At 51.8% G+C, this 123,133-nt stretch overlaps 2 protein-coding genes, 1 long non-coding RNA gene and 1 pseudogene across 3 annotated transcripts; 2 read left to right on the top strand and 2 right to left on the bottom strand.

The window, feature by feature from the left end:
• Positions 1–37,908: 37,908 nt before the first annotated feature.
• On the top strand, positions 37,909–42,550 carry LOC139604406 (serine/threonine-protein kinase pim-1-like). Its single transcript, XM_071455571.1, has 4 exons — positions 37,909–37,946; positions 41,391–41,796; positions 41,916–41,966; positions 42,170–42,550. The coding sequence occupies exons 1-4, from the start codon at positions 37,909–37,911 to the stop codon at positions 42,548–42,550; spliced, it is 876 nt and encodes a 291-aa protein (XP_071311672.1).
• A 16,477-nt stretch (positions 42,551–59,027) lies between these two features.
• Positions 59,028–61,402, top strand: LOC139604411 (uncharacterized). Its single transcript, XR_011683972.1, has 3 exons — positions 59,028–59,422; positions 59,637–59,715; positions 59,902–61,402. It is a non-coding gene; the product is annotated as an uncharacterized lncRNA (long non-coding RNA).
• Positions 61,403–64,990: 3,588 nt separating this feature from the next.
• On the bottom strand, positions 64,991–87,177 carry LOC139604405 (synaptonemal complex protein 1-like; annotated as a pseudogene).
• An 8,337-nt stretch (positions 87,178–95,514) lies between these two features.
• Positions 95,515–100,959, bottom strand: LOC139604404 (serine/threonine-protein kinase pim-1-like). Its single transcript, XM_071455570.1, has 6 exons — positions 100,947–100,959; positions 97,410–98,242; positions 97,249–97,299; positions 96,679–97,045; positions 95,870–96,046; positions 95,515–95,621 (listed from the first exon to the last, which is right to left on the bottom strand). Exons 1-6 carry the CDS (start codon positions 100,957–100,959, stop codon positions 95,515–95,517), a joined length of 1,548 nt encoding a protein of 515 aa, XP_071311671.1.
• Positions 100,960–123,133: the final 22,174 nt, after the last annotated feature.

The raw sequence follows: 123,133 nt of genomic DNA, 5'->3' as shown, positions 1-123,133 counted from the left end.
CCATCCCCCAGTACCCATCCCTTAGGGTCACTTCTTGGTTAGTCAAATGTTATCTACTTTGGGTTTCCACCTGCCTTTAAATGTAACCTTGGCACATCTCCCGGGCTCTCGGCAGGAGGCCCCTGAGGTGTAGGGGCTCCTTTGGGACACCTGGAATGAAACCTTGGATTAACCCCTGCTAAGAGTCGGCCCTTTCTCTTCTACCGCTGTCTCTGGTGTCTCTTGTGCTGCAAAGGCGGCCAGCCCAGGTGCCCTCAGTACCCTCGGGGCACAGAGAGTGTCTCCCCGCTGTCGGCCGTGTCGGGGCTGCCCCCGGTGTCTGCCGACTCGGGACTGGCCCAGGGTTCCTGAGAGGCTCCCAGAGAGACAGAGACAGTGGTGCTGGTGGCAGCACCGGGAAGCTGCCGGATTTTGGCTTTCTTTGCCAGAAAATTGCTGCATTTGGGTTGTGCCAGCACTGGGAAATTACCAGATGAGGGTACTGGCAGTGCCAGCGCACACCAGATCTTGGCGGGGAATGTGCTGGCACTGGAAAATTGCCAAATGTGACCTTTCTGTGCCAGCAAACTGCTGGAATTGTGCTGTGCAGGCATCTGAAAAATTCCAGATCTGGGCACTGGCAGTGTCAGCACACACGAGATCGGAGTAGTATAGGCACCAGGTATTTGCCTGGTTTTGGCTTTCTTTGCCAGCAAATTGCTGGACTTGGGCTGGCACAGGGAAATGTTCAGATCTGGGCATGGGTGGTGCCATCAAACACCAGGTCTGGGTGGTGACAGTCTTGGCACCAGGAAATTGCTGTGTTTTGTCTCCTTTTTCCAAAAAACTGCTGCACTTGGGCTGTGTTGGAACCAAGTATGTCCAGATTGGGGTACGGGCGGTGGCAGCAAACACCATGTCTTGGCATTGCCAGTGTCAGCAGTGGGAAATTGCCAGATTTTGGCTTTCTTTACCAGAAAATTGCTGGACTTGGCTCTGCCGGAACAAGGGAATTTCCAGATCTGGGCACTGGAGGTGGCAGCAACCACCAGATCTGGACAGTGCCAGACCCAGTAATGTTGGAAATGAATTTGTAGAGAATTTTTAAGGTTTGATAGAAGGTTTATATAGTATGTATGCAAGTGTCACAATCCGTCCTTATGAACGGGTTTCGTGGTGGTTTGTGGGTTGATCTCAGAGTGCAAAAAACACCGACACGGTACAGGGGGCTGCAGTGATAATCAAAACAAATGTACCTGTATGGAATAACCACAAGAAAATGCATTGGGGAGGAATTGGGGAAAAGGGAAAAAGAGGGAGGAAGAGAAAGGAAGGTATAGAGCTACCAAACGTAGAAAGGGCGAAGTCCTTTGATGTCCAGCCAATGGCGTTCACCAGGTCACGTCTGGGGAGATCTCAGGGTTGCAGTTCATCTGAACTCTTATTATACTCTTTTTGTTGATGGGGGAAGGGGTAAAACTTGAAACCGAATCAAATGTAGTCTATTGTATTTTTGGGGGAAAAAATGGTATTTAGAGAAGGGTATACACAGTCCATGTTCTCTGCAGTCGGTGAGAGCCATCGTCTTCTTGGTCCACTGCTCGCACCTGAAACATCCATCTTGCTTTGGTTAGCTTGCCTCCCCCACACACCTCCCCCAGGTTAGGGGTCTCAGTCCCAGTCCTTGGAAAGAGTGTGGGGGGGCCTTTTCACATAGGGATTTCATGTCTCAGTCATGGATGGAGAGGCCTTGTACATCTCAGTCTGTCTGTCACGGCGGTTGTAAGACAAGTGAGGGGTCTTCTGTGGGGGACCACCCAAAACTCAGGAGAAGTCCAGCCAGGCCGAGAGGTGGGACAACTTCCAAGGCTATTGTTGCAAAAAGGCAAGGGGCCCCTTTCTTCCTTTCATTGGGTTCAGTGTAGCATACAGCAAACAACACCTGTGAACAATAGCTTAGCAATGCCAGGAGCTGTGCTCAGGTCTCAGGGCCCTTGGCATGTAACTTTCTCCAACAGGGCCAGAAACTTCAGACAAGGGGCTTTTCTTCAGTGGTCCCCATTGATGATCGTGGGGCAGATGAGAGAAACTTCAGACAGAGTCTCACACCTACATTACATGGACGACGTACTAATCTGTGCTTCCACCAAGTCTTACTCAGACGCAGCACTTTCCAAGACTGTCGCGGCTGTCGAAAGCGCGGGGTTTCAGATAGCTCAGGAAAAAATCCAGCTATGGAGCCCATGGAAGTACTTTGGGGTTTTAATCACAGGAAGGACCATCGTGCCTCAAACTCTGTCCATCAACGAGAACCCCCAGACATTAAGAGACACGCAACAGCTGTGCAGCGTCATCACGTGGATCCGACCTCTCCTGGGCCTCACCACAGAAGAACTGGCACCGCTCTTCGACCTTCTACGAGGAGATGGCGACCTGGCTTCCTCACGCTCGTTAACGCCAGAAGCCTGGGAGGCTTTGGAGAGAGTCGCCAGCGCCATCAAACACCGCCAGGCACATCGGGCAGACCGGTCCCTTCCCCTCAGCCTCGGTATTTTTGGTAAGTGCCCAAACTTCCATGCGCTGCTCTTTCAGTGGGATGATACTTCAAAAACCCCACTCATCATCATCGAGTGGCTTTTTCTGCCACACCAACCACATCAAACAGTTACCACCCCACCAGAACTTGTAGCCAAACTTATTATTAAAGGCTGCCATTCGCGTCTCTGGGTCCACCCCTGAGTATAACTGAAAACTCTTCCTCTTAATCTTTCCAACCATTCAGTGGGGGTCTCATCTTTTCCTTGGCACTCTGAATGCCTTGCTTATGTTTTGTCCCCGGGGCACAGCCTCTCGTATGCCCTGGATTATGATGGTTCTTAAGTCCTGCATATGACCACGATGGTTGGGGTCCTGATTGTTCCAGCTGGGATTTTGCAAGGGCCATTTCACATCAGCCGCAGGATCTTGAACATGTTGGGTGTCCCAAATCCTCATTCCTGCCCTTCTAATCATCCCTGTCTCCTCTGTTGTAAATAGGGTGCCTAGAATGGATTGCATCTCTACCCAAGTATATCTGTTTGGCCCTAGGAACTGATCCACTCTTTCTGCTACTCCTACGGGGTCTTCTAATAATTTTCCCATCTCTTTCTTAAACTCGCGGACATCTCCCGAGTTCAAGGGAACAGTGACAAACCCCATCCCAGCTTGAGGTCCTCCTAATGCTATTTCCCTGAGAGGGAACAACCCACTGCTCTCTCCTTCCTCAATTACTGTCCTCATCTGACTCCGAGTACACCTTCTGCAATCCGGGGAGTCCGTGACCTGCTGTCTATTAGGGGCCGATACCGGGGGTGCGTTTGGGAGGGGTTCAGGGGGATCTGGTGCTTTATACAGGGGAGGATAAATAGGAACATATTCCTCCGGTCGAGACTTTTTCTTTTTGTCTTCCTCCCCTTGACTTCCCTTAAGGGGGAACAACCTAGCTGTTTGCTCATTACTTCCTACCAACCATAATTAGGCATATGCACTCTCCTCCGGGTTCACTGGCTCTTTAGAATTCACATAAATGTTCAGGGCTTGACAGACCCAATCCTTGAAGGATCCGAAAACGGGCCAGTATATACTTCCTGAATCCAGATTCTTACCTCCCCACACTACCATGCACTAATTTATCATTTTTGCCTTATCCTTCCCCTTTCTGGAAGGAAAGTCATCCCAATACTTGATCATTAATCCTAACGGACTGTCCTTAGGTATTGGGGGTAACTGGGGACCCTCCCCCATGGGATCAGAAGGCTTGCTCTTCTTCTGCCCCATCTTCCAAGGCACCTCCACACACACACACACACACACACATACAAAACCCCTCGGTTGTGGCTCGCTCCCTCGCGGGCTACGAGAACCGCACTACTAGAGGGTCCCTCTCACGTCGTCCGCAGTTGGACGTCTCATTCACCGTGCCCTGGGATCCCAACCCCAACCGAGCGGTTCACCTCGTATACTCACGTGTCCTGCGTCGTCGCTTGGATCTTCGTGCACAAAGTTTACAGGGTTACCGGTGTTTTCCTTGCTTATTCCCGAAGTTAGGTTCGTCAGTCCAGATGAGGGGTCGGGTGAGAAGGCCAGGGCCACCAGGTGGTGGGGCACACCCCCAGGATTCTCGAACCAACCCCATTTTCTGGATCCGAGTCATGGCACCAAATTGTGATAAATGAGTCCACTGGATTTAAGGATCATATAATTATTTTTATTATTATGCAAGCAAGAATAAGCAAGGTTCAGCGCTGGGCGGCCGGGAGTCTCCGCTCCTCTAGGCTCGTTCCGTTCCTATCCCCAAGGTTCGCCTTTTATTGCCTTCTTCTCCCGGGTTCAGGGATGACGTGGTCTGTCTTTTGCGCTTGCTCGTTCACTTGCTAGGGGGTCTTTTTCTGCCTTCTGGTGGTCGTGGGATGAAGGCTCCAAGTCTTCCTCTTTAACCACTGAGTGAACTTTCCCATATAAGGCATATCTATACAGTGGAATTTTCAGAACACTATATGATTCCTGCAAGCCTAAGCAATTCTTGCGATTTTAAGGATTGTTGTTACAGCCTTCCTCTGTGACCACTGGGTGAACTTTCCCTTATAAGGTATATCTTTACCATGGAATTCCCAAAGCACTATACGATTCCTGCAAGCCAAGCAACCATGTGTGGCTGCACATTTAAGAGTCAAGTGGTTTTAGCTATTTAGTTATTGCTTTTATATTGTATAATTATTTAGCTATTGATTTAATTAATGAAAAAACGTATTGCTATTTATTACATTCAATTTGTGTTGAACTGGGGCTGGGTTGGGAATTGTTGTTTTGGGGTGAGTTAATGGGTGTTTGTTGTGGGTCCTGGGGAGGGGAGGTCCAGGCTTTGGTGGGGGTGATAGTCAAAGGGGGGCGGGAGGTGATTGGACAGGGGACTTGACCAATCATTCAATGCCCTGAGAAAATGATTGGTCCAGAATGAATATCGATAAGGACCAATGAGAACACCGGAAAACGACCAATCAGCGTGCGGATCCAAACCCCACCAATCCTGGACCTGAGAGGGGTTATAAAATGAGGGTTTTGATTGGGTTGGGGTTCTTCTCCTTCTGGGGGATGTACTATATGGGGGAGAACCCAGTGTGTTTGGGACACATCATTATCTTTGGGTTGTTGTGTGGGAGTTTGGGCTTATCTCAAACTCCCTGTCGTCTGTAGTTTGTTTTGATTAACAAGAGCTTTTTTCCTTCTCATAATCTGGCCTCGTTCGAATTGATAATAGCATGGTTTTTCACCAGCACTGAGTGGGTTCTTCCTTGTCATGGTTGAGCCTTGCCAGGGTTTCCACAGCCCTCTTCTGACACCAATGGCTTCTTTTCCAACCCTAAGTCTGTACACAAGTCCCAGGTGCTGGCGAGAGGGCAGTGGTCACCCCGTGTGCCACTGGGGCAGCCCCCGCACACCCAGGGATGCTGGGGCCAGGCTCTGGGAGCAGCAGCATCCCCCTGCTGAACTCCATCTGTATTCCATAGGAACACTGTCCTACAGCCCCCCGGAATGGAACGACTTTGGCTGGTATCATGGCGAGGCAGCAACGATCTGGTCCCTGGGCATCCTGCTGCACCAGATGGTCTGTGGGGAGCACCCTTTCAGGAGGGGCCGGAACCTCAGCTGGGGCCAGCTCCCGCTGCCACAAGGGCTCTCTCAAGGTGGATCCTCTTCTCTGGGCACGGGGGGAATCCCAGTGCTGGGAGCCAGCAGCAGGCTCGTGAGCATCCCGCTCTGGCAGCTGCTGAGGAGGTGGCACATGTCCTGCTCTCCTCCAAAACAGGGAATTGATGGGAAAGTTTAGGCCCAGCCCTGAGCACATCCAGCAAGGCCTGGGCATGGCAATAGTGGGGCAAAGCAGACAGGAGCCTTCTCTGGCTGACCGGCAGTTTCTGCTTTCTCTGCCCAGAGTGCCAAGATCTGATCAGGTGGTGTTTATCCGTGAACTCCTTGGACAGACCCACATTAGAAGACCTGTTCTGTGATCCTTGGGTGCAGGATATTCCTCTGCCCTAGAAGAAGGGAGAGAGCCACAGGCACACTTTGATCCAGGGCCCTGGTAAGTTGCAGCTCCACACATGCCTTGGCAATGAGTAGCAAAGGAACCCAGACTTTTTTGTCCTGCCTATGTCACTGCCCAGGGCTCATCAGATGGGAACACGCAGCCCTTGTGCTGCAGCTGAGCTGCTCTGCCCAGCACTGGTGGCTGCCCTCTGAGCTGGCTTTGCTTGTCCTGGTTTCCTGACAGCTGGGGCCCTGGGCAGACACTGAGAACCTGGTGTCCCCCCAGGGAAGGAGAAGGAGCCCCTGGAGAAGCTGTACCAGGTGGGGCTGCTGCTGCTGGAGACAGCCAGGATAACATCAAGGATGACAACCTCTTCCTGGACCTGGCTACTGGCCAGCTGAAGATGCTGGACTTTGATTCTGGCACCTTCTTCAAAGCCAGGCTCCACAGGGAATTTGCAGATGAGTCCACACACAGGGGGATGCTCCCAGATTTGGGCATTGCACAGCCTGGCCAGGAACCAAAGGTTCCCCCTTTGCTGGGGCGGGTGCAGCTGATCCTTCAGTCCCTGCCCAGCTGCTTTTGGCAGGGCTGGGGCATGGGCTGGGCTGGGTACGAAATGGGAGTGGGCTCCTGGCCCTGCCAACAGCCCCCAGCAGCCACCGTGGCCTGGGCTGGGGCTGGGGCTGGGGCAGCCAGCCCGACACAAACAAAGCTCCATGGTGGGAGCAGAGGTGGGACTCCAGAAGCTTTCTCTCCTTGCAGCCGGGCTCTGCGGCTGCTGAGGCTGCTCTGGGCTCTGCCAGGGCTCTGCTGGAGATCAGCACCGGGCCGGAATCAGCCAAAGAAGAAATGGTGTGACAGACTTGCTTGAGCATTTTGGCAGCACAGCCCAAGTTTGCAGAGTGTACACTTCCAAGGGAAAACATGACACCCCCCAAAAAATAAACTTGTTCAGTAACTTCTGAAATGAAATCAATCTGGGATGACCCCAAATGACATTTTTCAGCTTGCTCAAGCTGTAGCTCAGCTCTTCTCTGAACAGTTCTCTCCCCCACCTGCCTTTTACTTCCCAACTGCTCCCTCTTTTCCCCCAGTGAGTTCCCAGCCCATTGCAGTCTCCATCACCCTGTTGCCTTCCTTGGTGCCCCTCACCATGAGGAAGGCAGAGCCCCAGGCTTAGGGACTCATCTTGTGACTGGCCGAGGTGCAGCAATGTCTCAGAGGTCCAGTGGGATTTTAGTGTCATTCAGAGCCACTCTCCAGCCCTCAGCTCTCCTCACTGCTGAGCTCCCTCTCCCTTTTCCTCGTCCTTGCAGCAGGATGAGCTCTGTGAATCCCCTTGAGCCTCCCCACTCTTCCCAGCCCACACACCCACCTCAGTTAGGCTGAAGCTGAAGCTTCTCTGTCTCCTGTGGCACACCAGCCCAGTGCCCTGGGCAGGGAGCCCCAGCCCCAGAGCATAGCACACAACAGTGCAGTCCGAGCTGCAGCAGCTGCCCTGCAGCCCTGGCTTGGCTGTTTGGGGCAAGGGAATGCTCCCTGTGTCCAGCTGTCCCTGCAGGATGGCCCCAGGGCAGAGCCCAGCCGGGCTCGCACTGCAGCCCCTGGAGCTTGGGGCAGACAGTGCTCCCAGAGCTGAGGTTCCTGGGGAGCACCCGGAGCTGTGCCTTGCACTCTGTTGCTGTGTGTCACAGTGCAGGCTGGCTCGTGCTGTGTGAATGTACCAGCCCTGGTTTGACTGCCAGGGGCCTCGCCCAGTATCATCTCTCCCAGGGCTGCAGCATTTCACTGGCCAGATTCGGACAGGGCATAGAGATCAGAGCAATGAAATTATCCAGACAGGGTTTGTCAAAGGCCCTTTAGAAAGAAGGGCTTGAGAATAAACGCTCTCTGTTTGCCACATGAACATCGGGGTGAGTGCTCTCTCTGTCTCCAACCCATTCCCCCTCCAGCCAACGTTACAGCCACCCACTCCCTCACACATCCCCCTCGTGCCTTCCCACTGCCGTGTCCTGTCAGGGCTTCCCAGCCCCTCATCCCTTCATGGCCCCATCCCCTCAGGGGCTGCCCCAGCCCGGCCAAGCTGCCCGGCAGCAGCGCCGCAGCCCCACAGCAGCTCCAGAGGAGCCCCATCCAGAGGCACCCGGGAGCCCTCAGCAAGGCAGCCAGCAGCAGACGGGCAGGAGGACACAGAGGGCGCTTCCTGCCTGGCACAGGGCTGGTGGCCATCTCCAGGCACCGCTCTCACAGGGATCCCCGCAGCTCCGGGCCCTGCCCAGCTGCTCTGTCACCAGCACAAAGGCTTCAGCAGAACCACCAAAGGCCAAGGGGCTTCTGGCCATTTTCCCTACAACACTGCACGCCTGGGCAGCTGGCTGAGCCCAGGCACTCTTCTCCCCCTCTTCCCCTTTGCCCTGCAGAGCCTGGGTAGCAAAAGAAAACTCCTGGGAGTCTGGGTATTATAACACACTCTATATTCATATAGGAAAGAAAAAACCAAAAGAAGAAAAGAATAATCTTAGGGAAATGGAAAATTCCCCCTGGCTCAGGTGGCCCTAGCAGACAGAGCCTCTGGGATCAGCTCTCTTCAGAGCTGCAGCAGCGCAGCCAGCCGAGCCTGGACAGATGAGGCCGAGTCCTCCATGCCCTGCGGAGCTGATCTTGCAGCCTCTGGAAGATGGAATATGGCTCACTCTGCAGTGCCTGGAGGACATCCAATGTTGGAAGTGCCACGTCTGACACGGCACTGCTGGTGTCCTCTGTCAGGTGTTGAAGGGCTGAAAGAGAGGGACAGAGCCGTGGTCGGAGCCGGATCTGCGGGGAGTCAAGGAGAGCCCCCTGGCAGAGCCATCCCAGCCGGCTCTAGCCATGGGCAGGAGGGAGCAGGGAGCAAGGGGACCAGCCCGACGCTGCTGGCCAAGAATCTCCCGGGTGGCCCTGAAATCTCGGTGTGCTCTGGCCATGCCGCCCCTGGTGCGCACAGGGAGCAGAGCCCTCGGCAGCCGGGGCAGGGCTTGCAGCTCCCCCGGCAGCCCCCGCTGGCCTCACTCACCGCTGCAGATGAGCCGGAGCTCTTCCTTCTTCCCCCTCAGGTGCCACGCAGCCGTGCCTGTGAACACAGAGCCTGTCACGGCGCCAGCGGCAGAGCTCCCTGCCAGGGGCGCTGCCGGCGCTGTGGCCACACGGGCTGCTGGCCCGGCAGGGCTCAGCCCGGCCCTTGGCGCACGCTGCCGCCCCAGGGCACGGCTGCCAGAGGGCGGCAGCAGCAATGTCCAGGCCAGGCGGGGCTCCACGGCGCCGGGCCTGGCTGGCGCTGCCAGGGCAGCAGGCGGGGCTGGGGCCGAGCTGCGGCGGGCCGGGGAGGGGAGGGAGCCCGGGATCGTGGCTCACCCATGAAGCTGATGGCCGCCGCTCGCAGGGACTCCTGTGGGCTCTGCAGGTAGGGCAGGGCCCGGCGCAGGTGCTTGGCCGCTCTGCTGCTGTTCTCTGCCAGCTGGAGAGAGCGGCAGGAGGGAAGGCTTGGCGCTGGCTCAGCCCCTGGGCCGGGCGCTGCCTGCACCCAGCCCCGGCCTCCCCTGGCCGCACAGCCCTGAGGCGCGGCCAGCAGCCGCCGGCGCCGGGCTCCCGAGGGGAGAGGGCAGAGCGCCGGCTGCTGCCCGGGGAGCCGCGGGGCCGGCCCTCCCCGCAGCAACACCGGGCCCACGGGAGCCTGGAGAAGAGCCCGCGCGGCCTCTGGCTGCAGCAGCGGGCAGGGGCACAGCTGCCAGCCCCACACTCTGAGCGCCACCCTCAGGGGGCTTCTCCGGACTGAGGCTGGGGCTTGCAGGCCGTCCTTACCAGGCACTTGCTGAACTTCCACAGATTCTGGCTCTTCAGCAGTCTTTCAAGATCCCTCCTCTTCAGGAACTTGGCCACACAAAGCAGCGTTTCCTGAGAAGCCTGGAGAGCAGCAGAACCGCGGAGATGGCCCTGCAGCCCAGGGCACAGGACCCGCGTCCCTGTGCCAAGGCCTGCAGGAGGCTGCAGCCCGGCAGGCGCCAGGGCAGGAGGCAGCCGAGCCCCCTGCCAGGGGGACAGCAGCAGCCCACGAGTTCTCACCTGTGCCACAAGCCGATTGTCATCATGGCAGTGGAAGAAGAGAGGCAGCAGGCTCTGGCGCAGAGTTGTCTTCAGGGCCTTTTTTTCCCTTTCCTGTGGAAGAGTCACCAATGTTCGGAAGAGCAGTATGGAGATCAGCTGAACCTGCCAATTGTTCTGGATGGAAGCAAGAAGACAAGAGCTCAGCATTGCGGCTGCACGGGGCTCAGCTTGGCGCAGGCCTGCAAATGCACAGGGCACAAAGTGTCCGGGCAGCAGCCAGTGGCCGTGGCTGGGGGCAGTGAGCCTTACGTGGTCAAAGAGTGGCAGGAGCGCCTCAAGCAGCTGCAGTGTGATGGGGCCGAGCATCAGCGTGTCATTGTCCAAGATGATAAAGCTGAGTAGCATGACTGTCATGAAAACTATCTCTCCATCTGCATCCCACAGGAACTGCACAAGCCTTTCAGTCAGGCTCCACATTTTTTTGGTCTGTGCGGAAGACAAGTTGGTGAAATGCCATCCTGCTGCCACCGCAGGGCCCAGAGGCCAAAGGCCTGTCGCCAAGCACTGGGGCAGCTGAACTGGGAGGCAGGAGAGCTGGGGGCAGCTGCCCCAGCGCCCAAAGCCCTGCCAAGCCCAAGCGACTGCATTGCCCAGCTCACCCTCAGCCGCTGCCCCCTTCTCACCATGAAGGGCTCCTCAATGAGCTCAAGAAGGGCCCTGAGCGCCAGGCGACGCCTCTCTCTGCACTGGCTCTGCAGCTGCCTTGACAAGATTTGCAGGACTCTTTTAGCACCACGTTGACTCAAGTCCAGGAACTGGAGGACCTGAAAGGCACAGGCCAGTGACAGGGGAGCCGGCCGGCAGGAGCCCGGAGCCACACAGGGCTGGGCCCAGGCAGCAGCACAGGGAGCGGGCACTGTCCCAGGCAGCGGCGGCTGCGAGAGGGCAGAGAGCTGGCAGGCAGCTCAGCCAGGCGGCGCTGGCCATCAGGCTCACCTCCACAAAGAAGGCCAGGGCGGGCAGCTGCCAGTGTGGCTCCTGTGTGCTGAGCAGCCGGAGCAGGTAGCAAGCGATGTGGGAGCACAAGGGGATGGAGACACAGCACATCTCCCTGGCAGGAGAAAAAGGAGCCAAGGCTGTGGGCCAGGGGGACAAACCTCTGCCAGGACTGACTCACAGAGCTCTGCTCTTTCCCCAGCATCCTGCAAGAGGCCCTGAGCTATTTGGGAGGCAGCTCTTCTGGGCACCCTCCTGTGCCAGCCTTTTCCAGTCTGCTTGGCCATCCCTCGGTGACAAGGCCCTCTGGCCCACGACTTGGGGACTCTGTGGAGCTCCCTGGGCACACATGTCAGAGGCTGTGGGGAGAAGGGGCTCTCACCTGGCCAGCAGAGCCACGGCATAGTGGTGGGTGTCAGCACATAGCAGCATGTCCCAGCCACAGTTGCTTTCCATTGCCACCACCACATCCTCGTGCTGCATTCGGCAGAGCAGGGACTTCAGGGTCTGCACTGCAAACCTGCGTGCACAGCAAAGGCCAGGTCATGCTGGGAGCACTGGCTCCTGGCCAGGGACATGGCAGGGACAGGAGGAGTGGGATGGAGCACCTGTTGGGGCTGGTGGCAAGGCCGTATTCCTCCTGCATACCCCCTTCCAGAAGGCATCAACCTCCTCTGGCATATCCAGAGTGCTGAAGAACACTTGGGAGAGCAGATGCACAAAGAGGCGGGGGAAATACACTGTCACCATATGTGGGACACAGGGCACCTGGAGGATCTTCCACATCACCACGGTTGCCTGCAAAGGACAAAGCCCCCCGAGAGAGCGCTCAGTGCCCAGGTGTCCGTGTGGCAGGGCCCGAGCTTGGCAGGGAGAGGCCCGGAGAGACGCAGCGAGAGCACGGGGCCTGCTGGGCCTGGAGCTGCCCCTGGGCCAGGTTTCAGGCCAGCGCCTGTGGCAGGCAGATGCAGTGGGGGAAGGGGGATGGAGAGCTGCTGGAGAGGTGGCCTTGGGGCCAGCAAAGGCCAGTTAGAGAAACTCACAGCCAGGCCAAAGACACCCGTTTTGTCCCCATCGGCGGTGCATGTGCTGTGCTTGGGCCAGCTCCCCAGCACGTGCAGGAGTATCAGCAGCGCCGGCTCTGCAGTCCTGGGCGAGCACATGATGCTCTTGCACATGGTGAAAGCAGCTCTGTGGGGTTAGATCTCTGTCTCAGGGGGGTCTCAGACACAGCAGCGGGGCCTGGGCAGCAGTGGGGAGCTGAGCTGGCTGCCAGCTCTGCCTCTGCCCAATGCCACTGGCCAGCAGCAGCCAGGCAGCCCAGGCCTGTGGGGACAGGCCCGTGAGGGGCAGCGAGGGAGCATGGCAGCAGGCTCAGGGGCTGACGTGCCAGGGCTGGCAAAGGGAGCAGCCAGAGGGCCCTGGAACTCTCTTTTGCTCAGGCCAGGCTACAACCTGTACAACCTGGGCCAGGCTGTACAGGCTGATGGGCTGGGGAGCCCTGAGCCCCTCTGGGCACGTGGGCCCCATACCTGTCACAGGACGGGGCCACACGCAGGAGCGTCACGACTACGTCAGCGGGCTGTGCTTCCGTCAGATCCAGCAGGCTCCTGTTCAGCCTGTGCTCAGCAAACTGATTGGCCAGGAGCCACTGGTGGATGTACCTGACCATGGCGGGCACCTGGAGAAGGCACAGGGAGACTTGGAAAGCTGCCAGAGGGAGGAATGTCCCCAGCTTCTCCAGACAAGTGCTTCCCTTGCCACCACGCTGCCATGGTCTCCAAGAGTTCCAGTGAGCAGCAGGCATGGCTTGGGAGAGCAAGCAATTCCTGGCAGGATCAAAGCCTGGCCACAGGCTGCTTACTTGCTTTGGCTTGGAAAAGCCCTCCTCTACGAGCATATCCAGCAGAGCAGCACTGGTCTTGGTTTTGAAGATGTGCGAATAGGTTCTGAGCCCAGTGCCCATGGTGCTGGTCTCTTCCGCCCGAATTTTCTTGATGAATTTGCAAACCAGCTGTAGGAGAAGGGCAAGAAGCCAGGCATGTTGCAGGCAGTGCTCCAAGCACGGTGCCAGCAGGCCCAGCCCAGGTGGGGATGGCTGCAGCTACCTGCACTGTTCTGCGGAAGAGGCCACGGGCGGGCTCCTGCTCTTGTGTGCGCTCCAGGGCTGCACCTGGCAAAGAGCGAGCGCAGCCAGAGCTGAGGGGCTGCGGGAGAGGCCGGAGAACACGGCCCAGCCCTGCGCTGCCCAGGCAGGGAGAGCCCCGGGATGCCCCAGGGGATGGAGCACAGCCTCTGCGGGGTGTCTGCCCGGACCCTTTTTTGTCCTGTCCATGGGCATGGCCCAGGGGATGGGATGGGATGGGATGGGATGGGATGGGATGGGATGGGATGGGATGGGATGGGATGGGATGGGATGGGATGGGATGGGATGCAAAGGCGCCAAGCTGGCTGCAGGCACCAAGCCTGTGGCCCAGCTCTGCCACTCACCCTCCTGCGGCAGCTCAAATGGCAGCACCTCTTTGGTCTCCTGTGCTGGGGCAGCTGCAGGGCCTTCTTCCTCCTCTTCCCCCCAGGCCACCTTGGGCGCTCTCAGGGGTCTCTGCTCCATGTTAGTGCCTGGATTTGTGGCTACTTGCGGGAGAGATGCCTCGGAAAATCTCCGAGTCAGCAAGTCCTGCAGTTGTGCCTGGAAGGCACCTTCAAGACAGAAGCCTGGGCAAGGCTACAGGACAGCAAGTCCTGCACTCTGGTCTTGACGCCTCCTGCCACAAGGACAGGAGACTCCTGTCAATGATTGTGCTCGGGCCTCGAGGGCACTGGTGGCAGGGATGGGTGATGCCTCTGGGGCACCAAGTCCCACGCCCTGCCCTCGAGAGCACCTGCAGAAAAGAAGTCTCGGCAAGGCCATGCGTCACCAAGGCCTGTGGCCTGGCCTGGAGCTCAGCTGCAGGAATAAGGCCTCGCAAAGGCTGCGGGTCAGACAGGAACGAGTGCGCTGTGCGGGGGCTCCTCACGGCACCGCTCTGTCCTGTTCTGCCCCATTGCGTGCTCCCAGCAGCCGGGCAAGCTTCTATTTCCCACGTGTCACAAAGGGGCCTTGGTCACCGGGTTCCGTTCCATGGCACGCTGAGCGTGCTGCAGCGTGCCAGCCAGGGCCCTTGCACACACTGCCTTCTGCCCTGGGGCTGCCCCCAGCCCAGCCCAAGTGGCCCAGCTTGGAAGGAATCCCTGGCAGCAGGTGTCTAAGACAGCCCAACAGGGTCTTTAGGACCGGCTCAAACCATCAGCAAATGCTGCCCTTGTCTGCGCGCTCAGGGCAGCAGGATGAGCCCCAGGGCTGCTGATGCCGTGCTGGGAAGGGCAGAGGACCTTCCAGAGAAGCTGGCCCGGCCTCCTTGGGACACGTCCCAGCTGGTGGCCATCCTAAACCCACAGGTGTGACATGGACAGGGAACGTGTGGGCCAGGGCATGAATGCTGCTCTGACGCCTGGGGCCCAGGGGGCGCTGACATCAGCAGGTGTGGCAGAGTCCCTGCCCAAGCAGAGCTGCCACCCCCCGAGCCCTGGCAGTGCTGGTGCCTATCTCCTGCCCCAGAGACCTGTGCCCCCGGGGGGCTTCTGTGCCACAGGGAGCCAAAGCCCACGTGCATTGGGGGCTGTGCTCCTTCCTGCAGGGGCTATTGGCAGCAGCACCTGGAGCAACTGCTGGCAACACTTGGTCTCTGTCAGAAGGTCTCACTCCCTGCTGAAATTATTTTCTCATTGAAGTCATTTCCTTCAGCACAAAAACATCTTACTGAAGGCACAGAAGAATTGGGGGTTTAAGATTCCTCAACTCAGAAAAGCTTTACTTTCCATTGCTCAACTCAAGGAATTCCAAAAAGTTGCAAACTTCCCAAATTCATTGGGATGGCCTGAGAAGGTGGAGAGTTGGAATTTTGCTTCCCATTGTTATAAATGATCAAATCGTGAGCCAAAATTATCAAAAATTTAGCAAAGATTTATTAATTTGTCTGCGAGACCGAATTCCGATGTTCGAAACCACCAGAGCCAAAGAGACAGCGTCGAGCCCAAGTTTGGCACTGGGTGAACCTGGACCTGACCCTTCGAGTGTCAGAGTCTCCCCCATTCACGCACGCTGCTTCTTGCAGCGAGGTTTTATACAGTTCATTGTGCCCGAGGCAAAGATGACCAAATTTCCTTTGTAACTCTTCACACGCATCGCTGTTTCTTTCCATGTTCAGAGCTGGACAAAAGCTGGGTCCAGGTGTGCCATTGGTGTCAATCGGCTCCAGGGAAGCCGTGTATGCAGATGTATCAGTTTGGTGCCACTGACTGTCTTGAGAGATGCAATTGGCAAGGCGATAATCGCTCTTGGGTGGCTCCTGAGGACTCGAGAAACCAGTGATCATCGCCCTGGACGCTTCTATCCTTACGTTAAGGCATCGATCGTTATCTTAACGTGTGTCCAGGAACTAGTTGAATCTAAATAGACAGCTGCTCCCGGCTGGGATGGTCAAAGACATGCTTTTGGATTTCATAATATTTTTTACCATACATTAATAGCATGAATTATCCCTACCATATATTACAATCCCTCCCCTTTTATATCACTAATTCAATTCATGCTTCTTTTATAGCCCAAATTGCTAAATTCTTTTTATATCTACTTCTATTTGCCACCATTAAGGGTCTTTCACAAAGAGAGTAACCTTTATTCAACTATTCTGTACTCCCCTTGGGGAATACCCTGATACTCAGTATTGTTTACACTTGTTTTTGCTCGTTTCTTAAATTTTGCCAATACTTGGGCAGCATTGCTGGCATACTTCTTTTCTCCCAGGCTCATGATCTTAGGTGTGTTGCTTCCGGAAGCCAACTCCGGGTCCACAGGCACTATTGCTATCTGCATCCCCTGTATGACAGAGTGGATCAGTCTAATAAAACAAGGAATTACACATGGCAGGAATAGGATTCCGGCTACTGAACACAGCATGAAGAACATAATTGTATTCCACCAGGCCCCATCAAACAATTTGTCCCACCATGAAGATTGCAAAATTGAATTCCATATTTGAACAGGGACATGGGCCACTTTCTTGATTTTGTCTGCCAATCCTCTCATGGTCTCCCCATATCTGTCAATCTCAATACAGCATTCTGATTCATTGAACTTTCCACACACTTCCCCTTCTTCGGCCAGCAAATAGTCTAAAGCTATTCGATTTTGGTACACAAATGCCCATACCTGGGCGTGCTGATGACTAAGTAAATCCAGGGCCTCAGAGGTGTGATTTGATACAATTTCCACCACTGCCTGCAGCCGAATCATCCGGCTCAGTAGGTAAATCGGAGTCCTATACCCGTAGCTTCCATCTTGAGCCCACGTGCTCGGTCCATAATAATCAATTATTCTTGCAGCCGGCCACTCTTCCTCCCCCCAGGTTTGTTTACCACTTATTACAGGTATCATCTTTTTCAAGCTTCTCCTCTCCCTCCTCAGGGTCTCATACAGAGGAGCCCCTAGTCGGTTACTTTTCATTCGAGGGAGAGTAAAGAAGACTGGCCCGATCATGCCCAGAGTGCATGATCCCTTCCACCTCAGGGGTAACTCACTGTCTGCCTTTTTCCCACAAATTCAATCAATTCCATCTGGGGCTTTCCATCTGATATTTGTCCTCCCTGGGTCTCCCCAGTATTCTCTCAGGCCCTCCAAGGATTGGAAAGGGTTGGCTCCAGGATTTTTGACTCAGCACAGTCCTATCCTTTTGTTCCATTCGCAATTGGTCTCATTCTTCTGGCTCCAGTACCCCGTAGGGATTCTGGTGGCCAGACCTTGCCCTTGTTGTTTGAATCTACCATCAGGGTAGTTACACACGGAGTGTATCCCACCATCTCAGTATATTCCTTTCCTTCCCGACTGATGCAAATAGTTCCAATTACCCTCTGGTCCAAAATCTACCCCTCAGGCCTCTGTGCCAACTTTGAGACTTTTGGATTGTCCCATTTCAGAAGCTGTTCCGGAGCCAAACCTTCCCCTTTTCATGGCCATTTCTCTGCTGACTTCAGCCCCTCACAAATCCAGCAATTTGACAATCCCAGTTCACTTGCAATTTCTTGCATCAAATCAATCGATTTCTGTCTGGGGAAGGCAATTCCCCATCAGCATATTTTTTCTCAAGTAATTCATACTGTTCTTCCAGAGTTTTTAATTTCTCTTGTTCAATTTGTTTCTTCCTCAGTTCTGACTCCCTTCTCTTCAATTCCTGAGTGATCTCTCTCATTCTTCCCTCAGGATCCTCACCATCTTTATTTTTCATGAAACAGACAACCCGGTCATATTGCAGGCACACCCTATCATCATTCACCTGTGCCAAATCCAATATGATTGGTTCTCTGCTTAAGGTAAACTTGCTATCAAATTTAACAATTCTTCCCATCCAATACATTTTCCCGCTCATCGTGCATTTCCCCAGCCTCGCATTGTCATAACACAATGGGTTCACATGGTGATACGCGACAAAGATCGATTCAGTTTTTCCCCCAACCCACATGGTTCGATTGCATTGGTTACAAACAGGGATTGACATTATTTCTGCACTCTGTTTCCGTATCTGATGCTTGTGCTCATCTGACTGCCCGTTCCTTGACCCTGCCTCAGAATTGATACACCAAATCTGCTTGTCCAATTTACATAATTTGACCCTTGTGCCGTTCACCCAACAGTACCTGCCAGGCTCCTTGATGCATTCTTCCGGGGCTTGGTATGCTGAGGGTTTCCCATCCCCTTGCACAACTGGGACCACCTGAGTGCAACTTCCGCACTCATCTGCAGAGCTCTCGTTTCCGCCTCTCATCGGGACCTCAATGTGCAGACTGCGTCCTGCACATGGCCAGGCTCAGGCCAATCAGGATTCCCACCAGGCGTACTCCTCTGCCTTTGCCTCCTCCCCCTGGGGTGCCACCAGCGGTGGGGAAGACCATCTTCACAGCAGCAGGAGTATTCTTCAGGGAACACATTTTCTGACCTAGCCACATACCTCCTTTTCAAGGCGCCTCACCGTGAAACCTTGACGGCATCTGAGCTGCACGGTACCTTGATTGATTTCCGGCACTCCACATCCAGAATCTCTGCCTTTGATCTAAGCTTTCCACGCACACCATTCTGAAAAATCTGAAACCACTCCTGTGAATCTAATTCAATGATTCCTAGATTTGTGGCTAGGGTTAGGATTCGGTCAGGCAGCTCAAGCTCCTCCTCCAGATACTGAGTGCACAACCCCTTTGGCCTCTGTCCCCTTCTACAGTGTACAACAAACACCCCCTGACAGTATTCACATTTGAAATGTACAAACGGATAGCATACACAGTCAGACAGTCTACAACCTGTCCGATCACTGTTGGTCATTTACAAGGATGTTGGAGTCTGAGTTTCAAGTCACCTGGGGAAGAAGTGACCTTCCACTCGGGCGCTTCCTCCTGATGTTCGACTTTCTTCACCCTAGATGCGTGCGTCGAGCCTTTCTCCGCCATCCAAATGGCTGTGTCTGTTGTCAGGAGCACAAGAAAGGGGCCTTCCCAGTGAGGGGAGAGGGGTACATCTTTCCACACTTTCACAAGCACTCTGTCACCCGGTTGGATTTTGTGGATAGTGAATCCCAGAGAAGCACTCTGAGATATTATCCCTTGTTTCCTGAGTTCTTGCAAATTTTTGTTGATTGTAACCAAATATGGTTGAATCTGACAGTCCTCAAACCTGGGGTGTCCCCCCGGCATCCCATGTCTATATGGCATCCCATACAGCATTTCAAACTGTGAGAGTCCCGTCTCTGAATGAGGCATCATCCTGATATTAAGCAATGCTAGAGGCAGGCATTTCAACCAAGACATCCGAGTTTCTAAAATTAATTTAGACAACTGCACTTTCCAAGTCGGATTCATCCTTTCCACTTGTCCTGAGCTCTGGGGATGCCACAGAGTGTGGTATTCCCACCGAATGTCTAGCACATCAGCCATCTGCTTAATAATCTTTGATGTAAAATGTGTTCCTTGGTCTGAATCAATGCAATTCACCACCCCATATTGGGGTACAATTTCCTCTAGTAATTTTCTGGACACTGTCTGAGCCGTTGCCCATGGGCTAGGAAAAGCCTCCACCCAATGGGTCAATTTGTCCACAATCACAAGCACAAATTTGAATCTCCCCACTTTTGGCAATTCTGTGAAAACAACTTGAATTCTTTCAAATGGTTGGTACGCTACGGGGCGATTCTCCAGGCTGGCCTGTTTTGCCCTTGTCTTGTTGACTTTCTGGCAGATCAGGCATCCTTGTACCTCTTGTTTGGCCAATTCGTAAATTCCCTTGCACCCAAAAAATTTCAAAAATTGCTCTGCCAGGGCCTGTGCCCCCCAGTGTGTTCGCTGGTGCAGTTTCCACAAAATCCTCCTGGTAAAACCTTTAGAAACTGGTTCTCTCCCATCAGGTAATCTCCACTTACCTTCTTTCAATTTTCCTCCAATCTTTTCATAACATTCAATCTCCTCTTGAGAGGGCTCTGGAGGATCATCTGGGACCTCAGTCCCTCTGATCTCCGGGATATTCACTGTGATCAGTGCCACGGTCTTGGCTTCCTGGTCCGCCAAATTGTTTCCCCTGGTTCGGAACTGAATTCCTGCCTGGTGTCCCTTTACATGGACCACCGCAGTTTCCTCCGGCCCCCTTGGAGCTTCTAAGATTTGCCGGATCAATTCTCCATGCATCAGTCCCTTCCCCCTTGTGTTGATCAGCCCCCTTTCCTCCCAGATTTTCCCAAAAGTGTGAACCACTCCAAAGGCATACCTAGAATCTGTAAAAATTGTTCCCTTTCTCCCTTTCAGTCCCTTCAAGGCTCTCAGAACTGCATACAGTTCGCATGCCTGTGCTGACCAACTCGCACCCAGGGCACCTGCTTTAATCACTTTTCCCGTCTGTCCATCCACGACTGCGTATCCTGATTTCCTTTTCCCATCAACTACCCTGCTTGATCCATCCACAAACCACTTCTCTCCTTCATCCAACTCTTCCTCTTCTAAATCCTCTCTGATCTTTGTTTGTAATTCAACCACCTCCATGCAATCGTGAACAAGCTCCTCTGAAGCTTCCCCAAACAAAAACTCTGCAGGGTTCTGTGCGGTTGTTGTTCTCAATTCCAAATCCTGCCAGTGAATCAAAATGGCCTCATCCTTCAGCAGTCTAGCATCAGTGAGCCATTTGTCTGCCTTCTGCTGTAGTATGTCCCGCACGTTGTGCGGTGCAAATGCTACCAACGGTGCGCCGGAGGTTGCCTTCTTGGCTTCCTCCACCAGCAATGCTACAGCGACAATCGCCTGCACGCAGGTGGGCCAGCCCTGCTGACCGGATCCAAAAGCCTCGACAAGTAACCCACCGGTGTCCTGACCCCTGCCCAGTCCTGTGTCAGCACCCCATGTGCTGTGTGACTGCTCACATCCACAAACAACTGAAAGGGTTTCTTCACATCAGGGAGGCTCAGCACTGGTGCTGCTGTGAGTGCTTCCTTGACTCCCCTGAATTCTTCTTTGTCTTTCTCCATCCATTTGATTCGGTCTGTGGTGAGTTTCTCATATAGAAACTTCACCTTTTCGCTGTACCCTTCAATCCACTGCTGGCAATATCCCAACAACCCCAAAAGCTGTCTGACCTCCTGTCTCAGTCTCTCTGCAAGCCTCTCAAGCCCCTGGGCCAGTACCGAGTCGGCAGACACTGGGGGGAGCAGCCCCAACACGGCTGACAGCGGGGAGACACTCTCTGTGCCCCGAGGGTGCTGAGGGCACTTAGGCTGGTTGCCTTCACTGCAGCAGAGACAGCAGAGACATCGGTAGAAGAGAAGGGGCCGACTCCCAGCAGGGGTTAATCCAAGGTTTTATTTAGGAGTCCCGAAGGAGCTCCTGCACCTCAGGGGGCCTCCTGCCGAGAGCCCCGGGGGGGGGGGGGGAGGGGGGGGGCGGGGGCTGTCCCAAGGTTACATTTAAAGGGAGGTGGAAACCAAAAGTAGATAACATTTTACTAACCAATAGGTATCTCTGGGGGATGGGTGCTGGGGGGATAGACACACGGAACAGCGTATGGGGCAGGGCTTGGGGGGCTGACCGAAACTTCTGGATAGGGGGGATGGGATGCTGAGTGATTGACAGAGAGCCAGGGTGGGGGTTTTGGGGATGATCTCATCCCGGGAGAGGGATAACACAGGTAGAAGGAGGGGGGTACAGTCTGGGATAAACCATTTGGGAAAAATATGGGAATACAAAACAAACTACTTCAAAGTATTACAAAATATAAAAACGCACTACAAAAACCTCCCTTTTTGTTTGCAAGGGTGGTAAGGCAATAATCCCTGCCACCCTCTCTGGATCCAATTTCTTTTTTCCCCTGGTTAACCAATGTCCCAAGTACCTGACCTCGGGCTCTGTGAACTGCAACTTTGACTTCGACACCTTCAACCCCTTTTCCCCTAAAAAGTTCAAAAGCTCAATGGTGCTCACCCTTACAACCTCCTCCCTTGGACCTGCAACCAACAAATCGACTACATATTGTAGCAATTTTGTCCCCTCTGTTGGTACAAAATGACTCAACACCTGCTCAAGTGCATGCCTGAATAAATTCAGGGAATCCACAAAGCCCTGAGGCAACGATGTCCACCTGAACTGCTGCTTTCTGTTCGTCTCCGGGTCTTCCCACTGAAATGCAAAATAATCTCTGCTGCCCTCTGCTAAAGGACACGTCCAAAAAGCATCCTTCAAGTCCAACATGCTGTACTACGTGTCCTCAGGAGAAATATTATTCAACAAAGTGTAAGGATTTGAGACCATGGGGAACAAAGTCTTAGTGCTCTGATTCACAGGCCTTAATTTTTGCACCAGCCTAATGCTCCCATCTGTCTTTCCCACAGCCAAAATTGGGGTGTTGTGCTGAGACATGCATGGCTCCAACGTTCCTTTCTTTATCAATTCGTCAATCACTGGTTTCAATCCCTTTCTCCCCTCCATGGCGGTGGGATATTGTTTGACCCGTATATTGTTTGACCCGCATAGGGTCTTCTGGTCTCCCAATTTTGACACAAATCTGCTCTATGTCCAACCTCCCAGCTTCCCCTTCAACATACCACACCTTCGGGTCTATTTTCTCCTCTTCCTGAACAGTGAGTTTATACATTCTCACCCTGAGCCGGGAATTCTCCACTGCCAAGCCGATTTCTAGGGCTACCATCATGTCCCGCCACAGTAAATTAAAATCCGCATCCCGTATCATTAATATATGTCCTGTACGTCTTTTGTTTTCCGTTTCTATTTCTACATCTTTTATGATCGGAACCTCAAAGGGTTCCCCTTTTGCCCCGATTACCATCAGTGAGTCGTCACTCAGAGAGCACCCTTGTGGCAGCTGCTGCACTGCTGTCCGTTCCGCCCCCGAGTCTACCATAAACCACATTTCCTGCCTGTGGGGTCCTACTTTTAATTTTATCAAGGGCTCCCTCGGTGTCCCGGACCCCAAACTGAAAAGCCCCTGACACCCGTAAACTTCTTGAAACATTGCCTGGTCCTTGGCTTTGTTGGGACAATTCCTTCGGATGTGTCCCTTTTGCTTGCAGTAATAGCACTCGAAATCTCTCCTCTGATCATTCGATCCTTTTCCTTGGGAAGAGTTCTGTTTCTTTGCCAGCGCCTTCTTTGCCGTGTCTCTGACCTGCTCCTGTTTTTCTGCTTCCCTTACCACAGCTACCAATACCTTAGCTTGGATCTTCTGTTTCTCTTCGCCTCATCTCATGTAGACTTTCTGGGCTTCCTGAAGCAGCTCCTGCAACCCCTTTTCCTGCCACCCATGTATCTTTTCTAACTTTTTCCGAATGTCCTCCCAGGATTTTGCTACAAACTGAGTTTTTAGCAAAACTGCCCTGATGGGAGAATTGGGATCCATGACCAAATACATTCTCAAGCCCTTGTGGAGCCTCTCCAACCATTCCGTGGGAGTTTCATCTTTTCCCTGGCACTCTCTGAGTACCTTCCTCATGTTCTGTCCCTTGGGTACCGCTTCCCTGATACCCTTAATTATCATATTTCTGAAAATTATCATTTTCTGCCTCCCCTCCTCCGTCTGGGCATTCCAGGACAATTTTTGGTTTGGCCATCTCTCATCCCCGCTTTCCCTGTTGGGGTTTCTCTTTTCCCAGTCTTTGATCACGGCTAGTCTGATCATGTCCCTCTCCTCATTGTTGAACAGCGATCTCATGATCTCTGGGAGATCCTCCTAGGTGTAGGTGCTGGTCCCTAGAAATTCATCTAGCCTTTCTGCCACCCCCAAAGGATCATCCATTAATTTTCCCATCTCGTTCTTGAACGCTCACACATCACTGGTGTCTATTGGGGCGTGTACAAAGCCAATAACTCCAGGAGCCGTCGGCACCTTCCGTAAAGGGAAGAAATGGGGCTTCTCTTCCTCATCCTCACTGTCTCCCGTGGTTGCCCTCCTCATTTGCTGCCTCGTTCAATAGGCCAAGGGAGATCTGACTTTGGGGATGGTTACCTGTTTTTCTTCAGTTTTGGGAAGGGTCGGCAGCAGCAGTTCATCACATGGGAGCGGAGTCGCCGCCGCTTGTTCATGTGGAGGGGAAGGCGCCACAGCCTGCTCCGGTGGGAGCCTGAGGAGTGGGGGGATTGGCCCAGGCTCTGTGCTTGTTCAGGATCCCCGAGTGCAGCAAATGGGAGAGTTCCCGGCTGGGAGAGGCCCCGCTCAGAGGGAGTCGCTGGCCCAGGAGAGCTCCAAGGGCTCCTTTTGGAGCGCTGTTTGCAGGGCCCCAAGAGAGGGGCTTCAGTCCCAGCAATGGCTCATCCTGGCCGCACTGGGCACCAACAGCTTTCTTTGGCAGGGTGAGAACAGGGATCTTGTGCCACTGAGGGAACAAAACCAGTTCCCAGGGCTGCTGCTAAAGGAACCAGGAGCTGGTTGGGCAGCAGCAGTGCCTGGAGCAGACAGTGTTTGTGATGAGCTGCAGAGGAGCTGAGCCCAGGGGCTGTTGGCCAAGGCCGAGGCCCAAGGAGCATTTCTCAGCTGGCAGGGCGGCCTGAGAAGGGCAGGGGGGAATGCACCAGCACAGGGCCATGGAACCAAGGGACCATTGTGACACTATGGGGCCCTGTGAGACCAAGGGACCATTGTGAAACTGTGGAGCCCTGTGAGACCAAGGGACCATTGTGACACTGTGGGGCCCTTTGAGACCAAGCGACCACTGTGACATTGCTGGGCCTCATGGAACCAAGGGGACTGTACTGACACTGTGTGGCTCCATGGAATGTAGGGATCATTGTGACAGTGAGAGGCCTCATCAAACCAAGGGTCCATTGTGACACCAGGGGGCCTCATGGCCCCATGGAGACCATTATGACACTTTGGGGTATCATGGAACCAAGGGCCCCTTGTGACACTGCAAGACCCCATGGAACCAAAGGTTCATTGTGACATTGCAAGGCCTCATGGAACCATGCAAAGACAATTAAGACACTTTACAGCCTTATGGAACCAAGGAACCATTGTGACACTGAGGGGCACCATGGAATCATGGAGACCATTGTGCCCCTGGGACTCCCCAGAGAACCAAGAGGACCATTGTGATTTTTTGGGGCCTCGTGAAACCAAGAGGCCTTTGTGACACTGCAGGGCTGCATGGAACCAAAGGTCCATTGTGACACTGCAGGGCCTCATGTCATCACTGGTCCATTGTGACACTGAGCAACCAAAGGAGACCTTTGTGACACTGCAGGGCTGCATGGAACCAAAGGTCCATTGTGACACTGCAGGGCCTCATGTCATCACTGGTCCATTGTGACACAGGGCAACCAAAGGAGACCATTGTGACACTGCAGGGCTGCATGGAACCAAAGCTCCAGGGTGACACAGAGTGGCCTCCGGTCATCAATGGTCCATTGTGACACTGTGGAGCCAGAGGGGACCATTGTGACACAGCAAAGCCCCAGGGTCCAAAGGTCCATTGTGACATTGCAGGGCTCATGGAACAGAGGAGTCACGCGACATTGTGGGGCCTGGGGAACCACGGAGACCATTGTGACACTGCAAGGCCTCATGGAATCCTTGGGACCATTGTGACACTGTGGGGCCTTATGACACCTGGGGGCCACTATGACACTGTGGGACCTAATCGAACCAAGGGGCCAGTGTGACACTGCAGGTCTTCTTGTAATCAAGGGGCCACTGTGACACTGCTGGAACCCATGGAATCAAGTCACCATTATGACACTGTGGGGCCCCATGGATCCAAGGCACCATTGTGACACTACGGAGCCCCCTAAAACCAAGGGAACATAGAACAGGTCTGGCTGGTTTGGCCTCCCATGGGCTGCCTGACTGCTCCAAGGGACCTTTGCATGTTGAGGGTCACTTCTCATCTGCTGCTGAAACACTGGGGCTCTATGTCTTTCCTTCCCAATGGAAAGAACTGTCCTTCTGCTTCAGGCAGCCATGGCCAGAATTGGGATTTCACCTCCAAATTTCTTTCTATCCAGGGATTCTTCCCATAAGAATATTGCCAGGACAAGTCTGTCTAGAAGTGGTTTCACCTCTCATCTATCCCCAAAACACTGAGGGAGGTTCCATGCTCTCCTTCCCATGGGAAAGAACTGTCCTGCTTCTCCAGGTGCCCATGGCCGAGATTGGGTTTCCACCTCCAAAATACCCTAAATCCACAATCTGCTATTACTGACAAGTCTGTCTGGCCTTGGCCTACTGAGGCTCTCACCTGCCTTCCAAAACTTTGGAGCTCTGTGCTTTCCTTTCTATGGAAAAGAACTGTCTTTCTCAGCCAGGTGCCCATGGCCACAATTGGGATTGCACCTCCAACATTGCCTGTTGTGACAGACTGGAGGAGATTGTTGGCTCCAAACATTTTGTGTGTGGGGGAGGAAGGGGCAGGTCCGGCCTTGCCCTGCCCTGTAAGCCCAGCCCTGCCCTGCCCTGTGACCCCAATGCCCCCAGGGGCCTCCAGTGGGTTTACGGTTTCTACCTGAACCGCGGCACACTGAACCCCCAGCACCGCCGTCCGAGCCTGGGCACTGGGGCCCTCTTGGCTCTACTCAGTGCTGCTGCTGTACTCGGGGCACCCCAAACCCCGGTAGGGACCCGTGTCCCCCCACTCCAGGGATTGTGCGCGACTCACACTGCCTCGATCCTCCACGCACCTGGAGCTCCGTTCGGGGTTTGCGTGCCAACTCACCAATTCGTCTGCCACCCTCAGCACGCCCTGAGGGCGCCTAACAAGCCTGAAGGGGGAAGGCCGACCCCTTGTGTGCCACTCACATTTCTATTCCTCCCATGCCCGGAGGGGGGCCCACCTTATCCCCCTGGGAGGCGTCTCACTCACTCAGGCTTCTCCTGCTTCCCTCCGTTTCTGGCCGGTCCCCTCGCAGGAGTCCGGAACCGCGGTACTCGGAGGCCCACAGCTGCTTCGGGGCTCCGAGCTGCCGGGCCCCGTCTCACACACACTTCTTTCACTTGCCTCCTACTCCTGACACCGCCTTTACTTACCCATGCTCCTCCACACTCTTTGGTCCTAGGCTGCTGCCGACCGCTCCAGATAGGGCCAGTTATCCCGCAGGCCCTCAGTCCTCTTCGGATGTGGCCTGTCCCAGACCAGTCCCCCAGACTGTTATGAATGGCACATGAGCAGCTCTTTAGTGATTTCAGCTTTACTGGAAACAGTCTAGGCAGGGGACCCATGGGGTGTGCACACACCACCGCTCCTCCCGAGACAGCGTTGAGGAGGAGGAGGTCAGCTCCGTCCTCCAGCAGAGCTGGGTCTTCTTTCCTCACAGAGTCTCTGAGTAGACGCCTGTTGATTTCAGGTTCATAATCTTTATACTGCTCTTGGCCCACTCTCGTTAGGTTGATGAAGGCAAAAATTCTGACCAGGATCTTTGATATAGTCTTATGTTCTCTTTGTTTAGAGGTGGTATTTTGATTCTTTATTTGTATGGTGGTTGGTTGTTCCAGGGGTTTTTGTAATGTAATCCTTTTCTGCTTAGTCTTATGGGAGTTTCATATTTGTTTATTAGGTGCCGTAATCATCCTCTTTATGGTCTCGGGTGGTTTGCCATTTTAGATGAGAGTGGAAGCAGCGGGGGGAATACGCAACAGTAAGGGGATTTACATAATTATAAAACCTTTAAAAAAACAATTAAAACTACCACCGACACTTTAAATAACTATAAAACATTAAACAAACAATCTATACCTATCATTGGAACTTTCTATTAACTCCTTTAACAATGTATTCTCTACAACACTCTGGCAAGTTGTGGAACCAAGGGGATCATTGTGGCACTGTTGGGGCCCATGGAACCAAGGGGCCAGTGTGCAAACAAGAGGCCATTGTGAGCCTGTGGGGTGTAACAGCCCAGAACACTGAAATGCTGCAGGTAACCAAAGGCTCCTTTACTCGAGTTTGGTGCACAGCAGGAACACCAGCCAGATATTCTCAAGAGGTCAAAATGACACAAAATTCTACTGGCAAAGTACAAAAACACAAGAAACTTTGGAAGAGGATTTAAAGCAACATCCAATTACACAGAAAACACTTTTCATAGCAGTAACTTCATTAACTTAGCTCATTTAACCTAGAAATCATTGAACACGTAAGCTGCTGAGGTGCCCAAAAAATGGTGCATATAAAGAGCATTAGAAGGAGAAGAAAGAGAGAAAGAGAGAAAGACAGAAGCTCTATAGAAAGACACTCATATGATTATCAGTTCCTAGGGTTCCAGTGTGGATGAGACACAAACCCCAGGAGAAGGCAGAGTCCATACCAGGGGCTGACCTTGTGCTCCGTGTTTTTAAGCCCCCGGGCCTTTGTGGGTCTCCCCCCAGGTGGGATTTCTGATCGCGCAGGCAATCAGGGCTGGGTTAGCACTGTCCCCACTGTGTGACTGATTGACAGCTCATCCCACGGTGTCTCAGGACACTGATCTCACCCAGCCTCTGACAGTGACCATGGTGACACCGCGGAACCTCATGGAACCATGGGTCAGTTGTGACCAGGTGGGTCCAAGGACACCACGATGACACTGGGGAACCTCATGGGAACAAGTGGCCATGGTGATGCTGTGGATCCCCATGGAACCAAGGGAACATGGAACAGGCTGATGCCTTCAGTTTTAGCTGTCATATCTCCAGATTCTGTACTGCATTAGTCTGTAACTCCGGACTTCATACAGAGTGTTAGCAAGTTCTCTTCACACTGTAGTCTGACAAAACAATCCTTTTCCAGCCCCAGAACCAGATGCTGTTGCAGCTTCAGGCCCCAAAAGTGCAAACAACAGCAAATTGAGAAGAGCAAACTGGGAGGATGGGACTGCATCACCTGAGGCTGTAATTGGACATTTAACCCCAATATTTAAATGGACCAAACCTTATAAAAGTGGGAAAACTCCTGACCAGTCATCCATTTTGAGTCTAGCCTTGGCTGGGCTCTTGTCCTGCTCAAGGTGAATCCTTTGAAGGCCTTGTAATAAATCCCTACTTTATTCCTTTAACTCTGCCCAGCCTCTGTTCCAGGGAGCCTCTCCAGGCATCAAGCTGATCAGTGCCTGGAGAGCAAAGGATTGCTCAGGAAGTCTCCCTCACCCTCGGACAGTCCCATCTGACCAGGGCAAAAATCCAGTGGGGAGGAGAACATTATCTTGGGCCCTGGAAGGTGTGTTCTGCCTTTGCTTTGCACTTCCTTTCCTTGGACATTTGTGACGTCCACTTTGAGGAACTGAGGCTCATGGAGTTGGCACCAAATCTCCCATGGGGCTCCTCAGAGTGAACAAAGCCCAAAGGAGCTGCACCTCGACAAGAATTATTTTCAAGAATTAGTTTTGTCAGGAGTGGAATTAATGAAAAAGATTTCAATGAGCAATTACTTTAAATGATTTTTTTCCCCCATTTTCAAGATTTTCTCTCCTTAGTTTTCTTTTCATAAGAAGCAATATAACATTATTTTCTAATTGATATTGAAGCAGGGTGTTCCCTAAGGAAGTCTTGATTGGTAGGAAAGGTCTTCCTTGAGGTCAGGCACTGCCTCTATGGATAAAACTTTGCTTCTCACATTTCCAATACTGCCATTTCTCTCCTGGGCCCCCAGGCACCTGCATCCCTTTTCACCTTCTAGAAGGCAGTGAGCTGCGTCTCAGCTGCTTTTACTTTTTGGGAAGTTAATGATGTTTTCTGTGGTGGTGAAACAGCAGCCAAAGGCCAACAAACTGAATCCTGACCCGAGCTGACAGAAGCCATGAGAAAGCTGACAACTCTTTGTGAGAACAGAGTTGTGGAGCAGTGAAAAACAACTTGTTTTTCCTGAAAAAGAGCTCTAGGACTGTGATAAACACTAGCCACCCGCATAAACTGTTTTTTCACTCTTAGATAGAAAAATGAAAACTATCTCTCACAAACAACTTTTGCTGCACTTACACACCAGGGGTTTGAGTGACCAATCAATCACCTCTGGGTAAACAATCTCCAAACACATTCTGCACATGAGCCCAACGCAGGAGAAGCAAATGAGATAAGAATTGTTTTCCTTTTCCTCTGAGGCTTCTCAGCTTCCCAGGAGAAAAATCCTGGGCGTAGGGATTTTTTCAGAGAATGTGAATGCCACAGTGTTAGAGATGAGTAATGAGATGGTTGGCTCTCCCAATTAAAGGGTGAACATGATAAGTATGTTAAGAGAAGTTGTACAGATGTAGAGTTATGTTGCTGCAATGTGTCCCCCCCGCCCAGCATTGTTATCCCGGGATGATCTTGGTAGTGCGGGCATTCGGGGAGGGGCAGATTGTTCCTAAGAGGCACGGCTTAGCAACAGCTGAGCTCCAATCCAGTTCCAAGAAAGCAGTCTGCACCAATGGACAGCGACCAAGAGTCAAGAGACAGCCTTTGGGAGGAGCTAGGGCTGCCTGTGTCAACAGCAAGGATATAAAAGGGAGAGCAGCCATTGTGTGGATGAGCCAGCCCCGTGGTTACCAGCCACAAAGTGGGGGAGGCTCCCAGCACTGTCACTTTTTCCTTATTTAGTCCTTTGTTTGTAAGTTTTGTTAACTTTTTTAATAGACCTTTCAAAATTTTGAGAAGTGAGCACTCATTTCTCACAGGGAAAAAAAGTTTTAAAAGAAAGCTTTTTTTGAATTTATTTTTTGTCTTTTAAGCCCAGGCCATTCCTACCACGCTCACAGTGAACCACAGCCTTTCTCACCACCTGCACAGCCACCCCCCACTCAACCCACTCCCCCTGGACTCTGCACAACTCCCAACACACCATTTGTCTGGGGGAAAGCACAGACTGTGTCAAGGCAGCAGAGCCCAGACCTGGCCTGACTTCCCTGGACCACTGGAAAGGAGGAAATCCAGACCCACGGACACACACACAGACACAGAGCAAAGCTTTGCTCAAAGGGTTTATTGATTCTTGATTGATTATTCTTCAGGGGAAATGGCCCAGGGCTCAAAGGGGTCAGGGGGTTCCTGCAGGGATGATCATCTCCTCATGCCACTGGAGAGGAAAAAGGACACTGGTCCTTGCAAGCCTAAAAGACAAAGCCCAGAAGGTGACCTCTGGAGCCCACTGGGCCATGGCTGGGCTTTGTCCCCAGCCCTGTCCCTGCAGGCATGGCTCACCTAGGCATCCAGAGAGGCAGCCAGGCGCTTCTGCCGCAGGAGAGCCCACAGCTCTTCAGCCACAGGGGGCTGGGGACAAAGGCAGCGTTAGAGACACACTGGGGGCACTGGGCTGCACTGGGAGGCAGGGGAGAGCAGGGGGGCTTGGGGAAGGGGCTGTGGGAGCAATGGGGTGCAGGAGCTGCTGTGCTGCTGCCCAGAAGCACTGGGCTCCTGGCCAAGAGGCACAGCTGGGGCAGGGGCTGCATCCTGGCTCATCCAGGGGCTCCTGGGCTGACAGGGATGGGAATGCAGCAGGGCCCTGGGCAAAGGCTTCCCTGGGGAGCAGCCCTGGGGCAGGGCATTGTCTGGGCTGTCAGGAGGGGTGCACTGGGCTCTGCTGGGACAGACTGGGATGGCCTGGGCTGTGCTGGCCAGGCAAGGGGAGGCTCTGACAGTGGCAGAACTCGTGGTACCCACCAGAGGCGTCTCCAGGACCGCGACATTGTCTAAATCCAACTGCAGAGAGACCAGGAGACCTCGCTGGTCACTGGGATGTCCCCGGTGCCAGCAAGGGATGGGGGGACACCACTGCCCCCCAATGTCCTGAGGGGATGCCCTCCCATGCCAGCATCCCACTCACCTCCTGGAGATCATCTTGGGTTCCTTCCAGGAGCGCCTGGAAAGGAGAACAAAGGCTGGGTCTGGACTGGACCTTGTGGGGCTGGGGGGGACACTGGTGCAGGGAGCAGGGCACAGGCAGAGGGATGGGAATTCAGGGCCTCCAAGGAGATCTGTTTGAGGTGGGGGGAGACCCAAAGACACTGATCTGGGGTCACTTGAGGGCCCAGGGGACAGGGCTGGGGGTGTGGAAGGAGAAGGGTGTGAGGTACAGGGGAGGAGAAAGGAATTGAGGTGTAGGGACATGGGTGGGCAAGGGAGGGACTTGGCAGGGACAGAAGAATGAGGACAGGTGGGGACAAAACCAACGGGACTGGGAGATCATTGGAGTATGGGGAGTGAGTCAGGGAATTCTATAGAGAAACCCTCTGCAGTGGCCAGGAAGAAAGGCAAAGGATTGAGAGGGGACAGGAAAGGCCTCAGGAATGGTCAGTGGGGAGGCATTTGGGGACCCTGAATGGGACACAGAGGAGGCACCAAAAGGGTGGGATGGGAGACAACAAAGGGCAGGATGTGGGGACAGCGTTTGGCTGGTGCCTCACCTTGGCCTGTGCCAGGGGGCACAGCAGGATGGAGAAGAGCAGGGCCACGCTGAGCACAGCCACCTTCATCTTCTTCTCGCTCTGGGCAGCGCTTCCTGAGGCTGCAGCAGGTGAGGAGCACCTTTATCCCTGCCGGGATTCCTCCCTGCACCCTCCCTGCCAGCCCCCAGGCCAAAGCCCAGCCTGGCACAGCCCCCAGCCCTGGCCACAAGCCCAGCCCTGGCACAGAGTCCACCCCACCCCACCTGTGGCACGGATCCAGCCCCCTTGCCCGGCATCCCTCCAGTTTCCTGCACGGGGCAGCTGCCCCTGGAAGGGCCCAGGCACCTGGGGGGCCAAGGGGGGCAGGCAGGGAGCCAAAGGCACCTGGGGACCCTGTGGGGACAGCCCCCAGTCCAACACAATCCATCCTCCAACAGCCCCCAGTGCCAGATCCCCCATCTCCTGCTGCCCCTCCCCTCCCAGAGCTTTCCCTGGGGGACACCCCAGAGCTGAGCCCGGCCCCAAACCCAACATGTGGGAGAACAAGGGGAACAAGGGACATGGGATCAGGTGGCTGATGGGCATCTCAGTCACTGCAGACACTGGGGAGCACTGGGCAATGCTGAGCACCTGCAGACAAGGCTGAGGCCTGGGGAATGCCTCACGAGTGACAATTCCCACATCCACACAACCCGATATCCCTTTCCCTGCAGATGCCAAACCCCACCAAGCTCCATGCCCACAGCACTGTCCCGAGGGGAATATGCCCTGCCCTGCCCCTCATCCTGTCACACCTGCAGCCACGCAGCCCTCCCAGAGCACCTGGGTCATGGCCCTGGCTCTGGGCCCAGGCCAGCACTGGCCCTGAGCAGGATGTGCCCATCCCAGGCACATGGGGAAGTGGGCACCTGTCCCCAGGCAGCCACTCGGAGCTAATTGGGGGAACAGAGGTGCCCTGTGAGGAGGAGGGGTGTTGGTGCCCTGCCAGCCTCTCTGACAAGCCCTGTTTACCCAGGCCCTGAGGCACCAGGAGCACATTCAGACATCTTGGGCTTCCAGGAAGGAAAATCCACAGTGAAGTGGTTCCTGAGAGCTGTCCATGGCTGTGATTCCTCTTTGATATTCCAGGGCGTTAGTGAAGGGTTCTGCACATCTCTTTCCCCAGGGACAATGTGCATCCATCAGAGAAGTGTTATGGCCCAGCTGGGAAAACATTTCAGGCCACTGCCTTGATTGTTTGCTCTGGAACTCACCCAAGGAGGCGCAGGGCCCAAGGGGGAAGATTTCCCTTGGGGGTTTTGATGCTTTGGGCCTTGGAGGAGACACCAGAGTGTCCCTGTGGGAAATTCTTGACCAGATGGACAAGAGCTGTGATGTCATTGGTTTTCTGAGGTCACCTTGGAGAGAAATTGAGGAAGTCTCTGCAGGACCCTCAACAGTGAATGAATGGATGAAGGAGATTCTCATTGTCCTGACCCACTATCCAGCAAAACCACAGCCAAGGGAAGAGGCCTGGTGGAATCAGGGGGGAAGGAGACCTTGTTGAGCCTGGTGCACACTGGGCACTGTGGGGTGACCCCCTGCTGGTGTCCCAGCTGTCAGTGCAATACCACTGCTCTGATAAGACTGGGTCCTTAAGAAACAAAAGAAGTGCTCAAGCTCAGGGGAGGAGGGGATCTGGTCGCACTTCTCTTCTCTGGCAGTTTCGCTCCCAGGGGGGACATTACATGAGAATTGGGATGCGGTAAAGGACAGGGCTGAGGGCAGCTGCTCCCTCTCTCTCTGGGCTTCGCAGGAGGACGCTGGGAGCAGCTGCCTGGGAAAAGGAATTGGTTGCTGCGGGTGGCCAGAGCAGCTTCCCCAGGCAGGCGCTGTCAGGCGCCTGCAGCACCGAAAGCGTCTCCACTTGGGGCTGCCTTGACAACTGCCCCAGCCCAGCAGACGCCTGAGCCCGGATGGTGCAATCAAAGCCTCACCAGAGGGACGAGAGAACTCCTCGCAGAGCAGATCCAGCCGGGTTTAGTAAGGGAAAATCCAAGGGCCCAGCTGCAGTGAGGCTGAAGAGGGAAACAGGAGCAAGCAGGAACACAACCTCTGCTGAAGGGAACCAGAGGCAAAGAGCCAGGAGCAGGGCTGGGGCCAGGGTATATAACTGGAGGAAGGCAGGAGGGCTCAGGGTACAAATTATCCAATGGGGAAGGGAGTCAGGGCTGGAGTTAAGGTGGGGTGACACGGGACGCACCAACGGGGGAGCAGATTGGGAGGGGTCTCTCAGGGAAAGCCAATGGAGGAACGGGGAGTACAGAACTTTCTGGAACTGGGGGACGAGCAGCAGTCGATTGACAACAGCACATTCACATTAACAAGCAAAGAACCATGGGGAATTGCACCAGTCTCTCACCTTAACTTAAACAGTGGTGTCCTCCAATGACATCCCAGGTTTGTCTTCTCCATGCCTGTGTCTCACATCTCCCCCTTTTTTATTTATTAAATAAACATTTCTCAGTGTTTTGTCAATTCTTTTCTTAAAACACATCAGTGCTGCTGAAATGATAGCAACTATGAGAAGGACCCACAATAAACTTTTAAGAATGGGGGCACCCACACAGGAGCACTCCACTGCATGAGCATTTTGTCCATCATGTCCACAACTTTATTTTCAGTAAGAAGAGTCTTCATTTGCTCTGGCATTTCTTTGATGGTGGCCTGGATCGATGTGCTTTTCCATGACAGGTTAAAACAACAAAGTCCTTTGAAATCTTCACAACCATGGCCATAGGAGAGCAGCAGGAAGTTGATGGCCGCTCTGTTCTGAAGGGTGGCATGTCTGGTGGTTTCCTTGTCCGCCAGAAGGTCTGATAAGGCAGCGGATGTAGCCTTGGTCTGCTTACTAAGCCAGCACTCCAGGTGAGAAAGCTCACCGAGGGCCTTCACAGCTGCAACCCATGGTAGAAAGATGGAAACAGTGACCCTCTTCATCTTGCCCCAATTATAAATTTGGCCATCGCAATTTTGATTGAATTGGGAGTACGATCTTTTCTGGGGCGCCAATTGAGTTTCTTGTTTCCAATTTTTAATTTGGGTAGTGTTTGGGGTGAGGGTAGTAAGCTGGCCAAGACTGCAGGGGCCCCCTTTGATCTTCGAGGGGATCCCTGCCCACACCCTGTCACCACAGATGAGAAACACTCCCTTGGGAAGCACTCTGGGAAAGGGAGAGGACTTAGATAATGTTTTGGCAGTATAATTGCACCAGTCAACATCATTGTATCTATTACCATTTGGTGATATATCTTTTGTCACTATCATCTGTGGTTCAGATTTCTCATGCCAATTTTGTTGGGGTGGCTCATAGAAAAAGTTGACACAAGAAGTCGCTTTGAGGAGCCCGGTAGGTCTAGTTCTTGGAGCTCCTGTGGTGCATGTGGTAAAATCTTCATCCACTCGTCCCATGTTACTACCAGGGTGGGCTTCTTACCTACACAGGCATATTCATTTGGCGACAGGGGGATTCCCACCAGACATGTAGACAGCGGGTCTTTTGCACCTCCCATGGCCATGCAAAAGTTATCCTGCTTGAGAGATTTCCCCAGTGTGACCCATAGGTTTTCTGTTGGTTGTGGCACGACCCATCCGACCGCTGTTTGGATGCACAGGAGCACAGTGACGGTGGCAGCAGCTGTTAAGGTATTTCGAGGTGTCCTGGGAGTGGCCATCTGGTCCTCCAGTGACTCAGTTATCGACTGTTTGAGCACTGATAGAAACATGAATGGTCAAGTTAGTTGTCACTGTAATTTTCTTCGTTTTGTCCCTATGGTAGGGAGGACGAGGGATTGGACATTGGGGCAGGTGGAGACAATTGCCTTGGCTTGGTCTCTGGAAATCTTAAATTGACCTACTAAAGCTGGAGCATTCTGAGGGAAGAATGCATGGCTTAGATGAGCCTGTTGAAAGACATGTGGTGCAGCGAGGGAAATGTGGGTGGCACTTGCTGCCATTGCTAACAAGTCTGCTCTCCGGCTGCCCTCAGTGATGCATTTTGGCAGCTCTGTGTGCTACCGGACATGCAGGATGTGATAAGGTTGCTCTCTATGGGAGATGAACCAAATTAATTCAGAGAGCAAGCTGTAGAATTTTTTATTTTGGACTTCCTTGAGCAGGGCACGCTCTGCCTGCTCTGCTATCCCAGTGGCATATGCAGAATCTGTGACTGAATTGAAGGGTTGTTGGAATGTTCGAAACGCCCTCACAGCTGCAGCAAGTTCTGCAGTCTGGGGGGAACCTTCAACAACCTGGATATCAGACTCCCATTTCTGAGTGTCGGGGTCCCTCCAGGTGAACACTGACTGGTGAGATTTTCCTGGACCGTCAGTAAACTCCGTGATAGCGTTTTTGAGTGGAGTTTCACTTTTATCTGATTTTGGGGCCAAATGCAGTGAATCTTTAAAAAGTCTGTGTTTAGGATAATGAATTGAAGTTTTTCCAGGATAGCTGTCTAATGGAATTTGCAGATGTTCATCTGTTTGTAATAGAGAATCTAATTGTTCCAAAGTATAAGGGTGGTAAATGCACGCTGGATCGCAAGCTGCGAGGGTCCGGAGGCGATGTTGGCCTTTAATAATAAGTTTGGCTACAAGTTCTGGTGGGGTGGTAACTGTTTGATGTGGTTGGTGCAGCAGAAAAAGCCACTCGATGATGATGATGAGTGGGGTTTTTGAAGTATCATCCCACTGAAAGAGCAGCACATGGAAGTTTGGGCACTTACCAGAAATACTGAGGCTGAGGGGAAGGGACCGGTCTGTCCGATGTGCCTGGCGGTGTTTGATGGCGCTGGCGACTCTCTCCAAAGCCTCCCAGGCTTCTGGCGTTAGCGAGCGTGGGGAAGCCAGGTCGCCGTCTCCTCGTAGAAGGTCGAAGAGTGGTGCCAGTTCTTCTGTGGTGGGGCCCAGGAGAGGTCGGATCCACGTGATGACGCCGCAGAGCTGTTGCGTGTCTCTTAATGTCTGGGGGTTCTCATTGATGGACAGAGTTTGAGGCACGACGGTCCTTCCTGTGATTAAAAACCCGAGGTACTTCCATGGGCTCCATAGCTGGATTTTTTCCTGAGCTATCTGAAACCCCACGCTTTCGACAGCCGCGACAGTCTTGGAAAGTGCTGCGTCTGAGTAAGACTTGGTGGAAGCACAGATTAGTACGTCGTCCATGTAATGTAGGTGTGAGACTCTGTCTGAAGTTTCTCTCATCTGCCTCACCATCGTCATTGGGGACCACTGAAGAAAAGCCCCTTGTCTGAAGTTTCTGGCCCTGTTGGAGAAAGTTACATGCCAAGGGCCCTGAGACCTGAGCACAGCTCCTGGCATTGCTAAGCTATTGTTCACAGGTGTGTTTGCTGTATGCTACACTGAACCCAATGAAAGGAAGAAAGGGGCCCCTTGCCTTTTTGCAACAATAGCCTTGGAAGTTGTCCCACCTCTCGGCCTGGCTGGACTTCTCCTGAGTTTTGGGTGGTCCCCCACAGAAGACCCCTCACTTGTCTTACAATGGCCGTGACAGACAGACTGAGATGTACAAGGCCTCTCCATCCATGACTGAGACATGAAATCCCTATGTGAAAAGGCCCCCCCACACTCTTTCCAAGGACTGGGACTGAGACCCCAAACCTGGGGGAGGTGTGTGGGGGAGGCAAGCTAACCAAAGCAAGATGGATGTTGCAGGTGCGAGCAGTGGACCAAGAAGACGATGGCTCTCACCGACTGCAGAGAACATGGACTGTGTGTACCCTTCTCTAAATACCATTTTTTCTCCCAAAAATACAATAGACCACCTTTGATTCGGTTTCAAGTTTTACCCCTTCCCCCATCAACAAAAAGAGTATAATAAGAGTTCGGATGAACTGCAACCCTGAGATCTCCCCAGACGTGACCTGGTGAACTCCATTGGCTGGACATCAAAGGACATCGCCGTTTCTATGTTTGGTAGCTCTATACCTTCCTTTCTCTTCCTTCCTCTTTTTCCCTTTTCCCCAGTTCGTCCCCAATGCATTTTGTTGTGGTTATTCAATAAAGGTACATTTGTTTTGATTATCACTGCAACCCCCTGTACCGTGTAAGTGTTTTTTGCACTCTGAGATCAACCCACAAACCACCACGAAACCCGTTCGTAAGGATGGATCGTGACACTTGCATACATACTATATAAACCTTCTATCAAACCTTAAAAATTCTCTACAAATTCATTTCCAACATTACTGGGTCTGGCTCTGCCCAGATCTGGTGTTTGCTGCCACCTCCAGTGGCCAGATCTGGAAATTCCCTTGTTCCGGCAGAGCCAAGTCCAGCAATTTTCTGGTAAAGAAAGCCAAAATCTGGCAATTTCCCACTGCTGACACTGGCAATGCCAAGACATGGTGTTTGCTGCCACCGCCCGTACCCCAATCTGGACATACTCGGTTCCAACACAGCCCAAGTGCAGCAGATTTTTGGAAAAAGAAGACAAAACGCAGCAATTTCCTGGTGCCACGGCTGTCACCACCCAGACCTGGTGTTTGATGGCACTGCCCATGCCCAGATCTGAACATTTCCCTGTGCCACCACAGCCCAAGTACAGCAATTTGCTGGCAAAGAAAGCCAAAACCAGGCAAATACCTGGTGCCTACACTACTCCGATCTCGGGTGTGCTGACACCGCCAGTGCCCAGATCTGGAATTTTTCAGATGCCTGCACAGCACAATTCCAGCAGTTTGCTGGCACAGAAAGGTCACATTTGGCAATTTTCCAGTGCCAGCACATTCCCCGCCAAGATCTGGTGTGCGCTGGCACTGCCAGTGCCCACATCTGGCAATTTCCCAGTGCTGGCACAACCCAAATGCAGCAATTTTCTGGCAAAGAAAGCCCAAACCCGGCAGCTCCCAGATCTGGTGTGTTGGGGTTGGTTTATAAGAAGAAGGAGACCTTGGCTTAAGGCCATGGGAAAACCCTCTTTAGTTGGGGTCAGCAGGAGCTCTCGCCCATAATCCTCTTGTTCAGTTATGCAGATTGTTACTAGAAAGTTCTGAGTTCTCTTTGCTACCATTGGTTACATTTTACTGCAAAAATTGTAATATTCATCATCCTTCCTTCCTCTTGGATCCTTCCCTCAGATCCCACCTTAACCCCTCCCCATATATAAATGGATAATTATCCCTGCTGGACCCTGGGCCCAGGCTTTTTTCTGCTTTGCTCTGTGTACTGTGCACGCCGTCCTGTTTGTTGTGTTTGCCTTCATTAAAGTTCTGTTTCCAGACAAGCAGATGAAAGCAGTCTCTCTCTGTAAAGTGGCCAGAGCTGGTTCTCAGGGAAACCACTGGCCAATGGTCCGGACGAGGACCAGAAGGTTTCACTGGTGTTTGCTGGCACCGCCAGTGCCCAGATCTGGAAATTTCCCTATTCTGACACAGCCCAAGGGCAGCAATTTGCTGGCACAGAAATCCAAAACCCGGCAACTTTCTGCTACTGGCTCTGGCACCACCCACATCTTGTGTTGGCTGTGCCAGTACCCAGATTTGGAAATTTCCCGGTGCCAGCAGAGCCCAAATCCGGCAGATTTCTGTTGCTGCCAATGACACCACCCAGATCTGGTGTTTGCTGGCAGCGCCAGCGCCCAGATCTGAAAACTTCCTGGTGCCAGCACAGCCCAAGTCCAGTGATTTGCTGGCACAGAAAGCCAAAAGTTGGAAATTTCCAGGTTCTGGCTCCAGCACCATCCAGATCTGGTGTTTGCTGGGACCACCAGTGCCCAGATTTGGAAATTTCCCGATGCCTTCACAGCCCAGGTCCAGCAATTTGGTTTTATCTAGCTTAGGCAGAGAAGTTCCTGGGACTGGGACTTTCCTTTTTCTTGGAACTGTTTAAACCTGCTCTGGACTGAAAACCCAGAAAAACACCGGCAGCTCACACCTGTGGCCCACCGAGGTCTGGGACGCTGCATTCCAGCACCAGAGGGACTTAGAAGAGACCGAGTGAGCCAACTACAACCCACAAAAAGGACTTTCTGAATTTGCCATCTCTTCAGCACTGTGAGAGGTTTCATTTAATATTATTCATTTTTCATGCTTGGGAATACTTTACTTGTTAAATAAACTGGTTTTCTCCACTTTTCTCCAGGGAAGTTTTTTCTGGAACTAGTAGGGGGAGGAGCCGCTTGAAGTTGCTTTCTAGACGGACCCCTTTTGGAGGTTTCCTCCCAAAATTTGCCCTAAAGCAGCACAAACAATCACAATGGAAACTTTATCAGTGGCACAACACCCCAGCGCTCCAGGAAAAGAAAGGACACGTAAAGTTCTCCAAACATTTGTCCTGCTTTGCTGCAAAAGTCCTGCTGCAGACACTGTGCAGTGTGGAAAGCCAAGAGAAGCTGCAGCTGGCGGCAAATCTTGGGACAGAAGCTTGACCTTGTTCTCCAGGAGAGATCCTTGGCAAGAGCAGACAGGAGAAGATTCCTGGAAAACTGGAACAGCTTTCCAGAAGTGAAATGTAAATGAAAGAAACAATCCAAGATGTTTTCCTCTATTTATTTCTATGCTCCCCTTTTCCATGTGGCACTACTTCTCCATCCCAGTAATTCCAGATGCACTGCACCTCTAAGATCGGTGACTTAGGGATTTTTAGACACTCTAAAATACCATGAGCCACACTGAGTTTTCCTTCCCCTGTTTTTACTGGAAGGCAACACTGGAGATGTAAGTGCAGTGCTGGGCTCAGGTAGGAATCCTAGCCCAAGGGAAGGTGTCCCGCCAGTGTTTGCCCCTCAGCCAGGCCAATGCAGAGCAGCAAGCGAGGGGATTGCTGTGCCAGTGTGCAGGAGTCAGGGCTCTGCACCTGGGCTCAAGGCTGCAAAGTTCCCGTGTTTGGACAGACTCAGGGGCTGTGCCCGGGGCGCGCGGGGCTCGAACGTGGGGCTCGTGGGGCGAGCGGGGAACGGACACGGGGACGAACGGCCCCGGTGCTTCAGTTGCAGCGGCGGCAGCAGCGGCAGCAGCAGCGGCGGCAACAGCGGCAAAAGCAGAAAACCAGATAATCTATAACGATCTTTCTCTTTCTATCTTTCTTTTTCTGTCTCTCTTTCTTGGTCTTTCTCTCTTTCTGTCTCTGAGTCTCCCTTTCCTGCCGTCGGGCACCCTTCTCCCGGGGTCCCTTGCCCGGCGTCCCTCTCCTCTCCCCGCCTCCCTCTCGTGTCCCCGCCTCCCTCTCCCCCTGCCGGGCCGGGCCATGCCCCCGGCCCGCCCCCGGCCCCGGGCGGGGCTGCCCCGTGCCCGGCCCCGCCCGTCCCGCCGCGGTCTCGCCTCCGCCCGGCTCTGGCCCTACTGGCGGTGGCGCTGCTGGGCGGGCATCAGTGCCGGGTGCGGGGGCGGCATCGCCGCCCTTCGCCTCCGCCTGGCCCGAGCCCGGCCCCGGCCCCGGCCCCTCCCGAGGCCCGCGGAGGACACAGGCGGCGCGGCCGCTGCCGCCGCCTCCGCAGCGGCTTCCCCGGCCCGAGCTCCGCCGCTCGGCAGCGCGGCCGCCGGCCCCGAGCCTCCCGTGCCGCGTTGCGAGGAGCGAAGGCCTGGGCATGGCCGGCCCGGGGCGGCTGAGTGGCGCTCGGGGGCCGTTGCTGGCCCCGGGCCGAGCGCTGACAGCCGCGTCCCGCCCGCAGGGACGGCGCCCGAGGCCCTGCAGGAGCGCTACCGCCTGGGTTCGCTGCTGGGGCGCGGAGGATTCGGCAGCGTCTTCGCGGCCACGCGGCTCTCGGACGGCGCCCCGGTGAGCGGCGGGGCCGGCGGCGGGCGCAGGAGGAGGGGGCGGAGGAGGAGGAGGAGGAGGAGGATGGGGCTGGGCAGGGCGGGCGGCGAGCTGAGCCCGCTGCTGTCCTTGGCTTGCAGGTGGCCATCAAAAGGGTGCCACGGAACCGCGTCCGGCACTGGGGCGAGCTGGTGAGTGAGCGGGGCCAGCGGCAGCAGCCGGGGCTGCCGGGCGGGGATGAGCCGAGGCCCGGCACGGTGGAAGCCGCCAGGACGCCTCGAGGGGGAGCGGGCGTGGCGCCAGCGCAGGGCGCAGAGCATCCCGGGCTGGCTCAGGGCTTCCCCAGGCCTGGCACGGCATCGGCCCCACTGAGGGCATCGTGCTCCTCCCGCAGCCCGACGGCAGCAGGGCCCCGCTGGAGATCGTGCTGCTGGACAAGGTGTCCACTGGCTTCCCCGGCGTGGTGCAGCTCCTGGAGTGGTTCGAGCTGCCCAACCACATCGTGATGGTTCTGGAGCGGCCAGAGCGGTGTCAGGACCTGCATCGTGTCATTCGGGCACGGCAGTTCCTGCCCGAGGAGGTGGCGCGGGAGCTGTTCCGCCAGGTGCTGGAGGCCGTGCGGCACTGCACCAGCTGCGGGGTCCTGCACCGCGACATCAAACCTCAGAACATCGTGCTTGACCTGGCCACCGGGCAGGCCAAACTGATTGACTTTGGCTGTGGCACCTACCTGCAGGACACAGCCTACACCCACTTTGCAGGTGAGCCCACGTAAGGGTGTACTCCTGGTCCCGGGATCTCATGGCCCAACATCTCCCAGCCCAAGCTGGCTGTGGCAGCGGGGATTCTCCCTTTTGCTGCCAGTCAGGGGACTGAGTCTTCAGCTGAGTTGCTTTAGAGCGGGGCTGGGTGGGGAGCCATCTTCCAGCCCTGCTGGCAGCCTTTGCCAGCCACTCTGCCCAGGACTGGGGCTGGGCTGGGGCAGCCAGCCCGCCCAAAAACCCCCGTGAGTGGGGGTAGCAGAGAGGGGGGTGGAACCTGTGCCCCAACCAGTTTGGTGTGCAGGCGAGAGGAAGGGCTTGGACTGCTCCACTCGCCCTGTTTGCCTTGGCTTCCTAATATTTTTGGGGCAATGCAGACAGGGAGGATAAGGGCATGTTTTCCCCAGCACAGAGAGGGTTTTTCCTTTGCATGTCATGGTCAGCCTTAGCCAGGGCTTCCTCTGCCCTCTTCTGACACCAGTGGCTTCTTTTCCAAGCCTAAGTTTGTGCACAAGTCCCAGGTGCTGGCGAGAGGGCAGTGGTCACCCTGTGTGCCACTGATGCAGCCCCCGCAGGCCCAGGGATGCTGGGGCCAGGCTCTGGGAGCAGCAGCATCCCCCTGCTGAACTCCATCTGTATTCCATAGGAACACCGTCCTACAGCCCCCCGGAATGGACCCACTTTGGCTGGTACCATGGCGAGGCAGCAACGATCTGGTCCCTGGGCATCCTGCTGCACCAGATGGTCTGCGGGGAGCACCCTTTCAGGAGGGGCCGGAACCTCAGCTGGGGCCAGCTCCCGCTGCCACAAGGGCTCTCTCAAGGTGGATCCTCTTCTCTGGGCACGGGGGGAATCCCAGTGCTGGGAGCCAGCAGCGGGCTCGTGAGCATCCCGCTCTGGCAGCTGCTGAGGAGGTGGCACATGTCCTGCTCTCCTCCAAAACAGGGAATGGATGGGAAAGTTTAGGCCCAACCCTGAGCACATCCAGCAAGGCCTGGGCATGGCAATAGTGGGGCAAAGCCAACAGGAGCCTTCTCTGGCTGACCGGCACTTTCTGCTTTCTCTGCCCAGAGTGCAAAGATCTGATCAGGTGGTGTTTATCCGTGAACTCCTTGGAAAGACCCACATTAGAAGACCTGTTCTCTGATCCTTGGGTGCAGGATATTCCTCGGCCGTAGAAGAAGGGAGAGAGCCACAGGCACACTTTGATCCAGGGCCCTGGTAAGTTGCAGCTCCACACATGCCGTGGCAATCAGAAGCAAAGGAACCCAGACCTTTTTGTGCTGCCTGTGTCACTGCACAGGGTCATGGGATGGGCACACGCAGCCCTTGTGCTGCAGCTGAGCTGCTCTGCCCAGCACTGGTGGCCACCATCCAAGCTGGTTTTGCTTGTGCTGGTTCCCTGACAGCTGGGGCCCTGGGCAGAGCCCTGAGAGCCTGGTCTCCCCCCAGGGAAGGAGCAGGAGCCCCTGGAGAAGCTGTACCGGGTGGGGATGCTGCTGCTGCTGCTGCTGCTGGAGACAGCCAGGATGGCACCAAGGATGAGAAGCTCTTCCTCAGCCTGGCCACTGGAGGCTGAAGGTGATGGACTTTGATTCTGGCACCTTCTTCAAAGCCAAACTCCACAGGGAATTTGCAGGTGAGTCCCCACCTGGGGAAATGCTGCCCGATTTGGGCATGGCCCAGCCTGGCTGGGAAGCAAAGGTTCCCCCTCTGCTGGGGCAGATGCAACTCATTCTTCAGTCACTGCCCAGCTGCTTTTGGCAGGGCTGGGGCATGGACTGGGCTGGGTACGAAATGGGAGTGGGCTCCTGGCCCTGCCAACAGCCCCCAGCAGCCACCGTGGCCTGGGCTGGGGCTGGGGCTGGGGCAGCCAGCCCGACACAAGCAAAGCCCCATGGTGGGAGCAGAGGTGGGACTCCAGAAGCTGTGCAGGGGCTGCTTTGCTCTGCAGGGTGGAAGTGAGAAAGTGTGGGCTTCCCTCAGCCATGGCTGGGTTTTTCCCTACCATGTAGGAGTTGGACCTTCCTCAAGGCCCTGACAGAGATAAGATTTTTTCCCGTTTTTCTTGTTTTCCCTTTTTGTCTCTAATCTCTTTTCAAGAATGTGTTGTTTGTTTTTCCACAGGAAGCGTTCCAGGTGGTCCAGTGCAGATGGGGAAGTGCTTGGGAGCAGCTGTGGCGTGGATGGGCGGTGGCCTTGGAGAAGGCTGAGGACGTGGTTTGGGAGCAGCTTTTCTTGCAGCCGTGGCTGGCGTGAGGTGGGTCCCTGTGTGCTTGGCAGGGTGGGATCAGAGCTTTTGGGAGATGGCAGCGAGCACAGGAGCATCCTGCTCTGGGCAGCTGCTGAGGGCTGGATGTGCCGTGGCTGGCTGCAGGCTGGGCACATGTCCTGCCCTCCTGCTCTGCTGCCAAAGGCAGCAGGGATGGGCAGCTCTGGGCACAGCTCTGGGCACAGCCAGCATGGCCTGGGCACCGCAGGCCTTGGCACAAGGGCACAGGAGCCCTCAGCTGACGGGCACTTTCTGCTTTCTCTCCTTGCAGCCGGGCTCTGCGGCTGCTGAGGCTGCTCTGGGCTCTGCCAGGGCTCTGCTGGGCTCAGCCCTGGGCCCAGCTGGGCTGGCTCTGCCCTCCCATTGCTCTGACAGCTTTGCATCAGACGAGCCCCTTGCGAGCACAGCACCTGAGCTTTCTGCTTTGGCAGCTGAGTGAGACTCTGCTGCAGGCCCAGAGATTGCAGCTGGGGACACACATCCAATTGGCAAGAACCCAAACCCTCCACAGTCCCAGCTGAACGCCTGGATCTGCACAGGGTGTTTGTCTGTCCCATTCTTCCTTCTTGATTGCCTGGAATTGTGCAATTGCACTTTCTTCCTCCTCTAGAAGTGCCTGAGTGGGCCAAAGCTGGCGAGTGGGCCGTGTTCCTGAGGCAGTGCAGTCTGGAGCTGATGGATGGAGAATTGCCCTTCTGCACTGCCAAACCAGAGCAAAAAGCCCTAAGTGGCACTTGGTGTCTCTAAGAAATCCCTGAGAGTTTCAAAGGGAATGTGCAGCTCCTTGCCAGGCTGAGAAGGAAGGGCATCTTCTAAAGGATTTGGGCTTTGACAGAGTTTCCATTCCCAGTCCTGCTTGGAGCGGGAAGGGCACAAAGCAATTTCCTCTTGCTTTGAGCACAATTTCAAATGGCAATGTTGGAAACAAAGCCCAGAATCTTTTCAAAGGCTGCTGAGGTCAGTAAGATGGATCCATGCCATCAGCACATTTACAATGTAAATAACTGAGTTCCCCTTTAAAAAAGATCATTTACCTCTTAATGCAAAGTTTCAGAACTTTTTCACTAACACTTGGGTTTTGTTTTCATCTTTCACATTTTATATAGTTTTTCTTCTTTTTCCTTTTTTTCCTTTAAATAGAAAACATGTCCTACAGAAGGAGTGTCCTTTGCTCCTGGTTCCTGTGTGGAGCAGCTCCCTTGCTGCTGGCTGAGCTGCTCAGGCAGAGCCCGGCAGCTCCTGGCCCTGCAGGGCTGAGGCTTTTCCCCGTTGCTGGGCACAGACTGATGGAGCAGCACTGCTGAACACGGGCACACACAGAGGGCCCAGCAGCAGCTGCCTTTGGCCACCTGAGGCTCCAAGGCCCAACCTCTGAGCAGCCAGGGCTGGAAGAGACTGGCAGCATCTGATCCCTGACTCTGGGCCAGGGCTGCACAAATGACCCCACAGCAGCGGCAGCAGCAGCAGCAGCTGCAGCAGATGGAGCTGACTTTCAGCACAGCCCCTGCCCCTGTTCCCTCCCATGTGCAGCGGTGTCACAGCAGCCTGAGGCACCTGGGAGCCCCCAGTGCCAGCAGGGATTTGAGATGGCAGCCCTGGGCTCCTGGAGGCTGTGCAAGGAACGGAGCTGGGCACTCCCTGTCCATGGGGAGCTTGCAGATGGAAAAGGCTGCTGTGCCCAGGCAGCTCCAAGGGCACAGAAAGGAGGCTCTGGAGCACTGGATCTGTGCCAGTGCCACAGTCCTGGGCAGCAGCCAGCCAGCCCTGGGGGAACAGAGGGCACAGCAAGAGGGGCAGAAACAGGCAAGGGCAGAGACTGGGAAGAGCCCGGCCCACGAGCAGGAACAGCTGCTCCATTGCACTCTTGGAGAAAGCTCTTGGCTGCTTCAAAGCGCTGAAAGGCGTGAAGGGCAGAGAGGAGGCCACAGCAAACAATGCTCCTGTTTGCACAGCCTCCCCTCTCCGTGTCCCAGAAGGAATTGGATGGACTGGATTCGTCTCTCCGAGTGGTCTCATTCAGCATGAGCAGCTCAGCACCAGGAGCTGAAGGAGCTGAAGCCTCAGGCCACAGGAGCTGGGCAAGAGGGAACTTCTGGAGCAAAGTAATGCTGCTAAAATAGCCCCAGCTGAATGCAGCGGATATCATCATGGAATCACAGAATCCTTTCTGTTGGAAAAGCCCTCTGAGCTCACCCAGTGCAGCCGCTCAGCCAGCAGTGCCAAGCCCAGCACTAAAGCACGTCCCTGAAGTGCCAAGGCCTGCACAGCAGCCCTGAGTGAGGCCTGGACAGCAGGCCCTGAGCCAAAGGTGGCCTCTGGAGGAACCTTCCAAGCAAAGGTTATCTTTGTATCTGCTCCCTGATGAGATATGCATGGTCATTAGCACTGTGATCGATGTAGCCACTCCTTAGTGAAACATGGATGGACCTTTGTGTATTTAGAAGCCAGAGAAGGCCATGAAATCTGACATCTGGCCTTGTGTGGGGCTGAAGGATCAAAGTCAGCTGCCTTGGCTCCTCCTTGAGGCCTGGCCAGGCTTTGGGAGGGAGCCAAGAGGAGGATGAAAGCAGATGTTGGCACACTAGCAGTGCTGTCAGTTTGTTCATGCAGCACTGCCAGAGCTGGGCCCTCTCCCAGCGGGCTTGGAGCCTCAGCTGGGGCTGGAGGCACCTGCAGGAATTGCCAGTGCCCAGGAGTGGCTCTGCAGCCCTTGGCTGTGACAGCTTCCCCAGCTGCTGTGTGCATCTGGGGGATGGGAAAGGCTGAGGGGAAATGCTGCTGCATCTTTCTTAATCACTGCAGGCAATCTTTGGTGGGGATGATTGGGTGCATTGCTGAGCTGCTCCTTTTGTGATTCTTTGCTGCTCTGAACTGCAGGAAATGACACTGATTCCTTCAGTTGGAGTCTGTGTCTTTGGTGCTGACTTTGGCCACTGGTCAAACCAAACTGGCCCAGTCTGGCCAGATCCCAACCAAATGTCACTTGTTCAATGTCAATGTGAGGAATCAGTGCCATCAGAAATTCCCAGATGGGAAGCCCTTCCCTGGAGTTCCCTGGCTCTGGAGTGGGCTGAGGTGGGAGCCCCGTGGGAGCAGTGGGGCAGTGGGGTAAAAGAAGCTGCAGCCCTGGATGTCTTCAAATGCATCCAAAAACTGCACATGGAAAAGGAAAAGGACTTGTGGGTTTGGGCAGACAAAGATGAATTTGTTAAGAGTCCAATGGAAACAGCAGCTTCAGAAGGAACAATTATTGTTGGAATGCTCCCACATGGAGCAAGAGAAGAAGGTTTTAATCTTGAGCTCAGCTGCATTTGTGCCAGTGAAATATCAATATACTACATAACTATATGTATTTATTGTATAATAAGACCTTAATATATATATATTATAGATATATTATAGATATATGTCTGTATCTATCTGTCTATATGTATATCAATATGTATATCTACATATAAAATAATAATAATGTGAAATAGTGCTGACAATACTAATTTGGTAGCTTTGGCTGCTCAAGAATGTAACTCTAAATACCCTACAGAACAGGATTGGCCAGGACCCTCATGTCAGTGGTCAACTTTGTGAGATTGTAGACAATTAAAAAAGGAGGAAGGGAGGAAATTGGCTATTTCCCCAGGGTTTGGTGATACTGTGATGCAGAGGGCTTTGTCTGTTGTTGTGAAAAATACAGGGATGAAGCCTGCAGGGTTTTTCATGTACCAGACTATGCACAAGCTGCAGGATTGGTTGAACGGGTGAAGGGGTTGTTAAAAGAGCAGTTGAAAAAATGAGGAGATGGGAACCTTTGCCCATGGAGAACCCATCTCCCAGATGTGCTCCATGCCCTGAACAATGGCCCGCGGGGGAAATGGAAACCCCCTGGCTGTGCACGGCTGCCCCCAGTTTGCAAATCCAACCATGGGCAGTGAGACTTGGACTGCCTGGGAAATTGTTCTGGCTGTGATGGCCCCTGGCAGGGCCAGCCCAGAGGCTGCAGGGCTGGGCCTTCATGCATTGGAATTAATGAGGATGAATTCAAAGCAAATGAGAGCCATCAGTACTGAAACAGGAATTCAGATTCCTCCAGGACACTTTGCTTTGGTAACTGCTCCCTTGGAGCTTGGCCTTGCAAAGTGTTCATGTCATGGCAAGAGGAATTGATGCAGAATATGCAGGAGAAATTACAGTAATTCTGTGAAACAATAGTGACCAGGATTGGATTATTCAACCCCATGACAGGGTAGCACAATTATTGATATTGCAATTTTGAGAACGATTGTGAAAAAAGGAGCTCCAGCTCCAATCACCACCGTTTGTGGAGATAAAGGGTTTGGATGCAGCAGTCCTAATAATGGAGCCAGAGTGTGGGTCCGGAGGCCAAATGGCCCTCCCGAGGCAGCTGAAGGAGCAGCTCCTGGGAAAGACAACTCGGAGTCCTGAAAGCTGGGCAGGAACAATGGGAATGTGTCCCTGCAGCCAAGGATTGTGTGTGAGAAACAAGTAGATCTGACAGGATATTGTTTTACACATGCTGCCAGACCAAATCTCCCTGTTTGCCCCAAGGGCCCCTTTGGCAAATGCTCTGATCCACGGGGCTCCATGGGAAGGCTGCTGTGACACTGAGGGACTTGCACAGGAATTGCATCCAGGAGCCTGGGAGCCCCTCAGGGACTGGGACCCGGCCCCTTCCAGCCCGAGGGGAAAGGGCCCCCCAAGCCTTGTTAGCCCCAGACAACATGGTAAAGCTGAACAGCAAAGGGCCTGGGGGCATTATTCTGGAATTAAAAAGGTGCCAGCTCCATGGACAACAGAATTCTTGTTCCTAACTCCAAGGAGATTGAGAAAAAAGAATGAAGAACGGTGTCACTGAAGTACTACTGATGTGTGTAAGGTGTACCTTGATAGTCAGCCAGAATCTTTGTCTGCCACAAACACCTCTAGTGTTTGACCAAGGGGTTAGTCATCAAAATGTAATGATAAGTTCTGATGGATTGCTGAGCTTATCCTTTTGTAATTCTTTGCTAATGATGATGTGCTTTGCTGAGCTTATCCTTTTGTAATGCTTTGCAGCTGTGCATGATATAAATGCCACAATTCCTTCAGTTGGTGTCTGTGTCTTTGGTAGTGACCCTGCCCACTGGTGAAACAGGGCCCCCTCTTGCCTAAGTGTTAGCTGGGAAGGCAAAAAGCCTCCCTCCAAAATTGCCCCCTTGCTCCTTGTTCCCCCCCTTCATACCCTGAGCATGATGTGCTCTGGTCTGGGCTGTGCCCGGGGTCAGCTGGGGTCACCTGTCCTGGCTGTGTCCCCTGCCAAGCTCCCCCGCAGCCCCAGCCCCTCCCCAGCGTGGCTGGACGAGGGGCAGGACAGGCCTTGGCTGTGCTGCAGCTCAGCAAGAACAAAACCATCTCTGCGTGCTCAGCGCTGTGCTCAGCACCCGGCCCAGCAGTGTCTCAGTGCCAGGGGCTGTGCCCTCAGTGCCTGCCAGGGCTTTCCATGGCAACTGCCAGGCCAGGTGCCCCAGGTGTCCCCCCCAGTGCCGGTTGCCATGGAAACAGTGCCCAGCCCTGCCCCTTTCTGTCTGGCTGACCTGGCCTTTGGCCCTGGCAGTGCCCTTGGCTGCTGGTTCCTGGTGCCTGAGCGGCCAGCGCGGCACAGGGCAGGTGGGCATGGCACAGCCCCCAGCAAGGGATCCCCTCTGGCTCTGGGCACTGACACCAGCCCTGAGCAAGGGGCCCAGGGCAGCTTTCCATGCCCACCAACCATCACAACGGCTCCGGGCATTGCTTGCCATGGCACCAAACCAAGGAACGGGTCCCCGTGGCCGTTGCCATGGCACCTGCTGGCACCAACCAGTGTCACTGCAATTGTGCCTGGAACAGCCCTGGCACCGCTTTGTCCTCAGGGTTGCCATGGCAGCCCAGGGCAGCAGCAGCTCTGCAGGCAAGGGGCCATGGAACCTGGCTGCAGAAATGGCTCCTGGGGCTGCTTTCCAAGGAAACCTGAACTGATGGCGGTTGCCATGGCACCCAAACCCAGCCCTGGGGTCCCTGCAGTGTCCATGGCAGCAGCCCCTTGCAATGGCCCACTGCCTGTTGGGATGATGATCCACCCTCACAGCTGGCCCAGGGCAGGGCTGGAGTGCTCTTGGTGCCACCTTGGGCTTGGCACACACTTGAGGAGGATGTCTGTTTGCAATGGGGAAACTCAGGAGTTTTAGATGGCTTCAAAACTCAAAGAAGGAAAATCCCTCTTTGCCTGAGTGCAGCCACTTCTCCAAGCAAAGCAGCTCCCAGGTGAGTGAGGAGAGACACCATGGGCTTGGGGAATGTGGAGCAAGGTTGTCCACACTGGCTCAGAGCTCAAGGCACAGCTTCTCTGAGCAGGCCAGACCTCCTTAGGACAGTCCCTGCATCAATATCAGTCACCAAATGCTGCAATCACTTTTTGTGTAATAAGAAAAGCAATAAAAGACACCCTTTCAAATAGGAATACATATTTCCTAGAAGCTCTTTGAACTATTTCTCCATAACTATTTCTCCATAACCCTCCTAATGAACTGCACTGGAGCAGAGGGAAATCAAGGCAGAGCCATGGTTTGTCAGGACTTGCTTGATCCTCATGAGCCTCACTGTGCATTTGGAGCTGAGCCCTTGAACCTCAGGGCCTGGGAGGAGATTGCACAAACCTTGCCAGGAGTCAGAGTCAGAGGAAACACCCAAAGTGTCTCCAGGCATTCATGGCCACACTGAGGTCCCTGTCCAACACAGGCTCCTCATGGACTACTTGGAGGAGAGAATTGGTGGCCAGGACAGCACAAAAACCTCTCAGACACTCAGTGTGGAAAGGAAAATCCAAAGTACCTTCAACACCTTGAGTGTCTCAGAGCATGAATGAGCCCCACTGAGTGTCAGTACAAAGCTCTCCAGGGACTCACTAACGCAGATAATTGGGGCCATGATTGCACAAAGCTCTCCCAGAGTCTGGATCCAAAGGGAAACACCAAGTACCTTAAAAGAACTGAAGTACCTTGAAGCATTCATGAGCCCCACTGAGTGGTGTTACTGACAGAGCCTCTGCAGGGACTAATTACAGCAGGTAATTGGAGGCCATGATTGCACAAAGCTCTCAGAGACTGCAAGGCCAAAGGCAAACCCCAAGTCCTTTGAAAAAGCTGCAGCCCCTGCAGGGAGCATTCAGGAGCCGCCAGGGCCATTGCTGAGCAAGGCTCCCCAGGGACTCCTTGCAGCAGATCCTTGAGGCCACTGGGATGTGGGCTAGGGGGGGATGCAGAGGGCAGGACAAGGGGCTGGCAGTGCCCAGCCTGGCTGGGGCTGGGCCAGGAGGCCCCAGGGCCTCAGCACAAGGTGTCTCCTCCCAGCCCTTGCTGGCACAGACCCTGCTGTGCCCCAGGGCACCAAGCCTTGGCTTCTCTTTGTCCCCAGCTGCCATCAGTGCCTCCAGTTCTCTGCTCTGCCTGGGGCCTGGGGACACTTTCTCTGTCGTGTCCCTCAGTGGGAGCCACTACAAGTCCCAGAAACTTTGGAGTTGGATTGTGACTTGGAGTTCTGCAGAGGCTTCTTCAGCTCCCTCTCAGGGCCTGATGTTCAGGGCCTGAGCACAAAGGCCCAGAGGCTCCTAAAGTCCTTGTGCTGTGTCTGTGCTGCTGAGCTGGGCCGGGCTCCTGGCCCAGAGGCAGCTCCTGGCAAGGGCAGCAGAGCTGCAGAGAGACAGCTCTGGGCAGGAGCAGCTCCTGTGCACAGCCCAGCAGGGCTGGGGCACTGCCTGCAGCCAGCCCGGGCACAGCACAGAGGCACAGAGAGCTTCAAGCAGGCAGGGCTGGGAAGGGGCTGGGAAGTGCCTGGGGCACAATCCCTGCCAGCCCTTGGCACAGCAACCTCTGGCTGCAGGACAATGCAGCTGCAGCTCCTGCACTGATCTCCTAAAGCTGCAACATCCCAATGCCTGCAGACTCTGGCAGTGCATCTCTCAGGATTTCTGCTGCAGGGGAGCTGAAATGCTCATGAAGCTCTCACATGCTGATCAGTCACAGAATATTTCCAAGACAAGGATTTTGATTGAAATTAGGCAATTTCCTAAGACTTTGTCTTCAGATTCCTACTACTGGAGAGTGGCAGGGAGGGGGGATAATTATTAAAGGATGATTATGAATTATTAGTTATGAATTTTTGCAAGTGGTGCCTGAGATCACCAAACTGTTCCTTCTAGTGACCAGCAGGTTCACAGGAGATCCCTAATGTGCCTTCAGCCACTGTGCCCATGGACAGCAGCAGCAGCAGCTTTGCTGGAGCCATCAGGCTCAGTCTGAGCTGTCCTTTCTCCAAGCTGCACAGAGAAGCTGCCCCCAGGCAGTGCCCTGCAAACAGGCAGGGTTCTGTCAGGCCAAGGAGAGTGCACAGAGCTTTGGGCTCTGTGAGTGCTGGCACAGAGAGATCAGGCACAGGGAAACCCCTGCAGGAGGAAAATCTCCAGGAAGCAGAGAGAGGATCAGGGAAGGAGAGAAAACAGAACCCAGCAATGCTGTGGCAGGGAGAGTTGAGAGATGTGCACAGGATCCCCTGCAGTGCAGCCCCTCCCTCTGAAGAAGCCCCCTCCCTCCTGTGCCCCAGCCAAGCCTCTGCCCTCAGGCCCGGGGCTCCAAGGTGTGCAGCCCCTCCTGTGCAGGCAGAGCTGCAGCAGAGCCGTGGGGCAGCTCTGCAGCCCCGGGCCCAGTTCCCTCTGCAGACCACAGGGCTGGGAGCAGCTGCCCGGCCCTGGGGGCTCTGGAGGGGGCACAGCTGGCTCAGGGTGACGCTGTCCCCAGGGCCCGGCTCTGGGCAATGCTGTCAGGGCAGCCAGGGAAGGAGCTGCATCTCCCTTCAGCCAATGCCAGCAGAAGGACACTTGCAAGTCCCTCTGACATTTCAGTCCAGCCTGGGAGCTTCACCCCAGCGTGCAAACCTGTCCTGGAGCATCTCTGAGTGATAAGATCCACGGGCAAAGGCAGAGGTGTTGTGACACTGAAAATGCTGCTGGGCTGGTGGAATGAGCAACGTGAGTCCTTGGCTACAGAAGTGGAGCTGGGCTCTGCTGGATCCATCTGCTCTCACGGTACCTGGGCGTTTGTAAGAGAAACATGGGAGTGTGAACATCCTCCAGCTGAGAAAAGTGAAAGCCCAGAGGAACTGCAAACAGAATGAAGTGACAGATCATCTGCCCCCAGCCTCCACTCATTATCTTGCCTCAGGGAAATCACTCTGTTCTACCAGAGGGCAGCAGAAATGCTCAGGGTTTCTGATATCCAAGAGTACCAGGAAGTCCATGAAAGGAGCTTAAAAGGAAAACATCAGAACTCTGAAACACAAGAGCATGTCCCTGTGTATTACAAAGGAGGGTGTGTGGGAAATGGCTTTGATTTTGGTTACAGGTATCTCCTCTAACCCTTCACTGTCCTTTTCTCCATGAACAGGTGCCCACGTGCAGCCACAGCAAATGTCCAACAGCAGCTGCATCAGCCACTTCCTCCTGCTGGCATTGGCAGAGCCGGGGCAGCTGCAGCTCCTGCACTTCTGCCTCTTGCTGGGCATCTCCCTGGCTGCCCTCCTGGGCAACAGCCTCATCATCAGCGCCGTAGCCTGCGGCCACCCCCTGCACACGCCCATGTTCTTCTTCCTGCTCAGCCTGGCCCTCCCTGAGCTGGGCTCCATCTGCACCACTGTGCCCAGAGCCATGCACAATTCCCTCTGGGACACCAGCACCATCTCCTACACTGGATGTGCTGCACAGGCCTTTTTCTTTTTGTTCTTTATCACAGCAGAGCTTTCATTCCTGACCCTCACGTGCTCCGACTGCTACGTGTCCATCTGCAAAGCCCTGCACCACGGGACCCTGCTGGGCAGCAGAGCTTGTGCCCACATGGCAGCAGCTGCCTGGGCCTGGGGCTTTCTCACTGCTCTGCTGTACATGGCCAATACATTTTCCCTGCCCCTGTACCATGGCAATGCCCTGGGCCAGTTCTTCTGTGAAATCCCCCAGATCCTCAAACTTCCAACCCCAGGGACCTTGGGCTTCTTGCTGTTGGTGCCTGTTTATCATTTGGCTGTTCTGTGTTCATTGTTGTTTTCTCCTATGTGCAGACCTTCAGGCCGTGCTGAGCATCCCCTCAGAGCAGGGACAGCACAAAGCCTTTTCCACCTGCCTCCCTCCCCTGGCTCTACCTCTGTTTATCTGTACTGCAGTGTTTGCCTGTTGTTGCAGGCTCCCAGCCAGGTAATAATTAGCATTGTCTCCATGATTGCAGAAGGCTGATCCATGGCTTTATTCTACTGTATTATATCATATCCTACTGTACTTATTAAGGAACTCCTCCCCTTACAGACAGTGCGATACAGCTTTGCCCTAATTGCTCAATCCCTGCAAACACCGTGCAGTGGCCAGGCAGAGCTGTCAGCAAAGGAAGGGCCCAGCCAGGTGGGGCAGCCGGGGGATGCCGACAGCCTGCAGGGACAGAGGCGCAGGGCAGGGACACCGTGGGACAGCCTGGGCTGCACAGGGCACAGGGATGGGCAGCAGCTGCAAGACAGCCCTGCCAGAGCCAGCTTGGGCAGCACTTTGGCCATGGCTGCTGGGCCTGGGGCCAGGAGGGGACAAGTGACCCTTGCAGGCCTGGGGCCTCATTGCCTCCTTGTCCCTGCTCAGCAGCCTGGCAGGGGCCGCCCCACGCTCCTGCCCCTGGCATTGCACATCCCCACATGCCAGTGCCCATCCCGGGAAGAGCCCTGAGCAAGGAGGGAGGGACAGGATCTGCCTGGCCAGGCCTTGGCCCTTTGCATTCCTGAAACACATCCAGATGTGCTCAGCACCAGAGACACCTTTACCTTGTTTGTGCCACCTGGCATCACTGCCTGCAGTGTTCTGCTCTAGCTGGAACCTGGGGACACTTTCTCAGTTGTGTCCCTGACAGGGATCTCTTCAAAGTACAAGAAACTTCAGTGTTTTATTAGAACTGAGTTCTTGAGGGTTGTGACATCACTGAGGGGATGGTGACATCACAGAACTGGCTGTGACATCACAGAGCATATTATGAGGCCATAGAGAAGAGTCTGCCATCACAGAGGGTGGCTCTGTGGCATCAGAGAGTGGGTTGTGACATCACCTAGTGGCTGTGTGACATCATAGAGCAGGCTGTGACGTCACAAAACAGATTGTGACATGACAGGATGACTTTGGGATATCAGTCTTCTGTGATTTCACAGCACTGCTGTATGACGTCACAAGGTGACATAGAGTTGGCTCTGTGACCTCACAGGGGCAGTGTGACATCACAGGGGCAATAATAGTGACAATAGCAAAAAGAAGAATTAATAATGGTAATAAAAACCCTGCCATGCTTATACTTGGTTTGCATGGCCAGGTTTTGGTAAGGGGGAGCTCAAGGAGCACCTTCTGTGAGAGGCTGCTGGAAGCAGCTGCTCCTCTGTGTCCCACAGAGTCAATTCCAGCCAGCTCCAGGATGCACCGGCCGCTGGCCAAGGCTGGGCCAGTTGGAAATGGTGGTAACACCTTTGGGGTAAGAGATTTAGGAAAATGGGTGATGGTGTAGGTGTAACTGTGAGCAGGGAAGAGCAGGGTGAGAACACGTGAGAGGAGCAACTCTGCACACCCCAGGGCAGGGCAGGAGGAGGGGCAGGAGCTGCTCCAGGGGCTGGAGCTGATTGCCCTGAGATTCCCTGGGCAGCCCCTGGGAGGCAGCTGGGCCCCTGCAGCCCATGGAGGGCCCGGAGAGCAGAGATGCACCTGTAGCGCCTGGAGGAGCCCGTGCTGGAGCAGGGGGTGCCTGAGCAGGGGCTGGGACCCCATGAGAAACCTGTGCTGGAGCAGGGACCCGGCAGGGACCTGCAAAGCCGTGGAGAGAGGAGCCCACGCTGGAGCAGGGTCCTGGCAGGACTTGTGAGCCCATGGGAGAGTGAGGCAGCTGCAGCAGTTTGTGAAGAGCTGCTGTCCGTGAGATGAACTCACCCTGCAGAAGTTCATGGAGAAGTGTCTCAGGAGGGACCCCTGGCACAGCAGGGGAACGACTCCTCTCCCCGAGCAGCAGAGAAACAACGGGTGATGAACGGAGCAGAGCCCCCAGTGCCTGTCTGCCTGCACCACTGCGGGAGGAGCAGAGCTGGGAAGGAGGGAGGAACAGGCAGAAGGTGTTTGTGAAGCTTTATTTTACTTCTCACTATCCTGCCCTGATCTGGATAGAAAGAAATTCAATTAATACCTGTAATTTCAAAAATGTTTTGCCTATGATGCCATTTGCTGAATGATCTGTCCCAGTCCTTAACTCAAGCCATGAAGCCTTCATTCTGTTTTTTCTCCTGTCCATCTCTGGAGGGGAGTGAGAGAGCAGCTTTGGTGGGTGCCTGGCATCCAGGCAGGGCCAAATGGCTACAAGTTTCTCTTTTCTTTTTACTTTTTTTCCTTTCCTTTCCTTTCCTTTCCTTTCCTTTCCTTTCCTTTCCTTTCCTTTCCTTTCCTTTCCTTTCCTTTCCTTTCCTTTCCTTTCCTTTCCTTTCCTTTCCCTCTCTCATTCTTTCTTTCCTGTTCTTTTGTTCTTTCCAGAGGTCACAGTGCAGAGGTTGAGTGGGGCTGTGATGGAGGCAGTGGAGGTGGCGGGGAGTAGCGGGGACAGGAGGCACAGGGCTGTGGCACAGGCACCCGAGGGGCCCGGGCAGCTGGCAGGGGGCAAGGCCTGTCCCCCTGGGCCAGCAGCAGCCCCGTGCCCTGCCCAAGGCGCTGCCAGCAGGGGCTGGGCCCCAGAGGCAGGGGCAGAGCCCAGCCCCGGGGGCGGCGTTTGTGCCCCGAGCCCCGTCCAGCCCAGCCTGCCCCAAGTGCGCAGTGAGCGCTGGCACGGCTGCCCTGGACAGCGTGGCCTGCTGGGGACACTGAGAGCTGCCCCGCTGTGACCCTGCCCTGGGCACTGCACAGGCACCAACCCAACCCCAGCCAGCAGCACCCCTGGGCATGGCCCAGGCACTGGAGAGCATCACAGCCAGCCCTGCTGCTGCTGGGGATGTCCCAGGCACCAGAGCCCATCCCAGCCCTGCTGCTGCTGGGGATGTCCCAGGCACCAGAGCTCATCCCAGCCCTGTTCCTGGGATGTCACAGCCCCTACAAGTGTACCGGGTGTGGGAAGAGCTTCTCCCAGAGGTCAGCCTTGACCCAACACCAACACAGCCAGCACTGAGGGAAGCCCTGCCAGTGCCCCCAGTGTGGGAAGAGCTCCGTGCGCTGCTCCAGCTCCATCCCCACGGGAGGATCCGCGCTGGATGATCCCCAGTGACCCCGGTGGGCAGAGCCCCGGTGATCCGTGGTGCCGGTGATCCCTGGTGGGAAGACACCTGGCTGGGGGCTCCACATCCTCCTGGCTCCTCATGGCCTGGGTCTTCTTTTCACATTTCTTCATTCTTTCCAAGCTTTTACCCAAAACCTGGGTAAAAATAAAGATGTTGAACTAAGATGGGGCTAGAGAAGTGGGGGGCTGTTCCAGAGGTGTGGGGGATGCTGGGTCTGAGGGAGCTGAGAGTTCCTGGGAAGGACTTGGGGCTTGCTCAGGGCTTTGGGGACACGAGGCCGAGCGGCTCCGGGTGCTTTGGAAGATGCTGGTGGAGATTCTGGGGCTGCTGATCAAGGACTTCCCGGCCTGGAACTGTCCCTGTGTCCCCTTGTCCCGCTTCCTGGTGTCCCCTGTAGCGGATACCCCCCTCCCTGCTGTCACTCCCCTTTCCTCCGCCCCTTCCCGTGTCACCCCACTCTCAGTCCCGTCCTGCTCCATTCCCAGTACGGGCCCCATTCCCTGTCCCCATTCCCCATTCCTCATTCCCATTCCCTGTCCCCATTTCCCATTCCCATTCCCGGTCCCCATTCCCAATCCCGGTCCCCATTCTCATTCCCATTCCCCATTGCCCATCTCGCATCCCCATTGCCCATCTCCCATTCCCATTCCCTGTCCCCATTCCCCATTCCCTGTCCCCATTCCCGGTCCCCTCTCCCCGGACGCCGCCGCCATCGCTCCGGCCCCCCTCGCCCCTCACGTGACCGTGCAAATTCCGCCCTGCTCCCGCCCACCAATCCCAGCGCACAAATGCTCCCTGATTTGCATAACCACGCCCTCTGCTTCGGCCCCGCCCCCGCCGGCTGCAGCCGCGTCCGGGCGCTGTTTGCTCCCAGTTCCCTCCCAGTGCTCCCAGTAAGAGCGGGACCGGCAGGGAGAGCGCTCCCAGTTCCCGCCCGCTGCTCTCACCATCGTTCCCAGTGCTCCCGGTATCGCTCCCAGTTCCGGGCGTGGCGGGGCCGCTTTGGAACCCCCCCAAGGCAGAGCGCGGCTGCTTTTGGGTGCCGGCACTGCCCGGGCCGGGCCGGGAGCGGAGGAGGAGCGGGAGGGAGAGGAGGGACAGAGGAGGAGGAAAAGGAAAGGGAAAGAGAGAGAGAGGAGCGGGAAGAAGAGGAAGAGGAGGGCCAGAGGAGGAGGAAGAGGAGCAGCGGGAGGAGGAGCCGCAGCACCAACCCCACGCGGTTCCCCCGCTCGGGCCGCGGCTGCCCCGGTTCCGCCCCCTCCGGAAGCCGCAGGTGAGCGGGGAGGGGGAGTCGCCCCAAATCCATGGCGGAGAGGGGCGATCCCGGTGCAGAGGGACCCCCGGCAGCCTGGAGGGGTGGGGGAGGCTGGGGATGAGCGGGGTCCGGGCCCCCGAGGCTGAAAGGGGCGCTGACTTCTCCAGCTGCACTTGGGCACCGGGACCATCAAACCCGACACGCTCAGCCCTTGTTTTGCCCCCCAAACCAGGATTTCCCATTCCCAAACCTTGGCCAGGTGGCGGAGGAGGCTGCGAGGAGGAAGAAGATGCCCCAGGACACCCAGGCAGGTGAGGAGGAAGTCAGTGCCCCTTTCCCCCTCTCTCCTGCTCCATCTCCTAGCCCAGCACGGCCCCCGGCTGCAGGACAGCCCCACTGCTGATGCTGCCCAGCCAGGGATGCACTGGGGGGATCTCCTTCCCCTTCCCTGTGGCACGGAGGCAAATCCCATCCTCTCCTTGTCCTTCCTCCCCCAGGGAAGGAGCTGAGGATGGAGAGCAGGGAGGACAAATCCCCACAGCAGAACCTGGTGGCTGAGGCCGTTTGGAGTGGCTCCAGGGCACAGGAATCCAACGGGGAGGAAAAGTCCCCGAGATCCCACACAAGGAGGGGCTGCAAACGCAGATCACGGGGATCCGAGGAGGAAAGACCCACCTTGGGCCGGGAAGGTGACCACAGGTCAGAGTTGGGGGTCCCTGAGCAGCTTCAGGATGGGGAGAAGTCCCACAAGTGCTCGGAATGTGGGGAGAGTTTCAGGTGGAGCTCCTGCCTGAACTCCCACATGGGAATCCACACCAGGGAGAGGCCCTATGAGTGTGGGCAGTGTGGGAAGAGCTTCAGCCACAACTCCAACCTGATCCGCCACCAGCGCGTACACACCGGGAGAGGCCCTACGGATGTCCTGAGTGTGGGAAGAGCTTCAGAGCCAGATCCAGCCTGATTTTCCACCAGAGGAGCCACACGGGGAACGGCCCTACGAGTGTGATAAATGCAGCAAGAGGTTTCAGATCAGCTCCAATCTCCTCCATCACCAGCGCACTCACACAGAGGAGAGGCCCTTCCGATGCCCCGACTGCGGGAAGGGCTTCAGGGACAAGTGCAGTCTCCTCAGGCACCAGCTCATCCACTCCGGGGAGAGGCCCTACGAGTGTCCCAGGTGTGGGAAGAGCTTCAAGACCAGCTATGAAGTGACTGCCCACCAGAGGAGCCACACGGGGGAACGGCCCTACGAGTGTGGGGAGTGTGGGAAGAGCTTCAGGACGAGCTCCCACCTGAGTGCCCACCAGCGCATCCACAGCGGGGAGAGGCCCTATGAGTGTGCCTGGTGTGGGAAGAGCTTCTCCCAGAGGTCAGCCTTGACCCAACACCAATGCATCCAGCTGTTGTGTTGTCTGTATAAGTTGGACTGTTCTGTTCCCCCTATCATGCAATGGTTCTGCCCTGGTTCTCCCTTTCCTCCTTTATGCTGCCAGTTATCCCAACTCCTCCCCAGTTGCCTTGGAGATTAATGTACCCTTTCTCAAATCCCTCCCCGGTGCCCTGTCCGTCACTCGGCGCTCCCACCCTTCTCTCTAGAACTCTCTAGAAACTTTCAGCTAGAGCGTCGAGTGATTGGCTCAGGGGCCGGGGCCCCACCCTCAAGTTATCCCCATTGGGGTTTTCCCTAAGTCAATCTTTTGTATCCCACTCCCCTCTGAAACCCTATTCGTCCAAGGACTGACTCCTCCCCTGTGTCCCTCCCTCCTTATAAGCTCTTGCAACTTCCCCCTCGCTCTCTTTGGTTGTCGGTTTCCCCTGGGACCCAATAAACCTGGATTCACCACAGCTGGAGAGCGCTCTCTCATTTCTGCTGACTGTAGCCATAAGCCAAGCCACATCCTGCCACAAGGTAACACTGCTGTCACGGCACAGAGCGTTTGCCTTAGGTGCTGTCCCGAACCACGGAGATCGGGATAGTGCCCCCCTACTGCTAGTGGTGCTGGACGGCCGGCCGGGACGTCCGAGAAGGACAATCAATCAATCTTCCTCCAGCTGGACTGCTTCATCCAGCACTGAGGGAAGCTGTGGGAGTGCTCCCAGGGCGGGAAGAGCTTTGTGTGCTGCTCCAGCTCCACAGCTCCATCCCTCATTGGAGGATCAGCACTGGATGATCCCCAGTGACCCCGTTGGGCAGAGCCCTGGTGATCCGTGGTGCTGCTGATTTGTGTTAGGAAGACACCTGGCTGGCTCCTGGCTCCCCGTGAGCACCTGGACACACCCACAGACCAACATCAGAAATCCATTGTGGAGAGCTGTCGCCCTGACTTTTGAAGATTTTTCTAGGCCTTCTGATGTTTACATTCTTGTAGCAAACTTTCTCACATACTTCCTGTAAATAAGGTATTGTTTTGCATTCTTTTATGGAGGAGAAGAAATTTGATGGACTGTTGGTTTGTCCAGTGTCATTGGAGAGGTGGCACTGTCACCCTCCAATCCACTGTCACTTTTGGAAAACTATAAATGTTGGAGTCAGGAAATAAACTTCCCTTTTCTCACCTTGAGAACAGTGGTGTGTGCGCTCGTGTTGTTTCATGTCCTATAGCGTCATGGAGCAGATTTGTCGACTTCTGACCCCATAAAAATCTCACTTCTTGCGTCTTCCTGGTGGCATCAAGTAACGCTGGGTGGCCTTGGAGGTCTTCTCCAATACCAATCCATCATTTTAATTCTCTCTGCCCCACAGGCATCTTCTACAACCAAATCGGGTCAGACTGGGGCAAAACCCATGATTTTGGAGACAGTGGGGTTGGAAACCCCTCCAAAAAAGGTTCTTCTCACCCACCCGAGCACGTGGATGCTCTTCTGGCAGGGACACATAAATCCTTTTGGTTTTGCCTTCAAACACAAAGGTTTCTGTTCATACTTTTGAAAGCCCTGAAATTGGGGTAAAAATCAAGACATTGAACTAAGGCTTGGATAGGAACACGTGGGGACACAGCCCTGGGTGGGGACCTGAGTTGGAAGTGGCCATGGACAGGGACATGGGGGGACACAGCCATGGATGGTGACATGGGAGGACATGAACATGGATGGGGACATGAACTGGGACAGCATCAAGGCCACCACCTGTGCCACCACAGTGCCACCAGCACCTTCATCTCAGCCATAGCGCTGCCTGATGCAGTTCCTGTCACCACGTCCCCCCTGCCACCATTGTGGTGTCCCAGACGAATGTCACCACCCACCAGGGCAGGATGGGAACTTGTTCAGCTGGTGACAAGTGGCCCAGGAGTGAGTGACAGCCACCAGGGTGTCCCAGGGCCACCGCGCTCAGGGGACCCCAACCGCCCCTGGGGACAGGGCAAGGGTCAGTGTCACCCACAGGGGCCATGTGGGCCCATGCTGGGTGTCACTGGAGGCGTCCTGGTGGCAGCATCCCCACAGGTGTGGTGACATTGTCCCCTGGTGTGTGTCCTGGTGGCATCGTGTCCCTTACATGTTGATGACCCAAGTTACATCATCCTTGTTCTCCTCCCCATTTCTAGAATGTTCCCCACTCCTGCTTTCCTATTGGTTCCCATTGCCTGCAGCTCCTCCCCTGAATCCCAGTTGGTTGCTGCCCTTTTGTCCCGCCTTTGCACCACCCTTGTTCCCTCTGCCCATTGGCCCTCAGGCCCAAAGTGCGCTGGTGTTTGCAGGGGTCCCAGGACGAGGGAAGAGACGAGAATCTTGACTCCATGTTTCAGAAGGCTGATTTATTATTGATGATATATATTATCTTAAAAGAAAATGATATATTAAAACTATACTAAAAGAATTGAAGAGAGGATTTCATCAGAAGGCAAGCAGGGAATAGAAAAGAATGATAACAAAAGCTCATGACTCTCAGAGAGTCCGGGCCAGCTGACTGTGATTGGCCATTAATTAGAAACAACTAACATGGACCAATCAAAGATGCACCTGTTGTATTCCACAGCAGCAGATAATTCTTGTTTTTCTTTTGCTGTGAGGCTTCTCAGCTTCTCAGTTTCAGAAAATATCATGGTGACACCAAAGGTCCACCTCCCTTGTCCCATATAAAACCCCGGACCCTGCTTTGTTCTTGGTTCTTGGTGCCTGGACCCCTCAGGTGTGTTGGCCCATAAAGCACCCCTGGAACTCCAAGCAGGGATCCCCTCCCGCCTGTTTTCCCCCCGAGCTGCAATCGCCATCGGCCTGGTGCTCGCTGAGCCATCCCTTTCCTAGAGGAGACGCCCTGGGGAAGGCAGTGCTTGGTGCTGGGGATGGGCACTGGGGACTGCTTTGGGCTGGGGAGACTGAACTTCCTTCCAGGGGCTTCTCTGGGGCAGGGCTTGGATTTGGCCTGGAAACAGAGGGAAGGTTCCAGGAGGGTTTTGTTCCTGCCCAGAGCCGAGGCCTTTCCTGTTCCTCATCCTGCCCTGGCAGCGAGGGCTTGGGGAGCACCAGAAAGGGGCAGAGACGCAGCTGGGACAGTGACCTGACTTGACCCCAGGGCATTCCCAGACCATGGGGAAGAAGAATCAGTCTGGAAAGAGGGGGAAGAAGCAGAAAGGGGGGGATGCTGGCAGTGATGGCATTTATGTCCCCAGGTCACCATTGCCTGGGGTGGAGCCCTGCTCACCTGGGCACGGATGAACACCCACCTGCCTGTGGGAAGCAGGGAATGAATTCCTGGTTTTGCTTCCTTGCACAGCTTTTCCTTCCCCCATGGACCTGTCTGAGTCTGAGCCCAGGAGTTTGGGCTCTTTGTCTCTTTCACTGCCTGGATTCTCCCCCATGGGGTGCTCCAAGGAACTGGGCCTGAGGCCAGAGAAGGAGACAGGAGAGATGGAGCTGTGCACTGTGGCCATGGCAACAAGCAGGGCACCCTCAGTCCATAAATAAAATCGGGCACAGAAACGGGCAGATGGGATTTTACACCCTTCCCTGCTGCTTGCATTTCCTGCAAGCTTTCTGCAGTGTTGCTGGCAATATTTTTGTACTTTTTCAGGTGATTTACACAACACCTCACAGGACACACTCACAGGATCAGGAGAATTATGTGATATCCCATGGATTCATGTCCCTAAGAAATACCAAGGCTCTAGTTGATTAGTTACTGTTTGAGTCCAGAAGTGGGCAGTACAAACTTCCATTTTTCACTTCCAAGTGCTCATGGGGAAAGCACAGCAGATTCTTCCAGATCTTTGCACAATATTTGTTAGCTACATACAATAACAAATCTCATTTACATCGCTGCTCAACAGCTCAACATAAGGAACCCAAACTACTGGCCTATCCCTAAGACTACACAAAAAGAAGAAAACAAATCTATTTTGCTTCCCACTTCACCTGCATTTGGGATTTTTGATTTTGCATTATATTTTAACATGTACTTGTAGTTTTCTTGTTATGTCTAGGCTCTGAAGTAGGGTTTGTTGCTGTTGTGAAACCAAGATTAATCAAGGATTAATTCAGAAATAGATGTTCTAATCTATCCTTGGACTTCTGCTGGTCCCTAGGAAGGCTGGTGGGTGATTTCTGTCTGTGTTCAAATATTTAAAGCAATAACAAATAGTCCCATACTTGATATTTCAGATAAACAATTTAATGGCATCTGAACATTGTTTTCACGATCTTATACCGTGCATCTTTTACTCCTTGTGAAGCTGAAATCTTTTTAAATACAAGCAATTCTACTGAAATTCTAGAAGTTTCAAAACCATTTTAACATACTGAAAACAAAACAGTCTAAAAAGACAGGTCTAACAGCCATTAAAATGCAGGAAAAAGCAAGAGGACTTCAGGTAAAAGAACATACATTGAACAGCAACATTTCTTCCACTATGTATTTATGTGTTAAGAAAAATGGAGTAAATTTAAAAGAACAGAAGTTCTTTAAAACCAGAATTTCTAATGCCAGAAACAGCTTTGAAACAACTTTCTATGCAGTTCTATTTATTTCAAAATTTAAAATTGGCCAATTTTTGTCCCAACATTTTGAAGCACAAGGGAGGAAAGGTGGAAAAGGCTCTGCAGGGGTTGCAGTTATAGATCTATAAAGTTCATATGTGTAAAGGAATGAACACAGTATTGAACACACTGAGTATGACAGAAAAATGCAACAAAGCACTAACTCTGAGAGAAAAACAACCCTGCAAGCAATGCCAGGGCACTGGGTATTTCTGCATTTTAAGCAAAGAACTTTACAACATCTTTAATTTTCCTTTTCCTGTCCATTTTGGAGAGCGCAGCCCAGCCCGCCTCGCGCATTCTCCTCATGGTTTTGAGTTTCAGAGCAGAGCCTGGAGATTTCACACTGGATGGAGCTGGGGTCCAGGAAGGAAAATAAAGCCATCCTTTAGTTTCAGTAAACAATCTGATTAACTGCTTGCTTTAATCTTAGGAAAGGCTAACATACCTTTTTTGGTGCTGTGGAATGTAATTGTGAAGCTTGTGGATAATCTTTGTACAAATTTTTAAACATTTCTTCTTCCGAGACTATGCTCTAATAAATGAAAAAGTTACTTACTCACACTATATTAAAAACTACTTTTTCTTTCCCCCTAAAGATATTAAACTATGAAAAATAAAAAAAAATAAGATGTCATTATGAGGCAAAACAGTTCAATAAAAAGAATGTTAATTATGTACATACAATTCCAGAAAGAACCAATCAATTAAAAATATACACATAAATATTGGCTTGAATGTGGAAGCCCAAACTGTTTGTTTTCATTCTCAGAGCCAGCAGTGAGCACAAAGAAGTGCTCAGCACAGGATTTGCTCTCTGACTCTTACCAGGAGGTCAGTGTGCTCAGAGCTGTCTGACTGAGTGTCCAGCTGCACAAGCACTTTCTGCTTTTTCCTGCTGCTCTGCTCTGAAGGCAGGTTTGTGCTTCTTCCACTGTGCATTTTATCCATTGGAGGAGTCTTGATAGCATATGTCTGGGAAAGAAAACGTTTCTATTTTTAGATTTTATTTTATGGGGCAAGAATGGAATCTAAAGCCCAACTCAGGAGCCAGTTTACAGTCTGAGTGTCCAAGAATTCACCTGAGAGAAATGGTGGAACTCTTCTCTTTCCATCCAAACATGAAGCAATGACCCAAACAAAGTGGGGTGGGGTGGAAATATCATTTTTTATATTATTTTTGTTGCCAAATGAGGAGAATGAAGGGGAAGCTATGGAAGAGCTGAGTTTCATGGCACATTGTATTTCAGTTCTTCATGCTTATCTGCAGAAATTCAGGTTATTCTGAACTGTAGCCACTACATGTGGACCATATCAAACATCAAAGAAAATGGGAACAAACAAAACTGCAGGGAAAGGCTTTCAGAGAAAGATTGATAGCTATATCAAGATTGGTGTTACTTAAAATAGTCTTTTCACTAGAAGTTAAACTGAGAAGCATTGAATGGTCCAGTGCAGTCCTTTTTCAGACAGATAACATCAAAGTGGTGCTGGATTCCATTGCTCCAATATGAAACCCACAAGTGAACTCCTGACAGGGAAGAAGGGTAAGTTCTGCAGTCAGGACTACTTTGATACTTTGACCATTTTTACAGCTAGATCAGCTTTGTTCTCTTCCATAGAGGAAAAGTGCCTTTACAAATGGACACGTTTAAGACTGAGTAAAACAATTCCAGAGACATAAAAAAATCAACAACTGAGCAAGAAAAATTACACAGTGGGAGCCCTTCCAGAAACTGCTGTCTAATATCTCCATGGAATGGTAGGACCCTTTAAAATTCCTTCTTATCCCAGGGGGAAAAAAAATCATCTACAGAGAAGTAAGAAATACAGGCAGAAAAATGCAACAAGAAAAATTCCCTGTTAGGAGTTACAAAACTTCAGTGTTGGACTGCCCAAGGGGCTTCCTGCACTGAAGGAGATATTTTTTATTTTTATCTTTTTAATTTTAGGAATATAATTTGGAGACTTTCTATTTTTACATGAGTAGATTCACTGTATAGATCTAAACAAGGTTTAGGAGTCCCAGGAACATAAATTTTTATTTTCTATAATTTAAAAAGTTTGAAGTCCAAAGCATTCCAATGTCTTTTGTTGAATGCAAATAAATTATCATGGCACTTCAATTGATTCTACACATATAAACACTACCAAATTCTAAAAGCAATTAAAAAGTTGAAGTTACTTTGTGTTTCTTTTCACTTTCAGGAATCATACTGCGAGAGTGCTCTTTTACAAGATTCTCCTACAAAAGAGTTATGTGACAGCAAGGAAATATTTCTTTGAATTCAGTTGTTAAAAATCTTCTTGGTGTAATTACAGAGCACAGTCTATAATCACAGACTGTTACAAAGCTCACACAAAAATATGACCAGGTTTAGCACAGCCCCAGCATTCAAAAGTCACTGAAAAAAACCCTACAGTTTAGGGAACTTTTTTGCTTTAGCTAGTTAAAGTTAACTAAAATAAAGGAGAGTTTTGTTTTGTTGTTAATTTATATATAATCTATAATCACAGACTGTTACAAAGTTCACACAAATATATGACCAGGTTTAGCACAACCCCAGCATTCAAAAGTCCCTGTTTTTCTGTTCAGTTTCATTTCTTATCCAACTCCTCCCACAGCACAAGCCCAGGCCACACCTCTCACCCCCACTGCTCAGTGAATAAAAAACTCCACCTTCTCTTCAATTTCTGCTTTCAGTTGTTCCTTAAGGGAGGCCAGTTCACTTTTCAAACATGACAGCTCATTTTCCTACAAACCATTAAATAAAGGACAGGGTTAACTATGCACAGCCCAGAAAAAAGAAAACAGTCCCAAGTGAGACAGTAATTAACAGGGACACTCATTAGATACACAAGAGAATTCTATTTGCTTTTCAGCCCTATACTTGAAGCTTTGCTTTAGCTTGTTTAAAAAGACTGAAGCACTATAAGAAACAGGAACTTGATCAGAAATGTTCAAGGTAAGACCTTAAAACACTTGGGAGAACAGGGCTGAGAGGGCACAATCGAAATATTTAAAACAAAAGTTTCCTATTCCAAGTGGGAAGTCAGAACATGACACACTATCTGCAAGAGCAGACACAAACACACTGCCACTCCAATTCATTTCTAGAAACATTTGGAGTTTTTAGTGCCCAGAATAAGATCTGCTGCAGCAGCTTGGGTGGGACTGCTACTGGTAAAAATTAAAACCACACTGGAAAAGTTCCCAGAGAACTGTCTCTGGTGGGAAAGACCCCAGAGCACAGCAGGAAAAAGAAACTCTCTAAGCAACCTGAAAAAAGATTTTTAGAAGTCACAAACTGACTGAAGATCACATCTTTTGTCTCTCTGTGCTGTTGGGGGGCAAGAGGGAGGGATTGGGAAAAAAGGTGTTTTAAAGGTTTATTTTAATTCTCATTACCCATTTTTAATCCTATTAATAATAAAAATTTTGATGCTATTTAAGTTTGAATCTGCTTTACCCTCAAAGTGTTTTTCTCCTAATCCTTATCTCAACTTGAATTTTTCTTTCCCCTCCTCTGCTCAACTACAGCAGAGAAAAATGAGTGAATGTTTTTGTTGTGTGTGCCTGGCCCTTAGCCAGTATAAAACCACTCCACAAGGACATCAGCCCCTTCACTGAATTACTGAACATTGGAAAGTACTCCTTACCAGTGCTCTTGCTGATGAGAACTGCTTTTGCTGTTCTTAAAAGTCTTAAAAGTCTTCAGACTTTTAACTCTGCATCTTTTTCTTCAACCATTTTATCATATTCATTCTGGGTTAAAAAAAACCAAACCAACAACAAACTCAAAACATGTGACTAAATGTTACAATTATAGAGTTATCCAGTCTTAAAACATCATTTCTTTCAAACCAGGCTCTTAAGATTCAGAAAGAAAAGATTCATTGATGCTTCTGCAGAAACTGTAAACCAGAAAATGCTCAATTCAAGTATTATTTTGTGGGCTGGCAGAGAGTGCTTGATTTCTGTGCAGCAATATGTGCTCAGCACTAAGAGCCAGCTGTGCCATCTTTATTAATGTATCTGCTAAAGATATTGCAAAATAGAGGAACAGAAAGGAAAACTAAAATGTGTCAGGCTAAACTGCTGACAGTCACTAAGGCATCTCAGAGAAAGAGCCAAACTGATACTGAAAAATATTGCACTCAGATGGTATCAAAGGAAGCCTGAATTGAAAAAAATCTAAAAATCCCAGAAGTTTGGATGAATGGAATTTATCTGCCCATAGGAATCTTTTGAAAATCTTCAAATGAATTTGATTTTAGATGATGCAAAGTCCAGCATGTGTTCAGCTTCCTTTTCCCAGATTCAGGCCTGTTTCTGCTTTGGAAAGGTCATGAACGTGGTATCACAAGTTATAAACATGCTGTTAACATGGTATCACACACTGCAAACCACAGCAAGCAGGAAAATCTCTTCCCTTGTGCTTTTCCATCAGTGCCATCATCTCAGTTATCTTGTGCTGACATCTGGCATCAGTTTCTCTCTGTATCATTGCTGTTTCATCACAAAGCAACCTCATCTTTTCTACCTGTCAGTAATAAATTGCATTTCATTCATCAACATAACCATATATTTCTTTTTAATCTTAATTTCTTCTTTCCCCTGTGGGTGCAAAGTTTGCAGTCCCACTTGGGCTTTATTTGCTTTTAAGATCCCTTTCAAATCCCTCATCTTTTCTGCAGATTGTTAAAATGGGCAAGATCAAAGGTACAGCCATGGCAGGCAAGTTCACTTCAAACCAAAAGGCCATTTCAAGCACTCTGCCCTAACATTTCTTAGCATTGCCATCAAAAAAAAAGTGTGGGCAGAAAAATACTAATATGGGAGAAGTTATAATCTAATTTAACTATGCTGACTTTATACCAAGGGTGGAATTTCTTTGAACTATATCTTGAAAGCAAGAAGTTTTAATGGAGTTCTTATTTGCAAAGACATATTCAAATACGTCAGCCTAAGCACCTCATGTACTGAAGCTTTTCTCACAGGCATACACAAATTCCATTTATGTCTGAAATGGAAGAGCAAGGACTCTGGCCAATAAAGCTTCATAAAAACATTTTAAATTAAAAAAAATTAAATTGCAGTAAAAATTAACACCTCTCACCTCTTCACGAAGTTTATTTTCATTTCCTTTTCTTGTTTCTATGTCTTTTTGATAGATGTCAACTGCTTCCTTATGTTGCTTGTTCCTATTTTCCATCTCTAACTGCAATTTATTCACCTTTTGAGAATGCAGAATTGCTGCTGTTATTTGTTTAGGAATTACTGTGTTAATGATTTTTTCTTACCTCTTGTTTTTGAGCACAAACACACTGTTACTGTTCAGGTATATGAATAAAGTGTTTCCTATTTAAAAGTTCAGCTTTTTTTTTAATAAAGAGTTGAACTTTGGCCTGAAGTGAGTTGGAAAATACTCAAAGAAAGAATGGCAACAGCCCAGTGGGGAAGACTGCCCTAAGCAGTCACCCTAAATGCTGTGAATGCCTCAGAAAAAAACAAATACAGATGGAGATTTGATTCCCTCTCTTGTAAATCTGTATCAGATTTTACCAGCTTTTATGGTACATTTTTCTCCCAGCTGTGCATCTTGATTACAGTTTTTCCTTTTAAGGTTATCATATGAATATCCTCAAAGAAGTCCACTTTTCTTCAAGTGCAGTACCCAAAGCTGGACACAATATTCCCATCAGAGGGATTGCCACTGCAGAACACATTTAAAGAACAGCCTTAAAAAAGTAATATATATATACATATATGTATATGTCTTTTAAATGCTTTTCTGTTACTGAGGTTGCTGAACCCTGTTCAGTCCACTATCAACAAAAGAAAAAAAAAAGGAACAGATTAGAAACATCATTAATTGCAATGTGAATCCATCTCTTAAATGTCCAACAGTCAGTGCCCAATGATTAAAAATGGAAGCATCTTCTAAAAACTGTGAGCTCATTCCTGCAAAGTCTGTATCCCAGATCCCAAAGCAGCTCAGAACGTATTGAACAAGTATTATCATTACTTACAGTGGCACTTAAAAACACTCACCTCATCTTCTACAGGATGTTATTTAAACCTACCTTCCCTTCATAAGTATTGCTTTTCTTGCTTTCTGCAGTAAGTTTCTTTTTCAGCACCTTATTCTGTTGAAATAAAACAAAACAAGCACTGTACCTTAATAAGTAAATAGAATTATGTAATGGTTTAACTGCATCAAGAAATTCCAGCTTTCATCAGGCAAATAACTCTCTGTTGTGCAGCTCAGGTTCCAGAACAATTCTTCAAACAAATGAATGTTCAACTAATTTCTGTGATAATGACTGTTTCTTCAGGACCTTAAGAAAGGCTCCTCCTGAGCAAGAGCAGGGAATAACAAATGAGGTGCAGAATGGGAATTACAACTAAGATGCTGCTGACAGAAGGTGTGAAGATGTCATGACAAAAAATACAAGTTCTTTATTTTTACAGTCAAGTTACTACAGTTTGTGCCAGTGCAGAATTATTTTCTACAAGTGGTAACTGAGATACTTATTACAAGTACAAAAATAACACTATGCACTAAATGAAAAAGAGTAGAAGTTCATTAAAGGTATTATTTTTGTAATTGCTCTTTTCAAATTAAGGCACATTTAACAAATCAAGTGATTCCTGAGATGACTCCCTAATTTGCTCAGGGTTAGGATAAGAAAGGAGAATTTTTAAATTACATAGGTGGATCTAAAGACATCACAGCAGACACAAACCTGCTGAAAAGGCAACCCAAAATATAATGTGTTTATGTATTTGTGAAATGAAAATCTCTACCCACCTCCTGCTGCAACTCTTCAATGCATTTGGTTTTATTTTCCACCTGCTGCTTTAAATTGTCCATCTGAAAGAGAGATTTCAGACATTCATTAGTAAGTTCTACAAATGACTCCCTATGTGAGCAATTCCTGTAAATGTTCTCAAACCTGCACTTGCACCAGTCTGGTTTGTTCCAATGGGACTGCAACACCAGCTGACATGTTAGAATAATCAGAGTTTTAGCCATAAAGTACCACAAGATGTTAATTAATAGCAGTGAACCAGTTCCTTAGTGGTTATGGAATTAAGAAAGAAGAAGAGAAATACCCCAATATCTTCACAATTTAAAAATACACTTGTAGGAAGTTCCCTATATCATTGAAAAAATAAATTTTCCCAATTATTTTCTAGAATCTTCAATGGCTTTTCCTTTCTTGAAATTTCATTTTCAGTACTCTTTACATGAAATGACAATTGTAAATCTTTGACTGTTACAATGAAATTTTGAAATTTGCTAAAAACCCCAGGTGGCTTTGAACCAATAGAAAGAAAGTAGAAATGTTTGGATCTATTTAAGCTAAAACTCACACTACATATAAAAAGCTAATCCAGAGCCCATCCATCACTGTGTGGGTATATGAAAAATCAGAAAAGCAGGTTCTCTGTTTGCCTGAAAAGAACCAAATCTTTAATATGAAACTTGCAGCAAAGAGTGAAGATCCCCGTGACTGTGCTTGTCTTTTGAAATACCAGGGCTCAGCATGGGCACACACAATGGCACAGCTGGCAGCAGCTGAGAGAGAAGAAACCTCTGGCAGAGATCACATCCCCCAGGCAGAGCTTTGCAGAAAAATCCCAACACAGATTTTACATTTAATGCTGTCCTACAGGTTCTGTAAGATATTTGCATGACACATGACATACATTTTCTTCTCTTTCATCCAGTGTACTTCTCATCTCTTCACCTGTCTTTGCCATTTTCTCCTTCAAAGACTCCAGTTCATTTCTAAGTGCCAAATTAACAAGCATTAGTAAATATTTCCTTCTTGCCTTTAACTTACTTTCAGTACTTCTAAGAAACCCTTCTTTTATTTTCTAAAAAGAGCTGCTAATGTTGATGGGAACTTCATAAGCTGCTCAATGAAAATGTTCTTAAAATGCAGCAGCATGCCCAGTAAGTCAATGTGTGAACTGTCCATACTTTTTTGAAGTAGGAAAAGATGTTCCAGCTAAGCCAAGGAAAATACATCCTCACCTGGACTATTGCAATGCAGCTGTGAAACATGGGAGCTGCCTGTCTATTGAACTGGTGATACAGAGAGTAACTCTTACCCAGTTTTGCCTTGTCACATTTAATCCATAACCTTCACCTTCCATTTTCATTGCCTTCTCACCTGAGGTGTCTAATGCACAACAAGACAGCTCCTACTATGTAATACAAAATGATGGCAAACACTGTTCCTGCAGCAATTGGTATTTCTGATCTGAGAAAATTTCTACTTGGCCAACAGCAATTCTGAATAGTTTCTGTTTAGCTATATAATCTAGAAAAAACATTAATCAAAAAATCCCAGAAAGCAGCATTTGAACACAACTAACTATTTGAGTCTACTTCCTTTCACAATATCAGTTCTTAATATTTGTTTTTACTTGCCTTAGCTGGCTATTTGCCTCTTCTAGATTTTCAACTAACTGCTTTGTATTTTCTTCTTTTCTCTTACTATCCTAAATAAAGACCCATGTGTCAGCAAAGAAATAAAATTCAAAGTGACTTCTTAAAAAATTCAAAGACATCCAAAGCACACTGACCTGCCTTGCTCACAAGTGTAAATACACTTCCTTTCCAACTCAAACACAAAAAACAGCTCAGGTACTCTACAGACCCAAGTCATGTTGCAGCTCATCATCTAATTTGTAAAACTGAGTAATTTGTCAAATTGAGTATTGCCCTTTCATGAAACCTGGAAGTTTACAACTTGCCTCTTGCTGTTCTTGCAGTTTCTTGACTTCTGCAGCCACAGCATTTTTCTCTTGTGCTGTTTGTTCTTTCTCTAGTGAAAGCTTACTGAGATACACTGTTAGTTGTTCATTCCTTAACCTAATTTCAAACAAATGGCCAAGAGGAATAAGAAGATGCCTTTTGAAATCTCCTTTTAAATTAAACATACCCATTATCAAGTCTTATTCCATGCTGAAAGAAGTCCAGGCCTTTATCTACAAATATAAGCTTTGCAGCAGAGTCAGAGAGATGTCAAAAGGTGACAGAAGAAGGAAAGAAAATCAGAGTCAACTTTTATATAAATCTAATGGTTAGTGAAGATAATGTAGTTCAAAGCAAGATTAACCATGAATTCAGAAACTTTCTCTTCTTGTTAAATAAGTCAAAGAGATATGGAACAACTACATATGCCATAGAATACATACAAATAGAGAAAGTGGAATTTAGAAATGTAAGTTTAGAATTAATGGCATATATGTGGTTCAAAACTTTCATTAGAAAACAATCCTAGTTCATTTCACTGTGGATTAAAGCAGCTCCACCAAAACGAATTACATATTATATTTTCAAAATGGTCATACGCCTCTTGTTCAAGATCTGTTTTCAGAGTCACAAGCTGCTTTAAATAATCTTGTTCCTTCTCAGCTGTACTTGTCAGCTGTGCTTTCAAATCCTGGAATTCTTTCTGCAGAATGAAAAGGAAGAGTTTTGAGTATCCATGTGCAAACTCCAACTGCTGGAGGTTATCAGACATGAACTAAGAGCACAAGGCTTTCAGAAGAACCCAACAACATCCATGGCATGGATTATCCAGGTTGGATCTTTCCAGTCTCTGCTGGGATCTGGAAGTGCTGTGAGACAGTGAACTGTGACACCAGTGCTGTTCATGTCTGTCCCCTGCTGTGAGTTTAATTACCTGGGCTGCAAAATTAGGGTGGGACACTGCTCTGGGTGCTGTTTCTTATGCATAAACTTGTGTACAAGTCATGATGTGTAACTTCACTATTTCTAAAAACATGTTACTATTGCCCTACTTCAGACCTCTCTCATCTGGAGAGCATTTTCATTGCTCTCTCCACATTTTTCTCTCTCTGCATATTTTCTACAGTAGCCTCAAGACTCTTCTTCAGTAAAAGTCCTCCAATTTGCCCATTTTAGAAAATGAGTGAAACTCAGTTCAGAACACTCAATGCACAGATTAGAACAACAAGCAAACACAGTGAAATGCACACCTGATTTCCCACTATCTTAACTTGAGTTGATATGGATTCTTGTTAGGCTTGTAAATCTAAAATCATAATGAAAAGAAACCTCTGTTCAGAGTGTATTTCATATAGCTGAGACTTCTGTGACAGAAAATGGGCCTGTGTCACAGTACAGCAGGGTTCACAGAGGCCAGAGCTAATTACCTGCCTGTAAGGAAGAACAAATGGGAAAACTTTATATCCACAGGGAGTGGCATTTGAATGGGCATGAACAAAGAAGGAAATAACCAAAAACCTTGAGAAGGAAAACCAAAACCATGGGAGACAAGAAAAACCAAAAGCACAGGAGACAAGAAAAACAGTGGCAATAAAAAAGTTCTCCAAAGAAAACACTGAAATTGTGTGTGAGAAAGTTTAGTAGAAATGTTAAGGTAGACTAGATGGTGTTTATTTATGACATTTAAGATACTTACAAAGCAAGAGGAATTTCATATGAAGAGCAAATGCCATGAGATTAATAAAATGAATATTTACCAGAGTTTCTGAAAGCTCTTCAAGTTGCACTTCTTTATCACATTTTACTTTAGTCATCTCTTCTACAGCACATGGAATGTAAAATTAATGGAACAGAAATGATTTTTCATATTTAGCAGGCAGTATAAAACATTTACCCCTTTGCAATACCCAGTTCTCAAAACTTGTTGGATTAAGTTAAGAAGCTGAAAAGCTAATTTATGACTTAATCTAAATGTAGACTTGAAAAAATGATTCAGACATTAGCAAATCTCTATCTGAAGAGAAACTAAATATTTATCTTAAATAAAGTTTAGAGCCTTTCTATGTTTTCCACAATTATAGCTTCAAATAAACCATGGACTGTTAGACTAGAGTATTCTGCAAGTATTGATGCACCTGCATTGTTCCAGAAAAAAATCTGAACTGCTGAAGGTACCACATGGATATGCTGAGAAAGGAAACCAGTTGTTACTGACTTCCAAATGGTTTCTATGTGCACATTGACAGTGCTGGTATTTTTTGCAAGTTCTCAGCAGCAAGGCAGAGCTCTTACTCTGGGGACTAAGGAGCACATCCCTAGAAAGCACAGGATATCACATTTATGATATTTAAAGACAACCCCTGCCAGCATCATTCCACTTCCAGCACGGGGAGGGTCCCAGAAACCTCAATGGGAGGGTTTTATCTCTGCTGCAGAAGTCACTCCTGGCACCTGCAGTGCTGCTGCTCTTAGACGGAAACCAAAATTACCTCCAGAAGAATTCATGCAGGAATGGTCTCACTATTGGAGCTCTGCACAGCACTGCCCTTTGGCTGCTGCCAGTACCAATGACCCCCAAAGAAAAGGGATCAGCTGAGTCAAAATAAATTCAGGCATTCCTGATAGGTACAGGTACTGTAAAATCATTTCTCCACCTACTAGAGACAGTCCATTTCCAGACAACAGCAGAAAGCATTTTTATTACTGCCTGGCTCATTTTCTGCCTTTCTACAAGCCTTACCCAGTTCAGCAGATTTCTTTTGGAGCTCCAAGGTAAGCAGCTTTGAATCATCTTCATATTTCTTTAATCTAAGAAAATGGTAAATTAAAAACCCCAAATGTAGGGTACAAAGCACTCACTGCATTTGAAACTTCAAGGACAATAAGACAAAGTCTTAGCACAAGCACTTTAAGAACATTTACCTTTCAACAGGCAGATGATCTATCTGCCTGCAACACATATCAAATTACATTTACAACCTCAGAACAGTCGACATAAAAGTAAACAAATATATACCTACAGAAATCTCTATTTCTTAAAGACAGAATTATGAAAGTTGGAAGAGGCAAAATTTTACTTTTTATAGACCAGTATCAACTATCACCAACAAAAAAATTTACATTCAATTCTCTGCATTTAGACCACTGTGTGGAAAAAACCTCCAAATTTCAGCTTCATTTCCAATTGTTCGTGATTTTGTCATAGACTGCAACCTGTAAGATCACTCTTGGAATTGAAACTCATTAATTTACCTATTTTGCTCTTCTTGCAGCAAGCTTTTCAAATTGGCAACAGAAGTCTCCAACTCCTCTGTCAGGGCTGCAAGCAAAGCCTTCATTTTTTTACATTCTTCCTCCTGCTCTTCCTTTTCTCCAGTAACCTGAATTAATGTTTTCACTCTAGTCTGGAGCTCAGTTTCCAAGTTCTTTTGAGTAACCTTCAAGACATGATATCATTTCTAAACATGTTTTGCAACAAACAGCTACAGCTGTTTCATGTCTAAAGTATCCATAATTATTTATGCAAATACTCCTCTAGTCTATTTCTACTGTAAAACTATAAGCAAGGGGTACCTCTGCCTTTTGCAATGACATTTTAGCCTCTTCCAGCTCTGTCCTCAAATGTTCTTTACTGACCTGGGATTCCTTTAACATTTCTTCATGATGTACTAAACAAAAAAAGATGTTAATATTTTTAAAAAGAGGATATTTACTAAAAAGTACTGCTAAAAATGGAAAATTACATACATTTAAAGAATTTAATAAAGACCAATGGTACTAACATCATATAGTATAAAATAATAGATAAAATTTGAATATAGATGGCTTAAACATATTGAAAATCAAGTTCTGAAAAGTAAGTTTCCTCAGTGACATCTGCCTGACTGTAAATTTGCAAAACTGAAGCAACATATTTTCCCCTTGCAATCTTCCAAAGCTCTCAGTGCTTGACTCACCCTAAAAACGACCCTGCCAGTCCTGCTCCCACAGGAGCAGCTCCTGTTCCAAACAAAAATAAGGCCTTCAAGGCCCCAAAATTCTGCTGCCAACCAGCCACAGAATAAAGCTATCATGACCCTGTTTCCTATGCTTCTATAAACAATTACATCTCATAAATAAACAATCATAAACAATTACATTTAAATTCTATAAACAATTACATTTAAACACAGCAGGCAGAACTCTTACAGTTTGCTTCCATTAAGTCAGCAATCTTATTTTGTGACGTCTGCAGCTGAGCCTTGATGTCTTTTATGACATCATCTTTTTCATCTCTCTCTATGGTGAGAGCTGAAATCTAGAAAAATGCAAGAAATATCATCATGAAGTCTGGAAAAGGGACAGATGTTAATTTTAATTTGTACCCCAGGTATGATAAGCAGACATTTTGCTGTCATTCAAGTTAGATTAGATAGATAGATAGATAGACAGACAGACAGATAGAAAATATTTGGCTAGATATAATCTTAGCCAAATATCGATCAAGTCACATTACTCTAAAGAAAAAAGTTCTCCAATTCTAAATCAAACCATAAATTCCAGTAGACTAAAGGTACTGAAAGATCACTAAACTTAGCAGAATTTGACTTAAATGCAGCTTCAGGTGTTATTTTGTCTTTTTTACTAATATCCAGAAACACTCCTTGGCTCTTGCATTGCCCCTTTAGTCACAAATAAAGCTCTACATATGAGATGGTAAAATGAGCAAACCTGCTTTTCCTTTTGACTGACTTCCAGTTTGCATTCTTTTTCAAACTTGTCCACTTTTTCTGCTTCTTCTTTTACTTTTGAGATACAGTAACATCCACAGTTAACATTCTAGCTGAAATATACTCCAAGTTCAATACAACTTCCACTTTAAGATTGCTTGGAATTGTACAGCTGTACCTTTTGTTTCCCAAGAGTAATTGTTGAGGCAATGTTTGATTTTATAATCAAAATACAAACAGAAAAGAGCATGTGAAAATGAAACAGGAACACACCAGGCTATACATACAGAGAGAGAGCATTTAGCTAAAGTTTCTGTAGCTATACACTAGTGCATTATCATTTAAATAAACCAACTATGTGAAATAAGCACTGATCTCTAGACTGTACTTCACAGACAAAACTTCAATGTTGAGTGACGGTTTGAAAAATAAAGTTCCAAATTTGGCCCAGTGGAACAGCAACAGAAGGGGCCAGGCAGTGAACAAAGGCTGCATGAATAAAAGAAGGGTCCCAGTGTCTCAGGGTGACCTGCTCACCATTCCAGCCCTTCACATCTGTCTGCCCTGACCCTGCATGTGGAACACAAGCTATGAAGTACAAAATTGAGCCAGCTGCATAAACACAATAAACAGAATTCTCACATTTGAAACTCATTTCCGATCTGTCGTTCTCTGCTTGCACACGAAGCTCTTCAAATGCCGCTGTCATTCTCTAAAAACAAAATTTAATATCTGAAGTTCAATACTGGAAACCCTGGAACTTCTCCAGGGGCTGCTGCCCACCTCAGCCATTCTGAGGAACCAGCAGGTGGGTGAAACAGAGCCCAGAAAGAAGCCAGAAGTTGTGGCAGTGACCCAGCACTAAGCACCCATCCCACAGATCACAGGGATCCACATCCCACACACTGCTGCACTTTCTCCATTGAATGTGTTTTATGGAACACAAAAATCATTCTTGAAAAGGGATTGAAACCCAACTTCCTGCATCACACATGACATGATACCCACACATGATGGATACAAACAGTATCCCAACATAAACATGGAACTCAGCTCAGCTCACATAACTCACATTCCTTTCATCAAGCCTGGCCACTTACTTCTATGTTGCTATGAAGTTCCTCATACAATTGTATTGTTTCTGCCTTTTCCTGTTCATCTATCAAAGCAAGAACATATGAGAAAGTTTTTCTTTTGAACAAGAATGCCAGCTGTCCAAGTCATTATACTTAATCAGTATAATGAATTAAAAAAGGAATTACCAGCTCCATTCTTATTAAATAAGTCCTTATGAAACATGGTGCCAAAAGTTACAGAATTTAGGGAAAATGTGTAGTTCATTGAAACATTAAGCAAGCTCAGCTTTTAAATTTCCTTCCTAAGATATTTTTTTCTGTGAAAAGTGTAATTCTGGATCAGTTGATGTGACCATATTAATTATTATAGCATTAATGCTGTTGAATAATAATGTATCAAGACTGTTAGTATTTCTAAACTGTAATCTAGGGTTTAGCACTGAATTTCTTCCTATCAGCAGATACCTATAACCACAGAGCTGTCATTAGAAAATTGCAACACTCCATATTTTCCTTCAATGTCCATATTTTCCTTCTTCCACTTTTGTAATTGATACTATTTTTTCCTAAGAAAACAATTAAAAAGAGAACAGTAAAAGAAACAGCTATCAAAAAAGAACAGTCCATCTATATACAAGTGTTTCTAGAATTAAGGCTAAAAAGAAATCGACACTTCTTAAGTATCCAGGATCAAGTTAGTAAAATTCTAATGATTAGAATAACAACTTTAAATTGCATATAAAGTAGAACTTCCAATCAAGAACATATTTTAAAACCTCAAGAATTTAAACTTCATTAAGTTATCCAACTGTTCTGGCTTGTTCAGTTTCATGAGAAGAATTCCAGTTACTCATTGTACCTTGGGGTTAAGACCTTTTCTCCCCATAAATGTGTGATGGCTGAAAACAGGAAATGTCAGCTCTGGAAATTTGTTAGGGAGTGCTGGGAATTTAGAGTAGATTCTACTGCCTAAAAACAGGCATGAAGTGTCACTTCTTATGTCTTAATATATTCCCAGTGTGTGGATGGCCCTGCAAACCTTCAATGGGCTGAGCAGCCTTGAGGAGCCCTGCCCTGCTCTGGAGCGGCTGCCAGGGCCAGTCAGGGCTGTGGGCACGGCCTCAACCCTGGGTCACTGTTTGGGCACCCAAAGAGCTCCCAGGCTGGCACCTTTCAGCAAACAATTTCACTGGCTTCAAAAGCCCTCTGCATTCAGCATTACAAACCAAAAGTCTGTTAGACCTGGGGCTTCACTTCCAATTTTGTGAGCCACTTAAAATTCACTTTTCACTCTGAGAGCCACATCCAGTCGATCCCAACTGGAGAACTTCTCTGAACAGCACGAGAAATTTCTTCTTCTTTCTTCTGTTTGTGAATTTAGAGCAAGCTAGAAGTACATTTACTCTGATCAATAAAAGCTAAAAAAGCATTTACGTTTGCTGGTCTTCTCTGTGAAGCGAGTGCAGGTTTCCTTGAGCAGGTTACACAGATGCCTCGAAGCAGCAGCTCTAAAGGAGGGAAAAAATATCCTGTTTGCACAGGAGTGCACAGTACTTTGTGTACCTAAGGAGTAACAATGGAAATGACCTTCAAAATTTAACAGCTACATAAAACTGCCCACATGGAAACTGATTCTTTCCACCACAAGAATATATACTTGGTTCTATTACTTACTCTTTCAAGAGATCTTTATTTTCACATATCTCATCTTCCAGTTTCAAATGGAGTTTTTCATTTTCAAACTAATTTCATAGGGAACAAATGCAAAAAGACACTGTTATTGAAAAATAGATTAGAAATGCACTTTGACTTCTCAAATCCCTCATGAAAATGTAATTTGGGGCATCAGTAGACAGAAGTCTGTTTTAGCTGGTATTACATGCTGAGTCATCTTTTGCATGAAAGATGCAATAATTAATGGACAATAATTTACCAGCAAATGAGACACTTACAGGTATATTCTTCAGACAAACACTCACACAGGACAGGTGCCTGCAACTTCTCAAAATAATCATTTTCTCAAGGCACAAACCAAACTGCAACAGTCTTTAAGATTTAATTGTATCAATAATAGTGTCATACTGAATCAGGAAGCACTTAACTTTGTTTATTGAATGTATACTATACAATACTGGCCTGCAGTTCTTGAATGGCTTTATTCTGTGCTTCAATAGTCTTTTTATTTTCCTGGAGCTTTCTTTCTTTCTGGTTTAATTCAGTTTCCACAGTCAGTTTCCACTGCTTGATCTTCTCAGCCTCTTTGTAGAGTTTTGAGAACAATTCATTCATTGTTTCTGTATTCTATTGAAACAGGTTCCACAATTTGATCTCAAATACTATCTAATTAATAGTACATAATATCTAATTCCTACTGTTGTAGATAATGTATTTATCTCTTAGAAATATCACAAGAGTAATATTTTTCTACAGATGGTGATATAAGTTGATATATGATCAGGAGCCCAAGTTTATGCACAGGATGCACAAATCTTTGTGCATCCTCTATGTATGTATCAAAAGGCTTTACAGAGCACACAGGAGAAACAAATACAATGAAATATCCCAAACCTCCTTCAGACATCACCACATAGATGGGCTTAAAGACATGGATAACTGCAGTCCACCAAAATCAATAAAAGTTTTGTCAGAATTATCAGTGAAGCCAAAATTCCTTCTAGCAGGTTCTTCACACCATTTCTGTCCTCTCCTTCTGACAGACACTGCTGAGTTAAGTAAAAGCAGCTTCAGAGACTTTGCCCAAGAGTACCTGTGATCTTGCCATGAACACACACAGAATCACAGAGTCACAGAATAATGAGGTTGGAAGAGACCTCTCAGATCATCGAGTCCAACCTCTGCCCCAACACCTGGGCTATAGCACCAAGTGCCATGTCCAGTCTTTTTATAAACACATCCAGAGATGGTGATTCTACCACCTCCCTGGGAAGAGCATTCCAGTGCTTCATTATTCTTTTGGTGAAAAATTTCCTCCAAATATCCAACCTATCCCTCCCCTGCTGTAGCCTGAGACTGTGTCCTCTGGTTCTGTCAGTGCTGCCCGGTGGAAGAGACCGACCCCACCTGGCTACAACCTCCCTTCAGGCAGTTGGAGAGAGCAATAAGGTCACCCCTAAGCCTCCTCTTCTCCAGGCTAAACAAGCCCAGCTCCTTCCAACGTTCCTCACAGGGCTTGTGCTCCAAACCCCTCAGCAGCCTTGTTGCCCTCCTCTGGATGTGCTCAAGCACTTCAACATCCTTCCTAAACTGAGGGCCCAGAACTGGACCCAGCACTCAAGGTGCAGCCTCACCAGTGCCCAGCACAGGGGCAGAATGACCTCCCTGCTCCTGCTGCCCACACCATTCCTGATGCAGGCCAGGAGCCATTGGCCTTCTTGGCCACCAGGGCACATTGCTGGCTCATATTCAACCGGCTGTCAGCAGCACCCCCAGGGCCCTTTCTGCCTCAACACTGTCCAGCCACACTGTCCCCAGCTTGGAACGTTGTGGGGGATTTCTGTGGCCAAAATGTGGAACTCAGCACTTGGACTTATTGAACTTCATGCTGCTGCACTCTGCCCATCCATCCAACTGATCTAAGTCTCTCTGCAGAGCCTTCCTTCCTTCCTTCCTTCCTTCCTTCCTTCCTTCCTTCCTTCCTTCCTTCCTTTCCTTCCTTCCTTCCTTCCTTCCTTCCTTCCTTCCTTCCTTCCTTCCTTCCTTCCTTCCTTCCTTCCTTCCTTCCTTCCTTCCTTCCTTCCTTCCTTCCAACAGATCATCACAAGCTCCCAGCTTAGTGCCCTCTGCAAATTTACTAATGAAGGACTCGATGCCCTCATCCCCGTCGTCTATAAAAACATTGAACAGAACTGGTCCCAGTACAGAGCCCTGAGGGACAGCACTGGTGCCTGGCTGCCAGCTGCATGCAGCACCATTCACCATCACTCTCTGGCCCGGCCATGCAGCCAGTTCTGAGCCCAGCACAGAGTGCTCCTGTCCAAGCCATGGGCTGCAGCTTCTCCAGGAGTGTGCTGGGGGGAGACAGTGCCAAAGGCCCTGCTGGAGTCCAGATACACAACATCCACAGCCTTTCCTGCGTGCACCAGGCGGTCACCTGGTCACAGAAGGAGACCAGGTTGGTCAGACATGCCCTACCCTTCGTAGAGCCACGCTGGCTGGGTCTGATAGCCTGGCCATCCTGTGAGTGCTGTGGGATAGCACTCAGTATGAACTGCTCCATTATCTCACCTGGCACTGAGGCCAGGCTAACTGGCCTGTGATTACCAGGATCCTCCTTCCTACCTTTTTTGTAAATGGGTGTCACACTGGCCAGTGTCCAATCATCTGCAACCTCAGCAGTGAGCCACAACTCTTGATAAATGATGGAGAGAGGCTTGGCAAGCTCATCTGCCAGCTCCCTCCTCACCCTGGCATGGATCCCATCTGGACCCAGGGATTTACAAATATCCAAGTGTCCCAGCAGTTCTCTGCTCACACACAGAGCAGGAAGGAAAACCACCACCCTTGTGCCCTTAGAACACCTTGAAAGTGTCCTACAAGCAGTGCTGGGCCAGTGGTCGAGGCAGGGAGAGCAACACACGAGCCCAAAGGGCCCTTTGGTTCACTTACAACACCCCAAACACCATCCTTGTTTTGGCTGCATCACAGTTTTGTTACAGTCCTGATGGCGCTTTAATAGCTTAGGATTAAAAAGTCTAAAAAGTTGTCAGGGATATGAAAATCAGCAGGGAGAGTGCTAGAAATGTGTTTTATTTTGTGGTAGCAAAGAGTGTTTTGTAGCTGCAAAGTACAGAAGCTATTGCAAAAAAAAATGAGCTGGACTGAGTTGTGCTAAAGCAGAGATCTGCTGGTAAAGACACTGTCAAAAGAATCCAGTGCTTGAGGAAACCACTGAATTCATTGTTTTACAGATAAAACAAAGCCAGACAAGGCTGGAAACCACTGAATTCATTGTTTTACAGATAAAACAAAGGCAGACAAGGCAATGGGGATAATCTACTTCAGATTTCCAAAGAATACTCTGACTTCAACCCTTCTGCCCCTCAACAGAATATTCAGAACCAGTTCCACAAGGATACTTAAGTGTTTAAATCTTACTCTAATTAAAGCTCATGGACTTCACAGGCACTTCAAACAAAGAAAGAACAACAGCAATATTGCAGTCACCTTAATTTTTAAAGATTTGTTTCCAGGCATGTTCACTAAATCACAAATATCTCCTCTAAGTGATTCAGCTTTAAACAGGAGACAGAAAACATTATTCCCGTTTGACTACTTCCTTTAGCCCTGAAATATCTACTGAATAATGCTTTAGGCACTGTTTGGGAATAAATTCAAAAGACCCCAAGGAATTAGATGTGCAGAGTTGATACTTAGCTGACCTCTTCATCTACTTCAGAGCAAAGTTTCACTTGCTGTGAAATTGTATCTGAAACATGAAGAGATTTTGATCAATGTCTTTCTAAAAACTGTAACAGTGAAACTGTATTTAACAGTTACAGATATGAAACTGTGAGACTACTCATGAAAATTAAACCTTGACAAGATATAAAAATCTAAAGAAGGTGCATGGCAAATATTCCAATCGTACCTGAATCAGTGATTTTGCCACGGTTCGACACATCAAATGGCAGCTTAAAGTCATCATCTGAGCATCTGTTCAAACCCTGCACAAATTTAAACATTAGTTCCTTATGGGTACATTTGTAAAGAAGAATTATAAAATCCATAAAAAATCCCTACAGATGATGTGAAAATAGAATTGGTCATTAATAAAACAGCTGCCTACAAATTTCAAAGCCCAAGGTATTGGTAATGGCTTTGGAACTCACTTCTTCCTGCCCAGTGGTTGATCAAACTGTTGGTGTCCTGCAGTTTGATTTATAGACTGTGGCCAAAGGGGAGCTTTCAATGCAGGGAACTCAGCAGCTCCTGCCTGGCTGGGCCCTGGTGCATGGCAAAGGACTCAAGGAGACAAATTACTTTTTTGAAGACCAGTAGTTGATATTTCTTTCTTGCTTTGCTTCCAAGGGCACTTCTAAACTATATCTGATTATGTTTCAGCATGAAAATACCCTTTTACAAGGTTTTTAAGTCACAGAGGTTCATCCTGTAAACAGCTAACTCATCTGCTGTCAGAATGTCCCATTTGAATCTCAACATATTTCATAAGGAGCTTCAACATGAAAAAATAACTTGTTGAATTCCCATAACTCAGTGTGGGGACAGAACATTTTCACTGCACACCTGATCTGGTGAGACCAAGACACCAACACCAGTGCGAGCATCTGAGTGGGGCCTGTGGGAATCCATCAAATCAGAGGGGTTTGGGAAAGCTGCAAAAGGCAGCCTCAGAGACAGCAGAACTGTGATTAGAGCCAAGCAGTAGCCATGAGATAGGTCAGCAGAAAAATTATTTAAAAAGTAGAAAAGTAAGGGCAAATAGAACAATGGTCTGTGTATTAACGCTTGTCTAGAATAACTCCCTAAGTTACAGAAAAGTTTATCTAGGGAGATATTAGGAAGTTCTAAGCTTAATAATGGAGCTCTGTGCATTGTGTTTTAAGGCTTACAAGCAGCAGGTATTGTATTCAAAAAAGGCAAGCATTGTTTGAACCAAAGGTACCTGTGCTTACAGTGGTTGGATAGAACTACTGTCAATATGCTTTTGCTTTGTGTGATTGGTCAAAAAACTTTGAAAGTAAGTTGTAACATTAAGTTCTTTGTCTGCTGCCTGGGATGTGAGCTGCTGACATCTTCCCATTGTCATCACCATGTAATGAGACTGATGCTGGAAAAGAAAACAGCTCAAGGCAGTTCCTCAGCAGTCCCGTCCCGTTTGTGATTTGTACACAGACCCCGGCCGGCGATAGAGCCCTGCTCGCTCTCTGGGCTGAATTACCCACATCAAGCGCGGACTTACAGCACAGAGCGGATGCTCGAGAAGAGGATTCCCTTCAGTTTTGATGGAAAACAACAACAAAAGTCTTTGAAATTCAAACCGAAGATGTCTGTGCATATGCCAGAAACGAGTAGGCAGGAGCCGTCTCGGCCCATGCAGGGGCAGGTGTGTGTGTGCTCCAGGCCGGGGCTGTGCCGGGCACTCCCCGGGCCCAGCACTGTCCCCCCCGCGGCCGAGCGCTCACCTGGGATCTGCCCGCAGACACCTGCCCAGCGCTCAGGCTCGGCGGCATGAACAATTTAAAGCGGTTTTCCTTCTCCATGGCTCCGATAAAAGGGCGGGCGGAGCGGCCCCAGCTGCCGGCGGCCGCTGAGGGCGGGCGCGAAGGGCGGGAAGCGGCAGCGGCCCCTCAGCGCGGGGGCGGGGGCGCCGCCTAGCGGAGCTCGCGGGGCACGGCCCGGGCACGGCCCGGCCGGAGACAGCGGCGGCCGCGGGGCCATCGGCGGGGCCATCGGCGGGGCCATCGGCGGGGCCATCGGCGGGGCCATCGGCGGGGCCATCGGCACCATCGGGGCCATCGGCGGGGCCATCGGCACCATCGGGGCCATCGGCGGGGCTTGCTCGTCGCCCGTGGACGCCAGAGAGGTCTCGGGGCAGCCCGGGGGCCCGGGCGGGTTGGCGATGTCGCCGTGGTCGCCGGCCGGGGGCAGCACAGCGGGACTTTGGCCGTCGCGGGGAAGGCGGGAGAGGTCTGAGGGGAAGGGGAGGTCCCGTCTGTACGGGGAATAACTGGGGGAGCTCAGTCCTCCTATGTGAAAAATGCGTATTTTATGATTGGCTTTTCGCAAATATTCAAATGAATATTATATGTGTTATGTCAGAAAGTTATGCTGTATTAATTTTCTTAAGTACTGTGTTAAATCTAGTTTTGGGGTATTACGTAATGTCAAAATAGAAACTATGCTATGTGAGATACTTTTTTTTAAAAAGAAAGGACTTGCAGCGAGATAGCAGCCACAGGACACCTAAATCTTTCAGAGAAAGAGAATTTATTGCTTTCCTATCAGAGGAAACGAACTTCTTCCTGCCTGCTCAGCCCTGAAGACGCCGTCAGGATTCAGAGGAAGAAGTTGACACTGAACAGACTCCTTGGTTTGAATGGAATTTATGCATCATGTATGAGGTGTATGAATATGCAACAGGTTATTGTTTTTAAGGGTGAATCCTCTCTTAAAGTGTGTCTTTTTTCAGGCTTATTTTGCCCAGAAAAAGGTACCCAGATGTCCGTAACTCTTTGTTTGTATTGTCTCATATTGTCCTAATCCAAAATATCGAAGTTATTATTACTCGAATTATATTGCTCATTTTCTAACCATTTTATTACTATGAAACTTTTAAAGATTTAAAAAACAAGTGATTGGCGTTTTTCACATCCTGTGACCCCCCGGTGTTGTAAATGGCTCCCCCAGAAACATCAGTACATGGGATATTGTGTGTTGGGCACTGTGTGAAAAACACCAATCACTTGTTTTTAAAAGTTTAAAATTTCAATAGTAAGTAAATTGTTATAAAAACAGTAATATAATTAAAGTAATAAAAATTTGGACAATTAGGATTTAGGAGAATCCGAGACAATAAGAACAAAGAGTTACACATGTCCAAGTACCTTTTTCTGGGCAAAAGCATTGTGATGGTTGGTGGGCATGGAAAGCTGCCCTGGGCCCCTTGCTCAGGGCTGGTGTCAGTGCCCAGAGCCAGAGGGGATCCCTTGCTGGGGCTGTGCCATGGCCACCTGCCCTGTGCCGCGCTGGCCGCTCGGGCACCAGGAACCAGCAGCCAAGGGCACTGCCAGGGCCAAAGGCCAGGTCAGCCAGACAGAAAGGGGCAGGGCTGGGCACTGTTTCCATGGCAAGCGGCACTGGGGGGGACACCTGGGGCACCTGGCCTGGCAGTTGCCATGGAAAGCCCTGGCAGGCACTGAGGGCACAGCCCCTGGCACTGAGACACTGCTGGGCCGGGTACTGAGCACAGCGCTGAGCACGCAGAGATGGTTTTGTTCTTGCTGAGCTGCAGCACAGCCAAGGCCTGTCCTGCCCCTCGTCCAGCCACGCTGGGGAGGGGCTGGGGCTGCGGGGGAGCTTGGCAGGGGACACAGCCAGGACAGGTGACCCCAACTGACCCCGGGCACAGCCCAGAGCAGAGCACATCATGCTCAGGCTATGAAGGGGGGAACAAGGAGCAAGGGGGCAATTTTGGAGGGAGGCTTTTTGCCTTCCCAGCTAACACTTAGGCAAGAGGGGGCCCTGTTTCACCAGTGGGCAGGGTCACTACCAAAGACACAGACACCAACTGAAGGAATTGTGGCATTTATATCATGCACAGCTGCAAAGCATTACAAAAGGATAAGCTCAGCAAAGCACATCATCATTAGCAAAGAATTACAAAAGGATAAGCTCAGCAATCCATCAGAACTCATCATTACATTTTGATGACTAACCCCTTGGTCAAACACTAGAGGTGTTTGTGGCAGACAAAGATTCTGGCTGACTATCAAGGTACACCTTACAGACATCAGTAGTGCTTCAGTGACACCTTTCTTCATTCTTTTTTCTCAATCTCCTTGGAGTTAGGAACAAGAATTCCGTTGTCCATGGAGCTGGCACCTTTTGAATTCCAGAATAATGCCCCCAGGCCCTTTGCTGTTCAGCTTTACCATGTTGTCTGGGGCTAACAAGGCTTGGGGGGCCCTTTCCCCTCTGGCTGGAAGGGGCCGGGTCCCAGTCCCTGAGGGGCACCCAGGCTCCTGGATGCAATTCCTGTGCAAGTCCCTCAGTGTCACAGCAGCCTTCCCATGGAGCCCCGTGGATCAGAGCATTTGCCAAAGGGGCCCTTGGGGCAAACAGGGAGATTTGGTCTGGCAGCATGTGTAAAACAATATCCTGTCACATCTACTTGTTCTCACACACAATCCTTGGCTGCAGGGACACATTCCCATTGCTCCTGCCCAGCTTTCAGGACTCAGAGTTGTCTTTCTCAGGAGCTGCTCCTTCAGCTGCCTCGGGAGGGCCATTTGGCCTCCGGACCCACGCTCTGGCTCCATTATTAGGACGGCTGCATCCAAACCCTTTATCTCCACAAACGGTGGTGATTGGAGCTGGAGCTCCTTTTTTCACAATCGTTCCTAAAATTGCAATATCAATAATTGTGCTACCCTGTCACAGGGTTGAATAATCCAATCTTGTTCACTATTGTTTAACAGAATTACTGTAATTTCTGCTTGATATTCTGCATCAATTCCTCCTGCCATGACATGAACACTTTGCAAGGCCAAGCTCCAAGGGAGCAGTTACCAAAGCAAAGTGTCCTGGAGGAATCTGAATTCCTGTTTCAGTATTGAGAGCTCTCATTTGCTTTGAATTTCTCCTCATGAATTCCAATGCATGAAGGCCCAGCCCTGCAGCCTCTGGGCTGGCCCTGCCAGGGGCCATCACAGCCAGAACAATTTCCCAGGCAGTCCAAGTCTCACTGCCCATGGTTGGATTTGCAAATTGGGGGCAGCCGTGCACAGCCAGGGGGTTTCCATTTCCCCCGTGGGCCATTGTTCAGGGCATGGAGCACATCTGGGAGATGGGTTCTCCATGGGCAAAGGTTCCCATCTCCTCATTTTTTCAACTGCTCTTTTAACAACCCCTTCACCCGTTCAACCAATCCTGCAGCTTGTGCATAGTCTGGGACATGAAAAACCCTGCAGGCTTCATCCCTGTATTTTTCACAGCAACAGACAAAGCCCTCTTCATCACAGTATCACCAAACCCTGGGAAATAGCCAATTTCATCCCTTCCTCCTTTTTACATTGTATACAATCTCACATAGTTGACCACTGACAGTAGGGCCCTGGCCAATCCTGTTCTGTAGGGTATTCAGAGTTACATCCCTGAGCAGCCAAAGCTACCAAATTAGTATTGTCAGCACTATTTCACATTATTATTATTTCATATGTAGATATACATATAGACAGATAGATACAGACATATATATAAAATATATATATATATAAGTATACAAATATATATATATTAAGGTCTTATTATACAATAAATGCATATAGTTAGTTATCATAGTGATATTTCACTGGTACAAATGCAGCTGAGCTCAAGATTAAAACCTTCTGCTCTTGCTCCATGTGGGAGCATTCCAACAATAATTGTTCCTTCTGAAGGTGCTGTTTCCAATGGACTCTTAACAAATTCATCTTTGTCTGCCCAAACCCACAAGTCCTTTTCCTTTTCCATGTGCAATTTTTGGATGCATTTGAAGACATCCAGGGCTGCAGCTTCTTTTACCCGACTGCCCCACTGCTCCCACGGGGCTCCCACCTCAGCCCACTCCAGAGCCAGGGAACTCCAGGGAAGGGCTTCCCATCTGGGAATTTCTGATGGCACTGATGCCTCACATTGACACTGAACAAGTGACATTTGGTTGGGATCTGGCCAGACTGGGCCAGTTTGGTTTGACCAGTGGCCAAAGTCAGCACCAAAGACACAGACTCCAACTGAAGGAATCAGTGTCATTTCCTGCAGTTCAGAGCAGCAAAGAATCACAAAAGGAGCAGCTCAGCAATGCAGCCAATCATCCCCACCAAAGATTGCCTGCAGTGATTAAGAAAGATGCAGCAGCATTTCCCCTCAGCCTTTGCCATCCCCCAGATGCACACAGCAGCTGGGGAAGCTGTCACAGCCAAGGGCTGCAGAGCCACTCCTGGGCACTGGCAATTCCTGCAGGTGCCTCCAGCCCCAGCTGAGGCTCCAAGCCCACTGGGAGAGGGCCCAGCTCTGACAGTGCTGCATGAACAAACTGACAGCACTGCTAGTGTGGCAACATCTGCTTTCATCCTCCTCTTGGCTCCCTCCCAAAGCCTGGCCAGGCCTCAAGGAGGAGCCAAGGCAGCTGACTTTGATCCTTCAGCCCCACACAAGGCCAGATGTCAGATTTCATGGCCTTCTCTGGCTTCTAAATACACAAAGGGCCATCCATGTTTCACTAAGGAGTGGCTACATCTATCACAGTGCTAATGACCATGCAGATCTCATCAGGGAGCAGATACAAAGATAACCTTTGCTTGGAAGGTTCCTCCAGAGGCCACCTTGGGCTCAGGGCCTGCTGTCCAGGCCTCACTCAGGGCTGCTGTCCAGGCCTTGGCACTTCAGGGACGTGCTTTAGTGCTGGGCTTGGCACTGCTGGCTGAGCGGCTGCACTGGGTGAGCTCAGAGGGCTTTTCCAACAGAAAGGATTCTGTGATTCCATGATGATATCCACTGCATTCAGCTGGGGCTATTTCAGCAGCATTACTTTGCTCCAGAAGTTCCCTCTTGCCCAGCTCCTGTGGCCTGAGGCTTCAGCTCCTTCAGCTCCTGGTGCTGAGCTGCTCATGCTGAACGAGAGCACTCGGAGAGACGAATCCAGTCCATGCAATTCCTTCTGGGACACGCAGAGGGGAGGCTGTGCAAACAGGAGCATTGTTTGCTGTGGCCTCCTCTCTGCCCTTCACGCCTTTCAGCGCTTTGAAGCAGCCAAGAGCTTTCTCCAAGAGTGCAATGGAGCAGCTGTTCCTGCTCGCGGGCCGGGCTCGTCCCAGTCTCTGCCCTTGCCTGCTTCTGTCCCTCTTGCTGTGCCCTCTGTTCCCCCAGGGCTGGCTGGCTGCTGCCCAGGACTGTGGCACTGGCACAGATCCAGTGCTCCAGAGCCTCCTTTCTGTGCCCTTGGAGCTGCCTGGGCACAGCAGCCTTTTCCATCTGGAAGCTCCCCATGGACAGGGAGTGCCCAGCTCCGTTCCTTGCACAGCCTCCAGGAGCCCAGGGCTGCCATCTCAAGTCCCTGCTGGCACTGGGGGCTCCCAGGTGCCTCAGGCTGCTCTGACACCGCTGCACACGGGAGGGAACAGGGGCAGGGGCTGTGCTGAATGTCAGCTCCATCTGCTGCTGCTGCTGCTGCTGCTTCTGCTGCTGCTGCTGCTGTGGGGTCATTTGTGCAGCCCTGGCCCAGAGTCAGGGATCCGATGCTGCCAGTCTCTTCCAGCCCTGGCTGCTCAGAGGTTGGGCCTTGGAGCCTCAGGTGGCCAAAGGCAGCTGCTGCTGGGCCCTCTGTGTGTGCCCGTGTTCAGCAGTGCTGCTCCATCAGTCTGTGCCCAGCAACGGGGAAAAGCCTCAGCCCTGCAGGGCCAGGAGCTGCCGGGCTCTGCCTGAGCAGCTCAGCCAGCAGCAAGGGAGCTGCTCCACACAGGAACCAGGAGCAAAGGACATTCCTTCTCTAGGACATGTTTTCTATTTAAAGGAAAAAAAGGAAAAAGAAAAAAAACTATATAAAATGTGAAAGATGAAAACAAAACCCAAGTGTTAGTGAAAAAGTTCTGAAACTTTGCATTAAGAGGTAAATGATTTTTTTAAAGGGGAACTCAGTTATTTACATTGTAAATGTGCTGATGGCATGGATCCATCTTACTTATCCCAGCAGCCTTTTAAAGATTTTGGGCTTTGTTTCCAACATTGCCATTTGAAATTGTGCTCAAAGCAAGAGGAAATTGCTTTGTGCCCTTCCCGCTCCAAGCAGGACTGGGAATGGAAACTCTGTCAAAGCCCAAATCCTTTAGAAGATGCCCTTCCTTCTCAGCCTGGGAAGGAGCTGCACATTCCCTTTGAAACTGTCAGGGATTTCTTAGAGACACAAAGTCCCACTTAGGGCTTTTTGCTCTGGTTTGGCAGTGCAGAAGGGCAATTCTCCATCCAACAGCTCCAGACTGCACTGCCTCAGGAACACGGCCCACTCGCCAGCTTTGGCCCACTCAGGCACTTCTAGAGGAGGAAGAAAGTGCAATTGCACAATTCCAGCCAATCAAGAAGGAAGAATGGGACAGACAAACACCCTGTGCAGATCCAGGCGTTCAGCTGGGACTGTGGAGGGTTTGGGTTCTTGCCAATTGGATGTGTGTCCCCAGCTGCAATCTCTGGGCCTGCAGCAGAGTCTCACTCAGCTGCCAAAGCAGAAAGCTCAGCCGCTGTGCTCGCAAGGGGCTCGTCTGATGCAAAGCTGTCAGAGCAATGGGAGGGCAGAGCCAGCCCAGCTGGGCCCAGGGCTGAGCCCAGCAGAGCCCTGGCAGAGCCCAGAGCAGCCTCAGCAGCCGCAGAGCCCGGCTGCAAGGAGAGAAAGCAGAAAGTGCCCATCAGCTGAGGGCTCCTGTGCCCTTGTGCCAAGGCCTGCGGTGCCCAGGCCATGCTGGCTGTGCCCAGAGCTGTGCCCAGAGCTGCCCATCCCTGCTGCCTTTGGCAGCAGAGCAGGAGGGCAGGACATGTGCCCAGCCTGCAGCCAGCCACGGCACATCCAGCCCTCAGCAGCTGCCCAGAGCAGGATGCTCCTGTGCTCGCTGCCATCTCCCAAAAGCTCTGATCCCACCCTGCCAAGCACACAGGGACCCACCTCACGCCAGCCACGGCTGCAAGAAAAGCTGCTCCCAAACCACGTCCTCAGCCTTCTCCAAGGCCACCGCCCATCCACGCCACAGCTGCTCCCAAGCACTTCCCCATCCGCACTGGACCACCTGGAACGCTTCCTCTGGAAAAACAAACAACACATTCTTGAAAAGAGATTACAGACAAAAAAGGAAAACAAGAAAAACGGGAAAAACTCTTATCTCTGTCAGGGCCTTGAGGAAGGCCAACTCCTACATGGTAGGGAAAAACCCAGCCATGGGTGAGGGAAGCCCACACTTTCTCACTTCCACCCTGCACTGCCCCCCAAAATCACGGTCATCCCAAAGCAAACAAGGGCAGTGCAGCAGCCCAGCCCTTCCTTGCCTGCAGAGCAAAGCAGCCCCTGCACAGCTTCTGGAGTCCCACCTCTGCTCCCAGCATGGGGCTTTGCTTGTGTCGGGCTGGCTGCCCCAGCCCCAGCCCCAGCCCAGGCCACGGTGGCTGCTGGGGGCTGTTGGCAGGGCCAGGAGCCCACTCCCATTTGTACCCAGCCCAGCCCATGCCCCAGCCCTGCCAAAAGCAGCTGGGCAGCGACTGAAGAATGAGTTGCATCTGCCCCAGCAGAGGGGGAACCTTTGCTTCCCAGCCAGGCTGGGCCATGCCCAAATCTGGCAGCATTTCCCCGGGTGGGGACTCACCTGCAAATTCCCTGTGGAGTCTGGCTTTGAAGAAGGTGCCAGAATCAAAGTCCATCACCTTCAGCCTCCAGTGGCCAGGCTGAGGAAGAGCTTCTCATCCTTGATGTCATCCTGGCTGTCTCCAGCAGCAGCAGCAGCAGTAGCAGCAGCAGCAGCAGCAGCAGCAGCAGCAGCAGCAGCATCCCCACCCGGTACAGCTTCTCCAGGGGCTCCTTCTCCTTCCCTGGGGGGAGACCAGGCTCTCAGGGCTCTGCCCAGGGCCCCAGCTGTCAGGGAACCAGCACAAACAAAACCAGCTTGGATGGCGGCCACCAGTGCTGGGCAGAGCAGCTCAGCTGCAGCACAAGGGCTGAGTGTGCCCATCCCATGACCCCCGTGCAGTGACACAGGCAGCACAAAAAGGTCTGGGTTCCTTTGCTTCTGATTGCCAAGGCATGTGTGGAGCTGCAGCTTACCAGGGCCCTGGATCAAAGTGTGCCTGTGGCTCTCTCCCTTCTTCTACGGCCGAGGAATATCCTGCACCCAAGGATCACAGAACAGGTCTTCTAATGTGGGTCTTTCCAAGGAGTTCACGGATAAACACCACCTGATCAGATCTTTGCACTCTGGGCAGAGAAAGCAGAAACTGCCGGTCAGCCAGAGAAGGCTCCTGTCTGCTTTGCCCCACTATTGCCATGCCCAGGCCATTCTGGATGCACTCAGGGCTGGGCCTAAACTTTCCCATCCATTCCCTGTTTTGGAGGAGAGCAGGACATGTGCCACCTCCTCAGCAGCTGCCAGAGCGGGATGCTCACGAGCCCGCTGCTGGCTCCCAGCACTGGGATTCCCCCCGTGCCCAGAGAAGAGGATCCACCTTGAGAGAGCCCTTGTGGCAGCGGGAGCTGGCCCCAGCTGAGGTTCCGGCCCCTCCTGAAAGGGTGCTCCCCGCAGACCATCTGGTGCAGCAGGATGCCCAGGGACCAGATTGTTGCTGCCTCGCCATGGTACCAGCCAAAGTCATTCCATTCCGGGGGGCTGTAGGACGGTGTTCCTATGGAATACAGATGGAGTTCAGCAGGGGGATGCTGCTGCTCCCACAGCCTGGCCCCAGCATCCCTGGGCCTGCGGGGGCTGCATCAGTGGCACACAGGGTGACCACTGCCCTCTCGCCAGCACCTGGGACTTGTGCACAAACTTGGGCTTGGAAAAGAAGCCACTGGTGTCAGAAGAGGGCAGAGGAAGCCCTGGCTAAGCCTGACCATGACATGCAAAGGAAGAACCCACTCACTGCTGGTGAAAACATGCCCCTATCCTCCATGTCTGCATTGCCCCAAAAATATTAGGAAGCCAAGGCAAACAGGGCGAGTGGAGCAGTGCAAGCCCTTCCTCTCGCCTGCACACCAAACTGGCTGGGGCACAGGTTCCTCCCCGCTCTCTGCTACCCCCACCCACGGGGGTTTTGGTCGGGCTGGCTGCCCCAGCCCAGCCCCAGTCCTGGGCAGAGTGGCTGGCAAAGGCTGCCAGCAGGGCTGGAAGATGGCTCCCCACCCAGCCCCGCACTAAAGCAACTCAGCTGAAGACTCAGTCCCCTGACTGGCAGCAAAAGGGAGAATCCCCGCTTGGGCTGGGAGATGTTGGGCCATGAGATCCCGGGACCAGGAGTACACCCTTACGTGGGCTCACCTGCAAAGTGAGTGTAGGCTGTCTCTTGCAGGTAGGTGCCACAGCCAAAGTCGATCAATTTGGCCTGCTGGGTGGCCAGGTCAAGCACGATGTTCTGAGGTTTGATGTCCCTGTGCAGGACCCCGCAGCTGGTGCAGTGCCACACGGCCTCCAGCACCTGGCGGAACAGCTCCCGCGCCACCTCCTCGGGCAGGAACTGCCGTGCCTCAATGAAACGCTGCAGGTCCTGACACCGCTCTGGCCGCTCCATCACCATCACGATGTGGTTGGGGAGCTCGAGCCACTCCAGCAGCTGGACCACGCCGGGGAAGCCAGTGGACACCTTGGCTAGCAGCACGATCTCCAGCGGGGCCCTGCTGCCGTCGGGCTGCGTGAGGAGGACGATGCCCTCAGTGGGGCCGATGCCGTGCCAGGCCTGGGGAAGCCCTGAGCCAGCCCGGGATGCTCTGCGCCCTGCGCTGCGCCCACGCCCGCTCCCCCTCGAGGCGTCCTGGCGGCTTCCACCGTGCCGGGCCTCGGCTCATCCCCGCCCGGCAGCCCCGGCTGCTGCCGCTGGCCCCGCTCACTCACCAGCTCGCCCCAGTGCCGGACGCGGTTCCGTGGCACCCTCTTGATGGCCACCTGCAAGCCAAGGACAGCAGCGGGCTCAGCTCGCCGCCCGCTCTGCCCAGCCCCATCCTCCTCCTCCTCCGTCCCCTCGTCCTGCGCCCGCCGCCGGCCCCGCCGCTCACCGGGGCGCCGTCCGAGAGCCGCGTGGCCGCGAAGACGCTGCCGAATCCTCCGCGCCCCAGCAGCGAACCCAGGCGGTAGCGCTCCTGCAGGGCCTCGGGCGCCGTCCCTGCGGGCGGGACGCGGCTGTCAGCGCTCGGCCCGGGGCCAGCAACGGCCCCCGAGCGCCCCTCAGCCGCCCCGGGCCGGCCATGCCGGGGCGTTCGCTCCTCGCAACGCGGCACGGGAGGCTCGGGGCCGGCGGCCGCGCTGCCGAGCGGCGGAGCTCGGGCCGGGGAAGCCGCAGCGGAGGCGGCGGCAGCGGCCGCGCCGCCTGTGTCCTCCGCGGGCCCCGGCAGGAGCCGGGGCCGGGGCCGGGCTCGGGGCTGGAGCCTGCCTCGGGGCCGGGGCCGGGCTCGGGCCAGGCGGAGGCGAAGGGCGGCGATGCCGCCCCCGCACACGGCACTGATGCCCGCCCAGCAGCGCCACCGCCAGTAGGGCCAGAGCCGGGCGGAGGCGAGACCGCGGCGGGACGGGCGGGGCCGGGCACGGGGCAGCCCCGCCCGGGGCCGGGGGCGGGCCGGGGGCATGGCCCGGCCCGGCAGGGGGAGAGGGAGGCGGGGACACGAGAGGGAGGCGGGGAGAGGAGAGGGACGCCGGGCAAGGGACCCCGGGAGAAGGGTGCCCGACAGCGGGAAAGGGAGACACAGAGACAGAAAGAGAGAAAGACCAAGAAAGAGAGACAGAGAAAGAAAGAGAGAAAGAGAAAGATCCTTATCGATTGTGTGCTTTGCTGCTTCTGCCGCCGCTGCTGCTGCCGCTGCTGCCGCCGCTGCTGCTGCCGCCGCTGCCGCCGCTGCAACTGAAGCACCGGGGCCGTTCGTCCCCGTGTCCGTTCCCCGCTCGCCCCACGAGCCCCACGTTCGAGCCCCGCGCGCCCCGGGCACAGCCCCTGAGTCTGTCCAAACACGGCAACTTTGCAGCCTTGAGCCCAGGTGCAGAGCCCTGACTCCTGCACACTGGCACAGCAATCCCCTCGCTTGCTGCTCTGCATTGGCCTGGCTGAGGGGCAAACACTGGCGGGACACCTTCCCTTGGGCTAGGATTCCTACCTGAGCCCAGCACTGCACTTACATCTCCCGTGTTGCCTTCCAGTAAAAACAGGGGAAGGAAAACTCAGTGTGGCTCATGGTATTTTAGAGTGTCTAAAAATCACTAAGCCACCGATCTTTGAGGTACAGTGCATCTGGAATTACTGGGATGGAGAAGTAGTGCCCCATGGAAAAGGGGAGCATAGAAATAAATAAAGGAAAACATCTTGGATTGTTTCTTTCATTTTCATTTCCCTTCTGGAAAGCTGTTCCTGTTTTCCAGGAATCTTCTCCTGTCTGCTCTTGCCAAGAATCTCTCCTGGAGAACAAGGTCAAGCTCCTGTCCCAAGATTTGCCACCAGCTGCAGCTTCTCTTGGCTTTCCACACTGCACAGTGTCTGCAGCAGGACTTTTGCAGCAAAGCAGGACAAATGTTTGGAGAACTTTACGTGTCCTTTCTTTTCCTGGTGGGCTGGGGTGTTGTGCCACTGGTGAAGTTTCCATTGTGACTGTTTGTGCTGCTTTAGGGCAAATTTTGGGAGGAAACCTCCAAAAGGGGTCCGTCTAGAAAGCAACTTCAACCAGCCTCTCCTCCTACTAGTTCCGGAAAAAACTTCCCTGGAGAAAAGTTGAGAAAACCAGGTTATTTAACAAGTAAAGTATTCCCAAGCATGAAAAATGAATAATATTAAATAAAACCTCTGACAGTGCTGAAGAGATGGCAAATTCAGAAAGTCCTTTTTGTGGGGTGTAGTTGGCTCACTCGGTCTCTTCTAAGTCCCTCTGGTGCTGGAATGCAGCGTCCCAGACCTCAGTGGGCCACAGGTGTGAGCTTCTGGTGTTTTTCTGGGTTTTCAGTCCAGAGCAGGTTTAAACAGTTCCAAGAAAAAGGAAAGTCCCAGTCCCAGGAACTTCTCTGCCTAAGCTAGCTAAAACCAAATTGCTGGACCTGGGCTGTGAAGGCACTGGGAAATTTCCAAATCTGGGCACTGGCGCTGCCAGCAAACACCAGATCTGGATGGTGCTGGAGCCAGAACCTGGAAATTTCCAACTTTTGGCTTTCTGTGTTAGCAAATCACTGGACTTGGGCTGTGCTGGCACCAGGAAGTTTTCAGATCTGGGCGCTGGCGCTGCCAGCAAACACCAGATCTGGGTGGTGTCGTTGGCAGTGACAGAAATCTGCCGGATTTGGGCTCTGCTGGCACCGGGAAATTTCCAAATCTGGGTACTGGCATAGCAAACACAAGATGTGGGCAGTGCCAGAGCCAGTAGCAGAAAGTGGCCGGGTTTTAGTTTTCTTTGCCAGAAAATTGCTGCATTTGGGTCGTGCTCGCACCAGGAAATTGCCAGATGTGGGCACTGGCAGTGCCAGCGCACACCAGATCTTGGTGGGGTATTTGCCACTACCAGGAAATTGCCAAATGTGAACTTTCTGTGCCAGCAAACTGCTGGAATTGTGCTGTGCAGGCATCTGAAAAATTCCAGATCGGGGCACTGGCGGTGTCAGCACACACGAGATCGGAGTAGTGTAGGCACCAGGTATTTGCCTGGTTTTGGCTTTCTGTGCCAGCCAATTGCTGGACTTGGGCTGTGTGGCACAGGGAAATGTTCAGATCTGGGCATGGGCAGTGCCATCAAACACCAGGTCTGGGTGGTGACAGTCTTGGCACCAGGAAATTGCTGCGTTTTGTCTTCTTTTTCCAAAAAAACTGCTGCACTTGGGCTGTGTTAGAACCGATAAATGTCCAGACTGGGGTACGGGCGGTGGCAGCAAACACCAAATCTTGGCATTGCCAGTGCCAGCAGTGGGAAATTGCCAGATTTTGACTTTCTTTACCAGAAAATTACTGGACTTGGCTCTGCCAGAACAATGGAATTTCCAGGTCTGGGCACTGGAGGTGGCAGCAAACACCAGATCTGGGCGGTGCCAGACCCAGTAATGTTGGAAATGAATTTGTAGAGAATTTTTAAGGTTTGATAGAAGGTTTCTATAGTATGTATGCAAGTGTCACAATCCATCCTTACGAACGGGTTTCGTGATGGTTTGTGGGTTGATCTCAGAGTGCAAAAAACACCGACACGGTAAAGGGGGCTGCAGTGATAATCAAAACAAATGTACCTTTATTGAATAACCACAAGAAAATGCATTGGGGAGGAATTGGGGAAAAGGGAAAAAGAGGGAGGAAGAGAAAGGAAGGTATAGAGCTACCAAACGTAGAAAAGGCACAGTCCTTTGATGTCCAGCCAATGGAGTTCACCAGGTCACGTCTGGGGAGATCTCAGGGTTGCAGTTCATCTGAACTCTTACTATACTCTTTTTGTTGATGGGGGAAGGGGTAAAACTTGAAACCGAATCAAAGGTGGTCTATTGTGTTTTTGGGGAAAAAATGGTATTTAGAGAAGGGTACACACAGTCCATGTTCTCTGCAGTGGGCGAGAGCCATTGTCTTCTTGGTCCACTGCTCGCACCTGCAACATCCATCTTGCTTTGGTTAGCTTGCCTCCCCACACACCTCCCCCAGGTTAGGGGTCTCAGTGCCAGTCCTTGGAAAGAGTGTGGGGGGGCCTTTTCACATAGGGATTTCATGTCTCGGTCTTTGATGGACAGGCCTTGTACATCTCAGTCTGTCTGTCACGGCGGTTGTAAGACAAGTGAGGGGTCTTCTGTGGGGGACCACCCAAAACTCAGGAGAAGTCCAGCCAGGCTGAGAGGTGGGACAACTTCCAAGGCTATTGTTGCAAAAAGGCAAGGGGCCCCCTTCTTCCTTTCATTGGGTTCAGTGTAGCATACAGCAAACACACCTGTGAACAATAGCTTAGCAATGCCAGCAGCTGTGCTCAGGTCTCGGGGCCCTTGGCATGTAACTTTCTCCACCAGGGCCAGAAACTTCAGACAAGGGGCTTTTCTTCAGTGGTCCCCAATGACGATCGTGAGGCAGATGAGAGAAACTTTGGACAGAGTCTCACACCTACATTACATGGACGACGTACTAATCTGTGCTTCCACCAAGTCTTACTCAGACGCAGCACTTTCCAAGACTGTCGCAGCTGTCGAAAGCGCGGGGTTTCAGATAGCTCAGGAAAAAATCCAGCTATGGAGCCCATGGAAGTACCTCGGGTTTTTAATCACAGGAAGGACCATCGTGCCTCAACCTCTGTCCATCAACGAGCACCCCCAGACATTAAGAGACACGCAACAGCTGTGCAGCGTCATCACGTGGATCCGACCTCTCCTGGGCCTCACCACAGAAGAACTGGCACCGCTCTTCGACCTTCTACGAGGAGACGGCGACCTGGGTTCCCCACGCTCGCTAACGCCAGAAGCCTGGGAGGCTTTGCAGAGAGTCGCCAGCGCCATCAAACACCGCCAGGCACATCGGACAGACCGGTCCCTTCCCCTCAGCCTCGGTATTTTTGGTAAGTGCCCAAACTTCCATGTGCTGCTCTTTCAGTGGGATGATACTTCAAAAACCCCACTCATCATCATCGAGTGGCTTTTTCTGCTGCACCAACCACATCAAACAGTTACCACCCCACCAGAACTTGTAGCCAAACTTATTATTAAAGGCTGCCATTCGCGTCTCTGGGTCCACCCCTGAGTATAACTGAAAACTCTTCCTTAATCTTTCCAACCATTCAGTGGGGGTCTCATCTTTTCCTTGGCACTCTTTGAATGCCTTGCTTATGTTTTGTCCCCGGGGCACAGCCTCTTGTATGCCCTGGGTTATGATGGTTCTTAAGTCCTGCATATGACCACGATGGTTGGGGTCCTGCTTGTTCCAGTTGGGATTTTGCAAGGGCCATTTCACATCAGCTGCGGGACCTTGAACATGTTGGGGGTCCCAAATCCTCATTCCTGCCCTTCTAATCATCCCTCTCTCCTCTGTTGTAAATAGGATGCCTAGAATGGATTGCATCTCTACCCAAGTATATCTGTTTGGCCCTAGGAACTGATCCACTCTTTCTGCTACTCCTACGGGGTCTTCTAATAATTTTCCCATCTCTTTCTTAAACTTGCAGACATCTCCTGAGTTCAAGGGAACAGTGACAAACCCCATCCCAGCTTGAGGTCCTCCTAATGCTATTTCCCTGAGAGGGAACAGCCCACTGCTCTCTCCTTCCTCAATTACTGTCCTCATCTGACTCCAAGTACGCCTTCTGCAATCCGGGGAGTCCGTGACCTGCTGTCTATTAGGGGCCGATATCAGGGGTGCATTTGGGAGGGGTTCAGGGGGAGCTGGTGGTATATACAGGGGAGGATAAATAGGAACATATTCCTCCGGTCGAGACTTTTTCTTTTTGTCTTCCTCCCCTTGTTCCCTTAAGGGGGAACAACCTAGCCGTTTGCTCATTACTTCCTACCAACCATAATTTAGCATATGCACTCTCCTCTGGGTTCACTGGCTCTTTAGAATTCACATAAATGTTCAGGGCTTGACAGACCCAATCCTGGAAGGATGCGAAAATGGGCCAGTATATACTTCCTGAATCCAGATTCTTACCTCCCTGTACTACCATGCAATAATTTATCATTTTTGCCTTATCCTTCCCCTTTCTGGAAGGCAAGTCATCCCAAGACTTGATCATTAATCCTAACGGACTGTCCTTAGGTATTGGGGGTAACTGGGGACCCTCCCACATGGGATCAGAAGGCTTGCTCTTCTTCTGCCCCATCTTCCAAGGCACCTCCACACACACACACACACACACACAAAACCCCTCGGTCGTGGCTCGCTCCCTCGCGGGCTACGAGAACCGCACTACTAGAGGGTCCCTCTCACGTCGTCCGCAGGTGGACGTCTCATTCACCGTGCCCTGGGATCCCAACCCCAACCGAGCGGTTCACCTCGTATACTCACGCGTCCTGCGTCGTCGCTTGGATCTTCGTGCACAAAGTTTACAGGGTTACCGGTGTTTTCCTTGCTTATTCCCGAATTTAGGTTCGTCAGTCCAGATGAGGGGTCGGGTGAGAAGGCCAGGGCCACCAGGTGGTGGGGCGCCCCCCCAGGATTCTCGAACCAACCCTGTTTTCTGGATCCAAGTCACGGCACCAAATTGTGATAAACGAGTCCACTGGATTTAAGGATCATATCATTATATTTATTATTATGCAAGCGAGAATAAGCAAAGTTCAGCGCTGGGCGGCCGGGAGTCTCCGCTCCTCTAGGCTCGCGCCGTTCCTATCCCCAAGGTTCGCCTTTTATTGCCTTCTTCTCCCAGGTTCAGGGATGACGTGGTCTGTCTTTTGCGCTTGCTCGTTCACTTGCTAGGGGGTCTTTTTCTGCCTTCTGGTGGTCGTGGGATGAAGGCTCCAAGTCTTCCTCTTTAACCGCTGAGTGAACTTTCCCTTATAAGGCATATCTATACAGTAGAATTTTCAGAAAACTATACAATTCCTGCAAGCCTAAGCAATTCTTGCAAGTTTAAGGATTGTTGTTACAGCCTTCCTCTGTGACCGCTGGGTGAACTTTCCCTTATAAGGTATATCTTTACCATGGAATTCCCAAAGCACTATACGATTCCTGCAAGCCAAGCAACCATGTGTGGCTGCACATTTAAGAATCAAGCAGTTTTAGCTATTTAGTTATTGCTTTTCTATTGTATAATTATGTAGCTATTGATTTAATTAATGAACAAACGTATTGCTACTTATTACATCCAATTTGTGTTGAATTGGAGCTGGGTTGGGAATTGTTGTTTTGGGGTGAGTTGATGGGTGTTTGTTGTGGGTCCTGGAGAGGGGAGGTCCAGGGTTTGGTGGGGGTGATAGTCAAAGGGGGGCGGGAGGTGATTGGACAGGGGACTTGACCAATCATTCGATGCCCTGAGAAAATGATTGGTCCAGAATGAATATTGATAAGGACCAATGAGAACACCGGAAAACGACCAATCAACGTGCGGATCCAAACCCCACCAATCCTGGACCTGAGAGGGGTTATAAAATGAGGGTTTTGACTGGGTTGGGGTTCTTCTCCTTCTGGGGGATGTACTAAATGGGGGAGAACCCAGCGTGCTTGGGACACATCATTATCTTTGGGTTGTTGTGTGGGAGTTTGGGGTTATCTCAGACTCCCTGTCCTCTGTAGTTTGTTTTGATAAACGAGGGCCTGTTTCCTTCTCAAGATCTGGCCTCGTTCGAATTCATAACAGCATGGTTTTCACCAGCACTGAGTGGGTTCTTCCTTGTCATGGTTGGGTCTTGCCAGGGTTTCCACAGCCCTCTTCTAACACCAGTGGCTTCCTATCCAACCCTAAGTCAACACAAGTCCCAGGTGCTGGCGAGAGGGCAGTGGTCACCCTGTGTGCCACTGATGCAGCCCCCGCAGGCCCAGGGATGCTGGGGCCAGGCTCTGGGAGCAGCAGCATCCCCCTGCTGAACTCCATCTGTATTCCATAGGAACACCGTCCTACAGCCCCCCGGAATGGACCCACTTTGGCTGGTACCATGGCGAGGCAGCAACGATCTGGTCCCTGGGCATCCTGCTGCACCAGATGGTCTGCGGGGAGCACCCTTTCAGGAGGGGCCGGAACCTCAGCTGGGGCCAGCTCCCGCTGCCACAAGGGCTCTCTCAAGGTGGATCCTCTTCTCTGGGCACGGGGGGAATCCCAGTGCTGGGAGCCAGCAGCGGGCTCGTGAGCATCCCGCTCTGGCAGCTGCTGAGGAGGTGGCACATGTCCTGCTCTCCTCCAAAACAGGGAATTGATGGGAAAGTTTAGGTCCAGCTCTGAGCATATCCAGCAAGGCCTGGGCATGGCAATAGTGAGGCAAAGACAACAGGAGCCTTCTCTGGCTGCCCAGTGGTTTCTAGTTTCTGTGCCCAGAGTGCCAAGATCTGATCAGGCGGTGTTTATCCATGCTGGACGTGGAAAGGCCCTCATTAGAAGAGCTGCTCTGTCATCCTTGGATGCAGGATATTCATCTCCCCTAGAAGAAGGGAGAGAGCCACAGGCACACTTTGATCCAGGGCCCTGGTAAGCTGCAGCTCCACACATGCCTTGGCAATGAATAGCAAAGGAACCCAGACTTTTTTGTCCTGCCTATGTCACTGCCCAGGGCTCATCAGATGGGAACACACAGCCCTTGTGCTGGAGCTGAGCTGCTCTGCCCAGCACTGGTGGCTGCCCTCTGAGCTGGTTTTGCTTGTCCTGGTTTCCTGACAGCTGGGGCCCTGGGCAGACCCTGAGAGCCTGGTCTCCCCCCAGGGAAGGAGAAGGAGCCCCTGGAGAAGCTGTACCAGGTGGGGATGCTGCTGCTGGAGACAGCCAGGATGACATCAAGGATGACAACGTCATCCTGGACCTGGCTACTGGCCAGCTGAAGATGCTGCACTTTGATTGGGGCACCTTCTTCAAAGCCAGGCTCCACAGGGAATTTGCAGATGAGTCCACACACAGGGGGATGCTCCCAGATTTGGGCATTGCACAGCCTTGCCAGGAACCAAAGGTTCCCCCTTTGCTGGGGCGGGTGCAGCTGATCCTTCAGTCGCTGCCCAGCTGCTTTTGGCAGGGCTGGGGCATGGGCTGGGCTGGGTACAAATGGGAGTGGGCTCCTGGCCCTGCCAACAGCCCCCAGCAGCCACTGTGGCCTGGGCTGGGGCTGGGGCTGGGGCAGCCAGCCCGACACAAGCAAAGCCCCATGCTGGGAGCAGAGGTGGGACTCCAGAAGCTGTGCAGGGGCTGCTTTGCTCTGCAGGCAAGGAAGGGCTGGGCTGCTGCACTGCCCTTGTTTGCTTTGGGATCACCGTGATTTTGGGGGGCAGTGCAGGGGGGAAGGGAGAAAGCCTGGGCCTCCCTAACCCGTGGGTGGGTTTTTCCCTACCATGTAGGAGTTGGGCCTTCCTCAAGGCCCTGACAGAGATAAGAGTTTTGACCTTGTTTCCCCCTTTTGTCTGTAATCTATTTTCAATAATTTTTTGTTTCTTTTTCTAGAGGAAGCATTCTAGGTGGGCTCTAGTCTGTATTGGGAAGTGCTTGGGAGCAGCTGTGGCATGGATGAGCGGTGGCCTTGGAGAAGGCTGAGGCCATGGTTTGGGAGCAGCTTTTCTTGCAGCCGTGGCTGGCGTGAGGTGAGTCCCTGTGTGCTTGGCAGGGTGGGATCAGAGCTTTTGGGAGATGGCAGCGAGCACAGGAGCATCCTGCTCTGGGCAGCTGCTGAGGGCTGGATGTGCCGTGGCTGGCTGCAGGCTGGGCACATGTCCTGCCCTCCTGCTCTGCTGCCAAAGGCAGCAGGGATGGGCAGCTCTGGGCACAGCTCTGGGCACAGCCAGCATGGCCTGGGCACCGCAGGCCTTGGCACAAGGGCACAGGAGCCCTCAGCTGATGGGCACTTTCTGCTTTCTCTCCTTGCAGCCAGGCTCTGTGGCTGCTGAGGCTGCTCTGGGCTCTGCCAGGGCTCTGCTGGGCTCAGCACCGGGCCAGAATCAGCCAAAGAAGAAATGGTGTGACCTGCAGCACAGACTTGCTTGAGCATTTTGGCAGCACAGCCCAAGTTTGCAGAGTGTACACTTCCAAGGGAAAACGTGACTCCCCCCAAAAAATAAACTTGTTCAGTAATTTCTGAAATGAAATCAATCTGGGATGACCCCAAATGACATTTTTCAGCTTGCTCAAGCTGTAGCTCAGCTCTTCTCTGAACAGTTCTCTCCCCCACCTGCCTTTTACTTCCCAACTGCTCCCTCTTTTCCCCCAGTGAGTTCCCAGCCCATTGCAGTCTCCATCACCCTGTTGCCTTCCTTGGTGCCCCTCACCATGAGGAAGGCAGAGCCCCAGGCTTAGGGTCTCATCTTGTGACTGGCTGAGGAGCAGCAATGTCTCAGAGGTCCAGTGGGATTTTAGTGTCATTCAGAGCCACTCTCCAGCCCTTAGCTCTCCTCACTGCTGAGCTCCCTCTCCCTTTTCCTCGTCCTTGCAGCAGGATGAGCTCTGTAACCAGCCCACACACCCACCTCAGTGAGGCTGAAGCTGAAGCTTCTCTGTCTCCTGTGGCACACCAGCCCAGTGCCCTGTGTGGGGAGCCCCAGCCCCAGAGCACAGCACACAACAGTGCAGTCCAGGCTGCAGCAGCTGCCCTGCAGCCCTGGCTTGGCTGTTTGTGGCAAGGGAATGCTCCCTGTGTCCAGCTGTCCCTGCAGGATGGCCCCAGGGCAGAGCCCAGCCGGGCTCGCACTGCAGCCCCTGGAGCTTGGGGCAGACAGCGCTCCCAGAGCTGAGGTTCCTGGGGAGCACCCGGAGCTGTGCCTTGCACTCTGTTGCCGTGTGTCACAGTGCAGGCTGGCTCGTGCTGTGTGAATGGACCAGCCCTGGTTGGACTGCCAGGGGCCTCGCCCAGTCACATCTCTCCCAGGGCTGGAGCATTTCACTGGCCAGATTCTGACAGGGCATAGAGATCACAGCAATGAAATTATCCAGACAGGTTTTTTCAAAGGCCCTTTAGAAGGAAGGGCTTGAGAATAAACGCTCTCTGTTTGCCACATGAACATCGGGGTGAGTGCTCTCTCTGTCTCCAACCCACTCCAGCTCCAGCCAATGTTACAGCCACCCACTCCCTCACACATCCCCCTCGTGCCTTCCCAGTGCCGTGTCCGGTCAGGGCTTCCCAGCCCCTCATCCCTTCATGGCCCCATCCCCTCAGGGGCTGCCCCAGCCTGGCCAAGCTGCCCAGCAGCAGCGCCGCAGCCCCACAGCAGCTCCAGAGGAGCCCCATCCAGAGGCAGCCGGGAGCCCTCAGCAAGGCAGCCAGCAGCAGATGGGCAGGAGGACGCAGAGGGCGCTTCCTGCCTGGCCCAGGGCTTGTGGCCATCTCCAGGCACCGCTCTCACAGGGATCCCCGCAGCTCCGGGCCCTGCCCAGCCGCTCTGTCACCAGCACAAAGGCTTCAGCAGAACCACCAAAGGCCAAGGGGCTTCTGGCCATTTTCCCTGCAACACTGCACACCGGGACAGCTGGCTGAGCCCAGGCACCCTTCTCCCCCTCTTCCCCTATGCCCTGCAGAGCCTGGGTAGCAAAAGAAAGCTCCTGGGAGTCTGGGTATTATAACACACTCTATATTCATATAAGAAAGAAAAACCAAAAAGAAGAAAAGAACAATCTTAGAGAAATGGAAAATTCCCCCTGGCTCAGGTGGCCCCAGCAGACAGAGCCTCTGCGATCAGCTCTCTGCAGAACTGCAGCAGCGCAGCCAGCCGAGCCTGGACAGATGAGGCCGAGTCCTCCATGCCCTGCGGAGCTGATCTTGCAGCCTCTGGAAGATGGAATATGGCTCACTCTGCAGTGCCTGGAGGACATCCAATGTTGGAAGTGCCACGTCTGACACGGCACTGCTGGTGTCCTCTGTCAGGTGTTGAAGGGCTGAAAGAGAGAGGGTCAGAGCCATGGTCAGATCCCGGATCTGCGGGGAGTCGAGGAGTGCCCCCTGGCAGGGCCATGGCAGCCGGCTCTAGCCATGGGCAGGAGGGAGCAGGGAGCAAGGGGACCAGCCCGACGCTGCTGGCCACGAATGCCCCGGGTGGCCCTGAAATCTCGGTGTGCTCTGGCCACGCCGCCTCTGGTGCGCACAGGGAGCAGAGCCCTCGGCAGCCGGGGCAGGGCTTGCAGCTCCCCCGGCAGCCCCCGCTGGCCTCACTCACCGCTGCAGATGAGCCGGAGCTCTTCCTTCTTCCCCCTCAGGTGCCGCGCAGCCATGCCTGTGAACACAGAGCCTGTGACGGCACCAGCGGCAGAGCTCCCTGCCAGCGGCGCTGCCGGCGCTGCGGCCACACGGGCTGCTGGCCCGGCAGGGCTCAGCCCGGCCCTTGGCGCACGCTGCCGCCCCAGGGCACGGCTGCCAGAGGGCGGCAGCAGCAATGCCCAGGCCAGGCGGGGCTCCACGGCGCCGGGCCTGGCTGGCGCTGCCAGGGCAGCAGGCGGGGCCTCCCCTGGCCCCACAGCCCTGAGGCGCGGCCAGCAGCCGCCGGTGCCGGGCTCCCGAGCGTAGAGGGCAGAGCGCCGGCTGCTGCCCGGGGAGCGGCGGGGCCGGCCCGCCCCGCAGCAACGCCGGGCCCACGGGAGCCTGGAGAAGAGCCCGCGCGGCCTCTGGCTGCAGCAGCGGGCAGGGGCACAGCTGCCAGCCCCGCACTCTGAGCACCACCCTCAGGGGGCTTCTCCGGACTGAGGCTGGGGCTTGCAGGCCGTCCTTACCAGGCACTTGCTGAACTTCCACAGATTCTGGCTCTTCAGCAGTCTTTCAAGATCCCTCCTCTTCAGGAACTTGGCCACACAAAGCAGCGTTTCCTGAGAAGCCTGGAGAGCAGCAGAGCCGCGCAGATGGCCCCGCAGCCCAGGGCGCAGGACCCGCGTCCCTGTGCCAAGGCCTGCAGGAGGCTGCAGCCCGGCAGGCGCCAGGGCAGGAGGCAGCTGAGCCACCTGCCAGGGGGACAGCAGCAGCCCACGAGTCCTCACCTGTGCCACAAGCCGATTGTCATCATGGCAGTGGAAGAAGAGGGGCAGCAGGCTCTGGCGCAGTGTTGTCTTCAGGGCCTTTTTTTCCCTTTCCTGTGGAAGAGTCACCAATGTTCGGAAGAGCAGGATGGAGATCAGCTGAACCTGCCAATTGTTCTTTATGGAAGCAAGAAGACAAGAGCTCAGCATTGCGGCTGCACGGGGCTCAGCTTGGCACAGGCCTGCAAATGCACAGGGCACAAAGTGTCCGGGCAGCAGCCAGTGGCCGTGGCTGGGGGCAGTGAGCCTTACGTGGTCCAAGAGTGGCAGGAGCGCCTCAAGCAGCTGCAGTGTGATGGGGCCAGGCATCAGCGTGGCATTGTCCAAGATGATAAAGCTGAGTAACATGACTGTCATGAAAACTGTCTCTCCATCTGCATCCCACAGGAAGCGCACAAGACTTTCAGTCAGGCTCCACATTTTTTTGGTCTGTGCGGAAGACAAGTTGGTGAAATGCCATCCTGCTGCTGCAGGGCCCAGAGGCCAAAGGCCTGTCGCCAAGCACTGGGGCAGCTGAAGTGGGAGGCAGGAGAGCTGGGAGCAGCTGCCCCAGCGCCCAAAGCCCTGCCAAGCCCAAGCGACTGCATTGCCCAGCTCAGCCTCAGCCACTGCCCCCTTCTCACCATGAAGGGCTCCTCAATGAGCTCAAGAAGGGCCCTGAGCGCCAGGCGACGCCTCTCTCTGCACTGGCTCTGCAGCTGCCTTGACAAGATTTGCAGGACTCTTTTAGCACCACGTTGACTCAAGTCCAGGAACTGGAGGACCTGAAAGGCACAGGCCAGTGACAGGGGAGCTGGCCGGCAGCAGCCCGGAGCCACACAGGGCTGGGCCCAGGCAGCAGCACAGGGCGCGGGCACCGTCCCAGGCAGCGGCGGCTGCGAGAGGGCAGAGAGCTGGCAGGCAGCTCAGCCAGGCGGCGCTGGCCATCAGGCTCACCTCCACAAGGAAGGCCAGGGCGGGCAGCTGCCAGCGTGGCTCCTGTGTGCTGAGCAGCCGGAGCAGGTAGCGAGCGATGCGGGAGCACAAGGGGATGGAGACACAGCACATCTCCCTGGCAGGAGGAAAATGAGCCAAGGCTGTGGACCAGGGGGACAAACCTCTGCCAGGAGTGACTCACAGAGCTCTGCTCTTTCCCCAGCATCCTGCAAGAGGCCCTGGGCTATTTGGGAGGCAGCTCTTTTGGGCACCCTCCTGTGCCAGCCTTTTCCAGTCTGCTTGGCCATCCCTCGGTGACAAGGCCCTCTGGCCCACGACTCAGGGACTCTGTGGAGCTCCCTGGGCACACATGTCAGAGGCTGTGGGCAGAAGGGGCTCTCACCTGGCCAGCAGGGCCACGGCATAGTGGTGGCTGTCAGCACATAGCAGCGTGTCCCAGCCAGCATGGCTTTCCATTGCCACCACCACATCCTCGTGCTGCATTCGGCAGAGCAGGGACTTCAGGGTCTGCACTGCAAACCTGCGTGCACAGCAAAGGCCAGGTCATGCTGGGAGCACTGGCTCCTGGCCAGGGACATGGCAGGGACAGGAGGAGTGGGATGGAGCACCTGTTGGGGCTGGTGGCAAGGCCATATTCCTCCTGGCATATCCCCTTCCAGAAGGCATCGACCTCCTCTGGCATATCCAGAGTGCTGAAGAACACTTGGGAGAGCAGATGCACAAAGAGGTGGGGGAAATGCACCGTCACCATATGTGGCACACAGGGCACCTGGAGGATCTTCCACATCACCACGGTTGCCTGCAAAGGACAAAGCCCCCCGAGAGAGCGCTCAGTGCCCAGGTGTCCGTGTGGCAGGGCCCGAGCTTGGCAGGGAGAGGCCCGGAGAGAGGCAGCAGGAGCACGGGGCCTGCTGGGCCTGGAGCTGCCCCTGGGCCAGGTTTCAGGCCAGCGCCTGCGGCAGGGAGATGCACTGGGGGAAGGGGGATGGAGAGCTGCTGGAGAGGCGGCCTTGGGGCCAGCAAAGGCCAGTTAGAGAAACTCACAGCCAGGCCAAAGACACCCGTTTTGTCCCCATCGGCGGTGCACGTGCTGTGCTTGGGCCAGCTCCCCAGCACGTGCAGCAGTATCAGCAGCGCCGGCTCTGCAGTCCTGGGCGAGCACATGATGCTCTTCCACATGGTGAAAGCAGCTCTGTGGGGTTAGAGCTCTGTCTCAGGGGGGTCTCAGACACAGCAGCAGGGCCTGGGCAGCAGTGGGGAGCTGAGCTGGCTGCCAGCTCTGCCTCTGCCCAATGCCACTGGCCAGCAGCAGCCAGGCAGTCCAGCCCTGTGGGGACAGGCCCCTGAGGGGCAGCGAGGGAGCATGGCAGCAGGCTCTGGGGCTGATGTGCCAGGGCTGGCAAAGGGAGCAGCCAGAGGGCCCTGGAACTCTCTGTTGCTCAGGCCAGGCTACAACCTGTCCAACCTGGGCCAGGCTGTACAGGCTGATGGGCTGGGGAGCCCTGAGCCCCTCTGGGCAGGTGGGCCCCATACCTGTCACAGGACGGGGCCACACGCAGGAGCGTCACGACTACGTCAGCGGGCTGTGCTTCCGTCAGATCCAGCAGGCTCCTGTTCAGCCTGTGCTCAGCAAACTGATTGGCCAGGAGCCACTGGTGGATGTACCTGACCATGGTGGGCACCTGGAGAAGGCACGGGGAGACTTGGAAAGCTGCCAGAGGGAGGAATGTCCCCAGCTTCTCCAGACAAGTGCTCCCCTTGCCACCACGCTGCCATGGCCTCCAAGAGTTGCAGTGAGCAGCAGGCATGGCTTGGGAGAGCAAGCAATTCCTGGCAGGATCAAAGCCTGGCCACAGGCTGCTTACTTGCTTTGGCTTGGAAAAGCCCTCCTCTACGAGCATATCCAGCAGAGCAGCACTGGTCTTGCTTTTGAAGATGTGCCAATAGGCTCTGAGCCCAGTGCCCATGGTGCTGATCTCTTCCGCCCGAATTTTCTTGATGAATTTGCAAACCAGCTGTAGGAGAAGGGCAAGAAGCCAGGCATGTTGCAGGCAATGCTGCAAGCACGGTGCCAGCAGGCCCAGCCCAGGTGGGGATGGCTGCAGCTACCTGCGCTGTTCTGCGGAAGAGGCCACGGGCGGGCTCCTGCTCTTGTGTGCGCTCCAGGGCTGCACCTGGCAAAGAGCGAGCGCAGCCAGAGCTGAGGGGCTGCAGGAGAGGCCGGAGAACACGGCCCAGCCCTGCGCTGCCCAGGCAGGGAGAGCCCCGGGATGCCCCAGGGGATGGAGCACAGCCTCTGCAGGGTGTCTGCCAGGCCCCTTTTTTGTCCTGTCCATGGGCATGGCCCAGGGGATGGGATGGGATGGGATGGGATGGGATGGGATGGGATGGGATGGGATGGGATGGGATGGGATGCAAAGGCACCAAGCTGGCTGCAGGCACTAAGCCTGTGGCCCAGCTCTGCCACTCACCCTCCGGCGGCAGCTCAAATGGCAGCACCTCTTTGGTCTCCTGTGCTGGGGCAGCTGCAGGGCCTTCTTCCTCCTCTTCCCCCCAGGCCACCTTGGGCGCTCTCAGGGCTCTCTGCTCCATGTTAGTGCCTGGATTTGTGGCTACTTGCGGGAGAGATGCCTCGGAAAAGCTCCGAGTCAGCAAGTCCTGCAGTTGTGCCTGGAAGGCACCTTTAAGACAGAAGCCTCGGCAAGGCTACAGGACAGCAAGTCCTGCACTCTGGTCTTGAGGGCTCCTACAACAAGGACAGGAGACTCCTGGATTGTGGAGGGGTCACGGATTCAAGGTGTCAACGATTGTGGTCAGGCCTCGAGGGCACTGGTGGCAGGGATGGGAGATGCCTTTGGGGCACCAAGTCCCACGCTTTGCCCTCGAGAGCACCTGCAGAAGAGAAGTCTCGGCAAGGCCACGCGTCACCAAGTCCTGTGGCCTGGCCTGGAGCTCAGCTGCAGGAATAAGGCCTCACAAAGGCTGCGGGTCAGACAGGAACGAGTGCGCTCTGTGGGGGCTCCTCACGGCACGGCTCTGTCCTGTTCTGCCCCGTTGCGTGCTCCCAGCAGCCGGGCAAGCTTCTATTTCCCACGTGTCACAAAGGGGCCTTGGTCACCGGGTTCCGTTCCATGGCACGGTGACCGTGCTGCAGCGTGCCAGCCAGGGCCCTTGCACACACTGCCTTCTGCCCTGGGGCTGCCCCCAGCCCAGCCCAAGTGGCCCAGCTTGGAAGGAATGCCTGGCACCAGGTGTCTAAGACAGCCCAACAGGGTCTGTAGGACCGGCTCTCACCATCAGCAAATGCTGCCCTGGTCTGCAGCCTCAGGGGAGCAGGATGAGCCCCAGGGCTGCTGATGCCGCGCTGGGAAGGGCACAGGACCTTCCAGAGAAGCTGGCACAGCCTCCTTGGGACACGTCCCAGCTGGTGGCCATCCTAAACCTGCGGGTATGACATGGACAGGGAACGTGTGGGCTAGGGCATGAATGCTGCTCTGACCCCTGGGGCCCAGGGAGTGCTGACATCAGCAGGTGTGGCAGAGTCCCTGCCCAAGCAGAGCTGCCACCCCCTGAGCCCTGGCAGCGCTGGTGCCCATCTCCTGCCCCAGAGACCTGTGCCCCCGGGGGGCTTCTGTGCCACAGGGAGACAAAGCCCACGTGCATTGGGGGCTGTGGTCCTTCCTGCAGGGGCTGTTGGCAGCAGCACCTGGAGCAACTGCTGGCAACACTTGGTCTCTGTCAGAAGGTCTCACTCCCTGCTGAAATTATTTTCTCATTGAAGTAATTTCCTTCAGCACAAAAACATCTTACTGAAGCCACAGAAGAATCAGGGGTTTAAGACTTCTCAATTCAGAAAAGCTTTACTTCCCATTGCTGAACTCAAGGAGTTCCAAAAAGTTGCAAACTTCCCAAATTCATTGGGATGGCCTGAGAAGGTGAACAGTTGGAATTTTGCTTCCCATTGTTATAAATGATCAAATCGTGAGCCAAAATTATCAAAAATTTAGCAAAGATTCATTAATTTGTCTGCGAGACCGAATTCCAATGTTCGAAACCACCACAGCCAAAGAGACAGCGCCGAGCCCGAGTTTGGCGCTGGGTGAACCTGGACCTGACCCCTCGAGTGTCAGAGTCTCCCCCATTCACGCACGCTGCTTCTTGCAGCGAGGTTTTATACAGTTCATTGTGCCCGAGGCAAAGATGACCAAATTTCCTTTGTAACTCTTCACACGCATCGCTGTTTCTTTCCATGTGCAGAGCTGGACAAAAGCCGGGTCCAGGTGTGCCATTGGTGTCAATCGGCTCCGGGGAAGCCGTGTATGCAGATGTATCAGTTTGGTGCCCCTGACTGTCTTGAGAGATGCAATTGGCAAGGCGATAATCGCTCTTGGGTGGCTCCTGAGGACTCAAGAAACCGGTGATCATCACCCTGGACGCTTCTATGCTTACGTTAAGGCATCGATCGTTATCTTAACGTGTGTCCGGGAACTAGTTGAATCTAAATAGACAGCTGCTCCCGGCTGGGATGGTCAAAGGTATGCTTTTGGATTTCATAATATTTTTTACCATACATTAATAGCATGAATTATCCCTACCATATATTACAATCCCTCCCCTTTTATATCATTAATTTAATTCATGCTTCTTTTATAGCCCAAATTGCTAAATTCTTTTTATATCTACTTCTATTTGCCACCATTAAGGGTCTTTCACAAAGAGAGTAACCTCTATTAAACTATTCTGTACTCCCCTTGGGGAATACCCTGATACTCAGTATTGTTTACACTCGTTTTTGCTCGTTTCTTAAATTTTGCCAATACTTCAGCAGCATTGCTGGCATACTTCTTCTCTCCCAGGCTCATGATCTTAGGTGTGTTGCTTCCGGAAGCCAACTCCGGGTCCACGGGCACTATTGCTATCTGCATCCCCTGTACGATACAGTGGATCAGTCTAATAAAACAAGGAATTACACATGGCAGGAATAGGATTCCAGCTACTGAACACAGCACAAAGAACATAATTGTATTCCACCAGGCCCCATCAAACAATTTGTCCCACCATGAAGATTGCAAAATTGAATTCCATATTTGAACAGGGACATGGGCCACTTTCTTGATTTTGGCTGCCAATCCTCTCATGGTCTCCCCATAACTGTCAATCTCAATACAGCATTCTGATTCATTGAACTTTCCACACACTCCCCCTTCTTCGGCCAGCAAATAGTCTAAAGCTATTCGATTTTGGTACACAAATGCCCATACCTGGGTGTGCTGCTGACTAAGTAAATCCAGGGCCTCAGAGGTGTGATTTGATACAATTTCCACCACTGCCTGCAGCCAAATCAGCCGGCTCAGTAGGTAAATCGGAGTCCTATACCCGTAGCTTCCATCTTGAGCCCACGGGCTCAGTCCATAATAATCAATCATTCTTGCAGCCGGCCACTCTTCCTCCCGCCAGGTTTGTTTACCACTTGTTACAGGTATCATCTTTTTCAAGCTTCTCCTCTCCCTCCTCAGGTCTCATACAGAGGAGCCCCTAGTAGGTTACTTTTCATTCGAGGGAGAGTAAGGAAGACTGGCTGGATCATGCCCAGAGTGCATGATCCCTTCCACCTCAGGGGTAACTCACTGTATGCCTTTTTCCCGCAAATTCAATGAATTCCATCTGGGGCTTTCCATCTGATATTCATCCTCCCTGGGTGTCCCCAGTATTCTCTCAGGCCCTCCAAGGATTGGAAAGGGTTGGCTCCAGGATTTTTGACTCAGCACAGTCCTATCCTTTTGTTCCATTCGCAATTGGTCTCATTCTTCCGGCTCCAGTACCCCGTAGGGGTTCTGGTTGCCAGACCTTGCCCTTGTTGTTTGAATTTACTGTCAGGGTAGTTACACACGGAGTGTATCCCACCATCTCAGTATATTCCTTTCCTTCCTGACTGATACAAATAGTTCCAATTACCCTCTGGTCCAAAATCTACCCCTCAGGCCTCTGTGCCAACTTTGAGACTTTTGGACTGTCCCATTTCAGAAGCTGTTCCGGAGCCAAACCTTCCCCTTTTCATGGCCATTTCTCTGCTGACTTCAGCCCCTCACAAATCCAGCAATTTGACAATCCCAGTTCACTTGCAATTTCTTGCATCAAATCAATCGATTTCTGTCCGGGGAAGGCAATTCCCCATCAGCATATTTTTTCTCAAGTAATTCATACTGTTCTTCCAGAGTTTTTAATCTCTCTCATTCAATTCGTTTCTTCCTCAGTTCTGACTCCCTTCTCTTCAATTCCTGAGTGATCTCTCTCATTCTTCCCTCAGGATCCTCACCATCTTTATTTTTCATGAAACAGACAACCCGGTCTTATTGCAGGCACACCCTATCATCATTCACCTGTGCCAAATCCAATATGATTGGTTCTCTGCTTAAGGTAAACTTGCTATCAAATTTAACAATTCTTCCCATCCAATACATTTTCCCGCTCATCGTGCATTTCCCCAGCCTCGCATTGTCATAACACAATGGGTTCACATGGTGATACGCGACAAAGATCGATTCAGTTTTTCCCCCAACCCACATGGTTCGATTGCATTGGTTACAAACAGGGATTGACATTATTTCTGCACTCTGTTTCCGTATCTGATGCTTGTGCTCATCTGACTGCCCGTTCCTTGACCCTGCCTCAGAATTGATACACCAAATCTGCTTGTCCAATTTACATAATTTGACCCTTGTGCCGTTCACCCAACAGTACCTGCCAGGCTCCTTGATGCATTCTTCCGGGGCTTGGTATGCTGAGGGTTTCCCATCCCCTTGCACAACTGGGACCACCTGAGTGCAACTTCCGCACTCATCTGCAGAGCTCTCGTTTCCGCCTCTCATCGGGACCTCAATGTGCAGACTGCGTCCTGCACATGGCCAGGCTCAGGCCAATCAGGATTCCCACCAGGCGTACTCCTCTGCCTTTGCCTCCTCCCCCTGGGGTGCCACCAGCGGTGGGGAAGACCATCTTCGCAGCAGCAGGAGTATTCTTCAGGGAACACATTTTCTGACCTAGCCGCATGCCTCCTTTTAAAGGCGCCTCACTGTGAAACCTTGACGGCATCTGAGCTGCACGGTACCTTGATTGATTTCCGGCACTCCACATCCAGAATCTCTGCCTTTGATCTAAGCTTTCCACGCACGCCGTTCTGAAAAATCTGAAACCACTCCTGTGAATCTAATTCAATGATTCCTAGATTTGTGGCTAAAGTTAGGATTTGGTCAGTCAGCTCAAGCTCCTCCTCCAGACACTGAGTGCACAACCCCTTTGGCCTCTGTCCCCTTCTACAGTGTACAACAAACACCCCCTGACAGTATTCACATTTGAAATGTACAAACAGATAGCATACACAGTCAGACGGTCTACAACCTGTCCAATCACTGTTGGTCATTTACAAGGATGTTGGAGTCTGAGTTTCAAGTCGCCTGGGGAAGAAGTGACCTTCCACTCGGGCGCTTCCTCCTGATGTTGGACTTTCTTCACCCTAGATGCGTGCGTCCAGCCTTTCTCCGCCATCCGAATGGCTGTGTCTGTTGTCAGGAGCACAAGAAAGGGGCCTTCCCAGTGAGGGGAGAGGGGTACATCTTTCCACACTTTCACAAGCACTCTGTCACCCGGTTGGATTTTGTGGATAGTGAATCCCAGAGAAGCACTCTGAGAAATTATCCCTTGTTTCCTGAGTTCTTGCAAATTTTTGTTGATTGTAACCAAATATGGTTGAATCTGACAGTCTCAAGCCTGGGGTGTCCCACCGGCATCCCATGTCTATATGGCATCCCATACAGCATTTCAAACTGTGAGAGTCCCGTCTCTGAATGAGGCATCATCCTGATATTAAGCAATGCTAGAGGCAGGCATTTCAACCAAGACATCCGAGTTTCTAAAATTAATTTAGACAACTGCACTTTCCAGGTTAGATTCATTCTTTCCACATGTCCTGAGCCCTGGGGATGCCACAGAGTGTGGTATTCCCACCGAATGCCTCGCACATCAGCCATCTACTTAATAATCTTTGATGTAAAATGTGTTTCTTGGTCTGAATCAATGCAATTCACCACCCCATATTGGGGTACAATTTCCTCTAGTAATTTTCTGGACACTGTCTGAGCCCTTGCCCATGGGCTAGGAAAAGCCTCCACCCAATGGGTCAATTTGTCCACGATCACAAGCACAAATTTGAATCTCCCCACTTTTGGCAATTCTGTGAAACCAACTAGAATTCTTCCAAATGGTCGGTACGCTACGGGGCGATTCTCCAGGATGGCCTGTTTTGCCCTTGTCTTGTTGACTTTCTGGCAAATCAGGCATCCTTGTACCTCTTGTTTGGCCAATTCGTAAATTCCCTTGCACCCGAAAAATTTCAAAAATTGCTCTGCCAGGGCCTGTGCCCCCAGTGTGTTCGCTGGTGCAGTTTCCACAAATCCTCCTGGTAAAACCTTTTAGAAACTGGTTCTCTCCCATCAGGTAATCTCCACTTACCTTCTTTCAATTTTCCTCCAATCTTCTCATACCATTCAATCTCCTCTTGAGAGGGCTGTGGAGGATCATCTGGGACCTCAGTCCCTTTGATCTCCGGGGTATTCACTGTCATCAGTGCCACGGTCTTGGCTTCCTGGTCCGCCAAATTGTTTCCCCTGGTTCGGAACTGAATTCCTGCCTGGTGTCCCTTTACATGGAGCACCGCAGTTTCCTCCGGCCCCCTTAGAGCTTCTAAGATTTGCCGGATCAATTCTCCGTGCAGCAGTCCCTTCCCCCTTGTGTTGATCAGCCCCCTTTCCTCCCAGATTTTCCCAAAAGTGTGAACCACTCCAAAGGCAGACCTAGAATCTGTAAAAATTGTTCCCTTTCTCCCTTTCAGTCCCTTCAAGGCTCTCAGAACTGCGTACAGTTCTCATGGCTGTGCTGACCAACTCGCACTCAGGGCACCTGCTTTAATCACTTTTCCCGTCTGTCCATCCACAACTGCGTATCCTGATTTCCTTTTCCCATCAACTACCCTGCTTGATCCATCCACAAACCACTTCTCTCCTTCATCCAACTCTTCCTCTTCTAAATCCTCTCTGATCTTTGTTTGTAATTCAACCACCTCCATGCAATCGTGAACAAGCTCCTCTGAAGCTTCCCCAAACAAAAACTCTGCAGGGTTCTGTGCGGTCGTTGTTCTCAATTCCAAATCCTGCCAGTGAATCAAAATGGCCTCATCCTTCAGCAATCTAGCATCAGTGAGCCATTTGTCTGCCTTCTGCTGTAGTATGTCCCACACGTTGTGCGGTGCAAATACTACCAGCGGTGCGCCGGAGGTTGCCTTCTTGGCTTCCTCCCCCAGCAATGCTACAGCGACAATCGCCTGCACGCAGGTGGGCCAGCCCTGCTGACCGGATCCAAAAGCCTCACAAGTAACCCACCGGTGTCCTGACCCCTGCCCAGTCCTGTGTCAGCACCCCATGTGCTGTGTGACTGCTCACGTCCACAAACAACTGAAAGGGTTTCTTCACATCAGGGAGGCTCAGCACTGGTGCTGCTGTGAGTGCTTCCTTGACTCCCCTGAATTCTTCTTTGTCTTTCTCCACCCATTTGATTCAGTCTGTGGTGAGTTTCTCGTATAGAAACTTCACCTTTTTGCTGTACCCTTCAATCCACTGCTGGCAATATCCCAACAACCCCAAAAGCTGTCTGACCTTCCCTTTTTGTTTGCAGGGGTGGTAATGCAATAATCCCTGCCACCCCCTCTGGATCCAATTTCTTTTTTCCCCTGGTTAACCAGTGTCCAGATACCTGACCTCGGGCTCTTTGAACTGCAACTTCAACACCTTCAACCCCTTTTCCCCTAAAAAGTTCCAAAGCTCAATGGTGCTCACCCTTACAACCTCCTCCCTTGGGCCTGTAACCAACAAATCGTCTACATATTGTAGCAATTTTGTCCCCTCTGTTCCCCTGTGTTGGTACAAAATGACTCAACACCTGCTCAAGTGCATGCCTGAATAAATTCAGGGAATCCACAAAGCCCTGAGGCAACGATGTCCACCTGAGCTGCTGCTTTCTGTTCGTCTCCGGGTCTTCCCACTGAAATGCAAAATAATCTCTGCTGCCCTCTGCTAAAGGACAGGTCCAAAAAGCATCCTTCAAGTCAATCACACTGTACCACGGGTCCTCAGGAGAAATGTTATTCAACAAAGTGTAAGGATTCGAGCCCATGGGGAACAAAGTCTTAGTGCTCTGATTCGCAGCCCTTAATGTTTGCACCAGCCTAATGCTCCCATCTGTCTTTTTCACAGCCAAAATTGGGCTGTTGTGCTGAGATATGCATGGCTCCAAGGTTTCTTTCTTTATCAATTCGTCAATCACTGGTTTCAATCCCTTTCTCCCCTCCATGGCGGTGGGATATTGTTTGACCCATATATTGTTTGACCCGTATAGGGTCTTCTGGTCTCCCAATTTCGACACAAATCCGCTCTATGTCCAACCTCCCAGTGTAGAGAGCTTTATAAATAATTGGCTAGCTGAGAAAGGCCACTTCGATGTGATACCGTTGGATAAAGATAGGGGAAACAAGCTGGAGATTATGCAACCAGTGTCCAATCACTGACAAAGGTCATAGTGACCTTGGCTGAAACGAGAAGATGGGGGAGAAAATCGCTTGCTAGAAAATGAAGATAACCTAAGTAGAGAAGCTAGAAGAATGTAAACATAGAAACAAAATAATCATTAGAGCATAGAAGTAAGTGTAGTTGATCTAAGTGTGCTTTAGCCAATAATGAGCTCAGCTTTTGCAATATGTATAAGCTTCATTAACACCAATATAAATATGTGTGAGCTTTCAATAAACTTTGAGATTTGCTATTCACGCATATTGTGTGAGGCATTTCTTCCACCGTTCACGACATCCCAGCTTCCCCTTCGACATACCACACCTTCGGGTCTATTTTCTCCTCTTCCTGAACAGTGAGTTTATGCATTCTCACCCTGAGCCGGGAATTCTCCACTGCCAAGCCGATTTCTAGGGCTACCATCATGTCCCGCCCCAGTAAATTAAAATCCGCATCCCATATCATTAATATATGTCCTGTACATCTTTTGTTTTCCGTTTCTATTTCTACATCTTTTATGATCGGAAGCTCAAAGGGTTCCCCTTTTGCCCCGATTACCATCAGTGAGTCGTCACTCAGAGAGCACCCTTGTGGCAGCTGCTGCACCGCTGTCCGTTCCGCCCCCGAGTCTACCATAAACCACATCTCCTGCCTGTGGGGTCCTACTTTTAATTTTATCAAGGGCTCCCTCGGTGTTCCGGACCCCAAACTGAGAAACCCCTGACACCCCTGAACTTCTTGAAACATTGCCTGGTCCTTGGCTTTGTTGGGACAATTCCTTCAGATGTGTCCCTTTTGCTTGCAGTAATAGCACTCGAAATCTCTCCTCTGATCATTTGATCCTTTTCCTTGGGAAGAGTTCTGTTTCTTTGCCAGCGCCTTCTTCGCTGTGTCTCTGACCTGATCCTGTTTTTGTGCTTCCCTTACCACAGCTACCAATACCTTAGCCTGGATCTTCTGTTTCTCTTCGTCTCGTCTCATGTAGACTTTCTGGGCTTCCTGAAGCAGCTCCTGCAACCCCTTTTCCTGCCACCCAAGTATCTTTTCTAACTTTTTCCGAATGTCCTCCCAGGATTTTGCTACAAACTGAGTTTTTAGCAAAACCGCCCTGATCGGAGAATCGGGATCCATGCCCAAATACATTCTCAAGCCCTTGCGGAGCCTCTCCAACCATTCCGTGGGAGTTTCATCTTTTCCCTGGCACTCTCTGAGTACCTTTCTCATGTTCTGTCCCTTGGGTACCGCTTCCCTGATACCCTTAATTATCATATTTCTGAAAATTATCATTTTCTGCCTCCCCTCCTCCGTCTGGGCATTCCAGGACAATTTTTGGTTTGGCCATCTCTCATCCCCGTTTTCCCTGTTGGGGTTTCTCTTTTCCCAGTCTTTGATCACAGCTAGTCTGATCATGTCCCTCTCCTCATTGTTGAACAGCGATCTCATGATCCCTTGGAGATCCTCCTAGGTGTAGGTGCTGGTCCCTAGAAATTCATCTAGCCTTTCTGCCACCCCCAAAGGACCATCCATTAATTTTCCCATCTCTTTCTTGAACGCTCGCACATCACTGGTGTCTATCGGGGCGTGTACAGAGCCAATAACTCCAGGAGCCGTCGGCACCTCCCGTAAAGG

Source organism: Agelaius tricolor, unplaced genomic scaffold, assembly GCF_023055355.1.
Source record: "Agelaius tricolor isolate 1412-34295 unplaced genomic scaffold, bAgeTri1.0.p SCAF_50, whole genome shotgun sequence".
NCBI lineage: Eukaryota > Metazoa > Chordata > Aves > Passeriformes > Icteridae > Agelaius > Agelaius tricolor.
The sequence above is the reverse complement of the archived record's forward strand: the minus strand, read 5'-3'. Positions and strand labels throughout refer to the sequence as shown.

Coding starts and splice junctions, on each gene's coding strand:
- LOC139604406 (XM_071455571.1), top strand. CDS start 37,909: ATGAACTGCAACCCTGAGATCTCCCCAGACGTGACCTG. Junction 37,947..41,390: donor ATCTCCCCAGACGTGACCTG/GTGAACTCCATT, acceptor GGCGGGCATCAG/TGCCGGGTGCGGGGGCGGCA. Junction 41,967..42,169: donor TCCGGCACTGGGGCGAGCTG/GTGAGTGAGCGG, acceptor CTCCTCCCGCAG/CCCGACGGCAGCAGGGCCCC.
- LOC139604404 (XM_071455570.1), bottom strand. Junction 97,300..97,409: donor GGCTCTCGGACGGCGCCCCG/GTGAGCGGCGGG, acceptor CTTGGCTTGCAG/GTGGCCATCAAGAGGGTGCC. Junction 95,622..95,869: donor GCCACAAGGGCTCTCTCAAG/GTGGATCCTCTT, acceptor TTCTCTGCCCAG/AGTGCAAAGATCTGATCAGG.